General features: G+C 37.2%; 1 protein-coding gene across 2 annotated transcripts; it reads left to right on the top strand.

The window, feature by feature from the left end:
* Positions 1–60,458: 60,458 nt before the first annotated feature.
* Positions 60,459–120,658, top strand: SLC38A4 (solute carrier family 38 member 4). 2 transcript variants are annotated; one of them, XM_025403671.1, is made up of 16 exons: positions 60,459–60,553; positions 93,109–93,339; positions 97,658–97,748; positions 98,256–98,371; positions 101,153–101,226; positions 101,696–101,788; positions 105,797–105,878; positions 105,964–106,046; positions 106,157–106,215; positions 107,050–107,325; positions 107,458–107,537; positions 108,841–108,941; positions 110,670–110,794; positions 116,394–116,538; positions 117,412–117,509; positions 119,018–120,658. In XM_025403671.1, the coding sequence occupies exons 2-16, from the start codon at positions 93,221–93,223 to the stop codon at positions 119,117–119,119; spliced, it is 1,644 nt and encodes a 547-aa protein (XP_025259456.1). In that variant the 5' UTR covers positions 60,459–60,553; positions 93,109–93,220; the 3' UTR covers positions 119,120–120,658. The 2 variants fall into 2 exon arrangements, with proteins under 2 accessions (XP_025259456.1, XP_025259457.1); XM_025403672.1 differs by lacking the exon at positions 60,459–60,553 and adding an exon at positions 82,576–82,723 and having other exon boundaries at positions 119,018–119,276.
* The last annotated feature ends 23,521 nt before the right edge of the window (positions 120,659–144,179 follow it).

The raw sequence follows: 144,179 nt of genomic DNA, 5'->3' as shown, positions 1-144,179 counted from the left end.
ATTTTTTTTTTTTTTTTTTACTGTTAAGTTTTGAGAGTTTATTATATATTCCACATACTAATCCTCTGTTGGGTATGAGGTTTGCAAATATTTTCTCCCACTCCGTAGCTTGTCTTTTCATCCCCTGCACATGAACTTTCACAGAGCAAAAGGTTTCTATTTTGATGAGATCCTATTTGTCAAGTGTTTTCTTTTATGAAAAAAATTATTCATAGTGACTTTTTAAAAGATAGTGTGGTGAAATATAAATAACACCGTGACCTTTTAGAACACCTTTATAGGGTGGTCTTTTAAAACACAAATCTAACTATGTTGCTTTCCTATCTCAAACCTTTCAATGGTTTCCCACTGCCATTAGGGTAAAGCGTAGGTAGAAACCCGGAACGTGCATAAGCCTTCCACTTCGGCCGCTGCTCCTCCTTGTGCCCTCTGCACTTCAGCCAGATGGGAACATCTCTCTACAATCCTGGGACCATTTTTTTCTATCCATTTCTCCCTGTACAGATTCTTTCAGATTTAGCTGCTTTGCTATGGTTCTCCTTTGTATTCCATAGCACTAACATCTACATTCTGGAAGCATTTGCCGCAGGGAATTGCGAGCGCCCATTTTTCTGCCTTCCCGATTCTCTAAGCTCCTTGAAGTCAATAACAATTTATTCATTTCCATCATTCCATTGCTGTCAAAATGCCCACCACACAGGAAGCCCAGACCTAAGTGACTAACTCTGGAGATGTGCAGCCCTCCTCACAGCACCACAAGAAAAGAAAACAAAATCTAAACAGAACGTTAGTTCCCAAATTGACATCATCCACACCCTCTCTGATCAGCCTTCAAAACCTTCTGTAACTAGAAAGCGGCCTTTATTGTTGAGCCCTGGTGTGGCATCACATTTTGGCAAAGTTTTTTATAAGTAGCTCATCAATTGTTTCTCAAAACCCTTAATGAGAAATGTTTATCTTCTCTCAGAGTTGAGGAAATTGAGCCCAGATAGACCAGAAAACCACATCTAAAGTCCTATGGCAAATCATTAGCCCTCACCACACACTGGCTTTGTCTCCTTGGCTTTGACTGGGATGTGTAATTGCTCACAGCATTGTGGAAATCCACAAAGCCTGGGGAACACACAGAGGGAGGTTGTTCAATTCAACATTCTCTTTTGGACCATTAACAAAAGTCAAATGTTGATCACTTTAAATGTCTGTTGAATGTATGAATCGAACAAATACATTTTTATTTTTCTTTCTGTGAAACGAATCATTCTTATCTAGAAGTAGGCTCTTTATGAGTCCTGCTTATCTCTAGCTTACTGGATGGTTTCTGGTTTGTGGAACAGACTCTAAAAAATTAGTAGAATCATTTATACAGCTTCTATAATGTTGTAAGCAGAAAAGTATCTTCACAAATGTCACTAGTTATTTCCTTTAATTTTTGTACAATTTGATCTGTATGTCTTCTTCATTAGCTGAGAGGTATTAAACATGATCATTGAAATCCACTCACATTGTCAGCTCAACTTGAGCTCTCTGTGAGAGGCCCTTACAAAAGGAAGAAGGGCCTACTCAAAGGAAACAGTGAACAATAAAAAAAACTTAGAAAGAAGACTAAATAGCTACCCTCTCCCCCATATAGCCTGCCTTTTAGCTCTAAGGTAGTATATTCTCAGAGTCCAGTCTCCCTTGACCTGGCTGTGGTTGGGACAACTGTAGGATTAGAGCATCTTCTTGCAACAAGGCTTGACTGACGCTGAATCTCCACTCCTGCCCTCTTGTCCAGAGAGAGGAGAAGAGGGAATAAGGCAGCTTCAAAGCATCATCTGAAGCAGCGAGCTAGATCCAATGGCAACCCCAACCTCTCCAGGGCTCAGGTCTCACCGCACATGTATTCATCAGAGTAGGACCTCCTCATTAGTGGTGTATCTGCCCCAGAACTATTGCATTGGGAGCAGAAGTTTACTTCCCATAGGATTATTTTCTCCTAAATCCACCTAGAAATAGATTATAGGCTCAGTGGTTTTTATCTTGCTTATGAAGATAACATTTAACTAATACTGGGACTTAAAACATTTTTTGGTCTGGTTTTACTCAAACAAGCATCACCTAAACAAGCATCACCTAAACAAGTAGAATATTCAGATGGTTTTTAAGGGTCTGCAGAGAAGAAAAGGATGTATGGGGTGAGGAAATAGAGGGAGCAAGGAGCTTGGCCTCACTGATAAAGTAACTTCTGAGCAGAGGCATAGAAGGAGGTAAAGAGAAGAGCCATGAGGATATGTGTAAGTGCAAAGACCTGAGGCACTGAATGGCTTGCAAGTTTGAGGAGAAGCAGAGACGAGCGTGGCTGGAGATGAGTAAGGAGTGAGGGGAAATAAAATCAGACAGGTATTGAGGGTATTTTGTGTGTGTGTGTGTGTGTGAGAGAGAGAGAGAGAGAGAGCACACCACATCCTATGTAAGACTTTATAGACCTTCCTGAGGGTTTTGTTTCTTACTCTGAATGAGATGGGAAGTCCCTGGATGGTTTTGAGCAGAAAAGTGACAGAAACAAGCATTAATATCCTTTAAAGACCATTGCAGTTACTGTGGTGAAAATAATTAGAGGAGTGCTGTGGTAGGAAGAATTCCCTCCCCCAAGATTTCCGTACCTTGGTTATTCAAACACGAATGTAGGTCCCCCTGGAATTAAAGTTATCAATTAGCTCATGTTAAAATAGGGAACTATCCTGAATTGTCTGGATAGGACCAATCTAATCACTTGGGCCCTTGAAGATGGAGAAATTTCTCTGTCCGGAAAAAGAAAAAGAGAGGCAGAACAAGAGAAAGGCAGGGGAGAGATAAGGCAAAGGGAAGGTCAGAGAGATTTGAGAAAAAAGAGGGCCAATGAGCTGAGGTGTACAGTTGATCTTTAGAAGTTTAGAACAACCCCCAGCGAACAGCCAACAAGGAACTGAGGACTTCTATCTTATATTCAGGTGGAGCTGAATTCTGCCAACAACTTGAATGAGCTTGGAAATGGATTCATCCCTCAAACCTCCAGAAAGAAACACAATCCTGTCTTGACACTTAACTTTGTGAGATCCAGAGCAGAAAGTCAGCCAAGCCTATTGGACTGGTATGGAATTGTGAGATAATAATTAGTGCTATTTTAAGTTGCTGAGTTTGTGACAATTTGTTACAATGGCAACAGAAAACAAATACAGGAGTAAGGGCATTAATTAAGAAATTATTGCAAAATTCTAACAAATATGGTGGCATGGACAAGCTAATGGTATGGCAATAATGAGTGGTCCCATTTCATACATATTTTGAAGGTAGAGCCTGAAAAATTTGCTAATGTGGTGTATGACTGGGAGGAGGAAAGGGTGACTCCAAGACTTTTGGTTTGAGAAATTGAAAGAACAAAGTTTTTCACTTATTGAGATAAAGTCAACTGGGAAAGAAATAGTTTGCAAAAACGAATTTAGAGAGGTAGGTAGGAATCAAATTACAGAGTATTCTGAGTCATGTTAAAAATTTTGAATTTTATATTAAAAGTAAAGGAAAATTACTGAATACTTTTAAGTAGTCAAAGGTTAGGATCAGATGGCCATTTTAAAAAGTTCACTCAGGAGCCCTTACAGGGTGGAAAATGATGTAGTGAAATATCTCCACCCAATGTAAGAAGGTAACTGGAAATTTTTTTTCCCACATTTAGGAAGACCAGGAAAGCCAGGATTCTCCAAAGTGGAACCAAGTAGTTTCCTAGCTCATAAGAACAGAATTTCTCAAATATAATTAATAAAATAACAGATGATCTCAAAGGAAAAACATCCACATAGATTTCCAGGATTTATTTAAACTACTTTAATTATAGTTACTTAAATGTGTAACAACACTGGGTATAATGACAGTATAATTATTGTTCTTATACCACTATAAAACCAAATAAACTTACAAAGTAAGCACTAGGAAAAATATAACTAGAATTTAGAACATAAATAAACTGTTATGGAAGGTGTTTGGTGAAAACTAAATTGTCAAAGCTTGATTTAGTAGTTAAAAGATGCTGTCTGTACAAATGCCTGTTCACAAATGTATTGTATAAAATGATGTTACTAACATCAAAACTTTGCTTGCTACCTCAGGGTAATCAGATATGTTAGTCAAAATTTTGCCAATGGGCAATCTTTAAAAGGTATTTTTAATGAGGCACAATTTGATAATTCCGTAAAATTTATTTACTGGTATCAAGATGATATAGCATTGCAACATCACAGATATCTTCATTAACATGGCATTTAATAGTTCTTTTGGACATTATTCATCACATATTTACTTCTCCACTTATTACCAATGAACTATTGCAAATTGATACATACAAAGGTGGAATTTGTTTAATACATCTACTTACAACACAGCCCACTTTATTTGATAATTAGCATGCCTTTATGCAAAGAAGGCAAAAATAAGAAGATAAAATTAAAAGGATTAGAAAGGAAGAAACAAAATTGAAATTACTTGCAAATAATATTTTTGCATAAAAACTAAAAAAAGACTTTTTAGATAAATTAGAAGAATTAGCAGGAGAGTTTGGAAACAAAATTAAATAAATATCAGTATGCATCTCACATGCCAGCAGTAGTTGAAAAATAAAATTAAAGAGATTATTTAAAGTAGCATTAAAACAAGTACCTAATAATAAATATAACAGGAGACATGCAATACCTTTCTGGAGAAATATAAAACTTTTCTGAACAAAAAGGCAGTCTAATTACATGGAAAGCCAGACCAGATTAGAAAGTGCAATATTCTAAAAAGGTCAATTTCCCCTAAGTTGATTCAATAAAATAGTAATCGTATCCCCAACAGGTTTTTTTCTTTGAAAATTGATGCTCTTTTTTATTTTATATATTCAAAGAACCAAAAATAACCAAAACACTTTTGAAGAAAAAATGGGTGAGAGTGACACCCTAATTGTACATGCTTTATGTAAGGTATTATCAAGCTAAATTGATTACAACTATAAGGTGTTGGTGCAGGCATAGAAAAATAGACCAATAGAACAAATTAGACTCCCAAAACAAACTCATCAATATATGGGATGTTGAAACAAGATGGGGTGCGGTCATACTGCAGATCCATGGGGAAATAAATATTTTTTTTAAAAGATAAATCATTCTCGGAAATTGGTTATCCTTTTAGACAAATGTAAAGTTGTATGTCTTTCTCATGCCATATAAAAATAATCATAGCTGGATTTAAAATCTAAATGAGAAAGCCACAATTATTAAACTTTAAAAAGACAATAAAAGAGTATGTCTTTATGACCACAGGGTAGGAAAGAATTTTGTAAATATGGTACAAAGAACATAAGTCATAAAAGATAGATTAACTGAATTACATTAAAGTTAAGAACTTCTGCTCATCAAAAGATACCACAAAGAGAGTGAAATGACAGTCTGCAAACTGGGAGAGATTATTGATAACACATCAATAAGATGAGAGAAATGAGAGCTTCTTCTTAATGTGGGAAGGACTTACATAAAAGGAAAGGTAAAGACAAGGGCCAGGGACAGGACATTGTGATAATCAGTAGATTGAGGTCTTTTGGGGAGAAGGAAAAGATATCTGAGCATTCAAGTAGATACTTGCCTTTGATAACCATGGAAACACTTGTCCGTTAGCAGGAAGGATGAAAAAGATGGGTACAGATGCAGGAGTAGTTATAGATTTGCTGGTGCTAAGATGGGGGAGCTTGTGAGTAATAGTTTCTATTTTCTTTTTATTTTTTCATTTTACTTTAAGTTCTGGGATACATGCACAGAATGTGCAGGTTTGTTACATAGGTTTATGTGTACCATGGTGGTTTGCTGCACCTATTGACACATCCTCTAAATTCCCTCACCTCGTTCCCCACTCCCCAGCAGGCCCTGGTAGGTGTTGTTCCCCTCCGTGTGTCCATGTGTTCTCATCGTTCAACTCCCAGTTATGAGTGAGAACATGCGGTGTTTGGTTTTCTGTTCCTGTGTTAGTTTGCTGAGGATGATGGCTTCCAGCTTCATCCATGTCCCTGCAAAGATGTGATCACATTCCTTTTTATGGCTTCAAAGTATTCCATGGTGTATATGTACCACATTTTCTTTATCCAGTCTATCAGTGATGGGGATTTGGCTTGGTTCCATGACTTTGCTACTGTAAGTAGTGCTGCAATAAACACATGTGTGCATGTGTCTTTATAGTAGAATGATTTATATTCCTTTGGATATATACCCAGTCATAGGATTGCTGGGTCAAATGGTATTTCTGGTTCTAGATCCCTGAGTAATTGCCACACTGTCTTCCATATGGTTGAACCAATTTACATTCCCACAAACAGTATAAAAGTGTTCCTTTTTCTCCAAAGCCTCACCAGCATCTGTTGTTTCTTGACTTTTTAATAATTGCCATTTGGACTGGTGTGAGATGGTATCTCATTGTGGTTTTGATTTGCATTTCTCTAATGATCAGTGATGTTGAGCTTTTTTTTTCCCCTATGTTTGTTGACCACATAAATGTCTTCTTTTAAGAAGTATCTGTTCATATCCTTTACCCACTTTTTGATGGGGTTGGTTTTTTTTTTGTAAATTTGCTAAGTTCCTGTAAATTCTGGAAATTAGACCTTTATCAGATAGGTAGATTGCAAAATTTTTTTCCCATTCTGTAGGTTACCTCTTCACTCTGATGATAGTTTCTTTCACTGTATAGAAGCTCTTTAGTTTGATTAGATCTCATTCATCAATTTTGGATTTGTTGCAGTTGCTTTTGGTATTTTGGTCATGAAGTGTTTGCCCATGCCTATGTCCTGAATGGTATTGCCTAGGTTTTCTTCTAGGGTTTTTATGGTTTTGGGTTTTACATTTAAGCCTTTAATCCATCTTGAGTTAATTTTTGTATAAGGTGTAAGTAACAGATCCAGTTTCAGTTTTCTGCATACAGCTAGCCAGTTTTCCCAGCACCATTTATGGAATAGGAGATCCTTTCCCCTTTGCCTGTTTTTGTCAGGTTTGTCAAAGACCAGATGGTTGTAGATGTGCGGTGTTATTTCTGAGATTGCTGTTCTGTTTCTTCAGTTTATATGTCTGTTTTGGTACCAGTACCCTGCTGTTTTGGTTACTGTAGCTTTCTAGTATAGTTTGAAGTCAGGTAGCATCATGGCTCCAGCTTTGTTCTTTTTGCTTAAGATTGTCTTGGCTATATGGGGCCTTCTTTTATTCCATATGAAATTTAAAGTCTTTTTTTAATTATGTGAAGAATGACAATGGTAGCTTGATGGGAATAGCATTGACTCTATAAATTTCTTTGGGCAGTATGGCCATTTTCACAATATTGATTCTTCCTATCAATGAGGATGGAATTTTTTTCCATTTGTTTATGTCCTATCTTATTTCGTTGAGCAGTGGTTTGTAGTTCTCCTTGGAGAGGTCCTTCACATCCCTTGTTAGCTATATTCCTAGGTATTTAATTCTCTTTGTAGCAATTGTGAATGGGAGTTCATTCATGATTTGGCTCTCTCCTTGTCTATTGTTGGTGTAAAGGAATGCTTGTGATTTTTGCACATTGATTTTGTATCCTGAGACTTTGCTGAAGTTGCTTAACAGTTTAAGGTGTTTTTAGGCTGAGATGATGTGGTTTTCTAAATATAAAATCATGTCATCTGCAAGCAGAGACAATTTGACTATCTCTCTTTCTATTTGAATACCCTTTATTTCTTTCTCTTGCCTAATTGCCCTGACCAGATCTTCCAATACTGTGTTGAATAGGAGTGGTGAGAGAGGGCATCCTTGTCTTGTACCAGTTTTCAAAGGGAATGCTTCCGGCTTTTGCCCATCCAATATGATATTCTGTGGGTTTTTCATAAATAGCTCTTATTATCTTGACATATGTACCATCAATATCTAGTTTATTTATGGTTTTCAATATGAAGGGATTTTGAATCTTATCAAAGGTTTTCTCTGCATCTATTGAGATAATCATGTGTTTTTTGTCATTGGTTCTGTTTATTTGATGGATTAAGTTTATTGATTTGCATATGTTGAACCAACTTTGCATCCCAGGGGTGAAGCTGAGTTGATTGTGGTGGATAAGTTTTTTAATATGCTACTGGATTCAATTCACCAGTATTTCATTGAGAATTTTCACATCAATGTTCATCAGGGATATAGGCCTGAAGCTTTATTTTTTTGTTCTGTCTCTACCGATTTTGGTATCAGGATGATGCTGGCTTCATAAAATGAGTTACAGAGGAGTCCCTCCTTTTCAATTGTTTGGAATAATTTCAGAAGTAATGGTACTAATTTCTCTTTGTAACTCTGGTAGAATTTGGCTGTGAATCCCTCCGGGACTGGGCTTTTTCTTTTTTTTTTGGCTGGTAGGCCATTAATTACTGCCTCAATTTCAGAACTTGTTATTGGTCTATTCAGAGATTCAAGTTCTTCCTGGTTTAGTCTTAGGACGGTTTATGTGTCCAGGAACTTATCCATTTCTTCTAGATTCTCTAGTTTATTTCCATAGAGGTGTTTGTTCATAGTATTCCCTGATGGTAGTTCTTATTTCTGTGGGTTCAGTGGCAATATCCCCTTTATCATTTTTTATTGTGTCTACTTGATTTTTCTGTTTTCTTTTTTATTATTCTCGCTTGCTATCTATTTTGTTAATTTTTTCAAAAAACCAGCTCCTGGATTCACTGATTTTTTCAAGGGTTTTTCGTGTCTCTATCTCCTTCAATTCTGCTCTGATCTTTGTAATTTCTTGTCTTCTGCTAGCTTTTGGATTGGTTTGCCATTGCCTCTCTAGCTCTTTTAATTGTGATGTTAGGGTGTTGATTTGAGATCTCTCTACCTTTCTTATGTAGGCATTCAGTGCTGTAAATTTCCCTCTTAGCACTGCTTTAGCTGTGTCCCAGAGATTCTGGTACATTGTCTCTTCATTCTCATTGGTTTCAAAGAACTTCATTATTTCTGCCTTAATTTCATTACTTACCCAGTAGTTATTCAGGAGCAGGTTGTTCAGTTTCTATGTAGTTGTGTGGTTTTGAATGAGTTTCTTAATTCCGGATTCTAATTTGATTACACTATGTTTTGAGAGATTGTTTGTTATGATTTCAGTTCCTTTGCATTTGCTAAGGAGTGTTTTACTTCCAATTATGTGGTTGATTTTAGAATAAGTGCCATGTGGCACTGTGAAGAATGCATATTCTGTTGATTTGGGGCGGTGAAATTTGTAGCTGTGTCTTTGAAATAAGTCCAGTGATGACAGTGGGATCCTGGTGTGCCTTCACTAGTAGAGGCAGCTACAGTGGCCAAATGCACAGTAAGCATGAGGCTTGTAGTCTCTTAGTGGACAGGAGAATAGGGTTTCTAGGTGGTCCAGTTTACTCTTCCCATGAATCATTTTTTGTTACATATAGTTTAAATAGTTCCCCATATATGAGCTGATAACTGTTGTTCTTTCCTCCTTCCCCAAGGCAAAAGATACTTAACTGTTATTTTATTTTTAACATTTCCTTAAAATATAAATTTTAAAAATAGATTTACAGGGTAGAAGTGCAGATTTCTTATATACATATATTGTGCTGTAATGAAGTCTGGGGTTTTAGTGTAGCCATCACCCGAATAGGGAAGAAACTTAACTTTTAAACTATCTCATTTAAATACTTGAAGTTGAGTCATTTAAAATTGCATATAAATTTTTAACAATGTAAGTATATGAATTATTTACTCTGACTGAATTTTGAAACTTTGCTAGTTGTGTTATGTTTTGGGGCATCCACTGGGTGCTGTGATAATTCCAGATAATAAGGTGGTATCCATATAAAAGAATTATACTGTATGTTAAAAGGCACATAACACAATGGAAAGGTTTATGGAATATGGCTGGGCAGGTGTGGTAGCCTTATTATGTGTATCAGCAAAGTTCTTAGTTGTAAGCAATAAGGCAAATGTTAGCTGATTTTGGCAGAAAACATATTTAAGAAGAGAAGCATGGGAAGCTGAGGGGCCCACAGGAAGGACAGAGGCAGAGCCACCATGTGCTGACAGAGCCCTGCACCTGCCAGGGGCACCTTTCCCTTTTTCACATGAAGGCCCTTGACAGACAAGCTGTGGCTTTGGGTGGAGAATCCAGTATGGAGTTACAGAATGTAAAAACTGCCCCATTACACCAGAGGGCTTGTTTGAGGAAGCCATGCAGTGCTCACACCACTGGCATTCCCACTACTACTGCCAGAGAGTGCATCCTCCACTGTTGCCAGAGAGTGCATCCTCCATATCTCTGTGGCTCCAGGGTGGGGTGTGTTGGGCTTAACTGCAAAGAAGGTGGGGAAAGCAAGTTCCTGACATATTCAACTTTAATAATGAGCAGAGCCTGAGTCTCCCACTGAGACTCATAAGATGAGGAATTCCCCAAACACCAAAAGGGGAGTCAGACGCTGAACAGCTAAGAAATGCCACACCATTTATTCACTGTTGTTCTTTCCTGTCCTTTTTGTTATTGTTGTTGTTTTACCTTTGTTTCACCTTTACGCTGGCATTCTGAAACATAGACAAATGAGTTGGTGCCTAAATGCAATGGAAGACCACAGGAAATCAGCACAAAGCTAAAAAAGGACCAACCTATGTATAAGTGAGGACCTTAACTGAAAAAAGAAATTATTTTTTCAATAATTGTGTTGTCCTTCAGGCAACTGATACTTGTTCCATTCACATGGATGACTGTGTGACATGAACAGATGTGAATGTTGAGGTGTTAGTCCTCAATAGAAGCACTAGGTATGATTAAGCTTGACTCAATTTTTTATTAAAATTTGACCATGCTATATTATTACTATTGTTATTATCTATATCTACAATGTATAATGAATAGATGTAGCACTGTTAATCCTTGAAAATGTTGTCTTTTGATTTCTCACTTTTTCTTGTCTTTTATTTTCTTCTTTTCCATCATTTTCTTCCTGCTACCATAGCAACATGTTTCTCAACCATCAGCCATCCGACCTTGATCTTGGTTAAATTTAATTTAATTCAGTAAGTATTTATTATTTGCCTAATATGTACAACACATCACAGATGTTCTAAAAAATTTAGCAAGAAGTTCTCTCCTTGTGTCATTTCTCACAGCTTATAACATATCAAACTCCACCAGATAGATAGTTGATAGAAATGGTGAGATGAATGGAGGGATGTAGGCAAGATACACAAAAAACAAATGAATCAAAGTTATGCATCAAATATCAGGACAACAATCCTCTTTGTCACAACTTCTTTGTTATTATTGCTGTTACTCTTTTATATCTAAAACAACTTTCTTTTAGTATACAATTCAATATCAAACTTTAAATCACTTTAGAAACTCATTATATAGAAGATAAAACCAATGATGTATAAATAAAAGAAAGCATATTTCATACAAGAAAAAATGTTAGAAATGCCTTTTATTTTTAATTTATTTTTCTAATATTCAGCAAATATATTTTCATGAAATAGTGAATGATTTGAAGAAACATGCATTTGAGATTAAGAAAGTTCTGAGGCACTTATAATTTATAAGAATTTAATTAAGATATAATTGTTTAAATATGTTGTTTACAATTACAGTCAACTTATTGATAATATTATCTTTTCAATGCTTCACCGGGGCTGTAGTACTTCTGCCTTAGGAGGGCAATCATTCAGTGCTTGCCAAAGCCCAGCAGAATAGGGCTAAATGGCCCCTGTGAGGAGTATGTTAAAATCTGAATAAGACTCTAACAAGAAAGCAATTACAGCTTTTAATCTAAATATTATCTTGTCACTTAACAGTTCTATAGACATGAATTAGCTATTACTAGTAAATTTATGATGAGTTGAAGATACTTCTGCAAATGACAATTGGTGGTGGTGGTGTGGTAAAGAGAGGGCTAATTAACACATGCTGGAAGAAAAAGACTCTGCTCTTTAAAAACAAATAGGTAACACACAGAATCAACCTAAAATATCAAGTTCTGGGATTTGAACTTGGAGACATTCATGCAAAGTATGCACAGCTATGCTCTGGTTTACATGTTCTTAGTCGACTGGTGCCCCCTTTCGTATAGCTGCTTTTCCTAGCCTCATCATTTCTTTCAAGCCTCCTACTCAATTCCATTGCTTTTCTGAACAAATAACCTTGCCTCCTATCTTTCAGTGAAAACAGAAGCATTCAGGGTAGAACTCTTCCAAAGTCCCAACATTTGTACTGACGTAAAAAGGTGTGTAATTATTTGCTTAATGTCTTTTCATGTCTCCTGCTCCGGAGGATCAGGAATGGAACCTGGTCACCAGTGTCCCCAGGACCCAGTACAAGGTCTACGAGGGGTTCACTAGGTATGTATTATCTAAATGAATGAACATCCTTCCTTTCTTTGTTTATAATTTTTTGTTTTAAAACAAGAACTTTATTTTGAATATAATATATGCTCATGGTAAAAAGTCAGAATAGTACCAACTTATATGAAAGGAAATGTTAAAGTTCCCCTCCCTGGTAAATTCCACAGGCTCCTTTCCTTACTTCTTTGTTTTCCAGCTTCAGAAGTCAACCTTCCCCTGAGCCCCAGATTTCATTCTTTTGTTGCGATCTCCTCTAGTAAACACTTCTTCTTTGTGTGGACAGTCAGTGAGCAGGGCTTGGCAGGGCAGTTACACAGAGTGGCCAAAAGAGTTGCAACAGCTGAGGGTTAAGGCAGCAGTATTGCCAGGCAGAACAGTGACTGGGTGCCAAAGATGCTAAATCAATCATCAGGTCCTAAGGGTGAATAAAATAAGAGGCAAAGCAAAGGTCAGAGGAATGCAGGAGGAGGTCAAGAATGTAAATGTAAGGCAAGACTAAGTGAGAAGGTCCAGGACCACATGGGTGAATGGGAAAAGGATACTAAAAAGGCATTTAAAAATTTTATTTTGGGGGATATCACTGTGGGGTGCACCAGTGGGTTAATGAAGGCTTCAGTGACACTGAGGAGATGTCAGTGTCAACCCTATTAATTATTACCTCTCTCTCCAATATATTGAACACCTCCCTTTTCTCTAATTGTCTTCTCAGACCACAAATATGTTGTCTTTTAACCTAAACACAAAAGAAGAAAAGAAACAAAAACCTCTCCGCCAACCTGGTCTTCGCCTCCAACTACCTCATCCAATCTCTCTTCTGCCAATTCTAGACATATTTCAAAGAATAATGTAAACTAATAGCTGGGCACAGTGGCTTATGCCTGTAATCACAGCACTTTGGGAGGCTGAGGTGGGAGGATAGCTTGAGGCCAGGAGCTCGTTGTCAGCCTGGGCAACAAAGCAAGACTTCATCTCTACAAAAAAACAAATAAAAAATAAAAGTAGCTGGGCATGGTGTGTGCCTGTAGTCTCTGCTACTTGGGAAGCTGAGGTGGGAGGATCATCTGAGTCTAGGAGTTCAAGGTTGCTGTGAGCTATGATGGTGCCAGTGTACTCCTGCCTGGGCAACAGAGTAAGACACTGTCAAAAAAAAAAAAAAAGAAAGAAAGAAGGAAAGAAAGAGGAAGGAAGGAAGGAAGGAAGGGAAAGAAAGAAAGAAAGAAAGAAAGAAAGAAAGAAAGAAAGAAAGAAAGAAAGAAAGAAAGAAAGAACTGAAGGAAGGAAGGAAGGAAGGAAGAAAGGAAGGAAGGAAGGAAGAAAGGAAGGAAGGAAGAAATATAAGCTTACTGTCTGTATTTCTAATTTCCCCTTCACTATCCAGCTTAATTGATTCTGCCTTCTATCCCAGTTTATTGAAAACTGTTTTTGCCAAAGTTGCCAATGATCTTCTTATTTCTGTCACTAGATTTGGATGACATGCTTCATTTTTATCTGAACTGACTCTGTGAAGGTTTGATACTATTGCCTTCTTCCTCCTTGTTTTGGCTTTCTGACATGCCCCTCTGCTGGTTCTGCTCCTCTATCTCTGGCTTATTTTTTCATTTTCTTTGTGAGGCTGTATTTCTTCTCTCTCTCTCTCTCTCATATATATATATATATATTTTTTTTTTCCGGTGGACATCCAGGTAACATGGTATGGTAGGGAACTGGTTGTATGTGTCTTCCCATTTGTTAGCATTTGCAATAGTCAACCTGCCAAGGCACCTGACCCTGAAACACCTTCTGTGGATGACTGTCTAGGATTTCCACCCTTCCCCACCCTAATACATACACTTTCAATTATTTCCCTGCTTCCTTTTTCTTACAAGAAAGCATCTTTGTTAGTCATTTCATAATATTACTATGATTATAATTTGTTGAGCACTTGCTATTTACCATGGATTCCACTGGGTGCTTCACTTTCCTTCATCTATTTGTTTATTCAGTTATTTCTTTAGTCTGTAAATATTTACTGACATTTATGGCACAGGCACTGTGGATATATATTCTCTAGTTGTTAGAAGTAACTTAGAAGTAGTATATTGTTATTTTACAGATGATGAAACCAAGGCTTGGGGTTGTCCAACTTGCCTCCAGCTCTAAGAACACTCAAGAGGCAGACCCAGGATTTGAATAAATAGCTCTTTCCCTTTCATTAATATACCTCAAAAAAAAATTCTATCTTTCATAAAGCACCTTATGCCAAGCGTGTTCCTACCCTTTATCTCATTATACCAGTGAGAACATTAGCCTATGGCCTGATGTCACCTTTGAAAACAGGAGGGGAGGATTTACAGCAATGAAAACTCAAAATTCCATAACTTTGTTATTTGTACCATCACACATTTTCACAAGATCCAGACAAGGCTGCTAATAAATTATGTAGCTTGAGAATTACTTATTTATTCATGTCTTCATAGTGTTTACAATATAGTGGTAGGGACTGGGGTATATATTTACATCTGAGAAAAGTCCCAGGGAAGAAAAGAGTACAATTAAATAAAAGCTATTAACAAAGAACTGTGGCCAAGATTGGTGGGGGAGGTGAGCAGGGTTAGGGAAGCTTCCCAAGAGACAAGGGCTGGGCCAGATCATGCACACTATGCATCATTCTATTTATCTTAAGAATGATGATCCAGCAGGATGGAGGTCATATAATCAGATTGGTGTTTTGAAAAGTTCACTCTGGCTACGGTGCAGACAATCTGTTGGAGGGGCCCAGGAAAAATGCATGCAAAATAGTTAGGAAGCTATTTCTGAAGTTGGAATAAGGGATGATGATGGCTGGGACTAGTGGAGTGGTCACAGAGGAAGAGATAAGTCAATGAATTTGATACATACTGAGTAGGTACAATCAAGAGGACTTGCTGACAGATTAAATAAGCAGTTGTTGGAGAAAAAGTTATCAAGGTTAAATCCCAGAAGTCTGAGACGCTTAATTTGATAAACGATGGTGCCATTTGCTGAGAGAGAGAAAAGCAAAGGTTAGGGAAATCATGGTTTTCGTGGGTCATGTGGGTTAAACTGAAGACTTTGTGGTATGATAAGATAACTGCTGGGTGTATAGGTCTGTAACTCCAAGGAGAGATCTGAGTTGACGATATGATCTCAGGAGCTGTCATCAGTGGAGGAGTAATTAAGCCATGGGCATGGATGAGATCAAGTGGGGAAGTAATATAGAGTGAGACGAGGAGAGGAGAAGGGAAGGGAAGGGAAGGGAAGGGAAGGGAAGGGAAGGGAAGGGAAGGGAAGGGAAGGGAAGGGAAGGGAGTTAAGGGAAGGGAAGGGAAGGGAAGGGAAGGGGGCCTAGGATTCTTCCATCCAGAATGCCTCATGTAAAGGATTAATTTCCTAGTCATTTAAAAGGAAAACACTTTCTGAAGAAATTTATGTACTTCTTAATATTTCTCTTAACCAAGTATTAAAATCTTAATATCAACAAAAAGGTGAAAAAAATCTACACCTGTCTGGCTTCAAATGAATCAAACGTAAGGTTTCACTTATACAAAAAATTCCAAAGCATGCATTTATTTAAGTTTAAGAGTGAATACGTGGGTGTTTGTTATAGGTCTCTGTACTTTTGTATGAATGAAATATTTCATAATTAAAAAACAGCAATAACAAAAATGTCCAGGGAATAAAGCCTAAGTCAATAAAAAGTCAGCCCAGAAAATTAAACACCAAAAGCAATTTAGAGAAGAATAAAGGATTAGAGACAATTGCCAAGGAGCCCCTTGGCCCCAATAGAAAAGAGTTTAGGTACAACCTAGAAAGATGCACCCTGAAAGATTCTACTGATAACTTTTTAAGGTAGAAATTTCTAACATTATAAGGACCACAATAAGTTAAAGTTTGGTTCTGTTTATATTTCAGGGCAATTAGAAGTGAGAAGTTGGCCAATATTATTTTATTTAGCTGTGCAGAAAGGTGGTTGGTTTGGTTTAATGAATGAATGTTACTTTTCCAAGCCTATATGCACAGGAATATTATTTAAAATGTGGAATAAAACTATGTCTGAAACAAAAGTGGTAATCTACAAGTGATCTCTAATGAGAAGTGGCTTTGGTAGTATAACCAAATAATGAAACTATGCTTCTACTCCTCAATACTATCTACTACTACCATCACTAGCATCCCTTCCTCTCCAGTACCCACAAGAGATGATTTTAGAAGGGATCTTTTCTCTAAGAGCTTACTCAGGCTCTTGTATTAAAGGATATACGGCTTAGTATTGGAGGTTTCTGTACCTAACAAAATGCAAACTATTGTTTTGAGAAACTATCCTTGAGAAATGTGAGACAATTAGAAAAAAGAAAGGGGCATAGCTGTAACTCCCAATGGTGAGGTTATTTCAAAAGATACTGAGCATGGAGGGCTATACCTAGCCTAGATTATTCTGCCAGACTGGGTTTCCCAAGCCCACCTTGGATCATTCTGTTGGAGTTACTTCCATTGTGTTACTCTAGTAGTAGATAACTCAGACCTAGGAAAATAGTAATGATTGGGGCCCATGCACTAGCTGGTGGGGAAAGGGAAAAGTACTTGGGGTGAAGCCAACCCCTGGAGTACTGAAGGGACAGCTACGCTGTCAAGGCTTGAAGAAGAAAGCCTCCCACAGGGGTCATGGACTTAAGGTAGAGTCTAAATTATTCACGAGATGATGGCTATGAATGGTTTAATTTCTTAAAGACTCTTATTTGGCACAGGAAAAGTATGTTTAGCATATAGTTGTTTCTTCCTTATGTGCTCTAATTTTTTTATTTCTGCCAAACTTTCAGCAAAATGTGATTAAGCCATATAATTTTATATAGTGATATATAGAGAAAAACAAGGAGATGACAAAAATGGAAGTGTTCATCCACCCTCTGAAGTGGGTTGAATAGTGTCCTCCAATAATCCACTTAATGATGTAATCTTATTTGGATGAAATGTCTTTGCAGATGTTAAGGTAACCATCTCTAGATGAGCCCATCCTTTACTAGGGTGAGCCCTAAATCCGATGACTAGTGTCCTTATAAGAGACAAAGAGGAAGATACAAAGAGGAAGAGGCCACATGAAGACAGAGGTAGAGATTGGACAGACCCACAAGCCAAGGAACTCCCCCAGCAAAACATATACTTCTACAAAGGCCTTTGCAAAGGTGGAAGCATTTATTTGAGAGTGACTGGAATTCTTGTTTTAAGCTGTAAAGAGAAGCAAAGCAGACAACGACCTCTGGCCAAGAGCAGTGGAGCAGAGTTGAACATGCAACTCGAAAGATCAGTAGTCAAGCGGACCACTTAGAAGCAGACATAAGTCAACTCCTTTTCTCCTTTCTTAAGAATGCAAGAAGGAGGGGATCCAAAGGGAGAGAAAAACTGATGCTTGGGTTCTGTCGGAATCTCCCTTCAGATTTCAGGACAGTGTTCATCATATGCTCTTTCTTTCGTTTTTTCTTCTTATCGCCTTCAGACTTCTATGCTTGGCAGAGCCTTATGTCTCTCCTATGCCCACATTCAGCTTGTTCTGAGTCTTATAAGCAATTTTGAATAAAATTAGCTTAAATTTTGGTTAATGTCATGCAGAATTTCTTGGGCAATTTCAAAGAATGAAGTATCAGGTTAACAATTTTTTTTACTGTATAAAAAATGGCTTTACTGAGATATAATTCACATACCATATAATTTACATAATTTAAAGTGCACAATTCAATGGTTTTTAGTATATTCACAGGTTTGTGCCACCTTTACCATAATCAATTTTAGGACATTTTCATCACTCCAAAGGGAAACCTTGTACCCATTAACAGTCACTCACTATTTCTCCCCATATCCTTTACTTTATCCTTCATCTACAGGTCTAGGCAACCACCAATCTACTTTCTGTTTATAAATTTGCCTATTCTGGACATTTGATACAAATGGAATCAAACAGTATGCATTTTTTTCTGGCTGGCTTCTTTCACTTACCATAATGTTTTAAATGTTCATTTATGTTGTAGCATGTATCGATTCATTATTTCTTTCATTGACAAATAATATTTCATTTTATGGATATCTTATTTATTTATTCATCAGTTGATGAGCATTAGGGTTGTTCTCACTTTTTAGCTATTATAAATAATGCTGCTATAAGCATTAGTGTACAAGTTTTGTGTAGATGTATGTTTTTATAGGAATGGAATTGCTAGATGACACGATAGTTCTAAGTTTAACTTTTTGAGGAGTTTCCAGACTGTTTTCCAAAGCAGCTGCACCATTTTATGTTTCCTCCAAATGTGTATGAATGTTCCAAATTCTCTACGTTCTTTCCAACACTTTTTGATTATGGTCATCCTATGGAGTGAAGTGGTTTTCATTTTGTAACCCAAATTGCAGCGTCATGCAATATATCCATGTAATAAACCTGTACATGTACCCCTTGATTCTAAAATAAAAGTTGAAATTATAAAAATAAATAACTAAGCAAACAAACAGGGTTATTTGCCTTTTATGATTGAATAGTAGGAGTTTTAAAATTATTCTAGTCATTTATCAGATATATGATTTGCAAGTATTTTTTCCCATTTTATGGGTTATGGTTTCATTTTATTGATGGTATTCTTTAATGCAAAAAGTTTAAAATTTTGATGAAATATAATTTATGTAATTTTTTCTTTTGTCACTTGTACTTCAGTTATCATAAAAAAAATCATCCCCTAATCCAAAGTATTGAAGTTTTACCTCTAAGTTTTTGAATAAGGGTGTTATAATTTTTCCCTACACTTAGGTATTTTATTCATTTTGAATTAGGTTTTGTTTTTCATGGGAATAGGGGAACAACTACATCCTCATACATGTGGATGTTTATTTGTTTCAACATCATTTGTTGAAAAGAGTACTCTTTCCCAATGAAATCGTCTTGTCATCCTTGTTGAAAATCAGTTGCCCATATATTAATATTAATATGCATAAGTTTATTTACAGACTATCAACTATTCCATTGTTCATACAATCCAAAGTTATCTATGGATTGAATGCAATCACTATCAAAATTCAAGTAACATTTTTCACAAAAATAGGAAAATATAGACCTAAAACTTGTATGGAATCACAAAAGACCTCAAAGAGCCAAAGCAATCAATCATAGGCAAAAAGAGTAAGTTGAGGTATCATACTTATTGATTTAAAAATGTATTATAAAGCTATAGTAGTCGAAACATTATGGTACTGGCATGAAAACAGACATAGACTAATGGAAGAGATTAGAAAGCCCAGAAATAAGTGCATGAATTTACAGTCATTTGATTTGTGAAATGAAAATATCCTGGGTTCTCAAAATCACTAAGCTAAAGGGAAAAGTCAAGCTGGGAACTGCTTAGGACAAATCTGCCTCCCCATTCTATTCAAAGTCACCCCTCTGCTCACTGAGATGAATGCATCTCTAACTGCCTCCTTTGAAGAGACTAATGAGAAACTCAAAAGAATGCAACCAATTGTCTCTTATCTACCTATGACCTGGAAGTCTCTTTCCCACTTCAGATTGTCCCACCATTCCAGACCAAACCAGTCTTCATTATACATATGTTGATTGATGTCTCATGTCTCCCTGTGATGGTTAATACTGAGTGTCAACTTGATTGGACTGAAGGATACAAAGTATTGATTCTGGGTGTTTCTGTGAGGGTGTTGCCAAAGGAGGTTAACATTTGAGTCAGTGGGCTGGGAAAGGCAGACCCACCCTTAATCTGGGTGGGTGCAATCTAATCAGCTGCCAGCGAGGCTAGAATATAAGCAGGCAGAAAAATATGAAAAGAGAGACTGGTCTAGCCTCCCTAGAGGTTAGGCATGGGAGAAAGCCTACATCTTTCTCCCATGCTAGATACTGTCTGCCCTTGAACATCAGGCTCCAAGTTCTTCATTTTTGGAACTTAGACTGACAATTTTTGCTCCTCAGCCTGCAAACAGCCTATTGTTGGACTTTCTGATAGTGTGAGTTAATACTTAATAAACTCCTCTCTCTATATATATGGATACATATATATGTGTGTGTATATATGGATATATATAGGAGTTTTATATATATGTATACATATCTAATGAACTAATGAAATATATATGTATATATATCCATATATATACACATACACACACACACACACATATATGAATTGAATAGAATGGGGAGGCAGGTTTGTCCTAAGCAGTTCCCAGCTTGACTTTTCCCTTTAGCCTAGTGATTTTGAGAGCCCAGGATATTTTCATTTCACAAATCAAATGTGTATATATATATATATCATTAGTTCTGTCCCTCTAGAGAACCCTGACTAATACAGACTTTTGTACCAGGAGTGGTTCTAGAGGAACAAAATATTACGGGTGGAGTTCTTTTGTTGGTTTGGGGGTTTCTGGAGTTAGCTTCTTAATATGACTAGATTAAAAAATGCTAAGGACTCTACTAATAGTATGGAGGACACTGATAGTCCTTGGCATGAACTGTTTAGAGACTTATGCAAAATAAATGCATTCGACACTCCTGATTTATTGCTCGTGAGAGGCAAGGAGTTTAGTGACTCTACACATAATACCTGTGACCATATGGGAACAACCAAGGAACATAATAAAGCTGGTTGGTTGCTCCTAATTTCACTGAACAAAGTGATGAAAGAAAATCATGAACTCAGGGATTCTATCTCCCAGCTTCAGAAGCAGATACTGAGTCTCAAATCTGCTAAGATTGCCCTGAGTGAGAGTCTTATCTCCTGTGGAGAAAGAGCTGAAATTGTGGAAAAACGGACACAAACTTTTACCATGCAAGTGGCTGACCTATGCACAGCCTCCCCAGGTGTCTACTGTCAAAACGAGGGCATGGACTGGAAAAGAATGGGACCCTGAAACTTGGAATGGGGGCATGTGAGAGGACCCTGATGAAACTGGGGACACTGAATTTGTAAAGTCTGATCAACCTTTTTTGCCAGAAGAAACAGTTTCCCCATTACTAGTAGTGGTAACATCACCTCCCTAACCCATGCTGCCATCAGCCTTTCCACTTTTGTCTGAGGACATAAACCTTGTGCTGCCTGAGGCAACAGTGATGGCCTCCCCTGAGGCAGTTGCCAGGCAAGATAACGTTGGTTTCTCCTCAGGAGCCACCCCAACACCCTGTTTGCCTCTAGACTTATAACTAGACTAAAGTACCCGCAGACCCCTAGAGGTGAGGTTGAGAGTGTGACCCATGAGTAGGTATGCTACATTTAAAAAGAACTGCTTGAATTTTCTAATTTATATAAACAGAAATCTGGATAACAAGTATGGGAATGGATATTAAGGGTGTGGGATAATGGTGGAAGGAACATAGAGTTGGATCAGACTGAATTTATTGATTTGGGGTCACTAAATAGGGACTCTGCATTTAATGTTGCAGCTCAGGGAGTTAGAAAAGGTTCTAATAGTTTATTTGCTTGGTTAGTTGAAATCTGGATTAAAAGATGGTCCATTGGGAGTGAGCTGTAAATGCCTGATTTCCCTTGGTTTAATATAGAGGCCTTCCTCTATATTTAATATATCAAAAGGCTTAGGGAGATTGGGATAGCGGAGTACATTAGTCACCTTAGACCTACTCATACCAGCCAGGAGGGCCCAGAAGATACACCTTTGATCAATGCCTTGTGAAATAGATCTCTGAGGACAGCATCTGCATCTTTGAAGGACCCTGTAATTGCTCTTCTCTGTATGTCAGATCTAATAATGGGAACCACAGTCACTCAACCACAAAATTTAAATACAATGGGAATAATTGGATCCTGAGGTGGCAGGGGCCAAGTAGTGGCACTCAATCATCAAAGGCAAGATGGGGGTAGTGGACAGCAAGGGCAAAGCAGCCATCAGAACAGTCTGACTTGTGTAGAGCTCTGGTTTGGCTAATTAACTGTGGTGTTTCTAGAAGTGAAAATGATAGGAAGCCTATGGCATTTCTACTTAATTTATACAAGTAGAAAGCTTCCAGGTCGAATGGACAAAAGACTAATTTGAATAATAAAAACAGCGCATCATGGTCCCTCAATCAATTTCCAGACTTGAGCCGGTTTACAGAGCCAGAACCCCTTGAATGAAGGGGAGGCCAGGTCCCACTGAGAAAGGACTTTACCACATTACTGACAATTTATGAAGTGAATCTTTCTCCCATCCTTCCCCAAGGAGACCCCCGACCTTTTACCAGGGTAACTGTACATTGGGGAAAGGTAAATGATCAGACATTTTGGGGACTACTGGACACTGGCTCTGAGCTGACACTGATTCCAAAAAACTCAAAACATCATCGTGGTCTTCCAGTTAAAGTAGGGGCTTATGGAGGTCAGGTAATTAATAGAGTTTTAGCTCAGGTCCAACTTACAGTGTGTCCAGTGGGTCCCTAAACTCATCCTGTGGTCATTTCTCCAGTGCCAGAATGTATAATTGACAGAGACATACTTAGCTGCTGGCAGAACCCCCTCATTGGCTCACTGACTAGTAGGGTGAGATCTATTATGGTGGAAAAGGCCAAATAGAAACCATTAGAGCTGTCTCTACCTAGAAAAATAGTAAATCAAAAACAATATTACATCTCTGGAGGGATTGCAGTGATTAGTGCCAGCATGAAGGACTTGAAAGACTCAGGAGTGATGATTCCCACCATATCCCCATTCAACTCTCCCACTTGGCCTGTGCAAAAGACAGATGGATCTTGGAGAACGACAGCGGATTATTGTAAGCTTAACCAAGTGGTGACTCCAATTGCAGCTGCTATATCAGATGTGGTTTTATTGCTTGAGCAAATTAACATATCTCCTGGTATCTGGTATGCAGACATTGATTTGGCAAATGCTTTTTTCTCTCTTTCTGTTCATAAGGCCCACCAGAAGCAATTTGCCTTCAGCTGGCAAGGCATTACTATCCTACCTCAGGACTATATCAACTCTCTGGCTTTGTGTCATAATCTAATTTGGAGAGACATTGATTACTTTTTGCTTCCGCAAGATATCACACTAGTCCTTTGCACTGATGACATTATGCTGATTGGAGCCAGTGAGCAAGAAGTAGCATACACACTGGACTTATTGGTGAGATATTTGCATGCCAGAAGATGGGAAATAAATCCAGCTAAAATTCAGTAAAATTTCTAGGGATACAATGGCATGGGACCTGAAGATGAAGGATAAGTTGCTGCAAGAAAGAGGTACAACACCTAGTGGGCCTATTTGGATTTTGGAGGCAACACATTCCTCATTTAGGCATGTTACTTCATGCCATTTATCAAGTGACCCAAAAGGCTGCCTGTTTTAAGTGGGGTCTGTAACAGTAGAAGGCTCCGCAACAGGTCCAGGCTGCTGTGCAAGCTGCTTTGCCCCTTGAACCATAAGACCTAGCAGATCCAATGGTGCTTGACATGTCAATGGCAGATAGAGATACTGTTTGGAGCCTTTGGCAGGTTCCCATGGGTGAATCACAGTGGAGGCCTCCAGGATTTTGGAGCAAGGCGCTGCCATCTTCTGCAGATAACTACTGTCCTTTTGAGAGAAAGCTTTTGGCCTGTTACTGGGTTTTGGTGGAAATTGAACATTTGACTACAGATTACCAAGTCACCATGTGACCTGAACTACCTATCATGAACTGGGTGCTTTCTGACCCATCTAGCCATAAAGTGAGACATGCACAGCAGCATTCCATCATCAAACACAAGTGATAAATATGTGATCAGGCTCGAACAGGTCCTGAAGGCACAAGTAAGTTACATGAGAAGGTGGTTCAACTGCTCATGGTCTCCACTCCTGCCACCCTGCCTTCTCTCCCCTAGCCTGCACTAATGTCCTCATGAGGAGGTCCCTATTCTCAGTTGACAGAGGAAGAGAAGACTAGGGCCTGGTCACAGACGGTTCTGCACGATACGCAGGCACCACCCAAAAGTGGACAACTGCAGCACTATAACCCCTTTCTAGGATATCCTTGAAGGACAATAGTGAAGGGAAACCTTCTCAATGGGCAGAACTTTGAGCAGTGCACCTGGGTGTGCACTTTGCATGAAAGGAGAAATGGCCAGATGTGCAAGTATATACTGATTCATCGGTTGTAGCCAACGGTTTGGCTGGATGGTCAGGGACTTGGAAGAAGCATGATTGGAAAATTGATGATAGACAAATTTGGGGAAGAGGTATGTGGATGGACCTCTCTAAGTGGTCAAAAACTGTGATAATATTTGTATCCCATGTGAGTGCCCACCAATGTGTGACCTCAGCAGAGGAGGATTTTAACAATTAACTGGATAGGATGACCTGTTCTGTGGACACTGCTCAGCCTCTTTCCCCAACCACCCCTGTAATCACTTAATGGGCCCATGAACAAAATGGCCATGGTGACAGGGATGGAGCTTCTACATGGGCTCAGCAACAGACTTCCACTCACCAAGGCTGATCTGGCTACAGCTACTGTTGAGTGCCCAATTTGCCAGCAACAGAGACCTATACTGAGCCCTCAATATGACACAATTGCTTGGGGTGATCGGCCAGCTACCTGGTAGCAGGTTGATCATATTGGACCTCTTCCACCATTGAAAGGGCACAGATTTGTCTTCACTGGAATAGACACTTACTCTGGATATGGGTTTGCTTATCCTGCAAGCAATGCTTCTGCTAAGACTACCATCTGTGGACTCACGAAATGCCTTATCCACCATCATAGTATTCTGCACAGCATTGCTTCTTACCAAGGCACTCACTTTATAACTAAAGAAGTTCAGTGGTGGGCTCATGCTCATGGAATTCACTGGTCTTACCATGTTCCCCATCATCCTGAAGCAGCTGGACTGACTGAATAGTGGAATGGCCTTTTGAAGTCACAATTACAATGCCAACTATGTGACAATACTTTGCAGGACTGGGACTAAATTATCCAGAAGGCCATGTATGCCCTGAATCGATGTCCAATATATGGTACTATTTTCCCCATAGCCAGGATTTATGGGTCCAGGAATCAAGGGGTGGAAGTGGAAGTGGCACCACTCACCATCTCCCTTAGTGATTCACTAGCAAAAATTTTGCTTCCTGTTCTCACGACATTAAGTTCTGCTGGCCTAGGCATCTTAGTTCCAGAGGGAGGGATGCTGCCACCAGGAGATACAACAATGATTCCATTAAACTGGAAGTTAAAATTGCCACCTGGACACTTTGGGCTTCTCCTACCTTTAAGACAACAGGCTAAGATGGGAGTTACAGTGTTGGCTGGGGTGACTAACCCGGACTATCAAGATGAAATCAGTTTACTACTCTACAAAGGAGGTAAGGAAGAGTATGCATGGAATACAGGAGATCCATTAGGGTGTCGCTTAGTATTTCCATGCCCTGTGATTAAGGTCAATGGGAAACTACAACAGTCCAATTCAGGCAGGACTACAAATGAACCAGACCCTTCAAGAATGAAGGTTTGGGTTACTCCACCAGGAAAAAAACCATGACCTGCTGAGGTGCTTGCTGAAGGCAAAGGGGATACAGAATAGGTAGTAGAAGAAGGTACTTATCAATACTGGCTATGACCACATGACCAGTTGCAGAAACAAGGACTGTAATTCTCATGAGTGTTTCCTCCTTCTTTTGTTAAAAATAGGTTTGTGCATGTATATATTTGTACCAAGAAAATATCTTCATTTTATTTCCTTTCTCTTTTATCATGTGCCATAAGATTTATTGACTTCACGTCAGCATTTAAGTATTGTTAATGTTAAGTAATAGTATTTGGGTTGGAGATTGGTGTTTCTGGTTGTGTAAAGGATAGTTGTATCATGTTAGGCATAATTATGACCTTATTAATGTCTTTATTTGAAGATTATGTATGATCTCAGGAGATGTATATGGGTTCAAGTTGACAAGGGGTGGACTTGTGGTGGTTAATACTGAGTGCCAACTTGATTGGATTGAAGGATGCAAAGTACTGATCCTGGGTGTGTCTGTGAGGGTGTTGCCAAAGGAGACTAACATTTCAGTCAGTGGGCTGGAAAAGGCAGACCTACCCTTAATCTGAGTGGGCACAATCTAATCAGCTGTTAGTGAGGTTAGAATATAAGCAAGCATAAAAATATGAAAAGAGAGTCTGGTCTAGCCTCCCAGCCTACATCTTTCTCCCATGCTGGATGCTTCCTGCCCTGGAACATCGGACTCCAAGTTCTTCAGTTTTGGAACTCAGACTGGCTTTTCTTGCTCCTCAGCCTGCAGACAGCCTATTGTTGGACCTTCTGATTGTGTGGGTTAATACTTAATAAACTTAATAATGTGTATATATACATACACATACACACACACACACATACACACACACACATATAATTAGTTCTGTCCCTCTAGAGAACTCTAATACACTCCCTAAAATGTATAAAGCTGAACTGTGCTGTGAGCACCTTGGGCACATGTCATCAGGACCTCCCGAGACTGTGTCAGGGTGCACGTCCTCAACCTTGGCAAAATAAACTTTCTAAACAAACTGAGACATGTCTCAGATATTTAGAGTTCACATTTTGGTAACCCAATGGGATTCTGAGTGTAGGTGCCCCGACATTTGACAAATCCTCTATTGGTGCTTGGTACCAGCTTGAGCTATCTTTATGGTTCAAACCAATAGGACAATTTGTGGAGGCCTGGAAGTACCCCCTCCAGAGAATCCCTGATCTCCCAAAATTTGGTTGAGATCTAAAGTTTATTTTGCTATATAACTCCTTTTATTTTTGGAGTTTTACTTGCTTCCAATACAAGGAAAGCAAGTGTACTGTGACAATGGAAGTCAGGTAACTCCTTTATGGAGTTTGAGCTTGCTTTCGACAGGGAAGATAAGGGTTTTTTCCCTGCTTCTAGGATGGTAGAGAGCCATCTTCAGCCTGAGACCCATTCCTAGGTAAGCAACTAAATTGGGGTTTGTCTTTTCTAAAGTTAAGATTAACAACCAGCTGGTCTTAATTTCTTCTTACCATTAGAAACCTCAGTAATCATATAAGTTGTGCAATCATTTGTTTTACTTAACTTTGTTTTTGGTTGTTGTTTCTGTTTTTGTTGTTGTTTTGGTCTTTTTCCCAGTGGGTTTGATCAACTCTATCCTACTTGATTAAATCCAAACGATCTGACTTGATCAAATCCAAAGGAAGGAAGTTCCAAATTACGAGAAACAAGGCCTCTGAAGTTGCTAAATTCCTACACATAGACACACACACACACACACACACACACACACACACACACACACAAAGGTGATGTGGTAGGGGTTGAATAAAGGCCAGCAAAAGGAAAAAAAAAAAGATTTTTTATTTTGACTACTAAGGGGCTTTATTTACATAATAAGGCCATGTTTTTGCTAGCTAGGCCAAACTGAAATAGCAATGGCTGTACTTCTGAAATAGCAGAAACTTGTCCTAGCTGAAATATGGTAATGAGATTTTAAAAAGATCTTTTAAAAGAAGATCAGTGGTTAAAGTCAACTTAATTAAAACCTAACATCCAAGATGTATATGCATATGTGCATATCTGAATGCCTCCTTTGGAAAGGCTGACCAGAAACTCAAAAGAATGTAACAATTTGTCTCTCATCTACCTGCGCCCTGAAACCCCTCCCTGTTTTGAGTTGTCCAGCTTTTGCTTCAAGTTGTCTTGCCTTTCTGGAACAAACCAATGTTCATTTCACATTTGTTGATTGATGTCTCATGTCTCCCTGAAATGTATAAAACCAAGTTGTGCTCTTATCACCTTGGCCACACGTTGGCAGAACCTCCTGAGGCTGTGTCACAGGCATGGGTCCTCAACTTTGGCAAAATAAACTTTCTAGATTAACTACACCCTGTCTTAGATTTTAGGGGTTCACAAATATAAGGTGTCAAAATTTGGCACAGGGGTTACAAAACTATAAACCCAGTGAAGACAGAATGATCTTTGCTTGTGTAATCTTTAATAAATAAGACATTGATATTGATTTGATAAAAACAGCTCCATCTTGAATTTAGTAAGATTACTATAACTTCTAATCTTGTGGCTTTACGCAGTCTAGTCTACAGACAGTCAGGTTTGTTTTGGGAAAGGACTGTTATCATCTTTGTTTCAAAGAAAAAATATGAAGTATATTCCTCCCATAGTTAGTTGGGTCTACTCCCAGGAATGAACAAGAACATCTTGGAGGTTAGAAGGAAGACAGAGTCAGTTACATCAAATCTTTTTCACTGTCTCAGTTATGATTTTGCAATGGCAGTTCCATAACTTTAAATAATGACAATCACAGTTTTTATAAATAATCTAGATAAATAATCAAAATAAAATAATTAGGTAAATGTAATAGGAAAAATACTTGTAGAGAAACTCATAATTTAGAAACTAAAAATATGTTAAATAAAATTTAAAAAAATTATTATTTGGGTATTTTCCAATAAAAATATATTTGTAGGAAAACATTCTTTCAAAAAAAATAAAGTGTGTCCTTTAAAAAAAGGTGAACATTTTTGTCTAATTCAAAGCTTATTTAAAGGTCATTTAAAGGTCACGTTTAAACAAGGTAACAGGAACCAGGAAATAAAAAAGATGTGAAGAAAGTTATGAAAATAGAGGTTTTTTTGTTTTTATTTTTGTTTTTGGTAAGAAAGTGTAAAGGTAAATAATTCCATATGAGAAAGAATCTTGTATGGTAAATTTAGTCCTAGAGTAAAATGAATAGTTGTTTAAGTTCAGGACCAACTGGAAAGTCCAAGCATGTCATGAATGGTCTGCATGTGTCACAATAATAGGATTTATTTAAAAAAACACAAAAACTTTTATATGATCAAGTTATCCATGATAAAAGAGAAATTATAATGGTCTTTCTAGAAATTCGGTTTGATCAAAAAATACTTATACACTAAAGAATTGGTTAGAACAATAAATTTTTCATAAGGAGTTGGTTTACTCCTAATAAATTATAAAAGATTTTAATTTCTTTTAACCCCAAGTTAAACTTTTATTCCATCTTGCTGGTTTTGGTTTTCTCTCCTCTTTCAAAATGTGTGAAATAGTGACATTCTCCTTCAAGTCATTTCCAGTTTATGTAAGTTTTTTTAAATCCTTTTTGGGTTCTGTTTTTTGTGGCTAACAAATGTTTTCTTAAAGGCCTAAAGGAAATGTTTTCTTCCAAAATAATATTCTGTGCACTTCAAAAGGTCTTTTCTTTCACCTTTTGGTAACTGACCTTGAGGCGGGAAATTAAAGAAAAAAATAAAAATAAAATTAAAACGAGAAAGAAATAAGCTTTCCTGTATTAGGCTGACTTGTCCCAGAGGCAGCAATGGGCACAGCCCAGACCCAGGGAAAGTCTTGATAATACTATCTGAGAAGCTAGGACACAAAGGAATGTGTTCTGGAGACTCTCCCAGCACTCCCTCAACATAGAGAGACGAGAAACAAATTTTCCTGTTTTATGGTATGAGTTTATAAATTCTTGTTCTCTGTAACTAGTAACTTCAAGTATTCTGTTTTATCTAAGAAGTACTGTGAAGGTCATGATAAGCCTAAGCAAGCCTAAACTACAGTTGTCTGGGCACCATAGTGAAGATTTTGAGATAAACCAGTAAAAGGCTCTTTAGAGCAAAACATAGATAACAGACATCTGAGTTGCTTGGCAATAGTCATGTGTAATCCTGAGTTATGAACCTGTTACAGTTTGATTAACCATCTTTGTCCTGCCTCTGTATCCCTGCTTTTGCACCACTGTAAGCCTGCTTCAAGATAGTCCACCACCCCCTTTTTGAAGTATGTATAAAAGTGAAGTGCTGTCTTTGTTTTGGGCCCAGTCTTTGAATGTTAAGTCCGCTGGACCTAAGTGCACTCAATAAAAAAGGATATTTTTATTGCATACACCCAAAGGTCTCTGTCTGGTCCTCCTGATCCCACAACAACCTAACAGATTTTACATTTCATCAAAATAATTCCTATACCATTATTATTAAGTTTGGTTTGCTCGGGAAAAACTGAGATTAAATTTTTTAAAATTAGGATTATACATCCTTGTGTCTTCCTGTATGTGCTTTTAAAGTCCTTCTGACATTGAGTTACAGGGCTTTGACTCCTGGGTCCAAAATGAACACCAAGTCCTGCTAAATCTTAAACACTGAAGCAATTGAAACCTCATCTTCAGGCCTGGTAGAAGTTGTCAATCAAAATAAACTGCCTTCCTGAAACACAGGGCCAGAAGTTAAAGCTATTCAATTCCTCAAGGCCCAGGGACTATCGCAGAAGAGGTAGGTGTGTGAGACTGTGATGGCTGATTTTAAGAGATAAAATAAGTTCAGTTTCCCTATAAATTAATCATTAATGTCAAAGGCATACTGATATAAGACCAACTTAATCATTAATATAAAAGGCATACTGATGTAAGACCAACTGATGTAAGACCAACTTATGTCAGATTAATAATGTTTTCTTGAAGCATTAATGGACTCCTTAATAAAGTTATAAAGGCTTATGGAAGTTATATCCTATGATCAAGATGAAAATTTTATAGATTGTTTATAAAATTTGGAAAACAAATTTAATTGACTTCATGCTGTTTTTATAGGGCTTATTGTTTGGGAAATTAAGCCTCCTCTCTCAAAGAATAAAGACTTTCACCATTTTTTGAAATCTTTGAGTTATCACTTTGGTTAAATGAATGGCTAATTTTACCATGGCCTGTGATCCTAGTTTTTAGCATCAAGTGTTTTAAACCATTGATGTTTCACAAATTTTCCAAAATCAAATTATAAATTATGTCTTTTTCTGACCGAATTAATCCTTTAAGATATTATTAATAGGCTCAAGTCCAAAAATGACATATTTGGCTTATTTGGTATAAACATTTTACAGGAAGTATTGTCAAATATAAAATGGTGTTTGGTTTTCTTTGTGCTGTACTTGTAAAAATATGTTATTGGTATGTGTCCCAAAATCATGGGAAACTCCTATAATTCTGATAGGACTTAATGTACATCATCAGTAATAATTGTAATGGTTATGTTAAATTATTGTGCTTCATGGAGGTAACAAACTTCCTTGTCAATTGTGTCTTTGACTATGGCTGCCCTAAAACTTTTTGTCATACTTGGACAGTTGTCTTGTTTTGGTCCTCTTTAGAAGGTGGTTTTATAATCATCTGTAAAACTGATTGCAGGTTTCTGATAACTTTGTAGATTGTGACATCAGAATAGAGGAAAAACTTTTAGGACTCATGGAGAGCTGAAATGTTCATGAATATCAAGCAGAACAGGAAATAACTGCATGGACTAAACTAATAGAAGTCTGAAGTAATTTTTTTTTTTAACTTTTTGCTTAAAATGTTGCTGATCCTTTGTTTTGTTTTTCAGAGTCAAGAAAACTTCTTTCTAAGCTATTTACAGCTGTCAACAATTGAGTAAATTATACTCCTGTGAACAAAATTTGGAGCATATTTGTTTCTCTCTACCTGATTTCTACAGAATTTGGAAACTATTTGTGAGTATTCTTTACTTACAACAATACAGTTATTTACATAAGTGCAGTAACAATCTGTTTTCATTTGTAACAGGGAACAATTGGAGAAACTGGTTATTTCACCAAGGCTTTGACTGGAATGGTGTGCTTTCCTTTAAGGAATTAAATTTGACTTATGAAGCCAATAAAAGCCACTTGGAAAAGCTGGCTTCATACCCTGTCTACACAGTGCCTGTCCAGGGTTGTGACATGTGATAAGTAAAGAATATCACTTTCTGACAGGCCCAGGATCCCCAAGTTTATCTTGGAACCTCAAAAGGAGAAGAATTCACCCAACTTATAGGTATTTAATTGTACAAATCCATAGCTGGGCTCAGCTTTTAAAAATGTCTCTATAGTCCCAGCTACTTGGGAGGCCAAGGTGGGATAATGGCGTGAACCTGGGAGGTGGAGTTTGCAGTGAGCCGAGATTGTACCACTGCACTCCAGCCTGGGCAACAGAGCGAGACTCCGTCTCAAAAAAAAAAAAAAAAAATCTTATCTGAGATTCCTTCTATGGAACAAAGTTCCCACAAAGCCAATTTAAAAGCCTATGTAAAAAAAAAAAATTATTCTTGCTGCACTGTATAAAAATAATTAGGCCAAATATAAAAAAGCATACCAGTCCCACCATGACTTGTCTTTAGTGAAAATGGGCAACTGGAGAGAGAAAAGTTATGTTTCAAAAACTATAGTACACCTTTTATTAGATTCTAGTCTCGCCCAGTGTTTTTCAATTTTTATTATTTTCTACACTTTGGATCAAATTCTAATTTTTCTTGGTTACAAGTCTTCAAAATAATGTTTTCAATTTTTTTGCTTGTTTTCCCCACATTTTTCCTAATTTGGAGTCACTGAAAACTAAACTGTGCTTTTGTAAAGCCCTGCGAACTAAAGCTAGACTATTTAAACTTCAGAAGAAAATAACAGCAACCTATTTACAAACGTAAGCTACTTTTTTTTTTCTTTTTTTGAGACGGAGTCTCCTTCTATTGCCTAGGCTGGAGTGCAGGAGTGCAATCTCAGTTCACTCTAACTTCCATCTCCTGGGTTCAAGCAATTCTCCTGCTTCAGCCTCCCAAGATGCTGGGACTACAGGTGCACACCACCATGCCCAGCTAGTTTTTTTTTTTTTTTTGTATTTTTAGCAGAGACAGGGTTTAACCATATTGGCCAGGCTGGTCTAGAACTCCTGACCTTGTGATCCACCAGCCTTGGCCTCCCAAAGTGTTGCGATTACAGGCATGAGCCACTGCACCTGACCATAAGCCACTTTCATATCCACCTACTGATGTATGGACTTCAGAGTAATGTGGCTTATATTGATTTTCCAGGATTGTTCTCTTGTTTGTTGTTTTTCTTCCTTCCTCCCCTTATTTCCTCTTCATAGGACATGAAAGTTCACAACCATCTAAAAATGAACTTTTCTAATAGCTTGGTACATATATACTTCCTAGCCATGACAGATCAGATGAAACCTGAGACTGCAGACTAATTTTCTTCTAAAATGCTTTCTCCGAAAGATTTTAAAAAAGAAAAGGGGGTAAATGTGAAAGGAAAATATCTTGGGCACCCCAAATAGCTAAATTAGAAAGAAAATTCAAGCTGAGAACTGCTTAGGGCAAACCTGTCTATCATTCTATTCAATGTCACCCCTCTGCTCTTTGAGATAAATGCACATGCGATTTCCTCCTTTGCAAAGGCTAGTCAGAAACTCAAAAGAATGCAACCCATTGGTCGGGCGCGGTGGCTCACGCCTGTAATCCCTGCACTTTGGGAGGCCGAGGCGGGCGGATCACGAGGTCAGGAGATCGAGACCATCCTGGCTAACAAGGTGAAACCCCGTCTACTAAAATACAAAAAAAAAAAATTAGCCGGGCGCGGTGGCGGGCGCCTGTAGTCCCAGCTACTCGGGAGGCTGAGGCAGGAGAATGGCGTGAACCCAGGAGGCGGAGCTTGCAGTGAGCCGAGATGGTGCCACTGCACTCCAGCCTGGGGGACAGAGTGAAGACTCCGCCTCAAAAAAAAAAAAAAAAAAAAAAAAAAAAAGAATGCAACCCTTTGTCTTGTATCTACTTATGACCTGGAAGCCCCCTCCCTCCTTGAGTTGTCCTGTCTTTCCAGACTGAACCAATTTTCATCTTACATATGTTGATTGATGTCTCCTGTCTCCCTAATATGTATAAAACCAAACTGCACTCTGACCACCTTGGGCACATGTTGTCAGGACATCCTGAGGCTGTCTCATGGGTGTGCATTCTCTACCTTGGCAAAATAAACGTTCTAAATTAACTGAGACCTGTCTCAGATTTTCAGGGTTCACAAATCTTTGACAAAGTTGCCAAGAATGCACACCAGGAAAATAAGTCTGTTTCAATAAATAGTGTTGGGAAAACCGGATATCCACATGCAGAAGAATGGAATTAGACTCTTTTCTCATACCATATAAAAATTAACTCAAAATAGATCAAAGATTTAAATGTAAGGCCTGAAACTGTAAAACTACTAGATGCAACATAGGAAAAAAGCTTCTTGACATTGGTCAGGGCAATTATTTTTGGGTATGACCCTAAAAGCATAAGCAACAAAAGCAAAAATAGAAAAATTAGACTGCATCAAACTAAAGCTTCTGCACAGCAATGATAACAAACAACAGAATAAAGAGATAATCTATTACAGAATAGAAAACCATTTGTAAAGCATATATCTGATAAGAAATATAACATCAAAAGTATATAAGAACTTAAACAACTCAATAGCAAGAAAACAACAAATCTGATTTAAAAGTGGCCAAAGGACCTAAATAAACATTTCTCAAGAGAAGACATACAAAAGGACAAGAGGTATATGAAAAAATGCTCAATATCTCTAATCATAAGTGAAGTACAAATTAAAACCACAATGAGATAGTGCTTCATACCTGTTAGAATGGCTATTATCAAAAAGGCAATAGATAACAAGTGTTAAGGTGAGGATGTGAAGAAAAAGAAACCTTTGTACACTGTTGATGGGAATGTAAATTCCTATAGCCGTTATGGTAAACAGTATGAAGGTTCTTCAAAAAATTATGAAATGGAACTACTATTTGATCCAGCAATCCCACATCTGGGTATGTAGCCAAAGGAAATGAAGTCAGTATGTTGTAAAGATATCTGCACTCCCATGTTCATTATAGCAGTACTCACAATAGCCAAGATATGCAATCAAATTAAGTGTTCATCAACAGGTGAGTGGATAAAGAAAACATGGAATAGATACACAATGGAATAGTATTCAGCTTTGAAAAAGAAGAAAATCCTGCCATCTGCAACAACATGGATGAACCTGGAGGACATTATGCTAACTGGCATAAGCCAGGCACAGAAAGACAAATATTTCATGATCTCACCAATATATGGAATCAAAAAGTTGAATCCATAGAAGCATGGAGCAGAATGGTGGTTGCCAAAGGTTTGGAGGTAAGAAGATTAAAAAAATAGAAAAGTTAGATTCTTTTCCTTCTATAAAAGTAGAGGTATGCCATCAATGGAATCTATGTCATCAATCTGTTCCATTGATGGCATATATCTTCATTTATAACTACCACATTGTCTTTACTAATTGAAGGTGTAAGCTCTGTAAGTTTGTTCTTCAAGATTGTTTTGACTATTGTGACCTCTTGAATTTCATATGAATTTTAGAGTCAGTTTGTCAGTTTCTGCAAAGAAGACAGTAGGAACTTTGATAGGAATTGCATGGAATCTGTATATCAATTTACAGAGTATTGCTGTCATCTTAATGTTGGGTCTTCTATTCCAGTAACATAAGGTGTTTTTCCATTATTATTTTGGATTTTCTTTACACAAGATTACATCATCTGCAAATAGAGATAGTTTTACTTTCTTTTCAATCTAGATGTTTTTTACTTCATTTTCTTGCCTAATTGCCCAGGATGGAACCTTTAGTACAATATTGAATAAAAGTGGCAAGAGTAGATACCTTTGTTACCGATTTTAGGTGTAAAACATTCTGTCTTTTATCATTAATTGTGACGTTAGCTGTGAGTTTCTCATCAATGCTCTTTAACATTAACGATGTTCCCTTATATTCCTAGTTTATTGAGTATTTTTACCATAAAGAGGTGTTGGATTTTACCAAATGTTTTCTCTGCATCTATGAGATAATCACATAGGTTTTGTCCTTCTTTCTATTCATAATATGTATTATATTGATTCTTGGATGTTCATCCTACATTGCATGCCTAGGATAAATCTCACTTGGTCATGGTGTATACTTTTTATGTGTTGCTAGATTTGGTTTACTAGTATTTTGTTTGAGAATTTTGCATCTGCATTAATAGGAGATGTTGACCTGTAATTTTCTTTCATATAATGTCTTTTTTCTGGTTTTGGTATCAGGGTAATACTGGCCTCCTAGAAATAGTTGGGAAGTATTTCCTCCTTCTGTTAGTTTCCTATTGCTGCTGTCAGCAAGTTACCACAAACCTACTTGCTTTGAACATCACAAATATATTATCTTTCAACTTTGAATGTCAGAAGTCTGAAATGGTTACAATGGGCTAAATTTAAAGTTTTGCAGAGCTGTGTTTCTTTCCAAAGATCTAGGGAAGAATCTGTTTTCTTGTCTTTTTCCAGCTCCTTAGGCCCTCCACACTTCTTGGCCTGTGGCTCCCCTTCATCTTTCTCACAATGGGAATTCTCTGGTCTTAATTATAGATATACTTTGGAAATATTGTAGGTTTGGTTCTAGACCACCAAAACAAAGTGAATATTGCAAAAAAATGAGTCACACACTTTTTTTTTCTTTCCCAGTACATATAAAAGTTATGTTTTCACTATACCATGGTCCATTAAGTGTGCAATAGCATTATGTCTAAGCAATGTAAATACTTTAAAAATATTTTATTGCTACAAAATGCTGACACAGAGATATAAAACAAGCATATGCTGTCGAAAAAAATGGCATGGATAGTCTTGATATAGGGTTGCCATAAACCTTCACTTTGAAGAAAACACAGTATCTGCAAATCACAAAAAAGTGAGGCACAATAAAATACAATATGCCTGTATTTCATTCCCTTCTACTCCATTTAAGGACACTTATTTTTACCTGGGCCCACCTGGATCATCCAGTATAATCTCTTTACCTTAAGGTCAGCTGATTAGGAGACATAATCCCATCTGAACTTAATTTTCCCCTTGCCATGTAACAGGACACATTCGTGGTTTCCAGGAATTAGGATAAAGTTATCTTTGTGGAACCATTATTGAAGAACTTATAAAGACATTTAATAGCCTAATGTATAGTTTATTTTGAAGAATATTTCATGTGTACTTGAGAAGAATATGTATTTTGCTTTTGTTGGGCAGAATGTTATATAGGTGTCTGTTAGAGGTATTGAAGTTTCCAACTATTATTGTTGCATAGTCTACTTCTCTCCTCAATTCTGCCAGTTTGCTTCATGCATTTTGGGACTCTATTGTTAGGTGCATATGTATTAATAATTGTTATAGCTTTTTGATGGATTGACCCTTTTATTATTATAGAATATCTCCCTGTCTCTCGTAGCATTTTGTAGTCTTGTCTCTGATATTAATGTAGCCACTCCAGATTTCTTATGATTCCTGTTTGTATGATATAACTTTTTCCAGTCTTTTACTTCCAATCAATGTATATATTTGAATCTAAAGTGTGTCTACTGTAGACAGCATATAATTGAATCTTGTGTTTATCTAATTCAGTCTGGCAGTTTCTGCCTTTTTATTAGATTGTTTAATCCATACAAACTTTGCATTATAGTAGTTTTAATAGTTGGATTTTTGTCTATCCCTTTACTTCTTTCTATATATCTCATATCTTTTTGGTCCTCTATCCCTCCTCTACTGCTTTCTTTTGTACTGAGCAAATATTTTCTAGTGTAATATTTTAATTGTCTTAATGACCTGTAAGACTCTAGGGCTCATCATATACATGCTACTTATTAGAATCTACTTCAGACTTATACTAGCTTAATTTTAGTAAGCTATAGAAACATTCCTCCTGTGTAGCTCTATTCCCTTTTCCCTCTGTATGTGTTATTATTGTTATGTGTATTACATCCATATATGTTACAAACCCAAAAATATGTGGTTATAATTATTACTATATATAGTTTTGTCTTTTTAATAAGCCTAGAGAATAGAGGAGATCAATAATATGTTTATAGAGTATGTTATATTAACCTCCTTATTTCCCATTTCTGGTTCTTTTCATTTGTTCCTATGGATTTGAGTTACCATCTGGAGTAATTTCCTCAGCTTAATACAGTCTTTCTCCCAACCCCCTTTTGTTTTTGTCAAATATACTACATTTCTATATGTTTTAATATAATATATATTATTTCAAACAATTGTTTTTGAAATCAGTTAAAATAAGAACAAAGAATAAATATGCATTTGTACTGTCTTTATATTTACATAATTATACTTGCCAGTACTCTTTGTTTTGTTTTTGTTTTTGTGAAGATTCAAAATGCTATCTAGAGGTCACTTACTTTGAACCTAACAAATTTGTTTTATTACTTCTTGTAAATTGAATTTGCTAATAACAATTTATCTCAGTTTTTAATTATCTAGAAATGCTTTTATTTTAACTGCATTTTTGAAAGATAATTTTGCTGAATATAAAATTATTGATAGGCAGCTTTGCATTTTGAACACTATTAATGTCATCCCATTGACTTCAGAGTATCTATTGTGTTTGATGGGAAGTAGGCTGCTTATCTCATTGTTTTTCCCTTGTACATAATGAATATTTTTCTCTTGCAGCTTTCAAAACTTCGTCTTGCGCTTTCAAGATTTTGAGTATAATGTCTGAGTGTGTATCTCTTTGTGCTTATTCTACTTGAAGTTTTTTGAGTTGTATGTACAGATTTTTTAAAAAAATCAGATTTTGAGAAGTTTCCAATCTTTATTCAAGTATTTTTTAGTACCCCACTTTTTTCCTCTCCTTCTGGTACTTTTATTACACACATGCTGGCATGCTTAGCAGTATTGCACATTTCTCTAAGGCTCTGTTTATTTTTCTTCATTCTCTTTCCTCTCTTCTTCATATTACATAATCTCTTTTAATCTATCTTCAAGTTTTCTAATTCCTTCTTCTGCTAGTTAGAATCAATTATTGAGTTCCTCCATTGAAATTTTTATTTCAGTTCTTTTACCTTTTGTCTTCAGAATTTCCATTTATTTTTTAAAATCCTTTACAACTTTCTATCTTTATTTCTGGCTGTGAATGTCAAAGACTGTAGTTGTTGGCTGCCACTGTAGGACCTTAAAAAGAAGGAAACCTTGTTGTAAGCTGAAACTACAGGAGGCAACATGGAGAAAGAAACCAGGTCACTCATGACATTACAGAACTGTGCAGAATAACACCATCCAAGAATACACCCTACTTCTGTGTTTTCCCATTATAAGAGCCAAAAGAAGCCTTTATTATTTAAACCAATTTGAGTTGAGTTTTCTTTGTTTGTAGCCGAAAGCATCCTCACTGATACAATGCCTAATGATGAAAAAATATAGTTTAAAAATTTTATTTCTTATTTGACTACTATTTCCAATTACCTGCCAAACACCGAATACTACGACTTATATATTCTGGCCACTTACTAGCAGTATGACCTTAGGTAAGTCTTGCCTTTTTGGATCTACCTTGATTTTCTCATCTGTAAAGGATAGGATGATGAGACCGGACTAAATTTTTTAAAGATATTTTCCTACTCTGATACATAGAGTTTATTTTAAAAGTCAATATCATTCCTCCATTATTGTTAACTCATCATCCATTAATTAATTGAAATTCTTTGGATATCTACAAGCTATTTGCTGAAACTGAAATGATAAACAAGACATGGCCCCTGATTTTAATGAGCTCATAGTTATTAGTAAGATAGATACGTAAGCAATTACCTAACATAGAGCAATAAGTGATATCAAAGATGTACATAACAAACTTTAGGTGTGACTCGAAATGAAATATGGATCAAGAAAGGCTTCAAAGGGGAAAGTACATATGATTTGTGTTCTATAGATAAATAGAAAATCTAGAGGCAGATGGTAGGAAATAGAACATATTTTATTTTAGACTCACAGGGTATATGTGCAGGTTTGTTATATGGATAATTACCTAGTGGTAAGGTTTGGGTTTCTAATGAACCCATCACCTAAATAGTGAACATTGCACCCAATATTTTCTTTCCTTTTTTTTTTTTTTTTTAATGAGATGGAGTCTGGCTCTGTTGCCCAGGCTTTCAACCCTCATTGCCTTCCCCACCCTCCTCCAAACAATGTATTTTATATAGAGAGGATATTAATTGCAAAAGGCAAAAAGCAATCATAGTTAATAAGAATAATAACAATAATATTAATAACTAATATTTGCTGACTATTTACCACATGCCAGTTGCCATTTTGTTCCATGTTAAGTATCATCTTGTTCCATACTTTGACAATGTAATGGTAATGAGATACACCATTATTATCCTAATTTTACTGAGGGAAGCACAGAGAAGTAACACAGCTTACTAAGGTCCTAAGTGATGGAACCAGGCTACAAGCCCAAGCAGGTTGTCCAAGAGCCACTGCACTGCAAAGCTTGGATAAGACTCCAGTGAGATACTGTATCAAAAGACCCTTTTTAAACAAGGGTGTATTCGATCTAACTACAAATGAAGTAGGATAAGATGTATAAATCATTTAAAATAATTAGAATTATTAATGGGATAAATAATATTAAAGGAATAATATCAAAGGCATAGTAGCCATGTTCTGAAAGAGGAAGTAAGTAGTTTTCTCGGTGGAAATTTCTGTGTGAGCCTTCAATTACCTGTAAAATGGAACAGTAGAGTTCATATCTCATGGGCAGTATCCGAACAAGGTGAACAACACGTACTTTTTTTTTTATGAGATAGAGTCTTGCTCCGTTGCCCAGGCTGGAGTGCAGTGGCACGATCTCGGCTCGCTGCAACCTCCACCTCCTGGAGTCAAGCGATTCTCCTCCCTCAGCCTCCCAAGTAGCTGGAATTACAAGCACATGCCACCACACCCGGCTAATTTCTTACATTTTTGGTAGAGATGGGATTTCACCATGTTGGCCAGGCTGGTCTCGAACTCCTGACCTGAAGTGATCCTCCCACCTTGGCCTCCCAAAGTGTTGGGATTATAGGCATCAGCCACTGCACCCAGCCAGCCGCATGTAACATTCTTAATCAACCATCATCTGTCAGCAAGATCATGCAGTCTTAGTTCCTTCTCTCATAATTCTTTAAGCCTCAGGTTAGGCGTTACCTCCTTAGGAAGTCTCTCCTCACTCTCTTTTTCCCCAGGTGGAGTGGAGTGTCCTGCCTCTGAACACACACTTTTTACTTAGCTGACCTCTGTCACTGTACTAACCACCTTGAAAACCCACTAGAGCCTGTCATCCTCAAAGACTATTAGCTCCATTCTCATGTGTGTATCATGTCATCTGGCATAGAGAACTCAGATATTCAAGAAATGTTCATTGAATAAATAGAAAAATTTAACTTTTCACTTTGCAAACAGGGAATGGAGTTCTTCAGATTCCTCCTCTTTCCCCAGCATATACTGTATGTTATTAATGTCTCCATGAAAGAAGTTATGTAGGGATTTGTGATTGCAGCTTGGAAATTCCAGCTCTGCGTCTTTGAGGCATCTTTCACCACAAGGCCCAAGCACATATGTTATCAGTGGAGCAAATTTTCAAATTTCTTTTTAGTGCCTACATGAGATGAGTGGAAGGGTGGGGGAGAGGGGAAATACTGAGAATTATGTGATTCTTACGCTCTTTCTTTATCAGGAGCCCCTGAAAAGCTCCCTGTTTTTAAATGTAAGAGAAATTTTGTATATACATCCCCTGTTTTTAGTGGCCATAGATCTCAGTCTTTTTTGTTAACTTCAGGGCACAGCTGTGCCTAATCTTCAGGGCACAAGGGTGGGCTCCTGGGGGTGGAGAAAAGTAAATGTTCCTAGACCATGAAGATTTGTCTCTAATCATGGCAGAGAACCAAGAACTGTGGTCTCAGATGACCTGAAGCCACTGCGACCCCAAAGCCACCCAGTGTGAGGCCAAGTGAGCAGAGCAAGCTCCTCCCATCTTCCCTCCTCTGCCCTACCCCTCCCAGTATCACCTCCACTGCTCTGAAATCTAAATAGATCCGTTAGCCTTCTGGCCCAGAAAGAGGAAGGGGAGAACAAGTTTCTCTCTGAGAGGCCAGGCCTGGGGGCCTCAGCTTCCTAAAGTGGAAGCCTGAGGTCTGCTAATGTCTTTCCCTCCAGCATCTCCTGATGCTAAACAAATGCTAAACAGATCACAGACCCCACAATTGCACCAATTGTTTTGTCAGAGTGAAGTCACTAGCTACTGTACTTACTGGTGAGGTGGTAATATATAGTAATGGGAAGCCATATTCCCAGCGTCTTTTAAAGAAAACTTAATAGCCAACTTTTGCATGTGTTTCACAAAGTAATGCAAACAGATAATTTACCAGAAGAGAAAAATTCAGTTAATATCTTCTGGTGTCATATTCCTTCATTAAATATTGGCATTCTAAATACTTACAAATTACCTGCCTCTCTTCCTGTTCCACATAGAGTTAAAACAATGTTTGCCCAAAAGCAATATTTGCCTCCAAAACCATAGGAGTGAGAGTCAATACTCCTTGATAACTGTCCTAAAGAAGTATGCAGAAAAAGATTGCTCTCCCCAGTGCTAAATCATAGCCTAGGCATGAGTCCAGCAGTTGAGAAACTCACAATGGAGGCTTTGGGCTTGGATACTGCTAACGCAGGAACTGCCAGGCCATAGCTCCTTTCTCTCTTCTGCACTCAACTAATTTCTTGACATTAACATGTAGGAGAGGCTTTTATGGCAGCATGAGGAAAGGGCAGAGCAAAAAGGAAGAAGAGGAGGATGTAGGGGCTAGCATGGCCTCTGGTTCCTGCCCTGGGTCCTAAGGAACTAAGGATTCCTTTCTCCCTACCACTGCCCAGCCCATTCAGATGGGGGAGCCCTTGGGACAGAAGCTTGGGAATTCTTGGCAACCACACTTTGGGGATGGGCAAGGGTGTCCCTCTCTGAACTTTTCCAAGTGATTCCATCAACACCTGGAATGAAGTAGGTGCCAGAACATAGGAAGAGAATCAGGGGACAACTGCTGCTGACAAGCTGGTCTATGGGCATGTGAGAAGTTCTCTCACTGGATACACTTAGAAATAATTAGGGGTGTTTTGAAACAGAGGAACCAGGTCCTAGTGTTGCTTTCATAGGAGATTGCATATATTACATATAAATAACAAAATTATATTATGTTAGGTTATGTGATACAATATCATACCATATCACATCACGCATATTATATTATCCTCTATTACATTTAAGCTTATATAGGAATGGAACTTTGTATCTTAGAATGGATAGGCACTAAATATTGATGAATGAACAGTTAATGCTTTACTACATTCGGTATAGTCCCTTGTGTATAGAAAGAGACAATGGATGAGTTTATCCTTCTGCACGATTTCACATTTTTTAAAATTGCTATTTATTATAATTCACATAACAAGTTGCTGATAAAATACCAGTTTTTATAAAGCATCTCCAGCATGGAATTGTTTTAACTAAAGTTTATGTACATTTCTTGGTTATGTACTATCCTTTACATTCTTTTATTCCACTTTCTTTTGTTACTAAAATAAGCAAAAGTTATGCAAATTAATTTTGCTGGCTACATAAAACAGCTGGTTTTCATAAATGAAAATAGAATTGAATGTTTTTTTGCAGCTAATCAGCATTCTGTTTTCTTTGTAATTATTTCCTCATTAAGACTGGGGTACTATGAGAACATCTTATTATAGAACGATTACATGCAAGTTCAGGTGTATGAATTTCTTCCTCCAGCAGGGAGGATGCTGTGGCCGTCCTCCTTTTTCCCAGGGCAATGTAGTGTGATCAAGTGCTGTCCTACCTAGCCTTTAGCCTCCCTTTACTCATAGCGGCCATGTTATTTTCCACCTACCGAATCAGTTTCACCTTAGGCCAGAGGAATCTTATATTCAGGGATTCTTCCTTGAGTCACTTGGGTAGCCAGAATTGACAATAGGTTTTTGTATTGTTTCATCTAATCTAAGTTCTTTCCTCTGGAACCTGCCTTGGACTATAGTTTCCTTGGAGGGACTGGTATCCTGTCCCCAATTTCCAGAACCATGGTAAGAGCAGTCCATGACCAAAGTGCCCTGGAGTTTCCTATCTCAGGTCTCTTCTCCACTACCTCCACACCACTGCCTAGAATTTCCTAATTCTGCCTAGAGGTAAAGACCTTGATTCACTCCCCTTGCTCAGTTCTCCTCCTCCACACTATGACTGGTTGTTACCAGATCTCTGGGTTGTGTGACCTGGTAGACCTGCCACCCTCTCAATGCACCCCTCAAATCTGTCTCCTCAGTGGGTGAGCTTGGTCTAGATAGTCCCAGTTTAGTGGGAGCAGGAACCACTTGGGGAACCTGTTAGAAATGTAAATCCCTGGGCTCATCCCAGAAATTATAATTCAGTAAGTCTACAGTGAGACTAGGTAATGTTTTACATTCTCATTCAAGGTGCCATCCTGGGAGCTTACTTTACAAAACACTGACCTGGTGCAGGCTTCAGGCCAGTTGGTGCCAGCTGCTGAAATTCATGGACCTGGTCTTAGGAGCAAGCAGGAGCCATACAGCAGGTATTGACACTGAAGCACAAAAAACACAAGGATCTCTGGGCCCAAGTCATTCCCTGACATTAAGATAGGGTCCTAGGAAGTGGTGAGAGCTTGCTTCCCAAATAGGCATCCTTCTGACCTGGTTTAATTTTATGCATTTCAAGAGATACAACAGTGGTTTACAAATCTGGTTACCCATTATAATGACCTGTGGTATGCCATGAAAATATAGATTCAAGGGCCACAGCCCAACATTATTACTGAACCATCTTCTCCAGAATGGAGTGTGGGAGTTTCTATTTTACTCCATGCTGCAGATAAATGTGATGCAAACCTGTGGTTGCTGTCAGCAATTGAAACTAAAAGGATATTCATATTACTCCCTGGTACCTGAGATTCATCCCTTTGGCTTGAAGGTTATTTTATTAATCTGTTAACATGCAAACATTCTTGGGAAAGAGGAATCCTTCAAATATCAAATACCAAAGGATAGCAATAATTGACATTAAACACAACCATGTTGCTTTTGGGAGGGTATTTAGGTATGTTCCAACAATGTCTCAGTTGGAACCATGAGGCTACTTAGCTCTACATTCCTTTGTAGGAATGTAGAATTTGAAATAAGAATATGTACATATTTCTTAGCACTGTTCCCTGCCATCCTCACAATTACCTTCATGTAGAATACTTCTTTTTACATAACACGCCCCTCCATCAGACTACAGTCTTAAAAATAGAGAGCTTCTAATTTGTCTCTGTATCTTACATTATCCAGCATGTAAGTGTTCAAAAAAATTGTGGCTTAATAAGCAGAAGATAGTGGCTTTATTCTCACATCTTAATCCAGTGGGCTTATCAGGACTTTTTCTCTGAACAGGTTTTAATAGAGAATAAAAAAAGAATGAGAACATAAGAACCCTGGGATGCCATCTGTCATGGGGGCAAGAGAAAGCTGAAGACATATTAGACAGATGTCAAATGGTCATTTTTTTTTCTAGGTCAGCTCTGGAAAGGGTGAGCCTGTTTCATATCAGGATACCTCCTGGGCTGCTCATAATATAGGTCTTTGCAGGGCTTACTCTGGAGGCACACAGAAGAGGTAACGCCCTGGGGGTTTTGGTTTTCATAGTGCCTAAAGGCTTGCTTCCCCTAGATATTCAGTCTGCTGATATCTAAGTAAGAACGAGCTCCTGATAAAATGAGAGGACACTAAATTTTGATGGAGTATCTAGAGATTGAGACACTACACCCAGAGGAAGAGCAGAGAATTTGCTTTCACACTTGGTAGAATTAACTTTTTTTGCGCTGCAAGAAATAGGAAATAGGGCAGTGGACAGGCATCAAGGGACAAGAGGAAAAGGAAAGACACTTAAAGGAGAAGGTTGGACAGTGTGCCAAAGTCACCCTCCATCCAACTTACTCTTCTGTTTATCACCAACCTAAAGAGGGCTGTGCTTAGGTAAAGGGTAGGGACTTTCCATGGTGGGATAATTTTAAACTGAAAGCAAGGGTAATAGAATAATGGATTGATGAGCAGAAGACTCCATTTGATGAGGATGTCGGGAATTTATATTTGGACATGAAATGCCATGATCATCTAGAGAAACTCAGATACTAGCTCATACCTTTAAAAGGCGATACTTGAGTTTATCCAGTGAGATTTACCCTTTATGACACAAATTATGCTGGTAGAAATTATGAAAACTGTTTGCATTAAAAAACATGAAATCAAAACTTAGAATTAAGGTGTGACTTTGTCCTTTACACATCTTGCAACATGTCTTTCCTAACATACTACATGCTGCAATATGTCAACACAAACTGAAGAACAAATGTAGGACTGCATGTAAATCTCAGTTTCATATTGACTTTCCCACTTTTTTGTTTGTTTTTGTGTCTAAGGGTTAAAGGAACCTCTCTTGACATCATGTACCAAATCCTCCTTAAAGTGGAGGTACTCTGGCCTTGCATCTGAGGCTCATTCCTTTCTGACTCACTCAGAAGCTTTTTCCAGTTCACAGTCTGGTTTATTATAAGGGCCAGACTTTTTTTTTCTGAACCCTTTGTGGCAAGTTGAATTAACAAATTCCTTCATGCCCCATCTTGCTCATCAGTGGAGGATCCGATATCAAAAAGATTCCACCGAGCTGGATCATTTCTGCCAGACAGCAAAGGGAGCAACCACTGACAAGTAGTGCACTCTGATGTTTAGAGCCATGTGGCTGACCTAGGGCAGGGCAAAGACAAAAGCACCGTATTGGGGGTGGATGAGACTTTCCGCTATTAAGTAGGGCTGGGATAATAAAAGTAACCCTGGCTATCTCTGGAAAAGTAGTGAGTGAGAGGTATATGGATTCACAGGAAACCTAGTCACACAGACCAGCCTATGGTAGGGGGACAGAACTGGAATCTTAGTTCCACATTTATCCCATTTTGGGGACTAGAGCTTGTCTGACTTTGGAGAAAATGAGTAGAGAACAGCTGAGCAGGTCAGGTGTCCCTTTTGCTGCTAAGGCAACTGCTCCACTGAGATGAACCCCCATCGTCCCACCATCTCAGGAGCACCAGCTCATAACCCGCTTCAACTGCAGGCTTCCTACAGCTTATAAATATGCTAAGTTGCAATCATCTTTAAGAAACAAACATTTTCTCATACTCATCTTTGAGTCATTTCCTCAGTGAAATCTCTCCCCAGACCCAGTGTATCTTTACATCCCTGAAGTTTCGTCATCCTGTATTTATTCCTGTCACTTTTTGATTAAAATATTTGCTTCTACCAAATTATAAACTCCACAAAGATGAGGACTGCTCCTGGTTTTGCTCACTATTCTATTCCTAGCATCTAGCTTTTAGCAGGTACCCAATAAATAACTGTTGTATCAGAGGATGAGTAAATGTGGACAGCCCCTGGTTTTCCGAGGCAGTAGGTGGGGTCATCAGACTTGAATAGGGGGCTACCTATGGGCAGGCCGAGCCCGGAATGAGAGACATCTCAAGGGAGGTCAGTGTCTGAGAGGCGCAACCTCCTTAAGAAGGTGTTTGTGCTAGGGCCTTCCTTTATGCAGCCAAATTAGCCAGAATTTCAAGTTTACTTTTCTATTCTGGAATACCCCTGAGATGTGTTTCACTCTTCAGAACTTGGCATTATGTAGAGTCCTGCATTTGTGGGCTGATCAGGCAGGACGGCAATGAGAGACAAGGGCCAGAACCAGACCTTCCACCTTCCTGAGAGTCTCATCAGAGAAAGGACTGGAAGGGCACTGGTCCCCCAAGTGGAGTAGGAGGCAGAATGGTTCCTGGTCAGTGACTGTTGCATGAAGAGGCACAGAAGATGACTCCAATCAGATTCAAATTCTCCAGTGTACCACATAGGTTAGGAAGGTTTCTTCCTTCCAGACCAAAGTAAGGTAAGGCCCCTCATCAAATTATGTTGTAATTTTAGAACCTCTACTGTCCAAAGTCTTTTTCATAGTAGTATTTCAACCAAAAATATTTTGTTTGATACTATTATACTCGCATCTTTAATAACATTATTTACTGAGCGAAACTTCTGAAAAGTAGAGAAGCTTGAATTGATTTATCCATCCATCCATTCACTGATTTATTCAGCAAAAATGTTCTGACAAAGCAACTACAGGACTTGCAGCCTCAAGAGGAACCATGCAAACAACTGATTACATGATGAGACAGAATAGAAACTGCATATAGCACTGCAGCACTGAACAACTAAATACTGGAGTGGATGAAAATGAGCACCTGATTCTGACCCCTTTCATGACACCCATCTCCTGCATTTGAAGATGAAAAGTTGAATGTTTCTGTAGAATTTTGCAAGTTTTGTTCCATTTTAGATTTAGCCTTGTGAAAATTAGAAAATAGATTAATATTCTCTATCTCTTCAGAAGGCAAAAATAGGAAACTGGAGCTTAATTTTGGCAACCAAGGAATAAAAGAAGCAAATACGCAGAATTGGAGCAATTGTAGGCTATGAAGACCATTCAAGTATAAGGATCAGTTAGCCATCTCTCTTGAACTAAGGTTTCAACATAAATCAAATCCAAATTCATATAAAATAAAAACATTTTACTATCATTAGAAGACTTTTAGAGGTTCCTGCAGTTATGACAAAGCAAAAGAATTACTTTATAGAAATTTATTTTTAAAATCATAATTTTATGGCTAAACGTGCCATTTGGGGTTGGCACCACTGTAGACAGAAAAGCAATAACGAGTATTAGTAAAGAAAATGCTCAGAAGAAAAGGGAAGTGAGCTGTGGAAGCAGTGTTGTGAATTTGGAGTCAGAAAACCTAGTACATACTTTCGTTTTGTCATTTATTGGCTCCATGTCTTTGGAAAAGGCACTTAACCTCTCTGAACCCAATTTCCTCTCCCATTGAAAGGGGAAAATAAAAATACCTACATGACAGGGTTGTTTTGGTATAAAGTAGCATAATACACGTGAAGATACTTTGAAACCTAAAGCAACTTTACTAGTTATGATCATTATTCTTGAAAAATAATTCATGTTAAAACTCTACTGTCAAATAAAACATTAATTATACAAAAGACTACTAAAATCACTGCAACAAGACTTCACAGTGATAATCCATAAACCAATGAACTTCACAGCACTGTCATATGGTGTTTAAATAATAATTATGTTCTATGTCCTTCCTAAGGCGTATGTTTATGTTAAAGTCTATTAATATTGCAAATCATGATCATGGAGAAATACTGCATGCTCTATCCCAACTTAAGAGTGTCATCGAGCTTTTGACTAATTAAAAACCTCAAAGAACAAGACACCCCAAATGGCCAAAGCAATCCTGAGTGAAAAGAACAAAGCTAGAGGCATCACACTACCTGATTTCAAAATATACTACAAAGCTATAGTAACCAAATCTGCATAGTACTGGCATAAAAATAGACATATAGGCCAATGGAACATAATAGATAACCCAGAAATAAATCTACACATTTACAGCCAACATGTTCTTGATAAAAGAACCAAGAGCATACACTGGGGAAGGGACAGTCTTCAAGAATTGGTGCTGGGAAAACTGGATATATATAAATGCAGAAGAATGAAACTAGATCCCAAACTCTCACCATATACAAAAATCAAATCAAAATGGATTAAAAACTTAAATCTAAGGCCTGAAACTATGAAACTACTAGAAGAAAACAATGGGGTAAATTCTGCAAGACATCCGTCGGGACAAAGAGTTTTTGTGCAAGACCGAAAAAGCACAGGCAACAAAAGCCAAAATAGGCAAACGAGATTATATCAAGCTAAAAGGTTCTGCATGGCAAACAACAACAATGAATCAACAAAGGGAAGAGAAAACGCACAGAATGGGAGAAAATATTTGCAAACTATCCTTCTGACAAGGAATTAATAACCAGAGTATGCAAGAAGCTCAAATAACTCAATAGTAAACAACACAACAACAACAACAACAACAAAACCCTAAAATTTAAAAATGAGCAAAGGGTCTAAATGGAAAATTTTCAAAAGAAGACATACAAATGGCCGACAGGCATATGAAAAAATGCTCGATATCACTAATCATCAGAGAAATACAAATCAAAATGACAATCAGCACTATGCAGCCATAAAAAAGAATGAGATCATGTCCTTTGCAGTGACATGGATGGAGCTGGTGGCCATTAGCCTTAGCAAACCAATGCAGGAACAGAAAACCAAATACTGCATGTTCTCACTTTTAAGTGGGAGCTAAATTGTGAGAACATATGGTCATATAGAGGGGAACCACACACACTGGGGCCTATCAGAGGATGAAGAGTGGGATGAGGGAATCAGGAAAAATAACTAATGGGTACTAGGCTTAATACTTGGGTGATGAAGTAATTGGTACAACAAACCCCCATGACACACGTTTACCAATGTAACAAACTTGCACATCCTGCACATGTACCCCGAACTTAAAAAATAACTTAGAAAAACATATATATAACTACATTTAATCTTTTCTTAAAAAATGATGTCCTCTCACCCTAGTTAAAATGGCTCTTATCAAAAAGATAGGAAGTAACAGATGCTGGCAAGAAAGTGGAAAAAGGGGAACCCTCATGCACTATTGTGGAAATATAAACTAGTATAGCCATTATGAAAAACTGTATGGAGGTTCCTCATAAAACTAAAAATAGAACTACTATATAATCCAACAGCTCCACTTCTGGGTATATATCCAAAAGAAAGGAAATCAATATATTGAAGGCATATCTGAACTTCCATGTTTTTTGTGACAATACTCAAAATTGCCAAAATATGGAATCAATCTAGGTGTCCATCGACGGAAGAATGGATAAAGAAAATGTGGAACGTATACACAAGGGAATATTATTCAGCTACAAAAAGAATGAAATCCTGTCATTTGCAGTAACATGGATAAAACTGGAGGTCATTATACTAACTAAAGTAAGCCATACACAGAAAGACAAATATTGCATTTTCTCAGTGACATATGGGAGCTAAAAAAGTGGATCTCATAAAAATAGAAGATTGGTGGGTATAAAAGTGCAGTTAAATAGAGGGAATAAGCCCTAGCATGTAGAAGATTAGTAGGATGACTATAGTTAACAATAATAATTGATTGTGTATTTCAAAATAGCTAGAAGAGAATAATTTGAATGCTTCTAGTATAAAGAAAAGACAAATATTTAAGGTAATACATAGCCCAATTACACTGATTTGATCTTTACAAATTATATGAATGTATTAAATTATCACATGTGCTTCAGATAATATGTACGTCTATTTAAAAAATAAAACCTTTGAGGAATCATGATAATTGTAACAGTGTTTTTTAAACTTGTTGCAGCATAGAACTCTACAAGTATTAGCTTCAGTTCTGAAAAATATATTTCATAAATTTTTAAATATAGATTTTTCTTAAAACAAAAGCAACCACAACAAAACCAATGACCACTCCTAAACCCAGAGTGTTAAAATCATTTTAGAGAGTTCCAATCAATTCAGCTTTTCAAAATGATGAGTAACTTCTAACTGTTCTATAAGCTTCTGTTTTTCTCCATCACTAAGTGTGTTTGTAGTACCCTCTGAACATGATTTAAGTCAGGAAAGCAATGTATCAGGAAACATTCTGTATTTTTCAGATGAGAAACTGAGCCACTAAGAGCTTAAGAGACTTGTCCAAGGTTCTATAGCTAGTAGGTGGCGACTCTGAGATTCTAAATCAAGCTATGTACTCTACAGCCAGTGAATGATCTGAGGAGAAACCAAAATGTGTTTCACAATGTGGCCCTCAGGAATACTCATGTCATTGGTTAGAATTGCTTCCCATCCTTTCAAACACAAGTTTAAAAGAAACTCTTGAGGATTGGTGAGCAGATTCAATGTGGCCATTAATGGTTCAAATTTTTTATTGTAACACAGAAAATAAAGAGTTGTCAGTTGTCTCATCCTACCCAGGCATTGCTTTAGATCTTCTCAGACTCTATTGATGTATAATATCCATAATTTTATTGTTTTATAGATGAATACAAGACTCATTTAACCTCAGCCCACACCTGATTAATATTATTAGCATATATAAATGCATAACTCATAGTTCTCTATTACATTAGACCATGAACCACTGCTTTTGATCTCTTCTATGCTAGCTAAGATATAGATGTCAAGAACTGATTAAAGAAGCTGTCCATTTAAAAGTTGAGCAGTTGCACAGTAAACCAGTTTGTGTCTTGGAATTACTTATCTTGAGAAGACTCAAATGATCTTATCTTCATTTGAGTCTTCCTTCTCTGGAATGGCTTTTTGTCTTATAAACCTGAGTCTTGCTTTTACTAAATTGCAGGTTAGGAAAAGAGAAATGTGTATCTACCTTGATCTCACTAATTCTCTCCAAATCCTAGCAATTTTGACATTTTAGTAGCTTTATAAAAGATGTTTATAAAATGAGAATCAATGGAGAAGTGTGATAATGTGAAGAGAATCTAGTTTCAACATGCTTATAGGGAATTCAAAACTATTCTGATATAGTCTAATTCCACAAAATGTAAACTTCTTGCTATGATAGAGAGGTTTACCATATTTGCTTGGGGGCTCAGAAGAAACTCAGTTTTTATAAAACAAACATTTTTATATAATTTTTTTAGGTTCTAAAATTGTAGCTCCAGTGAAAATGTGTTACATCATCCTTCTATTGAATCTGTATTGTCAGATGGCCCTAGTACAGTTTGATGTGTATGTGTGTGTGCATTAATGCAGTGTTCTTAGTGTTTCTGATTATTATGCATTATCCAGGTGAGTTTCTGCTGTTATATTATTTTTTTAAAGCACTAAGTTGTTGCTGGTGTTACAGTTACTGGGAACTAGAAAACGAGAAGGTTCTAAGTGTTCACGATATGGACAGGCAGTGAGACTTGCCCTTCTAAATAAAGTCAAATTGGATGTGTGAGAATTCAGAAGGTAAATTGTGTTGCCTGGTGAGTTAGTTACACTGTGGGGTCAAGGTCTCCATAGGATAAATTTCCTTCCCTAAAGAATAACAAGTCACTACTAAATAAATGGGGGATTGTGAACGTATTTGTTACATGGGACTTCTTTGAAACAAAGAAGGTTTAATACTAGAAAATAGTTTTAACGTAAACAATTTTCCGTACAATGGTAGGTTGTAACTTTAATAAACAGAATTGAAGTTTGAGTGCTATTTATTATTATAGCTTAATTCCTTCTTCATGTATACTAAGGATTATGCTTAAACTGGAATTCTAGAAAAAAAAAATTATCACCAAAGACCCACTCTTAAGCACCAGCAAGTTATTCCATTTCTTTAATGCATAAAGTGATGTTTATTGTGAATTACAGGTTTTTCATTTGTACTGTTTCCCCAAATGTTTCTTTTTCTTTATGTAAAGTTCACGTTTGTCACCTCCATACCAGGAGGAAATTTAGTGAGTTACCTACCGTGGACACTGTTTTACAGACTTTAAAATAAAGATCCACATGTACTTTAGCTTATAGGACAGATCCCATAAATGCAACCTTGACGCATGGAAGAAATCTAACCGTCGAAAAATAAACCCACACGAGGATCTTCTCGGTTATCCCGGACCCAGGAAAGAGGGAGCAGGGTCTGGGCAGGCTTCACCCCTGAAGGACAGCTGGACATCTCGGCCCCACCTGGGAGGATGCTTTGGACTACTTCTCAGGTTGCCGCCTGACGATTGGTGGCTGGCCTGGAAGGGAGGGTCCGCAGGAAACGCGACACTGGGGATGCTGCTCCTATCACGTGATGGAAATTGCCACTCTTTTTTAGAAAGGCGAAAAGAAAAGAAAGAAGGGTCTCTCCATCCATCCCTTTCTGACACTTCCCCTGAATCCCGGTCTGGAAAGGGTAGTAAAAGAGGCGGGTGAGTGAAAATTTTTTTTTTTTTTTTTTTGGTATTTCCTGTTAGACTTAGAGACACGTCAATGTCCAAATTTGCAGCTGGATCTCAGTCTATGGGATGGGTGCTTGTGTGTATGCACGGGGGCACGCACACGTGTGTAGCCCTGTCTCTCAATCGTCTGGGGCTTATGTTGGCCTCTTCATGACATGCTCATAGTTCCTAATTCTTATTATTTTCCAAAGAGTCACGCTTTGGGTGGGTTATTGCAGGCTAATGACTCGCTTGACTAGAAATAACGTAAACTAGGGCACACGGAGGGAAGAGATTGATTGGGCGGGCTCATGTGTGACTTCTTTTCAAGGAAAAGCGGTTGTGCCAAGGTAGCCTATTCCCAGGGGGCTGGGGCATGGGGCACCTCCGCCCACCGCCCTGGGATTCCCTGGGCTCTTGGATTTCGAGTTGGTTGTATTGAGACTGTGTTCCGTGGCCGCGCCGCCTGCCTGGCTGAAAGGCCGGACTCCCGCCGGGGGAGCTGGCTCCACCACCGCTTGGGATCGTGCTGGCAAGGTGTTACCCAAGTCCCTGGGCCCGCGCCTGCGTCCTCAGGACTGGGACACTGGGTGGAAGGCTTAAAATAGACCTGTCCTCTCTGACAGCTGGGTCACCCCAGAGACCAGCATGATTCCCCGGGCGGGGAACTCTGGCCTGGGGAGCCCCCAAGGAGTCTCTTTCAAGGGAGAAGGCGAGAGCAGAGCTGGATGTGGGCACCTGGTCTCTGGGCTGCGGGCGAGTCTGAAAACTGCGCCAGCGGTTCCGAAGGGGGCTTCCCGCGCGGTCGGAGCGCCGGGCCTGCTGCATGCTGGAGTGAAGGGCAGTGCGGTGCAGAAATGCAAGCCGGGACGGATAGCGGGGTCGCTGGAACCGAGCTAAGAGAAGCCCAGGGAGGAGGAGCCCGGGAATTGATTAAATGTTAGAGTTGATGGGGTAAGGACAGGAGGAAAAAATGAGAGAAGAGCGAATGAAGGAAGAAAGCGAGTAGGGGGAGAGGGAACCCGGACGCAGGAAGCCCCGAGAATCGTGAGCCGGGAGCACCCTTGAGTCCAGTAGAGGTGGTGAGCGCGGCACACCAGCCGTGCGCCCAGGCAGCGCGCGGTGAGGGACTCTTCACCTAGCGGTGGCACAGGTGGGCGCTGCGCTCTAGGCCAGCGCAGGGTGCCGGTTGTGGGGGAAAACGGCAAATCTCCCAGCTCCTCTTTGTGATCCAGCAGGGAGAGGTGGGAGATTGTCCTTACTGTGAGCACCAGGACTGACCCTGGAATGCTCACCGGGCTACTGACTTGGAGGAAAAGGGGCGAACGAAGCTAGGAAACTCAGGGATACGTGGTGGCGGGTGTGCCAGGGCATTTGCAGAGGAGTGCAGGAGGCAGTGATGCGGGCGCTTGTGAAACTTGTGAATTTGGGCACTTGTGAATCTCCCGGCTAGGGCCGGGAGATTCCCGGGCCTCGGTCCTTAGTTGAGCCTTTAGATACCTGGGCCAGATTACACTGGAGAAGGACAGGTTGGCACTTGTCTATTTCTCAGAGAAAAAGCTGCATATCTACCTGTCTCGGGGAGATAGTAAATGCCAAGATCTTAAATGCATAGTGTGAAGGGAGTAGGAGTGACCAATAAGCAATAAGCCCATCTGGGCAGGCACTTCCCGCAGACTCTACCTAGCCCGGAGACCCATCCTCCAAGGCTAAAGGACCTACTGTTTGGTTATCCACTTTGTTGTGGGGGCGGGGGCGGGTGGGCAGGCAGCTTCTCACCTTAAAGGAAGCGGGAAGAGTCCAGGGCTTCAGCAGTGGATGGCCTGTTCCCAATTTCTAGCTATCCTATAGCCATCCTTTTTTGCTTCTGGGCAGCTGTGACATAATCATTAGGGCTAAACTGTGTTACGTTGTACAGAGAGCATCCTACACGTAGATCTCAATTTCCAGGGCCAAGCAGGAGGTGGTGGAAGTCAACCCATGTTGTATGTTGTTGTTGTTCCCACTGCAAACAAGTCTCCTAAAAAGTCGCTGAAATTGGTGAACTCTCTCCTGTGCAACACAAGAAGAGTGTGTGTGTGTGTGCGCGCGCGTGTGTGACAGAGAGAGACAGAGAGAGAGATAATCTCTCAAATTCTAACAAATAAATATATAGAAAATCTAAGTTTTGGGTAGAAGTCTGTAAAAATAGAGACACTGAAAAGAATATCTGATCTTTCCATATTTCTGAATACCAGTGTCCAAAGACAGGAAGCTTTTTATCAGGCTGATTTTATCACAAAGCAACAAAAGGCTGGAAGATTGGTGGTGTAAAGAGATAAATAACTTTCTTTGGAGGCTGCTAGGACAGGAGGCAAACTGGAGGCTGGTCTCAACTAGATTAATGGTAATTCCGGCTCACACATATGTAGGAACTTTTACATCATATGTTTCTAAGTGCTTCCTTTATGTTAACATTTGACTTTCATAACAATCTTATGAGATAGATTCTATTATTATACCCAGTTTATAGGTCAGAAAATGGAGATACACAGTGTGAAGAACACAAAATATTTTGGAAGTTCTACTTGGGCATTAATTATTCATAAACATAAACGAGCAATTGTCTTTCACTTTGTTCTTTATCATGGAGGGGAGCTGAACAGGTGACTTCTAGGGACCTGGGGCTGACTTCTTATTCTATTACAGACTAATCCTATTCCAAGCAAGCTAAAGACATGATCATGCAGCTGAAGTCTCTGGAGTCTTTGCAGTCTCAGGACTGGATTTTTTCTACATAAGTGACATTTGAGAAAGGAATAGTGTACCTGTGTTCCATGTCAGTTTGGCAGCACAAACATGTGGTGAGGACAATCACAATACACATAACAGCTTGTGGACTTTGTGATTAATGTTTTTCTTCTTATATGGCATTGTCTTTGCTCATTTCTGCAGTGTTTTCAGGCGTCTATGTATCAGGTTTTTTTTCTTTTTGCCTTATGCTATTTTTAGAACCTTAATCCTCCTTTCTTTATTTTTTACATATCCAAAGCAAAGATTTCTATAAAAATCAAAGGCTTAGTTACATATTTTATATATATCAAAACAATAATGTATCAAAATAATTACACAGTTTTTAAAAATGTGCTTCCATGTATCACTTGAAATCATCTTGCAAGCCACTACTGCCCTGATGATGTCCTGTGGGAAGGATAAGGGGTAGAAGTAGGGGAGGGACAAATGAAAGGAAAGGTGCTTTAAGAGCCAGGCTTCATACTAAGCTCTTTAATATGAATCTCATTTAATCTTCACACGATATTCTATTCTATAGGTATTTGTTATCTCTGTTTCACAGACAGGAAATTGAAGAGGTTAAGGAAAGAGCCAAGAGTCATATGGCTAGTAAGTAACAATGCTGGTATTAGAATCAAATTCGTCCTATGCAAAAGCTCCTGCTTGTTGCAATAAAGACAGTAGTAAAATAAAGACAACCAGAGGGAGGAGAACAAAAACTTAAGGAAACAAGGGTGTTAGAAATGTGTTCCATAACACAATGCGGTGTGAGAAATGGGAGAAATGGAAAAACAGAATCACTTCCATGTCTCAGTTCTTCCTTCCACTATGTATGTAATGACCTAATTTCACTCATTCATTCCACAAATAATTATCAAGTGTTACTATCTTCAAGAAACTACATTAGGGAGTTTCTTTTATTCCTATCTCCCTATCACCTAGCACAGTGCCGGGCAAACACCAGGTGCTCAAGAAATATTTGTGGAACAATGAATGAGTCTACTGGAGGAAAGAATAGACAAAGAAACATTTGCAATACAGCATGATTAAAAACCAGGAAAAAGACTTGGCACTGTGGTTCATGCCTGTAATCCCAGCACTTTGGGAGGCTGAGGCAGATGGATCACCTGAGGTCAGGAGTTCCAGACCAGCCTGACCAATATGGTAAAACCCCACCTCTACTAAAATTACAAAAATTAGCCGGGTGTGGTGACATGTGCCTGTAGTCTCAGCTACTCGAGAGGCTGAGGCAGGAGAATTGCTTGAACTCAGGAGGCAGAGGCTGTAGTGAGCTGAGATCATGCCATTGCATTCCAGCTTGGGCAACAGAGCGAGACTCCGTCTCAAGCAAACAAACAAATAACAACAACAACAACAAAAAATCAGATTTGAATACTCTACCAGAGAACCTGACTTAGGAAAAGGGTCAGAGAACATTTCAAGACCAGGTGGTACCTGAGCAAGGTTTTGAAGTAGAAATAAAAGTTAGCCAGGCAAAGAATTGGAGGATGTGAGGAAAGGACTCTCAGTGGAGAGACCAGACTGAGAAAGGGTAAGGAGGGAGTCAATTCGGGAATTTGAGAGTTCAGTACTCTTAGTCAGTAGAGAATGCTTGGGAGGAGACTGGGGAGGGAGGTGTGGTCATGGAGGTCCTTGCACATTCTCTCTGCAAGTGTCCCTTAGCTCTGCCCCTCCCTTGAATTTTGAAAGTTACTTGTGCTAACAGAACAAAGTAATTGAATGCAAGAATTAGCAATACATTTTATTATTTTATTATGGTCCCATAATAGAAAGCATATAGCTTTTTTTGATTGCTTTTAATGTTAGGATTTAGAACTAGTGCTCAAATGGAAAGATAAAACAACAAAGTCTTATCTTTCCATTTGAAGGGAAACCAAATTATTTTTCTGGTTCTTAAGGGCGTATTCTATTTTAGCATAGACAAAATTTACAAAAACATACAACAAAATCCAAACAAATGTTCTTCTATGCTTTTATGAGGGGAGAGGTGGAGGGGATTTCTCTTCTGATTTTAGTTTTTAATGGCTATATTTTTCATTTTGTATATTATATCTGAGTCAGAAAGTAAAAACGTATTTAAAAAAGGTGAGGTAGGGAATTGAATGACAGTAACAAATGCTATCCTTTTATCTTTTTAGTAGATGTTTATGCCAGTCAAGATCCTGGATTTTCATAATAGACTTTGACAACTTTTGTTTTGTAAGGATCTATTATTCCAGATTTTTATTCCAAGCTCAGAGGTCTGCATACCTCTTTACCATATCCATGCTTATAAAATACTGTTGGTCATAATGTTATTAGGAAGGGAATTCAATTACTTCTACCACCCAAAGCATTATTTGAAATGTTAACAAATGTCCATATGAAATGTTTTGTGATAGCACGATTTCCTCTATCATAACTAAAATAAAGGAAAAAGGAGAGGAGACGGAAAAAAGGACTAAATAATACTCATGCCAGACAGTCCAGCCTAGAGAATGTCGTTTCCTGTATATGATTATTTCTTGTTGGCTATTTCCGCCTATTGCTCCCAATAAACCTAATGTGGATTCATCATTAAAATGACTACCATCTCAGTTCCCTGGTTTCCCCTTAAGTTTGTTTCTTTTGTTCACTACTGTCACCCTGGTGCCTCACACAATGCCTGGTATAAACAGACACTGGTACATGTTTTTGAATGAATGAAGGAAGGAAGGAAAACCTGTTTCTTTCTCTGTTTTTTGACAGAAAATATTCTTCAAATAAACACCTTTTTCATGGACCTATTAAAGGCCTTTGCAAAATGATTTTGTGTATTGTTTATAGTCAATATAAATAATTTTAAATTGTTTATTTAATTTGCATGGTTGCACATGATTAAGAGTATAAGCTTGGTAGGCAAGGCAATGTGGATATGAATCCTAATACCATTATAAAATTGGGCTTCCTGGGCTCAGATCTTGATTCTATCATCCAACTTCCTGGCTTCCAATTTTGGCTCTCCCCCTTTTCACCTGAGTTACCTTGAGCAAGTCAGTCCACCTTACTGCTTCACTCATCTCTGAAATGGGGAAAACAATAGTTCCTACATCACAGGGATTTTAGGAGGATCACATGAGTGAATATTTGTAAAACATTTAGAATCATATCTGACACTTTTAAAAATAGCAGCTATGGTATAGAATTATTGTGATGATGATACTGCATGGCACATAAAGGCTCAATAAAGTAGGATTGCTGCTATAGATATTATTGCAATTCTTCATTTCTATAATCTGCTATGAGGATTTGGGGCCCTAACAGCCTTTCCATGTTTTGGTCCAGTGAAAGTCGTATTGATTCTACCTTCCCTTTCATTTATAACTCTTTCTACCCACCCTATGTTCGTCCTGTCATTTTGCCTTGTGTCATTTGCTCATTTTACACTGCATACTCCTAAGGGCAGGGACTTTGCTTTTTGTTTTGGCGTAATTTAATAACACTGGGTACACTCGCGGTACTATAAAAACGTTAAAGAAGAAAAAGAAAAAAGATGCAATTTATCAACAGGCAACTTTGGCTTACAGAGGGATGGATCGCTGTTCTGTCTGCAGTGCTGGTACTCCTGCAGGCCGCCCAGCAGCATCTAGAGGCGTGGCTGGGAGCTCTCCAGTGACCACACGTCCTGGGCAGCCACTGGGGTGTGCGCAGCGCCTGGAGCATGAGCCGGGTGGTGGCGTGCACGGAGGACCGCGGGAGGCTGCCGCCTCGGGACACCTCACTCACACAGGTTTGCTTGCTGCTTTTGCGTGGCAACTTGGTTAGAGGGACCAGGAGAGCGGGTGAGACGAAGGTGGAAGGAGAAAGAGAAAAAGACATACTGCAAAGCACTGAAAAACCAAGCAGGTGGGAGGGATTCCTTAAGAAGAGAGGCTGTGGCAGTCCTTGCTTTTAAGAGGCGTTTCGTGCATGCCAAATGGTGCTATTTAGGCTATAGTCTTGTTTCTGAAATTTTTCCAAATGGGAGGAATGTGTTTCATGGATGCAGAATATTCTTTAAAACCGTATGACCAAACTGACCTCTATTGTTAAAGTGATCTAACTAAAAGCGTTCGTGTTTCCAACTTTGCTTTGTGAATGCCTGAAAAGCAATCCAAACGTTGAGAACACTGGGAAACAGAGTTATTTTATTGCAGTCCTGAGAATACAGTCATTACTGTTTTATTCCTTCTTATCTTTTGAAGCAAAACTTTACTAATTCTTTAGTAACAGTATGCTTTAAAAAAAGTATCTGACACATTTTTGGCATGTGCCACTATGCTATATTTCATTATTCTTTCTGTACAGAGGCATCTGTAAAGAATATATAAATATATATAATATATATGTATATATATAATATATATATTAAACTTTGTATATAAAGTAATTATAGATTTGCATCCAGTTGCACAGAGACACCACCTAAACTTTTCACCTGGTTTCCTCCAGTGGTTACATCTTTTTTTGTTTTGTTTTGTTTTTTTTTTGTTGTTGTTGTTGTTTTTTTTTTTTGAGACGGAGTCTTGCTCTGTCCCCCTGGCTGGAGTGCAGTGGCGCGATCTCGGCTCACTGCAAGCTCCGCCTCCCGGGATCACGCCATTCTCCTGCCTCAGCCTCCTGAGTAGCTGGGACTACAGGCACCCGCCACCGCGCCCGGCTAGTTTTTTTTTTTTTTTTTTTTTTTTTTGTATTTTTAGTAGAGACGGGGTTTCACCGTGGTCTCGATCTCCTGACCTTGTGATCCGCCTGCCTCGGCCTCCCAAACCTCCAGTGGTTACATCTGACACACTTTAGTACAATATTAAACCCAGGAAGCTGACACTGGAATAATGTGTGTATAGTTTCTATGCCATTTTGCCACATATGTGGATTTGTGCAATCTGACCCACTATAGGCCAGTCAAGACGCAGAACTTCCACCAGTATCTTCCACCAGATGTCCCTTGTTCCACCTCTTTATCATTATCTCCACCTCCTCCTCGCTACCCCTGGCAACCACTTGTTTTCCATCTCTATATTTTCATCGTTCTGAAACTGTTATGTAAATGGAATCATACTGCCTGTGATCTTTTTGAGACGGAGTTTTTTCTTTTTTCACTCAGCTTGATGTTCTTGAGATCCATGCAAGTTATTTGGTAGATGGATAGTTTGGTCGTTTTTCATGCTGAGTAGTATTCCTGTTGTTTGACTCTATCTAGTGCTGCACTTTTTCCTTTGCTTTTTAAATCCGTGAAACTTGGAACTTCAGTGGGATTAAGGAGGTACTTGAGGGCACTTGGAGAGGAGAAAAGTATGAGGACAAATGTGAATATTTTTATTTTCAAAATGACATTTGTGTGTGTTCGGGCAAAAGGATGTATATACTCCATCTTCATTTAAAACACTGGAGGATTGGAAAGGAGAAAAGGAACAGGACAGAAAAAAAGTACGTACTTAGACAATAAGGTATAAAATCTAGTACCTTTTAAAATTTCTACAGCCGTGCACTAATCTATGACTTTACCTTAGTTAAGACATTTCAGAGTTCTTGAAATGAATCAAAACAATGCCTCTGCAATTGGAAGTTCCCTGCCAATCTATGCTCAGACACATACTGCCAACTGAGAGAAAGAGGCATGGCTGGAAATGACAGTGAGTAGCTCTTGGGTTTGACAGGGGTCACCCAGAGCCCAAAACAGCACCTTTAGCCCAAGGGCAACTATCAAAGGCAGATGTTCAGGTTCAGAGACTGTCAGTGTTACACTACTCTGACCTCCACCTCATCTGCTGCTGGGAAGAGGCCTCCCAGAGGTCCCTTCAAGTCAGGTTTTAAAATGAAATGTTATTCTTTGTCTGAATGCTCACAAGCATGAGAAACCTGGAAACTGGAGGCTGTAACTAGCCAAGGAAAATGCATCACTTCTGAATAGTACCTGGAAGACTTAGGCTAAATCCTTCCCTTCAGTCAGAACCCATTGGAGAACTCCTCCCACCTCCAAAGAGAGGAGAGAACAAAATATCCACTACTATCTGAAAGTATTTGTAAACATCCCTTTGAGGTTTCAGAATTTCACATTCTGGAATTTCAGAGACATATTGTCAGTTCACAGAATGAAACGCTCAGTCTGGAGCCCTGACTAGATTTGAGTTTAACTGAATGCACTGCCCTGAGACTCCATTTTAATGATTTCTGTTACCAGAAACATATTCCTTGTCCTCAATCTTGGGAAAGGATGGAGTGTAGCTGGCAATGGTGGTTCCAAAGTCTCAACATGAAGAAACATCATAGCTAAAATAATTTATAACTCTTTTTATAGGCCGATCTGCTTTTCTGAGTCTTTTGAAATGGAATAGAATCATTTGTGTTGTCTTCATAATGTGTTTTATTTTAAGTAAACATTAGATACCTCACATCACTTTGCAGGCTGTTCTTCTGGGTCATATCTTCTCTGTGTGTGGGCAGGGCAGATAATTTAATCCTATAATCTTGAGGGAATGAACACTTCTCTGTAAGTCACAAGACCAAACAAAAGACCCCCTGAATTTTGTATACCACTCTTAAACTGCTTACTTATTTGACTAATGATGACAGTCATTAGGTAGGTGTGATAAGACATGTAAATATGTTTACTATAATTCTCAACATTGCAGGCATTGTTTTTTACAGGGGGATGGGAGGGCTGTTTTCTAATTTTTTTTAAAGCTTTTTCTTTGAAGAGAAGTAATACAGTTTTTGAAAGAAAAGTAAACTAGAAATGCCTTATGTGCATTGTATAATTACTTTTAAATTGTATGTTAAACTGTATATGTTGCATGATTACTTTAAAATGATTTCATAATATTATCATGGTATCCACATTGAATAATTAAACCAAATATAATGCTTTCCATTATTCTTTATACCAAAATTCCTTAAAGTTCAAACTTCTTAACCTGGTAGTTAAGATCAACCTCAACCAAACTCTACACAAACATTCTATTTGACCTGAAGTAGACTCTTGTTTGGTGTTACCAAGGTCAAACTTCTGATCCCATGTCCCCTGCCTGGAATCCAGTCTTCTGTCTCTGAAGTCACACCGTTCTTCCTATACAAAATCTACTCTATTTGCCCCAGCTCTCCAGTTCAGTTCCACAGGTCTTGGAGACAAGGATCCTATCTTATGAATCATGTTCAACATAAAGTAGGTACCCAATGGTAATGGACTGTCTTAGGAACTGGGCTCAGAAGTTAGACAGTGGGTTCTGAGTTTTGGTTCAGTCATCATGCCAGGACCTTATTAGCTTTGGTCTTTGAGTAAGTTGTCTCTCAACCCTAACTGCTGTCATAAGAAGGGGTAGGCTTTACGCCTATCAACTAGGAAGAGAGAATCTCCAGTTGCCCACTCGCTGAGATAGACACAAATAGGAGTTTTCCCTTCTTAGGTCTCATAAAAATATGTATGTTTGGCAGATTTTATTTTTGGTAAGAGATTCTAGCTTTATTCTATTCCTGTGACTGTATCTTAAATAATTACCCTTTGTTAAGTGATTGGAACCCTATGTATACATGTGTGTCAAAATAACACCCTCCCAAAGATGTCAGAAAAACTAATTAAGGGGTGTGGTGCATACATGCACATTTCGTATGCGTACATTTCATGATCTTACACGTAGAAGAATCCTAAAGACTCCACAATAAACTCTTGAATCTAGTAAGCAAATTCAGTAAAGTTGCAGGATACAAAATCAACATACAAAATCAGTTAGATTTCTATATGTTGACAATGAACTATTCTGAAAGGAAATTAACAAAACAATCACATTTATAGTAACATCAAAAATAATAAAATACTTAGGAATGAATGTAATTAAAGAGGTAAAAGTCCTGTGTACTGAAAACTATAAAAGGTCAATGAAAGAAATTAAAGCAGCAAATAAATGGAAACACTTCTTGGGTTAATGGAATGGAAGACTTAACATTGTTAAAATGCCCATACTATCCATGGTGAGCAACAAATTCAATGCTGTCCTCATCAAAATCCCAATGGCATTTTTTTACAGAAATAGGAAAAATAATTGTAAAATTTATATGGAACCATGAAAGACTCAAAATAGCCAAAGTGATTTTATGAAAGAACAAAGCTGGAGCCATCATACTTCCTGACTTCAAAATACATTACAAAGCTATAGTAACTGAAACAATATGGTACCAAAAACCAAACAAAACAACAAAAGCAGTATGGTATTGGTATAAAGAGAGTGATAGATCAATAGAATGGCATAGAGAGCCTGGAATTAAGCCCACACATATATGGTCAACTGATCTTCAACAAGGGTCCCAAGAGCACACAATAGGGAAAAGAAGGCCTCTTCATCTTTATCTTACATCTTAAACAAACAACAAAAAACTAAAAATGGATTAAAAACTTGAATGTAAGACTGGAAACCATAAAACTCCTAGAAGAAAATATAGGGAAAAACTTTTTAACATTGGTCTTAGTAGTGATTTATTGGATATGACACCAAAAGCACAGGCAACAAAGCAAAAATAGACACACAATACTACATCAAACTAAAAGGCTTCTGCACAGCAAAGGAAATAATCAATAGGATGAAAAGGCAACCTATGGAATGGGAGAAAGTATTTGCAAACCATGTGTCTGATGAATTGAATATCCAAAATATATAAGGAACAGACCTGCATAACAAATAACATGATTTTAAAAAAGGATCAAAGGACTTGAATAGACATTTATTCAAAAAGACATACAAATGACCAACACGTATATGAAAAGATGCTCAACATCAGTAGTCATAAAGAAATGCAAATTAAAATCACAATGAAATATCACCACACACACATTAGTATGGCTATCATCAAAAACACAAAAGATAGCAAATGTTAGCAAGCATGTGGAGAAAAGGGAACTCTTGTACACTGTTGGTGTGGATATAAATTAGTACAGGCAATATGGAAAACAGTATGGAGTTTCCTAAAAAAATTAAAAATAGAACCAACAATATGATCCAACAATCCCACTTTCTGGGTATATATCCAAAATAATTGAAATCAAAATCTCAGAGCGATACTTGCACTCCCATGTTCATTGCTGAGCTATTCACAATAGCCGAGTTATTGAAACAACCCAAATGTCCACTGACAGATGAATAGATAAAGAAAATGTGGTGTATCCATAAAATGAAATATTACTCAGCCTTGATAAAGAAGGAAATCCTGCTATTTGTGACAACATGGATGAACCTAGAGAACAATGTGCTAAGTGAAATAAGCCAGTCACAGAAGGACGAATCCTGCACAACTCCACTTAATATGAAGCAGCTAGAGTAGTCAAACTCAGAAGCAGAAAATAGACTGGTGGTTACCAGGGGCTGGAAGAAGTGGGGAATGCAGAGTTGCAGTTAAGTTGGCATAAAGTTTCAGTTATGCAAGATGGGTTAGTTCTAGAGATTGGCTGTATAGCATAATGCCTATCATTAGGCACTAAAGTGTTGTTAGTAGAGTAGATTTCATGTAAAGTGTTCTTACCACAAACAAAAGTAAACAAAAGGACACAAAGAAACTTTTGGAGGTGATGGATATATCTATTACATTGATCATGGTGACAGTTTCACAGGTGTATAGACATGTCCAAACTTATCATTGTATACATTAAGTATGTATGATTTGTCAGTCATACCTCAATAAAGCTGTTAAAACAACACATGAGGCCCACTTTAAAATCAAAAATTTAAATCATAATTTAAATTTTAAATCAAATTTTAAATCATAATTTAACTTTTCAATGTTTCAGAGTCATCACTATAAACTTCATCTATAATGGCATAACTCAAAAGTGCTAGTTAATTAATACTTCTGGTTGACTGAAGGAATTTATAGTGTCTTCTTTCTTCAACTTCTGGGGGAACTACCAAGAAAACTATGTTTGGTATTTCCAAACTAGGAAATTTACACGAATCTTTTCAATTGGGAAAGTTTTCAACATTCCCAAGTACAGAGAATAGTGTAATGAATCTCCAGCTTCACTTGGTTTCAACAATAATCAATACTTGTCTGTTGTAGTTTATCTATACTCATATCTTTTGTGCTCTGCTACCCCACCACAATCACTACTAAATTATTTCCAAGCTGATCTAAGTCATCATATAATCTGATCCATGAATGATCACTATGTATCTCAAGAAGATAAGTCTTTAAGAATAACTAAAATATCATCACATCTTAAATATAACCAACATTTATTTTCTTATTTTAATTTTTAATTGGTATTTAATAATTGGTACAGAGTGATATATTGATACATATATATAATGTGTAATGATCAAATCTGGGTAATTACCATATTCATCAAACCAACATTTTCTTAATATTATCAATATTCATGCAGTGTTCATTTATTTCTCATATTCTTTCTCTCTCTCTCTCTCTCCCTCCCTCCCTCCACTTAGTTTGAATCAGAATCCAAACAGGGTTCCCACTCTCATTGGTTGTTAAGTCTTTTAAGTCTCTTTCAGTCCTTAGAGTCAATAACCTCTCATGTCTTTTTTCCACATCTTGCAATTTATTTGATGATGAAATCTAGTTATTTGTCCTACAGAATTACCCATATTCTGAATTGTGTTGATTTACATGACTTTTAAAATGTCATTCTCAAACTCCAAAATTCTGCCTTCTTCAAGTCTAACCCTCATAAAATTGATTCCCCTTTTTTTTTAAATTGCAACTTGTCATTTCTTCTTCTGTTGCCCTGAGGATCCTCCAGGCTATATGTTGCCTAATTTTGATCAATTTCACTTTAATACCTATGATTTACCTAACATTTCTTCCTGAAAGAACTTAGCCTTTTTGGAGTGTCCTTTCAGCCAGGTTTCATCTACTCACCCAGAGGCACTTGCTCAGCTTTCTGTAAGACTGCAAGATATAACCAGTAAACACTAGGTGTTGTTTTGATTTTTAAAATTGTCTCACATGGCTACATTTTAAAAGTATTTTTTGATTACTGATATACATAGAAATATTTGTTACGCAATTATGTATCTGGGATTTACCTTAAAATAATGGGAGAGGGGGCACAGTGGTTTAGATGCAATGACTGGCCACAGTTGATATTGGATAATGCCAGCTGAGGGTTCCTTATATTATTCCGTCTACTTATGTTTAAATTTAAATTTTTTCCCATAATAAAGAAGTAAAAATGAGTTGTACTATATTACCAAAACTAAGTAATCAGACATTTCATTTTGGGGTCTAGATTATAATACTTTTGCCAAGGATCATGAAAAAATCATGTTTAAGGAACAATTTACTTGCTTTTCTCATTCTGCAAATCTGATGTAGCTAAAATAATCAGCATATAAATAACATTTAAATAAAACAGGGAACTGGTTTGGAATGAATGAAAATATGACTCATATAGAAGTGGTTCATAGGTTTTGTCTAAGCTGCTTCTCTTAAGACTCTAGTGTGGCAGAACTCATTGACACGCCCCAGTAACTTACCAATAGTTTACAGAATACTCCCAGAAGACGAGAGACAGCAAGACACAAACCACTGGATTATCTCATAAGAAACAAATGCTAGCATGGATTATGAAGGTCACACTTACATGATCTCCCTACTACAATGACAGATGAACGTGCAGGTCTTATTTTCCCAAGGCGAAAGTCAAAAGAAAACTTTTACAAAAGTCTGTCATCTTCTCACTTTAGTATTATTTCTCTCTATTATATTCAACTCTTGAAAAACTAAGAGAATTTAACACTTTATGCTTACACTATTCACCTATACTAGAAAATATTTTTAAAGAACATATAACCTTTGTTAATAATAATTTTCTATTACTTTATTAGTATATCTAAGTAATTTTACCAATAGGAATTAATTTTAACTGCAATCAGCTATGCAAAAATCATAGTATGAATTTGCTTCAATGTATCTTTTATGAAGTTGCATGAATTTAACATCATATATGCAAATCCCAGTCAGTCTGATTGAGAATAAGAGAAAAAGAGTAAGGACCAGGGGCTCACTGATAGAAAGGGAATATAAATGGAAGCACAGTGAGAGGAGATCCTTTTGTCTAAAGACTTAGAAGACATAAGAGGCTCCTGGGGCTTCAGGTAAGGCCTTAGAACTGGGTTTTGGTTTGAGGGGAGGCAGCAACAATAAGTGCAAGAAGGGTTGGCAATTTGTGCCTTGCGATATCGTTTTCGTGCACCAGGTTAAAAACCTCTGCTTTGAGAGGCAGAGGAACAAGTTTGAGAAATATCTACTCATCTAGACCTAGTAGGTCAATTAGGTCAATTAAAGTTATCAGAAGTTTCTCCTTGTCAAGCATCTAAGTGAGTCCTGTTCCTGGATCAACACTGGGGTTAGCAAGCAGGAGATAATTCCTCTAATCCATAAAATCAAAAAGGCATTGGAAGTCTTGATAGAAAAAGGCCAAACATGTCCCCTGGTATGTGTTTATCTACAACAAAGTAGTATGAGTTTGCAGTTGTTGGAGCTCTTGTACAGAACCACTCTAGAAACTTTTTTAGTGAGCAAAAGGTGAGAACTCAAAATTTAATTGTATTTATTATTGTCACTTAAAACTATGTAAAAATATCATTGGTTATTTTTTTTTAAACTTCTATTTGTGTGAAAATATTTCACAGATATACACAAGCCTGGCCCCAACTGTGTAAACCATATCTTCCCTTTAAGCTATTAAGCTACTCAACCTGAAATTTTCCGGTCATGGACTTTTCAGGAATTTGATTCCCTCAACTGGGTAAGAGGTTATTCTATGCCAAGATCTCCCAGTGCCTCTGGATTGTTGCTTTCTATATGGTTACTTTCTAAATTTTTGGATCAGAATTGAAATTAAAAGCCTATTTGGTGCCCCTTTGTAATTCTCTCAGTAAGACTAATATATATGCATATGTTTCTGAGTTTCTACCATTATAACTATTTTGTTTTGCAAAAAAAATTAGAAAACTGTTCGATAGTCCATGTGATTTCATTTTTATTACTCCTTTATTCTCCACTAGAATTAACTGAGAAAAAAATAAATGAGTGCACACCTTCTAAATAGGGAAGGTGGGGAAATAGTTAAGCGTGGTAGGCTTCAAATTCACTACAGGGTTTAGGCCACCAAATATGCTGATTGACGCCAAAAGAAGGCCGAATAAGCTGCCCATATTTTTATATCTATAAAAATTGAAGTAACATTTTACACATATAGTTTAGAAATAGGTATAGAATGTTTTTTGTTTGTCTGTTTTTTAAAGTTTTTTGAGGTTCACTTTTCACAAATTATACTTCAGACATACAGAAAGTGTCAGGCAAAATAAAATAAAGACATTATATTTATGTATTATGCTTTGTCCAAAGTGACAGTCATGACCCCAAATTCTTACATGTATGGTTTTGTGTTTTTTTCGCCAGAGTCAATATTATGCATCTAAATATCACCCTTTAAGATTCCTTTTGTAAAATAATAGTAATAAGTAACTTAGACATTTTCTAAGTAAAAGGTTTAGAAGTATCCTATGGTCTCATATTAAAATAGTGCTGCTATACATATTTCTATTTTGCAGAATATCTCATTGGTACCTATCACTAACAGATTTTTGTATGTTTCTTTAAAAGAAAAAGTTCTCCTTTTCTTAGAAACACATATATGCTTTGTGTTGCAGACATTTCTATGGCAAATCCATATATTTTATTAAATGTCAGACCACAGTTAACAGATGTTGCAGCAGTGCTGGAGGAATTAAGACCATGTCAGCCTTTCTCTTTAAATATATATTTTTTCAGGGCCTCCTATGTGTGAAATGTTAACTCCTTAACAAGTTAACACAAGACAAGGAATGCTAATGCCCAAGTGGCTGGATATTTTAAGGAACCCACTAAAGGAAGCCATCTCTCTTGGGTACCTATTAATATTATTAATAACAAAAATTGGGAACCATTCCTGAAATGTTTGCCAGGAGGCCTATGAATTAAATTTGTCATCTGATTTTCAGCCAAGAAATACAGAATTAAATTTTTGAATTGGAGTTTAGTTATTTAATATTGATTATTATGTTGAATTAAAAATAATCTACTGCTTATAGATTATTTTATGAATAGATTCCCATAAACATATTGTGTGCCTAGGCTATTTTATGGAGCCCACTGATTTAAAAACATACAGCCAACAACAACAGCAACTAATATGTATTTAGCTCTTACTCTATCCCAGGCCATGTTCTAAGGTTGTAAATTATCTCATTGAAGAAAAGTAAATAAAGAAGACACATGCCTTCTTTACTAAGCTACTGCTCTGTGCAAAAATAAAAAAGGAAGTAAGGGAGGGATGGAAGAGAGGAAGAGAGGGAGGAGTTGAATAACAAGCAGAAAATGGTCTTAATTTACCAATCTACTCAAGAAATAAAAGGAAGGCCATCTCAATATGATTCATATTATCTCTCTCTCTATATATATGTGTGTGTGTGTGTGTGTGTGTGTATGTGTATCTTTTAGCCATTTTTAATCCTTGAAAAGTAATTTTGACCAAAAATCTGGTTAATACAGTATACTATCTCATATAGATCTTCTATTCAATTATTCCCAAATAATTTTAGCAGCCATAACATAGAATAACTGTGATTACATGAGATAATGCAAAGCTTTGGAAGAAAATTGTTTCTTAAGCATTTTAGGTGAAAACTCATGTGCCACAAAGCCATGGTACATGATCTATTTCTGCACACTGAAATGAATAAAACTCCTCATTTCTAAATATCAAAGAATGAGTGAAACTGGACCCAATAAAGTATTTGACACCACAACCTTTTAGTCTACAACTCAAATTCTAAGCACTCTTAGCCAGGTTAACCTCAAATTAATGAGAAATAGCATGTATGCATGCTTGCAAGACTGCCTTGAATTTAAGAGATGTAAAGATGGGAGATTCCCATGGATCTTGTCCCAAGACAAGTATGTGGTCTTGTTTGATCAAGAAACTGCCTCAAAGAGAGCCAGTCATCCATTCGTGCTGCCAGTTAATCCATACACTGATTCATAATGATTAAAAGTGTCTTATATTTGGTTCTACTGAATGTGATTAGACCAAAACCGTGTGGCTAGCTGTTTTGGCAATTAGTACTAAAATGCTCAGCAACATCAAATGGTACAGTGTAAGTGAAATGTAGGTCACTTACTTTGGCATTTGGAAAGTGTGTCATGGTACATCTTTGGTCTTCATATTTTATCAGTCTCACAAAAAAGATTAACCCAAAGCAAAGCCAGTCAACCCCCCAAAATCTGCTAGTACACTTGCATGTTTAAACACTGGCTCTGATGACAGGTTCAGGGGTAAATATGTACCATGGGGCTGTTCAGCTTCACAGGTTGGTTAATATTAAACAAACACATATTGCAAACTGTGCCTTGTTACGAGGTTGTTTTCTGAGATTCCAGGGGTCAGAGTCAAAACCTCACATTTTTCACCTTTTCCACAGTGCTAATCAATAGTATAACAAGTGAAATAATAGTCTAATACACAGTAACAATACACTTTCAAAGGAAAAAGTGTTGAAGCTAATTTAATTCTATAATCAATTTTGCTAATGTTTCACATTTGTAAACAAAGAACAATAGAAATACCTTGTATGTTTATAATGCTATATATCCAATACCTCATTTAACCCTCACAGTAACCTTGTCTAAGTTTCCGTTAGACCCAGTATTAAAGAGAAAACTGAGTTCCAGAATATTTGCATGACTTTACTGATTCAAAAAAGACTTATTAAGTAGATATCATATTAGGTATTGAAGATGGAGACAATTCTTTAAATATGCATATATAACAAATACTCACAAATGTTCACTGTGTGCCAGATGCTCTTCTCAATGCTCCACAAATATTAACTTACTTAATCTTCATAACAGCAGTATGAGGTAGGCACTATTATTATTTCCTTCTTGTAGATGAGGAAACTGAGGCGCAGAAATGGCAAATAACTTGCCCAAAGTCAGACAGGATAAAAGACAGAAGTCAGATTTAAGTCTAGGCAGTGGGGCTCCAGAATCTGTACTATTTAACTCTGTGCTGTGCTGAATAAGACACAGTGTCTGTGTTTGAAGACTTCAGAGTCAAGAAGGGCAGACATGTAAACAAACGTTTTACAGTGCAGCACTTAAGCTCAACAGTGAGGCTTGCAAGAGGCACAAGCAACACAAAGGAGGAAGGGGTTAACTTGACTTATCTAAAGTCTCCCAGCTCCTAGGCGGCAGAGTGGCGATTGGATCCGAGTCCTTGAGTTTGAACTCCAGAGTCAATGTGTTCTCCATTTCACTGGGCAGATCATATTTGAGAAAAAGAGTTTGGAATTACAGTGAGAAAACAATAATGAACTAAGAGGAACATAGCATCTGAACACAGGATGAAAGCTGAGCTCATCTGAACAGAAAATAAAGGACTGCGCTTTGTAATAAATATAAATACAGACACAGATATAGGTATGCAGATGTCTTTGTTTATATAAGATATAATTAATAAATTAATATGCATATGTATATGTCAACAGAACTCTTGTGAATATCAGCTCAGCTGTAAAGCGCCCGGGTTATCTTAAGGCTTATGGTCTGTCAGAATAAAATGGGGCCAATGTGAGGAGGCAGAAGGAAAGCCAAAAGACATGGAGACACTGATGTCAACCATTCTGGGTGCATAATAGATATTCAAAGATTACTCACTGATGGAATAATTGGTTAATTGACTAATTGATTAAAAACGGGAAAGGGAATTTAAAAAAATACTAAAGACAGCTCATTCCAATTCACATTTGGTGAAAATTTTGCAAGGGGAATTAGTGAAATTGAAACATTCAGAACTGAGATTTCATATCAACATGTCAGAATTTTATGTCCAATATTTCTTTTGGATGACCACTTTGATATTTCTCTGACCTCTTTTTAAGTGTAGTTACTACTTACTGACATTGCTAAGGTTTTTAATCCAAACAATGGCAAAAAAGAGTTCCACAGGGAGAAAGAAATTTGGCTAGTTTGAACTCCAGTCATGTTTATAGTTTACTTTAGGTTTGTAAAATTCCTTGTTTTAATTTACTAAAATAAAAAAAATGTGTACATTTTATCTGCTGCCACCAATAGTTCTGTTGTCACCCTAGGAACTATGTACTATTTTATAAATGAGAAAAAGCTCATAGAGTTTACCAAGTTGTTGATAGTACAGCTAGTAATTAATGGAGTCAGAATTAGAACCCAGATCTTCTGAATCAAAGTCCAGCACTGAGTGTTAGCGTAACAGAAGAGAACATTGTTCAGAACAAGAGAAGACTTTCAATCGGGTGTCAGAAGACTTCTCATGTAGATAAAAAGGGATAAACAGAAAGTTTCAAGACAAAAACAGTGAAGCTCCTCTCAGGATTCCTCAGAAAAGCTAATGCTGAAAGTCTTAAGTAAACATCAAATGAAATGCCATCAGCCTTTAATTTAAAGAGAAAGAAAAGATGCAAGCAAAACTATTTAAGTCAGTAAGATTGTCTTATTCACATGTAAAAATCAGACTACCCATCCAAATAAGCACGAATCAATCTTTCCATTGTTACTTATAACACTATACAAGACCCTATTAAGAAATAATTAAGGAATATAAATGCTTGCAAATTAAGATATTAATATTACTGGAAAATTGCTCATATATAATTAACAAGTATTGATCTTCACCTAAGTAGATTTTAAAATAATTAAGACAAATTGAAATATGTGGAATTTTAGAGTCTAACTTAAAAAATTAACTTCAAATATCTAGGAAGGAAGAGTCAGGATTTCTATAGTTAAAGATTCAACTCCTGTAAAACTTGCAATTAACTATTTTTTGACATAGTTTACATCATTTGAAACAAAATACTTCATGAACCTAAGCTTTTCTGTTCTTAGCCTAATACAACAATCCTGATGGTCCAAACACAAAGCAGAAGCCCAGGTCCACATAAACTCTCTAGGGATGCAACGTAGGAAGGATTGCCTCATGCTACCCAGGTGGTTTTTACTGTTAGTAGTAACCTTTATTATCACTATTTCAACAAAACACATTTTCTTCAAATATCTGAAATCTCGAGCTCTATGTGGAACTGCTGAGCTGGACTTCTTTTATGAACTCATATGAATTAAACATAACAAAGAAAAGACATGTGTGATCCCTGCAGTGACCTTTCCAGTGGTATTTTCCATTCTTTCAGAAACACCCAGCTGCCAGGAACTGCTTCTTGCCTCCTTGCCTTTGCTTGTGCTATCTGCTCTGCCTGCAGTCTGCTCCCCATCGCATTTCTCCTGCCAACCTTCTATTTGTTCTTTTGGCTTTAGCCCAGCTGTCACTTCCTCCAGAAGCTTCTCTGCCCCTTGCAAGCTGAGTTGGGTACCACACTTCTCCTACCCCTCAGATGCCATGGACATTTTGTGCATCCTGTTACATATTATATGCCCATTTTTCTCAACAATATTTTGAGATCTATTTAGAATATCTCTTGCAGATGGGGAAAAAACAATCGATTTTTTTCCATTCTTTCAGAACAAACTGGAGATGTATAATTTTATCTAGATTCTAAATAGCTCATAAATGCCCATTCAGAATCAAAGACTTTTTAAGGGAGTTGATTGTTTGCTGGTTAAGTACCCCAAAATAGAAATGTAGCTAGTGGCTAATGCCCAGGATTTGATTAACAATTGTTGAAAAACCTAAAATAGGAACTCTTTGTTTTGTTACTTTTGTTTCTAATTCTGTTTATTATTTTTTGATAATAAAAGTAATCCGTATTTTTTAAAGGTTAGCCGGCTAATATAGATGAAATAAACTAAACACTATCTACATTTCCACATTTTGGAAATAACCACGATTAACATTTTGATATACACGATTTCTCTTTGCATCTATTTTATATGTTGTGTACATAATTTTTATTTTATTTATTTATTTATTTATTTTTTATTTATATTATACTTTAAGTTCTGGAGTACATGTGGAGAATGTGCAGTTTTGTTACATAGGTATACACATGCCATGGTGGTTTGCCACACCCATCAACCTGTCACCTACATTAGGTATTTCTCCTAATGTAATTATCCCTCCCCTAGTCCCCTACCCCTCGACGGGCCCCGGTGTGTGATGTTCTCCTCCCTATGTCCATGTATTCTCATTGTTCAACTCCCACTTATGAGTGAGAACAACATAATCTTCAAAACAACATAGGGACCTTATTATTATTAGATTTTTCTATCTCACCTTTTAAAACTTATTTTAACTATAATTTCCCTATGTCCTAATTTATTTGAACACAACATTTGTAATTACTGCTTAATATTGAAGGCAGCTCTCTCTAAAGCAACTAATGGGTCCTTGCATATAGCATGAATATTTACTGTTTCACAATTGGTTCTGAGGCTAAGAAGAAACTACTGCATTTTAATACATAGCAGAACCCTTCAACTGAATATTAGAATGTCTCTTGCTGCAACCTCATACATAAGTTTTAAAGAAAGATTTTGAATGCACAAATTGAATCAGTGCCTTTAATAAAGATTTGCATTCATTCAGTGTTTATATAGTACCTATTATACACAAGGCATAGTCTAATATTAATCAAGGTAAACAAGAAAAGAGATTACTTATAAACATACTTGATTACATCTAAACATACTTGATTCCATCCCAAACCTAAATATACCATCTGCCCAAAGTCTGCCCTCTGCTGCTGTCCCACCGAATGAAGTCAAAACGTTTACTTTTCTGAGTAGAAATTGCATTCTATTCTGAATTTACTTTTTCCTATATTCAAAGAAAGCCTGGTGCTACCAATTTTATATCCAGCCTTCCAGGAATTATAATTCCTAACTCAAGCAGCCATAAAGTGCAAAACGCTCAGTTAATGTTCCCATGCTGGGCACTGCAAACTCTTGTGGCAAAGAATGAGTGCATTAGGCAACAAGTGTCCCTGTGAAGGGCTCTGACTACACCATGGCCCTACCCTGGAAGTTGCTTGGAGTCCAGCAGTAGAAATAAGCTTCGCAGGCAGAAGCATGCCCTCTTCTCTGCCGAGGAGTCCTGACTCGGAAATCCTCCCGAGTTCATTAAAAAGTGAATTAGGAAATGTCAATGACACTATTATTTATCTCTCTCTGCTCATATTCCTTTGAAAGACATTTTCTAGTGAACATGCATTTCTTATTTCAACATTCTGGATAGGATAGTAAAAAGGCCAGCCTGAACATATCTTTGGTTAGTAGGGATACTGATTCTTTGAAGCATACGTTCACATTATCACCATTTAGAAGGACCCCCTTGCTTTTAAAGTCTAGCCACACAGCATACTGGGTCACAGCTTAAATTACCGAAAGTCCAAATTTAAGCAAGATGATAACAGGTTCACAAAGTCCAATCACTAATGAAATTACAAAATCAAAATGCATCAAAATTGTTCTGGTAGGGACAGGCAGGAATGTGAAAGACAGCCATGGAAATTAATATGCTGTGATCTAAGAAGAATGTAATTTTTTTAAACTATCAATTGCTATGAACTAGAAAGAGAGTCAACCCCGCCCAGCACTGCTATAATATGTATTCTGTATGAAGAACTTACATTAACAAGGTGAGTCAGTTTTCAGGAAGTATTGTTATTATAATTATATATCTCTTAGCAGTTCTGTTTTCTCAAGCAGGCATTTTAAAGACTAGAAATTATTCTTTAAAGCAAGGCTCTAAAAGTTCTAATTTAACATTTAGAATTTCAGTACGTTATTTAAGTTGTAATCACTCATAAGTCTTATAGACCTTGTTACATTATATTTCTGCTTAGGTAGAAGTCTGAAATGAACTTGTGATACTTTTCCCTGTATCATTTCAGTGTGGGATCAATAAATGAAATGGACCAGAAGGATCTTTTTCAAAGGTGAAAGGCAGAGGCAAAATATAGACATCATGGGCTGTTGTCTAACCAGATTTTTTTAAATTTAATTTTCTTGTTTTGTCAGCCGAAACTAAAAGCAATTTTCTATTTAGGTCTGTGACAAAGTCAATAAATTTGTCAACCTGAACCAACCTTGTTTGCTAATTTTGCAACATAGTAGTTGACTATTCAAACATTTCCAAAATGCTCCATTATATAACTGTAAAGGTGGTTTAGGTTGGGTAGAAGAGAGTGGCATGCGATCAACTAAGCAATTTCCTCAAAACTCATGGGTCATTGCATTTCACTTGGTGAGGTTTCTGAGAATGGAAAATCAGAGCCTCTCCCAGGGGCCTGGGCTGAAAGCCCTTTAGGGCTTCATATTTGGGAGGGTCTCAACTCTAGATTTTTTGAAAGTATCATCAAATGAGCCTAATCCTATAGTCATTTGTATTGTATGTGTGTTGAGATGTTATTTTGTTAAGTAGAAATATTTAAAATGCACTACATTTTAGTAATCCCATTTTGGATTAAAACAATTTAAAGATATATATGCATATTTGGTGTCTTAAAAAATAGAAGTGGCTCAAGCTTCCATGGAAATCTGAGAGGCTTTGCCAAGGTGAATTAGAAAATTATTAATCTTTACTTCTCTGTTTGCAATTAATTTGATATGTGGCTTTTGGGGGATAACACTACATTATCTCTTCTTTTATTTCTAATTTTTTATTTTGTAAGTTGAGGTTAATAATTATAGAACCATGTAAAGAGATACCTATAGTATACCTACATTTTCATTACTCTACAAGTGATAAAAATAATATGGTAGGCCAGGTATAGAAGTGCTTGACTCCCCTTCATCATGGCAGAGAATTCTGCTATTTGAATAATTTAAGACGATTTCTGTAACATTTTTCTATGGATTATCTCTATTTTTCTTTCTTTCTTTTCTTTTCTTTTTTTTTTTTTTGCAAATATCTATATTAAAAGAGAAATAAAATGAAGAATTTGAAGTGCCAAAACAATGGCATCAAAAAAGATCACAAATTCTCTTTAACGCTGTAAGTCTGAAAACCAAAAGGCAGATGGCAAATCTATATTAAAAAGAAGTAATCAAAATATTGCTTCTTTCTGCAGTCCTGCTAATATTTTCCACTTTTTAGGAAAGACCTGGGAGGTCAGATAGACATTTACCTACGATGTGATAAAAAAATCAATTAGATTTTGAGTTTATGAATCTATGATGAAAGGTAACTTGTTGGAGAATAAGGCATCATAAATACAATGTCGTATAGAAAAGTTAACAAGAAATGGAAGCAAGAAAAAAAGGGAGATGACCTAAAGGGAAACTGAAGTGAGAGCAAAGAAAAGCAATGAATACAGAAACAAAGGCATTACAAAAGTATTAAAAAATAGGTAATTTGGTTCTTAGTCATTACTGTTTCTAAACGTCTTCTTCCAATTTGGCTACAACCAAATTCTATTTTCAAATATTATTTTGTCCTATGACTAAATTAGAAATTTGTGTATAGTCATGATGAGAACAACAGGTTATCTCTCCCAATGTCATTGCGAAATACCCTGATGGTCTAAGATTTTTTTATTTATTTATTTGTTGACTAATTTTAACTTGATCCTGCTGTAACTTTCTCTTTAAGGACACCTTTGGAGTTAGAAATTTTAAACCATATAATCAACGATTTTAAATAAGTATAAGAAAATTTCTTATTCAATGTACAGGTATAATCTGAATCACCGTATTTTGAGCCAACAGTCTTGTATTTTCAATAGATAACATTACATTGGGATGTACATTCTAAGACCTTCTTTGTACTATTTGAAGATGATAGTCATAGATTGATGAAAGGGGTGTGGAAATGAATGAATTATCACCATACTCTCTTACTCTATGTAAGGAAAATGAAGATTTTTATTGCTTGTTCTTGTTTTTCTTAAAATGATCACTTAAAATTCATAGCATTGTGAGTTAGTGAACGTGATAAAAAGAAATAGGAATACAAGAAAAAGATTCAAATTACCATTGGGTCCAATTTAAATTTTGTTCATTTGTCCACCTTTCTTTCTGCCATTATTCTCAGATAGGCAAACATCACCAAACCCAAACTATCAGCCAACCTTCCTACTGGCCTCCCTGTACCTACCTGCACCTCCACCCCCACCTCCACCCCATCATCTCTCCTACATTTTTACTGTGCTGATTTTCTTACTTTCTTCAGAAGCTTTCAAAAGATCTTCATCACTAAAAATCTGAGTTCCCTAGACTTAACACCTTTTGCAGTCTGTACTATTCCATTCTGTTCTCCTATTTTGCTCCAGAAGGTCTCTACTGCAGCCAGAATGATTCTCACTGTTGCCAGAATATACTTCTGGCATTTTAATTTTTAGCTTTTAATTTTAATCCAACATGCTAATTTACTGTAACTGTTTAGTATACTTGAAGATCAGAATTACAAGGATATTTTTCATCTAGGATGTCTTTCCTTTTCCTCTCCACCTACTAGGATCTCACATGGACTTTTAAGAGCTGGCTCAAGGTCTGCGGGCTCTCTGAAATCTTCAATGTCCTCAGCCCCTAGGGACTCTTTATTTCCTGGAGTCCTGGAGCACACTGTGCAGTTCTGCTAACACTAATTAGGTTCTAGTCTGGGAAACCAAGTCTCCCTTTATGTGGATGTATCTTACCCCCAGCCCCTACCCCTATAGACACACAGACCAAATCTCATATATCTATTCATGGTGGCACATATTTGAATTTCTTATGTGAAGGTCAGGTTAAAGTGTTTGTCATCTCATTCCCAGACTTGTTTCATTATTCACTACTTACGTATTTTTCATTTTATTCATTTTTAAGGTCTGCCCATATTCTGATGATTAGCTCTTTCTACCACGATACATGAACCAAGCCTGAGCCTAACTGAATCTGTTGCATGTGCCATGCATTAAAATTCAAATAGCACAAGTCTATTACCAAATGTGCATGAGATTACATTGTGGTATGATTTTAATAAATATTCAAAACATTAAATTATAATGCTTGAGTCTGTGTTGTGCTTATGAAAGAAAAGTTATTGTGAGTTTTGTTGAGAGCAGATCATATATTTCATTAATTTTGGCCACATCTGAAAATGTCAAATGATCTAGGGAAAAAAATAGTCAAACAATTAACCAGATACTTTATTATTTTAATTTATTAACTTTTGCCAAATTAGTTTTCATGTGTGTATATTTGATTTTTAAGTAAGTGTTAGAAAAGTTTTGTAATAAGAATTTTGCTATGTAGAGTAGGTTTAATAGAAACATGATTAAACTCTTCAATAGAAGTCTCTAATGTATGCTTTTAATTTTTATCCAATGCTAATTTACTATAATTATTTACTATACTTGAAGATCAGAATTACAACAAAGCCAAAGCTTACAATTTTAGCAAGAGTAAAACTTTAAGGATCTATACATTTATCTCCACCCTATTTTATATGATATTATAATTTAATATCAAATTAACATATTGGAGTGCGTTAATTCTTGTTTGATTGACCCACTGTATCAAATGAAATTTTAACAGAATAGATTTGATTTTCTAACAATTATTGCAATTTTTTGCATGGTTAATCTTATATTTTTCTGATAACTTTGCAAACAGAAAGAAGTCTTAAATTGGAAGCATCACTATTAAATGATGGAAATAGAAATTTTAAAAGAATTTTTTTGAGATTTCTCTACCATTAAAATTGGTACATTTGTTATTATCACTGTTCCCCTAGACCATAATACTTCTCATCTAATAAAAGACAAAACTATGGGGTAACTCTAAAAAATAGACAATGAGCTAAGAGACAAGTAAAAGTAAGTTTACCATACTAAGCAGTTAATAGACCAAACAGGCACATTTGGAAAGGAAAAAAAAAATAGTTAACTACACATTTTGTTTAATGTTTAATGTTTTGCATCTACTTAAGAATGTTTTACTCGAGGAGCAATGTTTAGTTTTCTTTTATAGAAATAGGAATTGACACATCTGCTGTAATCTAGCATTGCTTCTGATTGGTTATTAGATTGTTCATTCATGTCATAAATACTTAAAAGGCAAAGAACTCTCAATTCTTGATTGGTTTGTGATTTGTTTCTCTTGCCTCACTTTCAGAGTAGCGTCTAGTTGATACATCTTAATAGCAGAATAAATAAATGATTTGCCAACATATACAATATGGTAGAGTTAAAAACTCTACCTCTGTCTACCTCTGACATGTGGAGAGCCAAGTAGATTTTTTTTTAATGGAGAAAATAGCTATTTAAAAATTCTTTTAAAATGCCAAACAGCCTTTTGCCTACTCAGCACACTGCCTTTGGTGTAAGAGTGGTGGCTGATATTGGCTTGTGATTTCCAGCTTCATGGCATCTTGGGTACTGTTTGGAAGTGTTTGTGATTCTGTAAAATTTTTTCTGAAAAGGTCAACAACTCACAAGAAAATAACTCTTTCACTATGTAATCAATATTTTCTGGAGATTTTGATTATAATGTTTCATTAAACAATCTGACCTCATAACTATTGTTATTGTATTGTTTTACTTTGACTTCAACTCATAAGTCTTTTGAAAAAGGAGTATTTCTGTATTCATCAGTCAACCAACCTAGTAGAATTTTAATAGAGAATGACACCAACCATGCTAAAACTTCCAGTGATTATTTTATTGTATAAAAGCCAAAATTCTAAAAGCAAATAGAAATTGGTGTAACTGATGTTTAATCCAAATGTACAACGGTAAACTGACTTAGCTTCTCTTTTTTTTTTTTCAAGAGCTGACGCAAGTTGGACAGAAGGAGGTGTTGGGGTGAGGTGGTGGTGTTGATTGGCTTGTCTCGTTCACTCCCACTGGTCTTTAAATCAATGTCTAGATCTCTAAAGGTTCATAGAAGTTAAAGCTGTTACACGGGTCTGCCATTCCAAACAAGTCAGGAAAGCCTGCACAGGACTGGATAAATAATTAAGGTACAGCTGTTTTTACGTGAATATTTGCAGTGCTAAAATAATGCTTACTTTCTTATTTTTATTGTGTTGATTGTTTATTCATTACAAATTAAAATGTTTGAAAATACTAACTTCTTTTTCTCATTTTAGAAATGATCAATTCAGTACAATGTCAAACACTGAAATTATTTACCCAGGTCCTGATTGCAGTTTTCTTTTGCAGATAATTTTAGGTTTAAGCATAAAATTAGGACAGTGAATAATAAGAAAGGGAAACATTGCAAATACAACCAGTAAAATGTGTTTAGTTATTTATATCTCCATGTTGATCATGGACTGTAATGAAGAATTGACACAATTTGTCTTAGGAAAAAATATGAAAGTTTGGAAGTACATTCACAATATTACTCTATTAAAGATTTTTGTTTATCTTGAAAACAAAAAACTCACAAAATTTTTGACTAATCAAAGAAGGAACATCACTTTAGTGCAGCACATGTGAATGGCTAAGAGTTTGGGCTGCACCATTATCAAATGAAAAAGAAAAACTGTTGTGTCTTACCTTTTCTTCTTCATTTGACCATTTTAGTTAAGGAGTATTTTTAGAACAAAGTTACTAAAAGAAACTAGGGAATTGAATGGAATATAAGCCTAACTTTAGATTTTGAAGGAGTAGAGTCAGTTATCTAAAAGTAGAGGTGTTCTCCTCAAATTTATTAATCAGACAGAGGAGAATTCCCAGTGGATTTAAGTATCCCTATACCTTGAGTATCTTAGAGAGCATATGTGGATGGTTTTAGTTAAATGCCCAGGGTATAGTAAAACTAAGAGTGTTTTGTAACTCAGTGGAAGAATATTTGAATTGATGATATATATCACATTCATGAACACTGGGCTAAAAGTTTTAGTTTTGACAAAGTAAAGAAATTTAGGTGTGCTTTTAATAAAAGATTGCCATTTAGTTTATAATTCAAGATCCTCCAGTTCCGATTTATATTTAGATAGTGTTCTGGGATTTTCTTGAAAGTATTTACATTTATACTCCTAAGAAGTATGTAAGCAACATTTAAGATCTGAAAAATGTAGCTTTAATGACTCAACTTTTGAGTTTTCTTTAAACATGTTATACAGTGTGCTTTAAGGTTATTGGAGCTATTTTTTAGTTATGTGAATTAGTTTAAAGAAAGTGAAAATAATTATTCCAGAGAAAAAGTACCTCTGGGAGTGGTCCAGTTACTATTATAATGAATGGAACTTACTGCATCCAGAGTTCATGACAGATTAGGTATCATGCATTAAAATATGGAGCATAAAGAGTTCACTATGTTAATATCATGTACGCTACATATCCCTGTGCATTCTGGAAACTACTGTTTGGGAAAATATGAACTAAAATTTATGTGGCAATTTATGTTTAAGATGACTATATTTTCTTCTAAGATCAGAGCTAGAAAGTCTATAAACAAAATCGCATATTCAAATCTTATGACCAGTCCTTTATACCTCATCAAATGGATGCTTTAATTCTTATATTAGCAAGCATGTAATCTTTTCAGCAATGGGAAAATACCCAGTAGTTGGTTATTTATCTTAACTTTTCTAGTTTTTCCTAGATATTACCTGTAAGCTATATCTGAGTAGAGGGGGGGGAAAAAAAAGGAAATGCTAAAATATTAGCACTAGCAATGGGAAATAGTCAAGTAAGTACAGTTCTTCTGTTATTGTCGGTTTCTTCTTTAAGAGCTACCTCAGACTGAATACTTTTATGGAAGCTAATTTCTGTGAGAACTCATGCTATAGACCAACAAGCGCTCTCACTGACAAAATATGACAAGAATGGCATTGTTGGGGAAATTAAGAGAATTTAATATAAAGGTAATATTAGATTGTAGTGTGAAAGCTACATTCATTTATCTGTGGTACAGTGTGGATGTAGATTTAAATAAGTTCCTTGTATACAAGATGATTTGGCTTTTAGAAGTTGCATGACCCTTGCTCAACCAAAGGGTAAATGATAGGTGAGGCTATCTGCTACCTAAACCTAAATTTCAAAGTGAATTTGTCAGTACTGGGTAGGCATGAAAGATGAGACAGATAGCGATGCTGGGAAATCTGCTCTGGCAATATTAGCTCCCTTTTCACTTTCACTTATCAGGTAAAATAAATGTTTACAGTAACTAGGGAAGGTCAGAACTTTTGCTTCTCGACTCAAGGACTGTTTCGCTTTCCAGATTTGATATCTTTCTTTGAAGTTGAACCATATAGGTAAAATTTAAGAAATTTACTATTTTGACACTCTTACACCCTGAACTTCTTAGGCATCCATCCAAAGAACAAGACATTACAATGTTTAATAATTAGAATTTGGATATAAAGAATTAACTACTCAGAACACTTAGATATCTTTTAATAAATATGATAAAAATGAAATTATTCTAATATGATAATATTCTAAATACTTGGTTTCAAGTTTTGACTTTGTATTTTCATGAAGAGTGAATTGAATTAACAATGCAGTTGAGCACTGCTGTGCTGGAAAATCCAGTCTGTTTCTGCAAGACCTCTTTGTATCACAGAGAAACTTAACTTTAATGAGGAGAAGGGCTAGACTACAGATAATTCTGTTGAACTCAATTTGACTTTTTTTTTAGAAGCGTTTTGAACATTCTCTGTGCAACAAAGCTATTCTTTCTCCTGGCAATCAGAGGAGAGTATTTTCATTTCATTTTGAAGCATTATCCTATAAAACTGTAATCAAAAAGCATACCTCTATCTATTAATATAACACAGATCATATAAAATTGCACTTATCTTAGTGGAATGTAACACTAGGCACTGCGTTAGATGCCAGGAATATGTAGAATCCACAACCCCAGCACCATTCCTATTCTCATGAAGTTTCCTGTCTAAGACAGTTAATTATCAAATAGGCAACTAAAAGAGTAAGTAGAAAGTGTGATAAATACTACGCAGGGGAGGAGAGCATATAGTGGCAGATGTAGTGTAATGTGGGGTCAGAGAAGGACACTCTGACCAATTGACCTTTCAAGATTTTCAGGCTGGTTTAGTTAACATTAGGAGGGACCTGGCTAAGAATGTGGGGAACGGCAGTCCAAGCAGAGGGAACAGTGCCTTAAGAGGTCCTGCAGTGGCAATGGGGAGATGAAAGAAGCCCAGGATATTCAGATGGGATTCAGTATGAGATGAAAGAGCTATGTCTGGGTCGAAGTATATAGAACTTCCAGTGTATTAAGAAATTTGACTTTCGTCTAAAAGTGATGACAAAATCACAATAGGGCCTTCAGTAGGGCAGCCATTCGGAATAACATAGTGGTCATGGAGATAGAAGTGGATGAATTCTAAATAAATGTTGAAAGAAGGACTGATAGGACTTGGTGATACGTTGGACATGAGTAGCGGGTGAAGGATAGAGAATGGGACAGGCAGGTCTGCCTAGTGAGCGGTTGGGTGAATGAAGGTACCATGTTCTGAGATGGCAAACAGCAGAAGAATCTATGCCTATGAAAATTTTACGTTTCAATTACAGTATTTGCCAGCAATATTCTTTTCTATCCTACTCATGCAACAATTCTTTGATTAATTCAATACATATTTATTCCAAGAAAAAGGTAAAAATATTAATTATATTATGCTCTAAGAGTTTGCTCAAAATCTGTTTTAGTAGGCTGAGTTCCTCAGGTGCAAGGAGTCTGTTTTATTCATCCTCTGTGTCTTCCACAGTTTCTGATTAAATTTTAGCAATTATGATATAGTCTAAAGGCTTCAAGGTATATACTTTGTGCTGTAGATAGATGATTCAGAATATTTAGTTTCTCATAATGTGCTAATTCTTTTTGAATTGTGCATTTAACATTGTTCCCTTAAAATAGATCAGTAATATCATCTTCAAAGTTAAGATATAAGCTATGAAAACATGTCCCAACTTTTGTGAGAGCTCCCTTGGCCAAGGCAAAAATGGAATTTTTTTTTTTTTTTTTTTTGAGACGGAATCTTCCTTTGTTGCCCAGGCTGGAATGTAGTGGTGCGATCTCTGCTCACTGCAACCTTCAATCCCGGGTCAAGCCATTCTCCTGCCTCAGCCTCCTGATTAGCTGGGACTACAGGCATGCACCACCACGCCCAGCTAATTTTTGTATTTTTAGTCGAGATGGAGTTTCGCCATGTTGGCCAGGCTGGTCTCAAACTCCTGACCTCAGGAGATAGACCCTCCTCAGCCTCCCAAAGCGCTGGGATTACAGACGTAAACTACCATGCCCACCCCAATAAATATTTTATATATGCTAAAACAGCGTAAAATTAGGTCTTAATTTGTGCATTTGTGAAGGGGCACCTACCTCACTCATAATGTTTGTGAGAGTTTTGAGACTTCAAAGTCCTCTTGTAAGTGTCTAATTTTGCATATGAAATACTATGTATGTTTGCAGGTAGATAAAGACATCAATTCAATTCTGATTACTGGAAGAGAGAAAACAGATTTAAATTTATTGAAGGCCTACTATATGCCAAACTTTGACACTCATTATCTCATTTACATTCTCACAACTCTGCTTTGTGGTAAATAATATTACCTTCATTTCATAGAAGATGGAAAAGACAGAAGTTAGTTAATGTAGCCAGGATTTATACCCAGTTTTGCTTACTGCCAAAGCCATAGTTCCTGTTCCCTGATTAGACTTCAGTTCTCTGTAGTAGAGACAGCAATACAAAGGTGGCATAGCATGGAGGCCACTCAACTTGGTGCCTCCATTACCTCATCTGTACAATGGGAATAAGAAAAAAATTGTACTCACCTGAGAGGACCGCTCTGAAGAATTGATAGACGCAAGGCCTTAAAACAGTGGCTGGCATGTGGTAAGGGCCATATGAGTGTTTGATGTATCTTCTTTAAAAAAATTCTTGGATTAGCATGGCTTAATGCAAATGAAATGAATGAGGTTCTTATTAATATACAAAGTAGAACAGACTGTAACTGAAGCTTCTGGACTGCAGTCATGTATACTAACAGCAGCAAAGATCTCAGCCCCACTGCCCCTTCCTCAGAGAACCCTTCCCTGATCTCCTAGACTAAGTTGGATACTATGAAAGACACTGCTATGGCCCCTTACAGGGGCTGGATAAATTAAGGATGGGGGAGGGAGGGAAGCATGCCAGTCACTGTGACCCACATGTGCAAATGACCTGAGATGTAGAGAACACGGTGAATTTCTGGAATGGAAAGACTAGTGTAGCTAGAACACTAAGGTGAGGAGAGTGTGGAAGGAGATGAGATCAGAGATGTGAGTGGACCAGGTAGAATGTTACTAGGAGTGTTGAGAATTTTGGACTTTATCCTCAGAGTAAAGTGAAGACATTACAGGGTTTTAAGCAAATAAAGGATATCATCTGTGTTGTTGCTGTTATGTTTCAAATATCCCTCTGGCTATTGGATAAAGAATGAATGGTAGGGGCAGTTAAGGAAGGCAAAAGAGAATTCAAGATCAATTAGGAGATTTTTACAGTAGACATGATAGTAGCGTGGACAAGAGTGAAGGTGAAAGAGATGAAAAGAAAAAGACTAACTTGAGAAATACTTCAATTCATTGTAAAAGTGAACCAGGCTTTTGTAAAGAACTGGATGTGGAAGGTAATAAAGAAAAATTTATAATAGAAGGCTCTTATGCTTTTGACTTGAATAACTGGATAAATGGTGACAACATTCTTTGGAGCGGAAACATTGGAAGAAGAGGGCCTATCACAAGTAGACTTTGGACACATTGAATTTAAACTGCTTTTGAGATATATAGATGACATTTAGGCCCCCGAACACATGGAACTCAAGGGCCCAGGAGAAGCCTAGGCTGATGTAACTTGAGGAGTCTTTGTTATATGTATTTGTCGGAGTTCTCCAGAGAAACAGAACCAAGTGGAGATAAATAGATAGACAGACAGGTATAGAGGTATATAGATATAAGATGACATTTATCATGGGAATTGGCTTTCATGATTATGGAGCTAAGAGGTCTCAAAATATAGCATCTGCAAGCTGGAGAGCCGGAAAAGCTGGTGGTATAATTTAATCTGAGGCCAAAGGCTGAGAAACAGGATGCTGCTGGTATAAGTATCAGAATTGCAAGATCTGGGACACAGGAGCTCCAGTGTTCAAGGGCAAGAGAAGGCAGGAGAAGATGGATGTCCTAGCTCGAGCAGAGAGAGTAAATTTGCCCTTCCTCTGCCTTTTTGTTCTATCCGGAACCTGGAGTGGTTGGAGGATGCTCACCTTCAGTGGGGAGAGTGGATCTTTTTTACTCAGTCTATCGATTCAAAAGGTAATCTTTTCCAGAAACACCCTCACAGACACACCCCAATATAAAGTTTTACTTGCTATCTTCCCATCCTTTAACACAGCCACAATGACATATAAAATTAACCATCACATTATATGAAGTCTTGGGAGAGGATTGGAAGAATGGGACTTAAGATCTAGCTTTAAGGAAGTCAAGCAATGAAACTTCACACAAAATCATATTTTTAAAAGGACAAACCACAAAAACTGTGAAAAGTAATAGTGGTGTCATCAGCAAAGAGAAATTTTTGAGAATTCCTGGAAGGCAGAAAGAAGATAGGGTTGGAAAATCTAAGAGAAAAGGAACCAAGATAAGTGTGTTTTTCCCATAGGATGCCCTGCAGTTAGCTTCAAGTTAAGTTGATATAGACAAAGAGGAGGCATAGATCATGGGTAACCAGTGATCAGATATCCACCAAGGAACCTCAGTTTAGACATGATAGTCTGTTTGGGATATCGTTTTTGACTATAGGATAAAGCTGTGATCCATTCTGTAAAGAAAGCTCAAGGAAGGATGCTAGTATAAGTATTAGGGCCTCTACTGCAGACAAAGAGGTATAACAAGCAGGAATGGAAGCTCTACCAAAAAGAAGATACATTAAAATGCTTCACTCCCAGAGTAACCACTCCTGGAGTGGCAGCTGTGTCTGGGAGTGGGATGCTCCTCCCACAGACAAGCAGCAGAAGAGCCACTTGCACAGAACCTACAACGGAGCAGCCCATCAGTGAAATGGGCCCACACAATTTCAGAGAAGCTCTGAGTACCAGCTGTCTAAGCTAATTAATGTGCTCCGTCATTCACAAATATGAACAGATAACCTAGGACACTCGAAACTAAGGAAAACGAGCAGCATGGAAGAGAAGGACCAAAGGGAACAAACAGAATAACTAACTTCAGAAGAAACATAATTTAGGGAACAAAAGGAACTTCTGAAAACCTCACATCAATATCCTTAGAAAAATCTGAGACAATATTGTATTCATAAAACAAAGAAAGTGATATGAAAAAAGAGAAAGAGGATAAGAGCAAATTATTAGAAATTAAGAGCGTGATTGAGAAAAATAGTCAGCTGACAAGTTGAAAAATGAAACGGATATAGCTGAAGGTGAAATTTGTTATTTTGGATGTGACATTGAGGAAATATTCCTGGACATCGAGCAATAATGAACAGATCGAACATAAACAGAAAAGCCTAGCAATATGGATCAAGAGGTCCAATACCTGATTAATAAAAGTTTTAGGAGCAAACAAAGGGGAAGAAATAGTTTTCTTTTTAAATAGTAGAACTTTTTTTATTTTTAGAAGAAAATGTGTCTTCTACAGAAGACAGACACAAGCCTTTTGATTGAATGGGCCCTCTGCATGCTGAGTATGACGAATTTTAAAAGTAACTCACATCTAGTTACGTCGTAATAAAAAGATAAGGATAAAAATTCTAAAATCCTCAGAAAAACATTGATAAGTTATCTATAAAGAAATAAGAACAAGACTCATCTATAGAAGCTAGAATAGAGAAATTTCTTCAATATTCTAAAGGAAAATGCTTCTGAATCTAGAATTCAAACAATTGATAAAGTTTGAGGGCAAAATAAAGACATTTTCCAACATGAAGCAACTCAGAAATTCTATTTACGGACATAGGCTCATTCTGTGAAAAAAGTTATTCAAGGCATTATTTTAGCATAATGCAAAATAAACTGCAGAAAGAAGATAGAATGGCGTTCAAGAAACTAGCAGCTGAGAAAGGCTCAGAGGTTGGACGGGGAAGCCATTCAGAATGAGAAAGAGCATAGAAAATTTGCTTTCAAAGTTTTGGTAATATAGAATTATATTTCATTTGTGTCAAATATCCCACTTTGTCTTTAGGGCATACTATTTATATAATGATAATACTGTAATTGCTGCTTATTGGTTTTACATGTTTGGAAACAACCTACAGGCAAGTTATGACACATTTGTTTCACAGAACAAGATGAAAATATTATGATCTTCAAATTGTAAAAGCATGCTATTAACTAAAATAATTATGAGTGTAGGGGAAGGAAGAAAAGAAAAAGTATGCTAATATCCTTATTTTTTATAGGTAACCAGTCTAAAATCAGTAAACCAAGTCTAAAAAGCTTTAGTGAATTATTTAGATCTAGAATGGCTAATTTTAAATGACAAGCTAAAAGCAGAAACCATCAACAGTGGTTGCTGCTGGGAAGTGAGACTGGTACTGTGTGAAGAGTGAGAAAAACCTTTGTACTCATTTAGTGAGTTTCTTTTTTTTTTTTTTTCTCTTAACCATATGCAAGTCTTACTTCTATTCTCTCTTAGCTTTTAACCTGTTTCTTTAGATCTTTTATGTACATACACTTAGGCTGCCTTATATTAATAATAGATTCATTTTTGTTCCTCCTGCTTAAAACACTGTGTGCTATTTTTTTAAATCCTGAGAACTGCTTTCTTTATTTCTGGACAATTCTCTGCCATTATCTCTTTCTGTTTTGTCTCACCCTAGTCTTACAATTCTCTATATTGGAATGACTATTAGTATGTGTTTGAACTTGTAATTCTTATTTCCCCCATTCCTCTTAACTTCTTGTTTGTATTTTCCATTTTTAATCTCTTCGTGCTATAATTTGAGTGATTTCCACACATCTTTCAATTTTATGACTCTTCCTTCAGCTGAGTTTTTTTTTATTTCAATGATTCTATTTTTTCTTTTTTTTTTAGAATTCCTTTTTTGACTCTTTTTCCAACTAGCCTGTTCTCCTTTTATATTCCTTTATGTTTTTATTCTGTGAAAGTTATTCTCTTATTTTGAATGTTTTCTTTTACTTTTCATTATAATAATGTAAAAGTCCCTTTTAAATTGCTTTGTTATTTGTAGTTCCTTATATGTGAATTTTATCATTTCTTGCGCCTACCGGCACTCTTACTAGTGAGTTTCCATGTGTGTTTTATATGTTTTGTAATTTGAGGATGTGAACTTTTCCCAGGTATGAGTTATCTTCCAAAAAAGTACTGCCATGGCACTGGGTTGTGGAGGTATTCCCATGTGGTAGTTTCTGTTTGTCAGAGGAATTGCAGATTTTGTGACTTCTGGAGCAATTTTTATGTTAGTTTCTCTGCTCAAGATTTCCTTATCAAATGGGTATTGCACATTTCAGGACCACACCTTTCAAGAGTGATAGTGTTTCTCCTAATATAATGGTTCAATGATAATTGAATGAATCTAACGGTAAGAATTTCAGAAGAAATTATATCAACAACATATAGTAGATTCAGGGCATTTTTCAAAAACACAATGCCAGTCCACCCCTTTTCACTTTACAGCTGAGGAAAATGAGGTCCCCAAATGTTAAATGACTTATGCTGAGATCCAATGAATTAAAGGCAGAGCAGAGCCTAAAATCTAGATCTCTTTGCTGTTAAAATACATTTTAATTTGACATAGATGATGACTGATGCTGACACAGAGGTAAATCTGAACTTTCTTTTGTTACTGTTCTTAACTTTGGTTTCAGGATCCAAGTGCCTAGAAAGTGACTTCCTAAACTTGATCCTCACCTATGTTGCATATTATCAAGCATTTGCTGGTGTTAATTCTTTCCTGTCCAATTAAATTAAAGCAGTAATTTTCTTTCTAGTTATTGCTAGTAGAGACACTGGTAGATTCTGCCTTGGCAGACCTTCCTTTGTCAAGAATTTACTTTTGTCTTCCTTTCTTTTAAAACATGCATCCCACTCACAAATACCTAAATTTCCTTGAAGACTGCTGCCATGTCTTAAGATTTTTTTTTCTATAGTGACTAGTAAGACCTGCCATTTTCATTACATGTAGACACTCTATAAATATCTGCTAATTTAGCAATTATTAGTAATTTCCTTTCTTCTCTTCCATTTTTTTCTTTCTTGTATTGGGTAAAGGAACCTTTCAGGATTTGCTTATGTAAAATTTTCAGGAGTTACTTTCCTTCCTCCCTTTTACAGAGAGCATACAAAATGTAGATGATTCATATTCACTTATTTCATTTAAATAAAATTATAATGATGTATGTTGTGTTCTGTTTGCAGAACAGAGTGTTCTGAACATCAACACAAAGTGGAAGAACCTTAAGCTGAACGTACAGTATATTATTTACACTGAAGGGGCTTGTGTGTGGACAAGAAAGCGCTGACAGCTCAAATGGATCCCATGGAACTGAGAAATGTCAACATCGAACCAGATGATGAGAGCAGCAGCGGAGAGAGTGTTCCAGATAGCTACACCAGGATAGGAAATTCAGAAAAGGCAGCAATGAGCAGGTATGGGGTTAAAAATTACTAGGTTCCATGGAAAAATAAGACAAGATGTGGACATGGAAAACAAGGGTCTTGATGGGAAGAATTGGATTTATTACAGGTAAATTTGAGATAACAATGATATTGATGCTAGCACATCAATTCCCTGGTCCTGAAATACATTGATAATGTCAATCTATTTTGTGACTATTTAGAATTGAGGTTACAATGTCCTTGTCTCTATTAATAATGTGTAATAATTTTAATTATATTAGCCTCTTGCTCCTCTTACCTTTCTCAGATTCCTCTTTGTTGCTACACCTCCTGGTTTCTCTAGGGATTCTTTTCTCTCTAAAAGTATCCTCTGGGCAAGCTCACTCACAACTATTATGGCCTCACCAACTGAATATATGCCATATCCCCAGCGTGTTAAATTTCTCTACTGAATATTTCAGATCATTATATCTGGCTGTCTACTACACATCTCTACTGGACCACTACTGTGTCTGAATTGCCTCATTTATAAAGTTAAACCTGTAATGTCTAATATTGAACTCCTATCTTTCCCTTCAAAACCAGCTCCTCCTCTAGTAATCCCCATCCTAGTGAAAATCACTGCTGTCATCTAGCAACTCACTCAAAAGCCCCTAGGTGTAAACTTTGACCCACATAGCCAAAGGTCAGTCATATCCAGTTGGTTTGACCTTATTAATGCTTCAAATACACCCACTTTTCTGTACCCATTCTACTGTGGTCTTACCTTAGGCCTGCATTAAATGCGAGATAGGGAGAGTCCTGATTTGTCTCCCTGTCTTACATTTTGCTCTCCTCTGTCTAGCCCTCTACCCTCCTGCAAGAGTAATCTCTTACAATTGCAAATTGAATCAATTTCCATCCTTAGATAAAGCCCTTCTGCACCTCTCCAATAGCAATAAGAGAAAGTAGATTACACACTGCTGGGCACATAGGTCCTTTGTGATCTGTTATTGACCTGCTGCTCCTGTCCTGTTTTTTGCCCTCTCCTTATCTGTTACTTGTTGCCTTCACTCATTCTGCTCCAACTGCCTGGAATCAGTCACCTGCTCCCCCTTTCTCCGTGTTGACGCCTCTCGTCCTTCAAGAATCAGCTCAACGTTAGGTCTCCTATGCAGCCTTTTCCAAATTACTCTACTCCCCCACGTAGAAGTGACCGCCCCTCCTTTGTGTACCCTCTCCTTGTGCAGATGTTAATTACATCACTACTACAGGTTAATGGCCTCTGTGGTCCCACCACCTGCCACATTGTCTGGTGCATAGTAAGTGCACAATAGTTATTTGATAAGTCAATTGATTTCCCACAAAATGTTATATCGAGTTGTACGTGATTCAGGATGCTCAGAGGGGAATTTTTGACCAAATCTAGGCCTGAAATAGAGAATATTATGCTCAAACAAAGACTTCTCATTTTATCCACAACACCCAGAAAAATCCATCAGGAGAAAGCACTGATCTTCCTTCAAGTAGCTCAGTGCAATGAACTTTAGGGATGTTGGACTAGGGAGGCCACTGAGATGTAAATTATGGCATTTTGTAAATCAGGTGACCCTTGAGGAAACACTAGGGTGGTAGAAGATAGGGCTTTGGAGTCTGCAAGTAGTTGCCTGACTCTAGAGAAGCTCTTTGTCCTCTTTGAGCTTCAGTGGAAAATGTAAAATGGCAAACCAACAGCTACTTTTCAAGGATGAGATGGGTGCCCAGAATACAGATGACATCCAATACTTTTTTATTACTTCTCCTTCACTGCATTACCCTCAGTAAATTGATTCAAACCTGAGGATGCTTGTTTCTGAGAGGGATGTACACAAATATGAGCTCTGCCGAGGTTGACAGAGCTGAAGGGGACACCCTCCTAAGAACTGTCATAGTGTCATTCCACTTGATCCTCAAAAGCCAGAATGGAAAGAGCATGAATGCTTTTGTTAAGCTTCATGCAATGTGTTCCGAACCACTCACAGTGACTTACCTTTTATCTCCTAGCTTAAACATAGGTAATCATTTTGCAGTTTTAAAAATCAGTTTAAAGAGATGGGTTTTATCTATGTGTGGTTTGGATTGAACCCTTAAATGGAAATTTTTGAGAAATTCAACATAATGTATTTATTTGTGATCATTATACTTGCGTTTTCAATACATGCTGGGTTTGGTATCAAAACATTTAACATACTGGGGACATTTCTCATCTATTTTATACAATCTTGGCATGTTTAGTGACTACAACTCATCTCATGCCGAAATAAGAACATGCAAATGCCTCAAAGAAAGAAAATCTGTTTACTTTCAAATTCTCAATTTTAAAAACTACTCATGGAATACAGATTTTAGTTTATTGATTAAAATAAAGAATAGAGTGTTGGACATTCCAGAGTTTAAATTCTAGGTGGTACTTTTGTTTTTATAGTCCTCAGGCCCATTTTAGGCTTCATTTTATCCTGTCATTTCAGTCTCCAACTGTGAACATTAGGTACCAGTCTTCACATAGCAGGTACATTAATTACAGACCATTAATGTAAACCACAAAAGAGTGGTGGCGGGGGGGCGTGTATGGAAATGGAAGGAGGCAAAAACTGAGGGCATTGTGCTTTCTATGAGAAATATAGGGAGAAGGCCAGGAAATATTCTTAACTTGTGTACTCAGAGCTATTTATGCCTTGAGTTCTAGAAAAGCACATAAAATTTTGTGATTTTGTCTGCTGTTTCTATCTACATCTCATACTGTTTTTTGTTCTCAAAAAGTAACCCCACCATCCTCTTTCGTCTCCAGGTTATTTTCAGGATTAGCTTCTGTTATAAAAAATAGCTTGTACAGGTCTCGTAGAATAATTTTTTTCTATCTTATTTCTAAGGTTTATTTATTTATTTATTTATTTATTGAGACGGAGTTTCACTCTTGTGGCCCATGCTGGAGTGCAATGGTGTGATCTCGGCTCACTGCAACCTCCACCTCCCAGGTTCAAGCGATTCTCCTGCTTCAGCCTCCTGAGCAGCTGGGATTACGGGCGCCTGCCACCACACCTGGCTAACTTTTTGTATTTCTAGTAGAGACGAAGTTTCACCATGGTGGCCAGGCTGGTCTCGAACTCCTGACCTCAGGTTATCCACCCGCCTTGGCCTCCCAAAGTGCTGGGATTATAGGCATGAGCCACTATGCCTGGCCTCTAGGATTATATTAATAGAACAATCTTTAATTATTTTATCTTTCTTTTCATGTAGGAAATGTCCCAAAATTTTCAACCCATCAGTTTGAAAGCACTTTTAAAATCATACGTAGTTTAGCATTTTATATAAAAACAACTAAAAAGTCTGTGACATTTTGCAATATAAAAATGCAATGGCAGCAGCAGGCCTTATTAATTGAGCCTCTTGGAATTGTGGCTGGTCCTAGGTCCGTAGCTTCAAAAGCCCTGGCGTGTAACTGCAGGAGCTGACCAGCACAGCTCTGTGACCAAGTTGTACAGCTTCTAGCCTGTGTCCAAGAAAACCACAATCACAATGTTCTGTGGATAGTGACATATTAAAGTTTTCTTTCCCTCTCAACTCTTCTGCCAATTCATTGAATTGCTTTCATAATTTCCTTGGTTTCATTCATTATCTGTTAATAATCCATGCACATTTTGAGAGTAATTAAAATACATACGCACACACAGAAACAACCAACACAACACAGAGCTACCGCTGAATTACTTTCCAATAAGAGATATATGTATAAATGATTGTACCAAAAAAAGAAAAAAAGGAAAATACCAGCTATAGGGCCCTGCCTGGGACCGCTTGATGCCAGGGGAGAATGGGGTCTCCCCCTGGGTATGGGTGGGTATGGGCCTGCTGCTTCACCTTTCTGAGCCACAGTTCCCTGTAGGGATATTTTGAGCATCACAGCGCCTAAGCATTTAATAAATATTTGTTGAATTAATAAAATCATCTGATTATAGTGTGGTAGTAGTTCAGAAAACTCTGACATAACCCTATACTCTTTCTTTGGGAGGGCTCTAAATGGGAACACACTTAGTTGTAGTTAGTCTCTTGCATAGCTGATGTGAGAAAGAAGAAATGTGGTATAAACTATTTTTTAATAATATTTCCTTCCTTCATAACATCCTTCTTCCATCCCAAAGTATAGTTGTAAATGGAGCTCAGTTGTTGGTCTGGAATGACCACTAGTGTGAAGGAGGAAAAGAAAAATGAATTCGGGCATCTAATTTCCCCTCTTCTGATTACTTAGACCACCTGAAACATACAAATGATTCAGAGCATATATTTAGATGTTTTCACTTTCTTATTTGTGTGTGTGTGTGTGTGTGTTCAGTCAATTTGCTAACGAAGACGCTGAAAGTCAGAAATTCCTGACAAATGGATTTTTGGGGAAAAAGAAGCTGGCAGATTACGGTGATGAACATGTAAGTGAATCTATGTTGTCAGGCAATAAACGGGACTGAGGGTGTCTGATCTACCTAGGTCTTTGTGGGAAAACAATGTGACTGAAATTTTCCAAGCCTTGATCAGCACATTCTCTGTTTATTCAGGCCCTTACTGGAATAAGGGCTTGTTTTTTCCTGTTCGCCATATGGCTGCATAAATCATTTATGAAATTTATGTGTTTTGGGGGGAAATCATTCTAACCCAAAGGTAATCTGCAATCATACATGTTTTCCCTTCTTTATGTGACTCCCCTTGTAATTTGTATTTTTACCAAGGCCTCTGCTTTTGTAAAACCAAGCACTGCATTCCATTGAAAATTACATGCTTTTACTGATCTTGAATAATGGCTTTACTCACTGTAATTTTATCTTAGTCTTCAATTTTGGACTGTAATCTGCAGAAAATATAATGTGAGAATAAGGATAACCCCTAAAGGTTTGCCCTTTGGCAAATGGTTGCTTATAATGCATCCCTTCTTCTTCAAGCATCCCGGAACCACTTCCTTTGGAATGTCTTCATTCAACCTAAGTAATGCCATCATGGGCAGTGGGATCCTGGGCTTGTCCTATGCCATGGCCAACACAGGGATCATACTTTTTATGTAAGTGAATGTGTATGTCTACCTTTGGTGATGAAGTCCATGCATACCTGGTGGCTCCTTCAATGAACAATCTCAAGTTTGATCTTTGTGAACATGAAGGATCTGAGAAAGTATTAGTGAATTCCTCTGGCTTTTAGATAGAACTGCAACCTGAGGAAAAAGTCAGAGGAGGCTACTCATGGTACTTGGTCACCCAAGCATGCCTAACCCAATGGCAGAAAGTGTATGTGCTCAACCAACCAAAGTGCTGGAGCACCCTCGCCAGAAGAATTTTGTTGTTCAGTAGATACTTGAAATAATTTGGTGTTTAGCAGCCAAAAAGATCTTTCCCAGAAGCAAATCTAATTTTATCTCGTTCTCAGGAAAGAAACAACTGAGTCTAAGGCCCTGCATGCCCTGGCCTACCTTATGTCCCATTCCCTGTGCCCCTGTGAGACAGATACACTGGGCACAATTGTTTTCTCTCCATCCCATGAAGATGCCACATTCCCTCTCACCACTGGACCTTTGCACATGGTCTCGGAACCCTCTTCTCTATCTTCTTCATCTAGTTAACTCCTCATATGTCAGTTCAGCCTCACCTGAATACTGCCTGCCCTGATCTCCATGACAGGGGCAAATCACCTTATCATACATCACCACAGTTTTAATGTTTTAGTGCCATTTGTTTGAATCATTTGGTTAATATCTGTCTCTCTTGCTAGACTATAAGCTCTAGAAAGTTGAGCCCATGTCTGTTTTTACTCACCAATGTCTCTACCTCCAAATCTAGAGCAGTGCCTGATACAGGAAATATTTGTTGAGTGACCAAACCTTACTCCTAAACCTACGCACTTTCACCCAGCTTGTCCAAATGCTGCCTAAGGATAGCGGCATCTGGTAGTTGACCTGTTGGGTGGATACTGCACTGTCTATGACAGACAACAACAGACATTTATGTGCATCATGTACAGCCTGGTATTTTCCAAGATATAGTTGGCAGCAGTGGAATTCTTCACAAGAATAAAGTCTGATGTTAGGCACCACTGTGGACACAGATCCTAATCCCAAATGCAATGCTAGAGAGTTAAATAACTGTCTAAGAATGCAACATTTATATCATAAATATGTGCTGTTTATGTTCTGAATATCATGTATGATTAGTAATCATACAGCTATTTGAGGGCTAAGGATCAGGACTATAAATATTTATATTGTGTTCGTGCTTTGAACTGTTTTATGTATTATATTCTTTAGCTGAATGGGTTTTTATATCAACTTTACTTTTATGTAAGCCATGTTTTGAAATAAACTAGGATTTTAATAATCTGAATTTTAATAGCCATATATATAGTCATATATTTGTATGCTTTTGTAGTGTGCATTACCTCTAAGACAAAAAAGCTGCCCTTCCTTATTAATTATACAATACCATTAAAATGAATTAGGAAGTTACAGATCACTGATAAATAGAAATAGGAAAAACTTCACCCAATCCTACAGTCATAGATCATCTTCATGAGAGAAGAATATTCCCCTTTTTAAAATGAGGGCCTCATTTTTTAGCAGATTAATTTGGTCAGAACAATTAAATCACTAAACATGATGGGGTGTGTTTTGTGTGTCTAAGTAGCACAGACTGGGTTAAGCTTTCTCTCTTAATTTATAGCAAGTGACACAGTATTTTATTGGTTTTACTCTTAGTATTTTCTGCCAGAGAAAGTCTATGTTTAGAATGCAGGGAATGTGCATTATTTTTCCAGGGAACAAAATTATGTAATCTGAATTACACTATTCCTTAAAAAGGGTTAAGTTCATAACACATATGGAAAATTATAGGACTAAGTCATTGGTTAGTTCTGGCAGACATACTTTATGTAAAATAAGAGCACAATATAGCTACAGGGGTTATAAAATTTATAATTCATGGTCCAAATGTACATTTGTACTACTGATTTCATTGGGAACTACCAAAGGATTAGATCAATTGTGGGGAAAGTGTATTTTTTTAAAATAAATAAAGATAAAGATTTTTTTCTGAATTCGAGGTAAAAGTTGGCATTGTTTCTCCATTTATTATGTAGATGCTTCTATCAACATTCTTATTTTTGCGCTCCAAATCTTAGATTTGGAAAAATACCAATCAGTATAAACATAAAGAAACTATACATGCATGTGGGGGTCCTGACACCAGAAGTGACTCTGAAAGAAAAAAAAAAAAAGGAATTTTCCTGCCCCATCCTTAGCTTTCTCTGCTTTCTCTATTATATATGCAACTGCCTGCCCCTCTAGCTTACAAAGTACTTTGTTATCTAATGCACAGGATCAGCAGTAATGCAGCTCAGACTACATGCTTTGGCTTTTGGATTCCTAGATTTCAGATTAAGGTTTAGTCAGACTATTGAATAGCCCTTTAATTCTAAGTGCTGATGTGAATATCATGCAAATATGATGTACATATTCCCATGTGCTGAGTAAGTAGATGTAGCATTTGCTAATTTTGCTACACACTTAGCATATAAGTTGTGAACCAGATTCTACCACGGGGTAACATTTAAAAAAAAAAAGTTAGGGACTTCAGGTAGTAGATTTGGACATGTAAAATACAGCACGTTCTATTTCTATGACTTTAAAGGGTATGTGTAGAGTTCTGAAAAGAATTTCTCAGCCTCCCCCAAATCCACATACTTTTGGAAAGTCTATGATTGAAAAGATGAATGTGATCATTTATTGTAACATCTAACAAAATTACATTTTATTTATTATAGAAACTTTATTACCTACTCTCTCTTCCCTTTACAGAATCATGCTGCTTGCTGTGGCAATATTATCATTGTATTCAGTTCACCTTTTATTAAAAACAGCAAAGGAAGGAGGTATGCTACCACTTGAGTTCAACACATTCTATTTTAATTCTCATAAAAGAGTATTTCAGTCTGTTGCTTCATAACCTTAGGATGATTGTAGTCAGTTTCACATTTCATTTTCTTCTGAGCCCAGTGATACAATCTCTCAGTGCTTTTAGTTGTTTGGGCAAGTGAGAGGCAGGAGGGAAAGTCAACTGAATCAGGTTCAAGACAAATAGAAAAAAAGAAATTTCTGACATATGATAGAAATAACTGTTTTGATTTGCTACATGCAGTTAAAATAAATAAAGCCATTGATTCTTGTTTGGGGAACATTTTGATATATTGCTTATTGGTTTTTGAGGTTGCAACTTTTGGGCTTATAATTTCTATATGATGTTTATTTACATGTTTGAGACTCCAGTGTGGAATTATATGACAAAATACTTTAGTCGTTAAAACAATCTTTTTAACAAAGCTATTTTATCTTTGATTGTAGGGTCTTTGATTTATGAAAAATTAGGAGAAAAGGCATTTGGATGGCCGGGGAAAATTGGAGCTTTTGTTTCCATTACAATGCAGAACATTGGAGGTAGGGGATATACTTTTCAATGGATCATGCAAACTTTCTATAGCATGTTCAATTAATAAGAAAACTTACAGCAATGAACAGGCACTTCAGATACAGAAAAATTGCTACTTATAGTTCTTAAATTTTAAAACTATAGTTTCTTAAATAGATTTGTGTCCCTCTTTAATTAAAAACAGCAATATCTAAGAATGAAATAACATGTAAAACCCTGCCAATTGAATTCTAGAATTAAAATATAAAATAAAAGCTTTCTTGATTTTTAATGTTATTACAACATGAATTGTTGCTCTTAAAAATTGAAGAATTTGTGCTTATTTCTGTCATTGCCAAAACGGTTGATGTTTTCTATATGTGATTGAGTTCATTTTACAAAACTGAAAAGTGGGTGTCTGGGGGAACATGGCCAAATGCTATGGTCCTTGAAATGCAGCCTGCACTATCTGCAATAATCTATCTATTATCTATCTATCTATCTATCTATCTATCTATCTATCTATCTATCTATCTATCTATCTATCTATCTATCATCTATCTATCTATCTCTATCAATTTATCCATCATCTATACCCTACATGTCCTGTGTCAAACCATAACAAATTATATTTAGTCCCCTAACAGTATAATTTTAATATTTTTAAAAATCATCCATGCCTTCTTTTCACAGACTATTTTCTCCCCTTGCATGTCTCTCGAAGTCCTCCAACCCTAACACACACACACACACACACACACACATTTTCTCTCTCACTTTGCTCACCTGGCCTATTGCTTCTCTAGACTGTTAAATACTAGTTCCTCTGGGCTCTCGTGGTCCTGTTTGTATGTATCTGGTATGTAACTGTTTTCTAAAGGATATTTTAAAACACTTGAGTAGAGAATAAGCTTTTGGAGTCTGATGGACCTGAATTTGAGTCTGTTTCTGTCACCATCTGTGACCTTGGGAAGATCACTTTACTCCTTTTGCCTAATTGTTTCATGTATAAAATTACCTTACAAAGGCCACTGTGAGGATGAAATAAGGTAACGTATGGCACATAATAAGTGTTCTGTATATGCTTCTCTCCTCCCTGGTTCTCTGCTTCCATATCCATGTCTCTGGAGTTGCCTGAATTATTTTTTAAATAGGCATTTAAAAAAATTATAAAACAAATATATGGGCCGGGCGCGGTGGCTCACGCCTGTAATCCCAGCACTTTGGGAGGCCGAGGCGGGCGGATCACAAGGTCAGGAGATCGAGACCACAGTGAAACCCCGTCTCTACTAAAAATACAAAAAATTAGCCGGGCGCGGTGGTGGGCGCCTGTAGTCCCAGCTACTCAGGAGGCTGAGGCAGGAGAATGGCGTGAACCCAGGAGGCGGAGCTTGCAGTGAGCCGAGATCGCGCCACTGCACTCCAGCCTGGGCGACAGCGCGAGACTCCGTCTCAAAAAAAAAAAAAAAAAAAAAAAAAAAAAAAAAAAAACAAATATATGATGATTGTGAAAAACTAAAACACTATGCAAATATATAAATTACCAAGAAAAGTTTGTGTCAGTCACCCTCAGAAATAACTACTCATAGGTTTTCCCTTATGCCTAATTCAACAAATACATTGAGTATTGTTAGTGTTGGATCATCTTATGATACCGATTTTCAGCTTTCTTTTTAAATTTAATAATATGCCTTGAATATATTTGCATGTTATTCTTTTTAATGATTTTTGAGGTTTCCATTACACAAATGTGCCATAATTGGTTTACAGTATCCTTATTGAGGAACAGTTCGATTGTTTCTAATTTTTCACGGTTATAAAAATGCTACAATAAATAAACTTGCACAGAGATCTTGCAAACAGGCAACCCATTTTAATAAATAAATTCACTGGAGTTATCGAGGATTTCTGGAATGCAGAAATTTCTTTAGTAATCTAACTATACTCTCCCTGATAATGGATATTTGGTAAGCAGATAAATAAAATTCAGTCATACCTTAATGATTTGTGCTTAAAGAAATTTTTTTATATGTTAAGACTACAATCTTGGGTAGAATTTGACAGTAATATCAGAATGGTCTCATTTTACTGGTTTGGAGCCATATGCATATTAGCTCCCCAAATCCCAACAAATAGACCACTTTACATTTGTTTCAAACTCTCAGACTTATTAACGTTTAAAGTATCAGTCTTTTCATAGGATTGCCTTATAGTTGGTCTAATTTAACAATAACCAGGTATTAGCATAATTAACCCTGAACTCAACAAGCTGAGTGGCAGCAGCATCAGCTGTGGTTCAAAGTATAGCCACTACTATGCTTCTAAATAATGGAATAAACTCTGAAGCGGTCTCTGGGTCAAGCCGCACGCAAGTAAGAGATGTGACTTTAAGGGAGTAAGATGAAATGTTATAACATCACCCCAGAAAAAAATGCCCTCACTTTGGTTATTTTCTTTGATTAGTTGATATTTGGTGTAAGAGAAATCTCTCGTATTTCTGTATTTAACAACTCTACATTTAGAACATTTAATTTTCTCAATCCCCTAAAAAATTAACATTTACTGCAGATGTTTTCACATTAACAGATTAATGTCTGGACTATTCTGAATTTTTGAAGATCAAACACGTTAACATCACTGGCATCACTGAAAATCAGCAATTAATAGCTCTAACATTGAATGGTACCATACCAAGCCAGCTAATCAGAAATATCTCCTGTGTTCACACTCTGTATGATTTAGCTTTAGCCAAGGTCTTTGCAAAGATTAACCAGATAATGTGTACAGAAGATACATCTGCTATTGTAAAAATCGTTTCACTTTGACGGCAGAGAAGAAGCACCAGCCCTTCTGTTTTAGATGTAGTCCTTCCTTTTCAAGCTGTGTTTTTGTGGACATGTCAACTTAACATCTTGGAGTTTTTATATCTCCATCGGTGGAATGAGAATAACAACATATATCTTGTCATCTCACAGGGTTTTTCAGATGATCAAATGAAGTAATGTGCAGGACTAAACAATGTGGGGAATTATTATCACCACTGTTACTTTCATTTGAAGTGAAGAAAATATTTTTAAACTCAGTAGTTTAATTTAAAATTTAAGTATGTGTTTTAAAGTGCCTGTCAGCAAAAATTCACTGGAAGGATGTAGGACACACTTAAAGTTTTCATGTAAAATTTGTGAGTTCTGTTTTTAACTGAATCTTTTGGCCATGTGTCAACAAATTAGCGTTATCCTTCACCAAATGGATGGGCTTGAAAAAGGCATGATGCAGGAAAATTGTAATGTTATGCATATGAATACATATTCATTTTTTCAGGGAGAGGGCTTGTAGATTTCATCAAGAAATCTTTCACAAGAGTAGATAATGACTCATATATCACTTACCTAGATGCTCATGAAATTTTGCCACTATATAATTCCTTAGTTGGTCAAAAGGAGAGTAAGATGAAGCGGGGGTGGGGAACGTCTTTGACAAAGATGGAGAGAGTCATCTCTTGTATTCTTTTATCAATCCGGGAAGACTTTGGTTCCGACAATAAGTGGTCTGAGACTTTGTGTGCTCCTCAGACAGATCCCAGAGGACTAGATACATGCCCGTCTGCAGAAAGCCAGAGGGGATGTATTGACTCTGCAGATCTGCCCTTTGATTCTGCCATCTCTCAGCTGGCCATGCCTTTTGTTGCCAGACTACTGCCCAAGTTATAGACACTAACACAGGCACACTGAGTATGGGCTATGATGATTTGTAACTAATGAGGGCAGAACCTTAAAACTGCAGCTTCACTGTAAACTTTGGAGCTGGCTTTAACACAGAATCAGCCCTGATACTGTTAACAAAGGTCCACCTACAAAAGCTAGAGGGTCAAATGTCTATCTTGGAAGAGAACTTGGAAGCAGTGCCAAATACACAGTGAGGTTTTTTTCCATTTGGGGGATTAGATGTTCATCTTACTTATCCCAAATGTCATAACTTGCTTGCATGTGACTTCAGTGCTATCCACACCATCTAAGCTGTCACATTTTCCTTTTTAGCAATGTCAAGCTACCTCTTTATCATTAAATATGAACTACCTGAAGTAATCAGAGCATTCATGGGACTTGAAGAAAATACTGGGTATGTCTTATGTTCCCTCTGTGACATCAAGTGACTCATTCTACTTGGTCTTTTCTGATTCTAAATACTTGTCTCTCTCTTCTAGAGAATGGTACCTCAATGGCAACTACCTCATCATATTTGTATCTGTTGGAATTATTCTTCCACTTTCACTCCTTAAAAATTTAGGTAAAGATATTTTCTAACTGGAAATATTTTTATTTTTATTTCACATTTAAATAGGTAAGCTAATTGTAGATGCCATATTCACCTTCCAAAATGCTTCTTCTAACTTCTAGGTTATCTTGGCTATACCAGTGGATTTTCTCTTACCTGCATGGTGTTTTTTGTTAGTGTGGTAAGTGATGTGATGACATGACTCTTGTAGGTTGGTTAGCATAAGATTCTTTCTGTGCCTAAATTAGTGTCCTCATTTTGTTCAAGCACTTCACTAATATGAAATAGTTCTTGTATCACAAGTGATTTTCTTGTAGACTAATTTAGAACAAAAAAAGAGCAGCTACAATTTAAAGATAGTTGAGGTGGAACATCAAAGCTACTACTAATGGTTTGGTCTAGGCACACTGTTTATATATTGGATAAAAAGGAACACTTCAAGCAGGAACATGACAATAATCTGGTATTTAGAACAGTGGAGAAGAGTCCCAGAAGAGAAAGAAGAATGCTACAGCCATATTCACATGAATCAGCCATTCTCTCTTACACATTCTACCCATTAAGACAGGACAAGGACAGTGGAATTAAAGAAGAAATCCCCCTCTCCAGGCCCCTGACAAAAGAGGGAATTTCTTGCACTATCATGAATGCCAAAATTTACAAAGCATTTCCCCAAAGAGGTAAAGGAGAAGGAAAGAAGGTTTTGAAGGCCCATGTCACTTTAGTTTGAAGAAATAAGGAAGTGATCATCTTTCTCATGGAAGGGCATGAAGGAGGGTGGGAAGGATTCATGCAAAATATTGTCCTGTTAACTCTAAGAGGCAGAGCTGCCAATCACAGCTCCAACTCTTCCCTTAGAACAGAGGTTAGAGGGAGTTTACTTTGTCCATTAGTCTAAAAGGAATGCCTAACTGAGCTCCCTCACACCCCACCCCATAAGCCACACATATGGATTCTTATTTCATTGTTTTTTCTCAAAAAGCTGATTTTTTTCTTTTTTAATGACTGAGTCTAGGTGATTTACAAGAAATTCCAAATACCCTGCCCTCTACCTGTTTTGGATCACAGTGTTGGAAATCTGTCATTCAACAACACGCTTCCAATGCATGTAGTAATGTTACCCAACAACTCTGAGAGTTCTGATGTGAACTTCATGATGGATTACACCCACCGCAATCCTGCGGGGCTGGATGAGAACCAGGCCAAGGGCTCTCTTCATGACAGTGGAGTAGAGTATGAAGCTCATAGTGATGACAAGTGTCAACCTAAATACTTTGTATTCAACTCCCGGGTAAGTGAGAGGTCCAGGCTTCTAATGAGTACAGTTATGTGTTTTCTAAGTTTTTATTCAATAAACTGAGATGGCCTGAGATCACCATCTATGTTGGAATGCTAAACACGTGGTGTTGTCTTTGTTTTTCAGACGGCCTATGCAATTCCTATCCTAGCATTTGCTTTTGTATGCCACCCTGAGGTCCTTCCCATCTACAGTGAACTTAAAGAGTAAGGCAGCCATCATTTTAGCATTCTAATTTGCTTTGAAAATCTGCTCATCTGTTCAAGGTCCTTTAAGAGAAAACACAGTTTATAGCTTCCTCTTCAGAGAAAATATGTACTCCATCCACCCTCAGTAACATGCTTTAATCAGAAAGGTGGGAATCAGCCCACCACAGCACTACCTTATTTGCTTCTTTCTCTCCTTTCTCTCCACCATAATGGTTCGGGGGAGGGGTTCATGGCAGGTGGACAAGGAGTCGATGGTTGTAATAATTTTGGCAGTTGTTGGGAATTTAAATTTAAATTTTGTTAGGAAGAAGTGATGTCAGCTGGACTAGAAATGAAAACACCCATGACGACCAAAACTTATGGTTAGGGGCAGCCTCGATAAGCCACTGATGTCATTTACAGTCAGCACCTAAGCCTTGTCTAGAACACATTCATTACAAGAGATGTGCCAATATCTGTCCTTTGTTGTCTTATTTGTACAATAGTCACTGGCTAGAAAATCTTGTTTCTTCTAGCTGATGGTCTGTGATTCGTTTGTATTCTTTTCCCTTTGAAGTTGTTGGTATTTGCTTGGGAACAAAGGATATGAACTCATTATAGCTGTTTTCCTCTTTCCCTTAAGGAAGGGTATTATATAATAATTCTCAACTTCTTTAATCTAGACATCAGTAACCTCAGTCTTCATTCTCACTAAATAGCAAAACTTTCCCTATAAATTCTGATTTACCTCATAAAAAATTTCAGAACACTTTCAAGTATTTTGATGTCTTTGATTTACTTTGAAAATCACGTGTGGCAGTTACTCCAGAAGCCTGACAATTGATCTTTGGCAGTCAGGTTCCCTCTAGTATGATTTCCAGAAGCTTTTCAGGTAACAATGTCAGGATTCCCAGTAGTCTGGACTCTTGGCAGTAGTACTTTGCTGACTCTCGTAGGTTCTTTTCCTCATCTAAAGTCATCTCATGAAATGCAAAAACTTTCTATGTTAGAAGCCTGTTTGATCTTTATGTTAATTACATTCTTATTCAGTGGGCAGGCTTACTGACCGACATGAAGTAGACTGTTCCTCTTCTAGGGAAATGATTGTTTTTAAGACTGAAGGAGTAGTGTTTAAGAAAAATGGAAATGAATCCTCATTAGCTCTCTAAGACAAATTTAAATCAGCTATAAGTTTATGTACTAGAAATATGTCATCACGATGAACAATACAGATACACTTTTTTATTCATTATTTTAATTTTGAAAAGTGATTTTTTTTGTAAGTCTAAAAAACAAAGCTTGGTGTTCTTTATTTTTCCAGTCGGTCCCAGAGAAAAATGCAAACAGTGTCAAATATTTCCATCACGGGGATGCTTGTCATGTACCTGCTTGCTGCCCTCTTTGGTTACCTAACCTTCTATGGTAGGTCACTCTGTGAAAGTCATTCTCTATGTGCAAATCCTTGTTAGGCTGATCCTTGACCTGGGTAGGTATGATTTTTTTAATTGCCTTCTATAAGCATGATCTATAGATGACACATATTCAATTAATATACTATTTTAGCTTTGTCACTTGACCTGAGGAAATGGGGCCTGATTCAGCCTGGCTAACAAGTTACAACAATTTGTGAATTAACACATATTTCATAAAAAATATCCCTCAAATGAAATTATTTTCCTTTAGGGACAGATGATATTTCTTTGGCTAGACTCCATAGTCCAACTCAGGCTAGAAGTGATGAGAATGAATCCACTTGCATGTGATAAAGCTCCTTTGATGGAATTATTAACTGCAAAGCAAATGGCAGGGAAACTGCCAGGTCCTCAAGTTTCAACTTGCCTCCTATTTACCAGTCAAATCAAATCTGGGAGCTTAGGACTTTAGGTAAAATTTCTGACACATCCATTCTATTTTGTTATATCAAATGATTTCCTAAGAAAGAGGACATGACAGAATTTCCTTCAATCTGAGAATGCACTACCAAAAAAAAGTAACTGTGGCCACATTAGATTATGCCTGCAACATTTCCTCTCTGGCATCTTAACAGTTCACAGAGGGAATAGGATTGTACTCCTTCCATGAAGTGTGGCCACATATACAGATTTCTTGGAATCACATATTGACCTGGTAGCATATGTTTACATGAATCAGTGTATCAATATAAATATATTTTTGTATAAGCCTCGTTTTAAGGTTTTTAACTTAATTTTTTTTTTTCTTACTGACTTGGTAAACTGAAGGTATGACAAATTGTGGAGGAAAGATTCAGGAGTAGGCCACCATTTGCTTAGGTTTTCTTTCTATTTGACTAATATTTGACTATTAACCAAATATGTGCTTTAGATTGGGCATTAACTTTTTGCTGGTTGTGAAATAATGAATGTCAAGGTCAATACTACTGAAGGTATTTTCACTCCTTTTTGTCTGATCTTGAGGTGGAAATCCAACTACATTTGATTCCATAAATATTTCCTTGTTATTTGTGTTTGGAATCCTGAATGAATGTGTTTTCAAGTAGGGCAGCATCTTCATCTTAGAGTAGTATCCGTTGGGAGACCCTGTAAAGATTATACTAATTTATCCCTGCATGTTACTTATACGTATTTTAATGAGTTTCATAAGACAAGCAAAAACTTGAAAAAGCCCAAAAATATCTGTTTTAGGGTGGTGATGGAGTCATAGTTGTTGAGCTTGAAAAAATGGTAGCAATCATTCATCCTAGAGTTTACACACTGGCTTTGTAAACTGCATCAGGAGTGGCTGCACAGGTTGGGGCAGGGGAGGTGGTAGGCTGGGAAAGACAAGATATGGGGCTTGGGCCTCTCATCCCCTTCAACAAGAACACCTTAGTCTTTGTCTGATTTGTAATTGCTTCTGTACAGCAAAGATAGATTTATCACAATGTAAATGAGCTTGAGAGGCTCTTTATTTTGTATTATAGCTTCTGCAACTTTATAAGCTTCAGTACCTCTTGGTTTATTTGAATGAAGTTTGCATAGCTAATGAGCTCAGAGGCAAGACCAGAGGTGCCTGGATTCCCAGACCTAGGTCTTTTCCTCTGTTCTGTGTTCTCTCTATAAAATGTTGCCATAAGTGACCCGTGCTGATTTGACAACACCAAGCGGGCTCATTCTCTTCTTCCTGATGTAGGAGAAGCTGAAGATGAATTACTTCATGCCTACAGCAAAGTGTATACATTCGACATCCCTCTTCTCATGGTTCGCCTGGCAGTCCTTGTGGCAGTAACACTAACTGTGCCCATTGTCCTGTTCCCAGTAAGTACATAAGACTTTGATGAAAGAAACCTACTTGACCCCATAAATTAGCACATGTGTTCTACCTTCATTTTGATTTAATTATAGGGTGAGTTTGCAATTGCAATGCCTGAGGATATTGTTATTTTCCTATAGCATTTTGAGCCACTTAAAATTAGCCATTTAATGTGCAGATAGAGCAAGTCGTTTCAGGTGATATTTTTATAGTGTAGAAAAAAATCATAAAACTTATTTTTAAACTCAAATTTGAAAAGTGGAGCTTGAGCTTCCATCTTGTGGATTAGTAAAACTGAGCAGGAGTTCATATAACTTCGGAACCTTGAAAGCCAAAACCATGTTAACTTTCAAATCATATTGAATTTCATCACAGTTTTGAAGGCATTTCATTTTTTTTCCAGTTTGTCGTGCTGCAATAATATCCAAAAGTTGCCTTATTTAACCTGACGCCTTGAAGGCTAATGAAAAGGGGATTCATGTTAAGTAAATTATATACCAGAAAAAAATTTTTCAAAAAACAGTTATGCTATCTATCACATATCTCTTTCACATGCGGCCTCTGCCAGACTCATACCAGGTCACCCCTTCCTGGCATTTGTCATTGGCGTCAGTTTGTTCTGAGATCCCAGAGCAGAGCTGGTAGTGAAAATTTGGGCTGTGTGAGTTAAAACCACCACCTAAGGATAAACACAGGTCTTCACCCTCCTGCCAACTCCTCTTTCATAAACACTGAATTTACTCATTCATTTGAGGGGGAAAAAATAAGTGACACAGTAACCAGCACTGTCCTGGACATAATGTTCCATACAGGGCTGGCATAAGAAGACTATTTCTATAATGACACTGTGGTCACTTTAAATGCAGCTTGTGTGCTGAAATATATTTTGGCACATTCCTTTTTCATGAGTGCATGAAATCAGATCTGTATTACTATGGTGGCTAATATTTTACTCTTAAATCATGTCTTGCCCCTAATATATCTGAAAGTATTTCAGATGACATACACATACCTTTAGCCTAAAATCAGCTCTGTCTTGGGTACAAGACAGAAGATAACTATAAACAGAAGGTATATGATAGGATAAAATTGCCAGGCAAACAACTTCACTGAGAAAGTATCTGGAGCCCTTCTTTTTATGTGTAAAACAATCACTCACTAAATATTGGCACAGTATAAGCACTCACATCATTGTAGAATCAAAGCATAAGAAATCTGTAATGTGTTTCTGTATTGCTTTATTCATATTCATATAGTGTTTTCAAACCATGGTCTTAAGGGATTGCCAGAATTGGCCATTGTCACACAGACAGCTGGTAACAGTTCAACCAGTGCAGCTCATAGCCCAACACTGATGGCTGCAATTATTGTCATGGGAAGTAGAAGTCATTTATTGATGAACATTTCACCTCAGCATGGAAAATCCAAATCTCCCCTTAGAAATTCTTACCCTATGTGAGAAATAAAGCACTGGTATAAATCTGACCATCAGGAACAGCAATAGTGTGTAAACATTAGATGCCATTAGAACTAAAATTGACCATAAGAACCAGAGTTCAGAAAAATGACTAACTGCTATCCTTCATTATGTATTTCCACTCAACATTAGCATTTATAAAACATTTTGCACATTATCCTGTCCTCACCCTTGTAATGTTACATTTAAATAATCTATGTAAGTGCTCCACTGCCCCACAGAGTCATAAGTCCCTGGGACTTGTGGATGTGCACAGTGACTGGCACAGAGGGTGAGCTCAGTCGTGCTGGGGAAGAAAAACAGTCTTCACATGAATCTTGCCTTGTCTTGAAATGTATAAACTGCCTTTTCTAGCAAAAGCATAGATACTCTTTCCCTTGGTGACATGGGAAACGAATTCAGCTGGGTTGAGGATCTGGGCTAAATGAACCAAACCTCCCTATAGATGATGGATACATAGAGATGCTTCCTTGAGTGGATCTCAATCAAGTCTTCTGAGGCTAAATTCAATTTTTTTTCTTTACTCAAATGATAAAAGTTGTTATTGGTGCTTTTGCTTGTTTATTTCATATAACTTAGAGCTCAGATTTTCAATGTGTCAAATGCTGACTCACAGCATGTTTCTCCTGACAGTTTATTTCATCTAAGGAACTCTTGACCAATAAGAAGTTTATTTACTTGCCTTGATATCACCACATATTAATAATAAAACAAATAAAACCTAATCTGGATTAAAATCTATCAGCTTTAGACATTATTTTGCATTCTCCTTCTTTCAACATGATAGCTGGGCTCTCTTTCTTAGGACTCTGAGAAGATATGACTGGGGTTTGTTTTTCTCTACTTCATTTATTATCTTTCTTTTCTCCAATCAGGTTAGTTTTTTCCTTATTAGTAAAAGGTGCATAGTAACTGCTTGTAGGATTTGTTGAACAAGTGAATATATGAAATGAATTAAGATAGTGTTTTCAGTAGCAGCCCAACATTTCTTTCTCTCTTAGTAGTGGGCAGGGTATCTATTATGGAATGGCACCTCCTTCCAGAGGACTGATCATGCCATTTTCAGCTTATGCTTCCCTTTATGCAGTCAAGTTCCCATATTTCCATAAAGAACAGGAAACGAAATAATGTTAATGGATATATCATGAACACACAGACTCAAATTTCACCTGCTATGCCTTTGAAAAAAGATCCCTAGCTACTTGTATTTCATCTTAGAGTTAAAATCATTCTTTTCACTTATGTTGCCTTCAGATCTGTTTTGAAGTGTATGTAGATATCGACATAGAAATGCAGCATATATTGCTATGAACTGCAGTGGAGTAGTGATTCGTAGGTATTTCCAACATCCTTGCCTTAAGCAAACCTGCAAAATCAAAGTGTGAGCTCTGTCTAAACAATGGGAGAGGCTTTTTTTTTTTTTTTTTTTAAGAGTTAGAGCTAAGACTCTCACTTCCTCCTGTGCCTCCACATTTTTGACCTTCACATTGGGCCCCTGCATCAGAATACAGCACGACCTAACAGGATCCTGTTCAGGACTCTTTCTCTGGAAATAACAGATGTTTTCTCTAGAGCTGCGTAGACCTTAATGGAATCATTCTGGGTTAGAGGCCCTGGATGGTGCTGGGGACCTCCCCTCACCCACAGCATCTGACCCACATTTCCAGGTTCCTAGCAACTTGTGTCAGTAAAGAAAAGGGCACATAGCTAAGTGTAAGAGCAGATAAGTTTCAGTGGGAATCAGCAGTGGCCTGCCCTGGCAAAGGTAAACAACTGCTGGGGACTTTTGGTCTTAGGCTCACTCCTCAGGGAAGCACTTTAACATGGATTGACCAGCACGTTTCCTTCCTGATCTTTTCCCCCACCACCACCACAAGCCTAGTACCTCCCTCCCTCTTTACTCTGTTGCCCTCTTCAGGAATGCATTGGAAGCCACCTTCAGTTCTGTTTGAAATTTTCTTATTCCTTATTCACAAAGAGGAGGAAGCGTTTGTGTTTACTCCAACCATTCTACCTATTATTCCCATAAACTTTCTGTACTCTCATATCATCAGGCCAAATGTTAGTCTTTCTGGGAGCCAGGAGACTGCCTTCCCATTCAGAGGCCCTGGACATATAGGACTGCCTCTAACTCACTCGAACTCAGCTTATTGTCCTGAATGCACCATTTTAACAAATGACTACAAAACAAACTGTAACTATTTTCTGAAAATGAACCTATATTTCATACTTGTTTATTGTGTCTGTTTAACACTGTGAAACAAATTGTCCTCAAGCACTATGTATATACCATAAAAAGCTTATTTTAAGCCTACCAATTAGACCAGTTTTGACAATATTGAATAAGCACTAATTGCAGATCATAATGTAGAATTATAGGCTGCTGAGGAAAACAATATCACACCATTTGCTTTCCTCAGTTTACTTTTCAGAATGAGTTTCATAACGTTCACTAATCCAATTTTTAAAATTCTTTACAAAGTTATTCTTAAACTATTTCCAGAGACTATCTGGTTTGTCATTTTAGAAATGAAATTGCCTTTTCAGCCTAAACAGATGGCTTTAATTTTTGGTGGAGTGGTATGAAAGGAATGTCACATGAGAAATTGCAAGCTATTTAGTTTGAATTTTTTGTCATTCATACATGTTTCAAAATATATTTGATGTTTTCCCTCTTTTAAATGAGTTCCCATCTCTGCACCTTAAGTGACTTCAGAACTAAAATTTCAAAGTGAAAATCAATCACAGCATTTCCAAAAATGTGAACTCCTGGCTTAACCGAAGCATTCACTTACTGGAAAGCTGATAGAGTAATTCCACTAAGTCAAAAAAGTGTCCTCTAAAAGATTCCAAAGATAAGAGTGTTTTCAACTTTGTTAAGCTGTACAAACACAAATGCCACTCCCTCCCTCTGCCCACAGGATCTTTATCCAGTTACAACAGAGTAACTTGAGCAGCTGCTGCAAAGTGAGCCTCTCTTGACCCTTCGCCTACTTATTTCAACTGCTGAAGTAGGGCTGAAATCTGTCAAGGATCGTGAAGGGAAGGAAAAGATTCCTACTATTCAATTTAATTTAAGCTTTTATTGAGTGTCTGCTGTGTGCACAACACTGAGCAAAAAAGTCTGAGGAATGGTTAGATTATTAGGTCCTATTCCTTGCCTTTCATAGATTTACAATCTATTGATAGGGAGACGTACAAAGGAGAGAAAGAGGAAGGAGCAAACACAAAAACGTCAAAACTCTAAGATGCCACCCTAAAATTTTATTTAAAAATGTTAAATAAAATGCAAAATTAAGGAAAACCTGGATTTGTAAAAATTCCTTTCACAATCTTGTGTAAATCAATTCAGTGCTTGCCCTTAATGTTTCATCCAGTCTGATGAGACATGTTTCGTGATCAACAAGGGTTTTACTGTGTTTCTTAATTATGTGTCTTACCTGTTACCTCTTTCTGACTGAGATTATTTTTGACAATAAATTCTGAAAACTAAGGAAGTGAACACATAAAATATTGTCTTATAAAATACGCTAAGGAAAAAATGACACTCCATCTCAAATATCAAAAGTTAGCATCAAGACTGCACAACAAGATGAAAGTACAGTCATGTACTTAAAAATGTGGACATATTCTGACAAACGCATCTTTAGGCAATTCTGTCATTGTGCAAGCATCATAGATTGTACTTGCAGCCTAAATGGTGGAGTTTACTATACAGTAAGGCTATATGGCATAGCCTAGTACTCCTAGGCTACAAACCTGTACAGCATGTTACTGTACTGAATAGTGTAAGTACCTGTAACACAATTAAGTATTTGTGTACTCAAACATAGAAAAGGTACAGTAAAAATACAGTATTACAACCTTAGGGTATCACTGTCTTATATGTGGTCTGTTGTTGACTGAAATGACCATACTTAATACCACTGAACTGTACACTTAAAAATGGTTAAGATGGTAAGTTCTATGTTATGTATGCTTTATAATAATAAAAAATTGAAAAAGAAAAAGCATCAAGATCTTTTCTGGGAAAAAGAAAAAGAAAATGCATTAGAGTGATGAGAATATTTGAAATAATAAAGTCAAAAACAAATAAATGATCTTGCCTTTGAACTTTCTTGTTTAAGATTCGTACATCAGTGACCACACTGTTATTTCCCAAAAGACCCTTCAGCTGGATACGACATTTCCTAATTGCAGCCATGCTTATTGCACTTAATAATGTTCTGGTCATCCTTGTGCCAACTATAAAATACATCTTCGGATTCATTGGTGAGTTTCAGAAAGGCTTCAATTTGATCAACCCAAACTCACGCCCCATTAAATGGTGGACAGGGAACCAGTGCTGGGTCATCCAGATCCCCGTCTTTCTCAGGCTCACGGATTCCCTTTATCCCTGCGAGGCTCTGGTGATTGAGCTGGTCACTTTCTCTTCCTCCTAAGTGACACTGGGAGCCACCTTATAGGTCATTTAGTCAAGCTGCTTTTTCTGACAGATGAGGAAACTGACCCTCATAGAAGTCAAGTCATATGCCTTGGTGCGGACCCAGGATTTGGACTTAGGTATTAGCTCTGTCATCAGGAAAAGAGGAAGATAGATTTTACCTACCAGAAGCTCTCTGATACTATGAGTATCAGCTGAACATTAAAAGGTATCTTCAGAGGAATAGGAGGTTGATTATGTAAAGTGTATTATTAGTATTTCCCATAACTGCATGGTCCATTAATTTTCATTCTACTCATTGAGGGGTTACTTAAATTTTAAACACAATCTAAAACTTTAAAAGAATCATGTGTAGGCAACTTGAAAAGTAAGAGGTGGATAGGTGTGTCATGAGTTCAGCCACCTTAGTATGTATTTATATTACTAATCCCCTGTAAATTTGTGTTAAATTCAGCCTCTTGTTGCTTATTATATGTTGCATATACTTATGCAGCTTTGATGTTAGGTACATTTTAATTATCTCTATAAACATATCTTCTATGAATAAATAACCAAGATGAGCTTATGTGACTTGAATGTGTGTTTTTAGTGCTAAGTATAGGATAGCTTTATATTTGGTTTGTTTAAAGTGTGTGCTGGCATCTCCTTTGCTAAGACCTGCTGGGTAAGACATTGACCTTGCCCTGTATTTGTCTTCTCAGGGGCTTCTTCTGCCACTATGCTGATTTTTATTCTTCCAGCAGTTTTTTATCTTAAACTTGTCAAGAAAGAACCTTTTAGGTCACCCCAAAAGGTCGGGGTAAGTAAACCTTGCAATTTCCCCCATTATTAGTTGTTCTTCCAAGTAATTAGAATAAACCGGAAAATAACATAGTTCAGAAAAATGAATCAATATACAAGAACCAAAAATCAAAAATGTGCTAGAACTCTCTGGTAGCAGAGAAAGGAGATATATTCTGAAACTCAAATGATTCTACTTTAAATATCAAACATCCTGTGTTGAGTCTGTCATACATGTCAAATAGTCGTAGCCTTTCCCACAGGCACATGAGCTTCAGGCACATAGCAGTGTCCAATACCAAGCTGCTGTTGCACTATCCACAGAAAATCATGCAAGAAGGAATTAGACTCTCTAGCGGTGTTATGGAATAATTTAAATATTTTGGTCATGGTTGTTAGTTTTGCAAAGCCAAAAGAAAGATGTTGCTTTTATTTTCCCCTCTGTAGTGCCTGTTGTCCCTGGTGTGGACTAAGATCCAGCACAGAAGCATTCATCGTTCTGTTAACTTCTTTAGATACAAAATACGGTCTTGTTAAATCAGGGAGTATACATTTCTTTTCCATAAGACTACTATAGAAACAAATGCTAGAAATAATTGTTTTTCCAATAAGGAAACACTATCTTTCACTCCTTAATAAAGTCATGTTAAGACTTGAAAAGAATATTTCTTACTGAATCACTCTGAATTTTTCCCTTGAAGTCATTTACCTTTGGGATGTTTCAGGGACTTCAGGATAGTTTGATATCAAAAGGTCCATCCAGCAGCTTGCCCCCAAATTTTAACTCTATGTAGCCCATCTTGCTTGGATTTTTACAGCAGTGTGAACTTGGCAAATTACTTGTCCTGTTTGTGACCTACTTTCAGTTTGGCCAATTGTGAAATGAGTACAATTATCTCCTAGACCCTTTCTAGTGAAAAATTTTTAGTTGCTGCTTTCTTATATGTAGAATTAGGAGGTTTAAGTATGTGATAAAATGTAAGGCCTCTTCTAGTGTTAAAATGCTGAAGAATTTTATATGTAGGTATGTACATATGTCTTTATATATATGTGTGTATATTATATGTATGCACACACACACACACACACACATATACACTTTTTGTTGCCACATCTTTTAAGCTTTTGGTTTTGTTTGCTTTATAAAATTAGAATCATATCATATAGGCTATTCTTTTATAACCTGCTCTTTTTCACCTAAAAGATTGTAAGCATTCTCTAGATTGTTGAATTTTTTTTCTGTTCTTTGATTTTTAATAATCACGGGGTATTCCATCTTCTTGACGTACCAAATCAATTAACTGTTACTCCATTGTTGAACCTATAGGTTGTATCTCTCCACTGTATTCGTCTTCCTTCTCCAATTAGGATTCGAAATTGACTGATCGGTTAGGCCTGGGCATCTGAGCTATTAAGAATAATATGGCTCAATATATAGATCAGATTGCCATATTATGTAAATAACTAAAAAACAAATTGTACTAAGTATGGTTTCTGTGTTCCTAACAAAGTCTCTCTGAATTACAGGCTTTAATTTTCCTTGTGATTGGAATCATCTTCATGATTGGAAGCATGGCGCTCATTATAATGGACTGGATTTATGATCCTCCAAATTCCAAGCATCACTAACACAAGGGAAAATACTTTCTTTTTCTATTGGAAATGGTTGCAAGTTATACTCCAAAAGACATTTGAATTATCTTGATTGGAATGTTATTCATAGGAAATAACAGGAAGATTCCAAAGACGTTTACCAGTAATATCACTAGGCACCTGCAGAAGAGGAAAATCACTGTTTTTGTCAAGGAAGGTTGTGTGAGTGTTTAAAATAAAACCTGTGGTGCACATTTCTACCCAGGTCTTACTAGAACAGTGTGAGATGATGAAGGTGTATTTTTGCTGCTTTACGAGCAGAATAAGGGTAACTGCATGTAACAGTCATCAGATAGTACTCTTTCCCCTGCTGTCTCCTCACCCTGCACTCCCTAAAAAAGTACCAAACATTTGTATTCTCAGAACATCAAACAAAAATGTCCTGGTGGCAAAGCTATCACCATTTAACGCCTTCTCTCAGTCTTGCACCAAACTCTCTGGTCTGTTTACTAACAGAGGCAAAAGGCATGTCTTAGGAACTGTTTCTGTAAGGTACATGAATGGTCAGACACCAGTCTAGAGCATCTTACTGTCAACAGCAAAATGTTATTTTGCCCACCCTGTTTGTGACATTGAGTTAGTGACTTCTATATTCAATAGATTTTTTTTGTAAACGTTAAAACATCTATATTTAAATGTTAAAACACTAAATATAGAGAGGGGTTTTATTTCAATCATAGAGCAACAACAAAAATAATGCTTATAGCTAAACTGCCTGTTCTAGAAAGCATCTGCTTTTTCATGTTATTCCTAAATCCTCTTGTCATACTTTTGTCATTGAACAATGCTGTCCCTCTCGTCTTCCATCCTCATTCAGAATTTTTAGAAGACCACAATCATGTGGAAATACACTACCCAGTATTGTTTGATACATTTTTATTTGATAAATATTCAGTGCAGGAAACTGTGATTTGCTATATGTTTATGTATATAATCTTATTCTGTAGTCATCAAAATGTTAATGTATGGTACATTTGATTTTTATTTTTTACATGTGTAGTTTTCTTTCTTCACAAAGCATTTATATTTTTGGGGGTGGGTGCAGGGAATTAAGTTGGTGGGCTCAAAAATCCATTCATATGTATCTGTCTACAAATGTCTGGGGATAATTTAAATTTGAAACCTAAGTTATATATAGTTCGGCAATGCTCTTCTTCAATATTTACAATAATAGGATGATCTACAAGAAAATAAGTTCCTTTTTGCAAATTATTATCAATACTAAAGTTGCTCTTTTAATTTAGCATGTCTAAAATAGGATTTAGTTCAGTTTAACTCACACAGGTGTTTGTTGACATTCATTGGCCATTTAATACAATGTTGAGTGGTTCTCCATAAAAGTGTAAGTGCTAACACTACAAAGAAATGCACACAATCATTCTCGCTCACTTCTATAACAAACTTACATAAAATGGATTTAAAAATTCCTACTCACAGCCTAAAATTTCTGGAGTTTACTACTTTTATTTTCAAATCATAGTAAGAACACTTGCGTATTTTATATTTTAGTAAAGCCAATTATGAAATACAAGTATCATACACGTATGATAATACTAAATCATATTTCAATAAACTTTCTGGACTGTGCCTAAGAAAATATATTGGTTTTATGCATTATTTTCTAGAGGCATAATACCATAAAATGGTGCACTGTGCTATGGAAATTGAGCATTACTAGAAAGTATCATAACTTTTGAGCTACTATTATTTGAAAAAAATCTGCCAAATAGCATCATTAAGAAATATTTACATTTTCACTCATCTAAAGAGTATACAAAAATAGAAAATGGAAAAAGGTATCTTCTGAATGTTCAAGAGCATCCTATATTGCCAAATAATAAAGCACCATTTTTTCTTCATAACCAAGATTAAAATTCATATATACTGCAGGGCAGACATACATATTATAACTTGTGCTGATTAACCCCATTTGTAAACAGATGAAAATTTTATTTTCTTATTTCATTTATAAGATGGCTCAATGTATTGGGAGGCTTCTTTTTTATTACAGAAAGTGTATATTGGTATATAATAAATTAACTTTTCAAATGACTATGATGTGATTTTTGATCTATTGTTAAAAGAATGCTGTGTTATTTGTACATGAAACAAAATTTAAAATCCAAATACTGTCTTTCTTATATTGGTGTATGTTCCATTTTCATTGTTACCTTTGACACAAAACTAACATTTATAGCCATCATCATGAAAATAATTGCCATCTTATTTTGGCAAAATAGATATTTAATCCTAAATTATTATGATTATATTTTTGGTATAACATGTATACCACTTAGAGTGAATTTGGAAGAAATGAGTCTTTTATGGTTAGTTCAAAAGAATCCATTGAAGATGGAAAATGAGAGAATAGAAGAAACATGTGAATAGTAAAATAAAGAGCAGAGAAAATATGGAGGCAGGGAAAACATGCGAGTCCTAAGGATTGATTATGAATGAACAATTAGGGGGATTGATGAGTCATAGGGTAAGTATATGCTTAACTTTATAAGAAACTTCCACATAGTTTTCCACAGTGTTTCTACCATTTTCATTTCCACCCATACTACATATGACTTCCACTGACTCCACAGCCCTGACGACATTTGGTGGTGTCTTTTGTACTTTAGCCTTTCTAGTGGGTCTGAAATGGTGACTCATTGTGATTTTCATTTCTGCTTCTCTGACAACTAATGTTGAAAGCTTTTCATGTGTTTAATGGTCACTCATATATCTTCTTTTGTGAAGTGTGTATTCAAATCTTTTGCCCATTTTTAAAATTTAGGTTTTGTCTTTTTATTGTGTATTTGTAGAAGCTCTTTAAATATGGATCTATGTATGTCCTTTGTCAGATTGCTAATATATTTTCCCAGTCTATGGTATGGTTGCTTATTTTCCTAAAGGTGTCTTAATTACATCTTCCTGGGGACAGGTCAGTATAGCTCAAAGGTTTGCAATTTATGTCTTAATGAGATAAGATTAATCAGAGTGGTATAGTCATAATTAAATGTTTTGATGTCCTGGGCCTATATAGGTAGGAATGGATCATCTAACCAAGATGCAAAAAAAAAAAAAAAAAAAAAATAGTACTTAGAAAAACTTATTTTAAATTAAACATCTTTATAAAAGCAACTAGATCAGCATACGTTAAAGCTAGCCACAAGGCAAAAACTATACCAAGAAAAAAATAAAAGAAATTTTAAAAAGAAGCCTCAGAAGCCTCTTGATATGGTAGGGATCTGTGTCCCCACCAAATCTCATGTAGAATTGTAATCTCTAATGTTGGAGGTAGGGCCTGGTGGGAGGTGATTGGATAATGGGGGTGGTTTTTCTTTAACACCATCCCTTTTGGTACTGTCATAGTGAAAGCGAGTGAGTGATCTCAAAATCTCATTGCTTAAAAGTGTGTGGCACTTCCCCCTTCTTTCTCTTCCTCCTGCTCTGGCCTTGTGAAGTGCCAGCTCCCTCTTCACCTTCCATCATGATTGTAAGTTTCCTGAGGCCTCCCCAGAAGCTAAGCAGATGCCAGCATCATAATTCCTGTACAGCCTGCAGAACCATGAACCAATTAAACCTCTTTTCTTTATAAATTATCCAGTCTCTGGTATTTCTTTATGGCAGTATGAGAATAAACTAATACACCTCCTATCCTCCAAACTTAAATCCTAAACTTTAATTTGTTGCACACCTACTCTTAAAGATTGACTAAAGGAAGTTCTTCAAACACAAAGTAAATGATAAAAGGACAAATGTTGGAGTATCAGGAAAGAAGAAGAAACGAAGGAAAGATAAGAAATATGGGCACATACATAAGACTATTCTGTTCTTAATGAGTTTTATAAATACATTTTTGATTGGAAAAAATTACTGATATTCAAGACAAAGTTTCTTTTAATGGGGAAGGTAAGGGACCTAAATAGAAGTAATGTGTCTACACTTCATTCAAGGTGGTTAAATGCTGATACCAATAGACTGCAATAAGTCACATATGTCTAATGTAATATACAAAACAACCACTATAAAAACTATACACAGACGTACATTCAACAACACTATAAATCAATTAAGATGAATTTATAAAAAATGTTAAATAACGCCCTGGAACCCAAGAAAAGCAAAGCAGGAACAAGAACCAAAGAAAACAAATAATAAAATGGTAGGCCTAAACACTAATATATCAATAATTACCTTATGAGCTAGTGGTATGAATATACCAATCAACAGAGATTGGAGAGTGAATAAAAACCATGACCCAACTATATGCCATTTATAAGAAATTTACTTCTAATTCAATGACATAGCTGGTTGAAAATAAAAGGATGGAAAAAATATACATAAAAAAATTAATAATAATATAAAGAAGGAGTATCTATACTAATATATGGTAAAATAGACTTTAGAGAAAATCAAATTACTACAGGCAAGAGGTGTCCATCTTATCATGAACATAAGAATAAAGGATCAATTAATCAGGAAGAGATAAGCCTAAGTATGCACACACCAAGTGATAGGCTTCAAAACACACGAAGCAAAAACTGATAGAGCAGAAAGGAGAAGTAGGTATATCTGCATTGTAGTTGAGGACTTCAACACCCACCTTTCAGAAACTAATAGAACTACTAGATAGAAAATTAGCAAAGATATAGAAGATATAAACAACACAATCAACCAAGAGGTTCCAATTGATATATATATAGAGAGAGAGAACATGGAACAGTCTACCAGCAACAGTGGAAAACACAGCTTTTCCATATTCCCATAATAGGCCATATTCTGGGACATAAAACAAACCTTACAAATTTAAAAAAAATGAAATAATATAGAGTTTTTTTTCTGACTATAAGGGAATCAATTAAAAATCAATAAGAGGCAATAGCAAAATGTCTAAATAAATGAAAATTAAACAACACACTTCTATATTACCCATGGGCCAAAAAAGAAGTATCAAATGACATTTAAAAATACCTCAAGCTGAATGAAAATTTTAAAGTCACATATTAAAATATGGAGGATGCATTCAATGCAGTGCTAGGAGGAAAACTGATAGCACTAAATGCTTGTATTAGAAATGAGGAAAAGTCAACCAGGCACAGTGGCTCACGCCTGTAACCCCAGCAGTTTGGGAGGCTGAGGCAGGCGGATCACGAGGTCAGGAGATCGAGACCATCTCGGCTAACACGGTGAAACTCCATCTCTACTAAAAATACAAAAAATTAGCTAAGTGTGGTGGTGGGTGCCTGTAGTCCCAGCTACTCAGGAGGCTGAGGCAGGAGAATGGCATGAACCCAGAAGCCAGAGCTTGCAGTGAGCCAAGATGGCGCCACTGCACTCCAGCCTGGGCGACAGAGAGAGACTCTGTCTCAAAAAAATAAGTAAATAAAAATAAAAATTAAAAAAAAAAAAAAAAGAAATGAGGAAAATTCTCAAGCCAGCAATCTAAGTTCCCATAGCAAGAAACTATGCTGATGGATTGATGAAAGGGTAAAGCTGCTGCTAAGATAATAGAATTCCCCATTTTGCTGTGCAGAAAATGGAAAAAATGAAATTGGATTATTTTACCAAATAATTACTTGCCTATGAAAAGTACTCATCACATGGACCATTTTCTACTTTAAAATGTGATAAAATGAAGTACTGTTTAGTCATGCTTTGTTAGTATTTTGGAAAGTTGTTTAGAATCAAGGGTTGACTCAATTATATTATTTTACTACTGACTCCAGCTCTTCTGATGGGAGAGTAGAAAAATCAGGGACTGGCCGGGTGCAGTGGTTCATGCCTGTAATCCCAGCACTTTGGGAGGCCAAGGTGCACAAATCATGAGGTCAGGAGAATGGCTAACAGGGTGAAACTCCATCTCTACTAAAAATACAAAAAATTAGCGGGACCTGGTGGCATGCACATGTAGTTCCAGCTACTCGGGAGGCTGAGGCAAGAGAATCGCTTGAATTGGGAGGCAGAGGTTGCAGTGAGCCAAGATCGCACCATTGCACTCCAGCCTGGGTGACAGAGAGAGACTCTGTCTCAAAAAGAAAAAAAAAGAAAAAAGAAAGAGAAAAAGAAAAGAAAAAGAAAAAGAAAAAAAAAAAAAAACAAGGATTGAGGCTCTGGAAGTCTGAATGCTAGTCAGCACCTCCTGCCAGGTGATCCTGGGAAAGCCCTTCCCTGCATTCAATCTCTACCATCAGAAAACACCAAGGAACTGAACTGGATCATCCCGAGAGACTCTCTGGGTCAAAAAAGGAGGCTGCAGCTAGTGGGAAATTTATCAAGTGAGAGTTGTGAAACAGCTGGGTTCCTATGATATTTTAAAATATCACCTAGGCCAGGTGCAGTGGCTCTAGCCTGTAATCCCAGCACTTTGGGAGGCCAAGGTGGGCAGATCATCTGAGGTCCGGAGTTTGGGACCAGCCTGGACAACATGGCGAAACCCCACCTCTACTAAAAATACAAAAATTAGCCAGGGGTGGTGGTGCACCTTTAATTCCAGCTACTCAGGAGGCTGAGGCATGAGAATAGCTTGAACCCGGGAGGCAAGGTTGCAGTGAGCCAAGATTGCGCCACTGTACTCCACCCTGGGTGATAGAGCAAGACTCTGTCTCAAGAAAACAACAACAACAACAACAACAACAACAACAACAGCAACAACAACTCCCTGAAAGACAGATTGCCCCACAGATTGGGCAGAATCTTGTGTTAAAGCAGAGGGTCCAGATATGACCTACTGGTTTATACAACTCTTCAAATCCCATCCCTGTGTTTTTCTTACCAGTGACACATACACTGCTATGGACTGAATGTTTGTGTTTCCCCCAAATTCATATGTGGAAGCACGACCCGCCAATGTGATTGTATTAGTCTTTTTTCACACTACTAATAAAGACATACCAGAGACTGGGCAATTTACAAAAGGAAGAGGTTTAGTGGACTCACAGTTTCACGTGGCCAGGGAGGTCTCACAATCATGGCAGAAGGTGAAAGTCACCTCTCACATGGTGGCAGACAAGAGAAGAATGAAAACCAAGTGAAATTGGTTTCCCCTTATAAAACCATCAGATGTCATGAGACTTATTCACTATCATGAGAACAGTATGGAAGAAACCACCCCCATGATTCAATTATCTCCACTGGGTCCCTTCCACAACATGAGGGAATTATGGGAGCTAAAATTTAAAATGAAATTTAGGTAGGGACACAGCCAACCATACCATTCTGCCCCAATCCCTCCCAAATCTCATATCCTCACATTTAAAAACCAATCATGCCTTCCCCAGCAGTCCCACAAAGTCCTAACTAATTTCAACATTAACTCAAAAGTGTGCAGTCCCAAGACAGCACAGGTCTCTTCCACCTATGAGCCCATAAAATCAAAAGCAAGTTAGTTATTTCCTAGATACAATGGGGGTACAGGTATTGGGTAAACACAGCTATTCCAAATGGGAGAAACTGGCCAAAACAAAGGGGCTACACCCATGCAAGTCCAAAATCCAGGGAGGCAGTCAAATCTTAAGGTTCCATAATGATCTCCTTTGACTCCATGTCTCATAGCTGGGTCATGCTGATGCAAGATGTGGGTGCCCATGGTCTTGGACAGCTCCACCCCTGTGGCTTTGTAGGGTACAGGCTCCCTCCCAGCTGCTTTCATGGGCTGGTGTTAAGTGTCTGTGACTTTTCCAGGTGAACAGTGCAAGCTGTTGGTGCATTTATCATTCTGGGTTCTGGAGGATGGTGGCCTTCTACTCACAGCTCCACTAGGCAGTGCCCCAGTGGGGACTCTGTGTTGGGGCACCCACCCCACATTCCCCTTCTGGACTGCCCTAGCAGAGGTTCCCCATGAGTGCCCTGCCCCTGCAGCAAACTTCTATCTGGACATCCAGGCATTTCCATACATCCTCTGAAATCTAGGCAGAGCTTCCCAAGCCTCAGTTCTTGACTTCTGTACACCTGCAGACTCAACACCAGTGGAAGCTGCCAAAGCTTGGAGCTTGCACCCTCTGAAACCACGGCCTGAGCTGTACCTTGGCCTTTTTTAGTCCCGCCTGGAGCAGCTGGGACACAGGGCACCAAGACCCTAGACTGCACACAGCAGAGGGATATTGGACTTGGCCCACAAAACTATTTTTACCTCCTAGGCCTCTGGGCCTGTGATGGGAGGGGCTGCTGCAAAGGTCTCTGACATGCCCTGGAGACATTTTCCCCATTGTCTTGGGGATTAACATTTGGTTCCTTATTACTTATGCAAATTTCTGCAGCTGGCTTGAATTTCTCCTCAGAAAATGGGATTTTCTTTTCGACTGCATTGCCATGCTGCAAATTTCCCAAATTTTTATGCTTTGTTTCCCTTTAAAAACTGCATGCCTTCAACAGCACTGAAGTCACCTCTTTAATGCTTTGCTGCTTAGAAACTGTTTCTGCCAGAAATCCTAAATCATCTCTCTCAAGTTCAAAGTTCCACAAATCTCTAGGGCAGGAGCAAAATGCTGCCAGTCTCTTTGCTAAAATGTAACAAGAGTCACCTTTGCTCCAGTTCCCAAGTTCCTTACCTCAATCTGAGACTACATCAGCCTGGATTTCACTGTTCATGTCGTTATCAGTATTTTGGTCAAAGCCATTCAACAAATCTCTAGGAAATTTCAAACTTTCCCACATTTTCTTGTCTTCTTCTGAGCCCTCCCAACAGTTTCAACCTCTGTTACCCAGTTCCAAAGTTGCTTCCAAATTTTTGGGTATCTTTTCAGCAGTGCTCCACTCTACTGGTACCAATTTATTGTATTAGTTTATTTTCACACTGCTGATAAAGACATACCCAAGATTGAGCAATTTACAAAAGAAAGAGGTTTAATCGATTCACAGTTCCACATGGCTGGGGAGGTCTCACAATCATGGCAGAAGGTGAAAGGCATGTCTCACATGGTGGCCCACAAAAGAAGAATGAAAACCAAATGAAAAGGGTTTTTCCTCATAAAACCATAAGATCTCATGAAACTTATTCACTACCATGAGAAAGGTATGGAGGAAACCACACCCCCATGATTCAATTATCTCCCAGTGGGTCCCTCCTGCAACATGAGTGAATTATGGAAGCTACAGTTCATAATGAGATTTGGGTGGGGACACAGCCAAACCATAACAGTGATGGTATTTGGAAGCAGGGCTTTTGGGAGATAATCAGGTTTAGAGGAGGTCATGAGAGTAGGGCTCCTGTAATGAGAATAGTGTACTTATAAGAAGAGAAAGAGACAACAGCTCGCTCTCTGCCATGTGAAGATGGTGAGAAGGTAGTCAATTGCACACCAGGAAGAGGCTCTCACCAAGCACCAAATCCACACCCCCCTTGATTTCAGACTTCCCACCCTCTAGAACTGTGAGAAATAAATATCTGCTGTTCAATCACCCAGTGTATGGTATTTTGTTTTGGCAGCTGGAGTTAAAAAAGACACCAGCATGCATGCACACACATACACTCTCATTGTACTACATGCACATGTGCATAAGCACACGTACAATACACACATAACATACTATACACACATATGTGCAATTTCATTCATATATACACACCACACTACATACAAAGCTCATGTACACACGCCCCTCACCATCTACCTTCACACACACATATCACTCAGCACCATGCCCTTGATCCACATTGATTGGTCACTCTCCAGGTTTACAAGGTCCTTTCTCACCTTTCTGGCCTTGACACATGGAATATTTCTCTGTGACCATCTTCATCTGACTCATTCTTCCTCATCCTTCAGTTCTCATCTTAGATGGTGCTTCCTCCAGAAAGCCTTCCTGACATCCCCATTCTTCTACCCTAACTGGCTTAGATCCGATAGGGCCCTGTTGTTGGGTCATACAATAGCTCCTGCTGATCTATGGTTCAACTTTCCATAGTTTCAGTTACTGATAGTCAACCACAGTCTGAAAATATTATATCCAATAATATATTTTGAGAGAGAGAAAGTCCATATTTATATAACTTTATTACAGTATAATGTTATAATTGTTCTATTTCATTATAAGATGTTAACCACTTACTATGCCTAATTTATAAATTAAACTTTACCATAGGCATGTATGTAGAGAAAAAAACATAGTATTCATGGGGTTTAGTACTAGCCATGGTTTCAGGCATCCATTGGAGGTCTTGGAATATAGCCCCTGTGGATAGAAAAAAGCACTGGTCATTTTTTTTTGTAACTCCTTTCAGTGATGTCATGTTGCTGCTTGAAATTGGTGGGAATCTTTACACCATGGAAATGGACAAGCACTATAAATCAGGAACTTTTTTCTTTTTTTTCCTTTTTGAATTTTTTTTGGTAGAGCCAGTAATTAGACTAAGCATACCACTAATTAGACTCCACATGGTCTTCCCATAACACCTCGTAATTTCTTTTTATTTATTCCTAACATGTATTACCCATATTTTCTCCTTGTCTATATAGTCCACCAGACCATAAGCTCTGTGAGGGCAGATGCTGCCTATCTTGTTTTTTACCGGTACACCCAGTACCTTGCATAGCTCTCAGCTACATTGATCTCAACGAATATATTTAGTTAGATTACTAAATGAATTCTTATTATCTCTCTCCTTCTATTTGGTATCTGACATAGTCAATCTCCTAATTGTGGATCATAAAGCCATGGGATTGTGGTTACAGGACAGTTCTGCTCCAGATAACAATGAACAACTCATCAGAAGCTGGGACTCAAGCTCTGGAGCAATATCTGTGAATTTAGAGCTCAGTCCTTCCAGGGTGACATTACCCTTTTATCTCCAGCCAACTTTTAAGAAGGTGGAGGAGGCGAAGCACTTAGAAAATGATGAGATGAGACTTCACAGCAAGACTCCAAGAAGCTCTACTTGCTGATGCCTGAACTTGCCTTAAAGAGAGATAGATCATTTCTTTCCATGATCAGAGAGAGATATCAAATGTAAATGTCCTGTTAGGAGTGACATGTCTTGTTTCAAATCCACAATTCAAGTAAAACATTCCTACAAAATCTTTCTTTAAAGCAAACTTTGATGGGAGATACAGAGGGAAGCAATGGAGCCAAGAGCTGGAGAATGCCAATTGCCTAAAATGGGGGAAGGAAAATAGAGTAGACAATTTACAAAAATAGTTGCCATCAACTCCACCACCCCACAGCAGGCGCATGTCATTCCTTCTGCTCCTCCCATGAAGAGGGGGAAGTCACCTTGGAGCTGGACTGACCTTCACTTGCTTTGACCAATAGAATGTATTCAAAGTGACTCTGTGTTACTTCTGGGCATTTAAGTGGATGCTTCCCTTTCACACTTTCTGGGGAAGCCACTAGTAAGAATTTGCTGTCCACCCTTCCAGACCTCTTTTTATATGTTCATATCATAGATTAAAAATACAATTATTTTATGTCATTTTTACTTTAAAATTTTTCCTGTGTATATATTTAGGAGGTCCAAGTGCAGATTTCTGACATGCATATATTGCATCATGATGAACTCTGGACTTTTAGTGTACCCATCATCTGAAGAGGGAACATCGTACACAACAGGTAATTTGTTCAGTCCTCATCTCCTCTTACGTTTGTAGTCTTCTGTCATCCCACTCTGTATGTCCATGTGTACCTATTGTTTATCTCCCACTTATAAGTGATAATACATGGTATTTGACTTTGTTTCTGGGTTATTTCACTGAGGATAATGACCTCCAGTTCCAGCTATATTGCTGCCAAAGACTGGCTTCTGTTTTACGACATTTTATAACATAAATTTATACACTGTATCTATTTTACAACTTTCTTTTTCTTATTTGGTAATAATTTTTGGAGATTTAATTCTGTCGATAGTATACAGGTGTAATTTATTGCTTTAACTACTGTAATTCTAGAGTATAAATATATCACATTTTATTTAACTATTCCTCAAGTAATGATCATTCATTATTCATAATTTTTTCATTATTACAAAAATACTACATGGAATTATGCAGATCATGACACATCTCCACATATACATATGCAAGTGTTTCTCCAGCTGGATCATATAGCATGCACATCTTTAACTTAATAGAAGCCGCCGAATTATTCTTTAAAAAAAAGCATCAATTTATTCTTTTACCAGCAGTATATGAGTTGTTTTTTCACACAATTTTATAACTCCCCAATATTATTATTTAATATTTGCCTTTATGATGGCTAGATACAGTATCTCATTGTTTTAATTTGCATAAAGCTAATTACATATTTAGCAATATATTTACAGTCATTGTTTAATCATTGAAAGTGCTTGTTTATATTCTTTGACCATTTTTTCTCTTAGAATGCTTCTTTTCCTCTTTTTTTTTACATAAATCTGCATTACCAATTTGTTATAGACACGGTGTTAATATAAACTTTAAATTACCTAAAATAAGTCTTCCGATTTCAGGTAGAGAGAGCAGTTTAGTCACAGGGAGTAACTGAGATATGTATATCAATAAAGCAAATATTCATAATAATGAGAAGACGGGTGAATAGACAACTACTGAAGCAAGACTATGCTGACATAAAATGTTATTTGAAAAAATAGTTTGTCCTGAGGTGTTTTAAAATGATAGCTTTATTTAAGGAAAATTCTCTTGCCCAAATAAAGTTATAGTTTAAGAAAAATTGATTTGAATGTCCTGTTTTCGTTTTCATGTTCTTCCATCAAAAGATAATATGAGTATTCCATAATTTTCATACTTTCTTAGTTCATTTGAAGTTTTGATATTTTATAACCTCCTTAATACTAAGTATGGTGATACTGCTTTGCGATGGGAAACATACACTTAGCACAGCATTAAGTATTATCCTGTGACGCGGAGGGTTTTTAAATTTAGCTTTCAGCAGATTAGGTGACTAGGGATACTGAAAAAATAAACAAAGCAGGTCAAGGCCAGGCATGGTGGCTTACACCTGTAATCCCAGCACTTTGGAAGGCCTAGGTAGGCAGATCACTTGAGCTCAGGGGTTTGAGATCAGCTTGGGTAACATAGCAAGACCTCGTCTCTACTAATAATAAAGAAAAATTAGCCAGGCATTGTGGTGCATGCCAATAGTCCCAGCTACTCAGGAGGCTGAATGAGGCTGGAGTATTGCTTGAGCCCAGGAATTGGAGGCTGCAGTGAGCTATGATAGTGCACTGCACGCCAGCCTGGGTGACAGAGAAAGACCCTGACTCAAAAAAAAAATTATTTTCCAAACATTCATTGACTCCTTGGAAAATTTTGTAGGAACATGATCTACCAATCAAACATATTGGTGAATGCCTAAATGTGCCCTCCTCACCATTACAGACGTCGCTGACCTACTCCATCAGCAACAGCATTTGCTTACCCATTTGGATCACTGTTGCACCCACTTACCCTTTCAGAAGCCCCAAAGTTTCATGCTCTCAGCCATTCTTCCTGTATGAAAACCTGCTATTAGAATAAGGTCTTATATCACGCATTTATATCTATGGCTGAATATAAGCCAAATGTTACCTTCTTCCTGGAGTATTTACATAGAAAACTTCTCTCAAACTGAGATTTAAAGCTCTGATTATTAATCGTGGGAAAAACCCCACACAGTATAAAGATTACTATCTTGCCATTTTTATGTGTACAGTAGTGTTAACTGTAAGCACCTTATTGTGCAACAGATCTCCAGAACTTTTTCATCTTGCAAAACTGAAACTCTATACCCATTGAACAATTCCCCCTTTCTTCCTTCTATCCCCAGTCCCTGGCAACCACCATTCTACCTTTTGCTTCTATGAATTTGAGTACTTTTCACACTTTATATGAATAGAATCATGCAGTGTTTGTCTTTTTGTGACTGGCCTATTTCACTTTGCCTAATGTCCTCAAGGTTTATCATTTTTGTGACTGGCCTATTGCACTTTGCATAATGTCCTCAAGGTTTACCCATGTTGTACCCTATGACAGGATGTCCTTTTATAAGGCTGAATAATATTCCCTTATATGTATGTATATACCACATTTTCTTTATCCATTTAGGTTACTTCTACCTCTTGGCTATTGTGAATAATATTACAATGGACATGGGTGTGCAAATATGTCTTTGAGATCCTATTTTCAATATTTTTGGATGTAATGCAGAAGTGAGATTGCTGAGTCATATGGTAATTCCATTTTTAATCTTTTGAGGAAACTTCACACTGTTTTTCATAGTGGCTGCACAATTTTACATTCTGACCAACTAGAATGTTTCTTACCTATTCATACTTTTATATATCCTGGATAATAACTGCCTGTCATATATGACAAATATTTTCTTAAAGCCCATCTCTGGATTTTTAGCATCTTTTAAAATGTCCTTTTTCATACGGTAGCTTTTTATTTTGGTGTGGTCTAATTTATCATTTTTCTACTTTAATTTTTCTTCCAAGCCCAAAGAAATAAATATGTTGTTTTAAACTTTAAAAAATATTTAGGACTTTATCTGTAATTTATTTTTGAATATGGTATCAAGATTGAACATACTTTTTTTTCCTCATAGGTAATCAGTTGTTTTTTCTCTGACTTGAAAATGCCATTTCTGTCATACAAAACTCTTACATGGAGCAAATTCTCCTTCTATCATGTTATCTTGGCTTTTACCTCCCAAATCTAAGTGGAAATAACCACAAGATTTTCCCCTATTATTCAGCAAGCATGTAATTGAATGTTTTGAGTGAACAAAGGTAATCATGGTCACAACTGAGTTGGAGAAGGAATTGTGGAATAAATGGGGAGCACAGAGATTTACTTTGAAGAGACTCAAGGAATACAAAGCACACACAGATCATTACTTAATAGCACTAAAGAGTAATAAGGTCAGCAATGTAAGGTGTAGATAAGCATAGAAGTGCTGTGGGGCCCACTCTAAACCAGAGGTTACTTCCTGGGAAAGTGAGCCAATCCTTCTTCCTTCCTTCCTTCCTTCCTTCCTTCCTTCCTTCCTTCCTTCCTTCCATCCATCCATCCTTCTTCTTTTCATTTGGGTTTTGAACTGTAACTGTTTTTATTGTGAATAACAGGATTTGAATATACCATTTTCCCTGTGGCTTGTTAGCAGTACATCATATATATATGCACATAATATATATATATGCACACAAACATACATACATGTACACTATATATACATTATATATACATACACATATAAATACTATATACACATATGTTTACTTACATATGCACAATATTTGTTTTTATATATTTATTGTTCTTATTTTAATAAGTAGCAAATAGTAACTTAAGATCATTTGGATTCTTATTTCTTGAACCACTAGAGAGGCTGAACATTTTAAAGCTATATTTGTTTGCTGTTTGTGTTTTCTTTCTGTAAATTATATTACGACTGCTGCTTCTTTGTTTATTGAGACTCAACTTTCAATCCTTCACCAGATAAAGTTTTGCACAGTTCCAAAACTGATTTCATTATCTCCCCAATTCCCAATTTATTCCAGTGAGATTATATTTAATTTTACTATATCAGCTCTACGTTGTTCTCCACCCAAATCCCTCTCTACCACATGCATTTTGCCAGAATTGTTTTTGACAGTTTCAGGCCATTTTGACACGTGGCATTCATACTTACCTGTATATATTCTTTTTAAAATTTGTTTCAATTTTTATTTTAGATTCAGAGCATACATGTACAGGTTTGTTACATGGGAATTTTGTGTGAGATGGCTTGTGGTACAAATGATCCCATCACCCAGGTAGTCAGCATATACCTGATAGGTAGTCTTTCAGCCTTTGCCCCTTGTTCTTTCTCCCTCTTCTAGTTGTCCCCAGTGTCTATTGTTCCCATCTTTATGTCCATGAATAACCAACATTTAGCTACCACTTGTAAGCGAGAACACGATGTATTTGGTTTTCTGCTCTGGGGTTAATTTGCTTAGGATAATAGCCTTCAGCTGTGTCCATATTGCCGGAAAGGACATGATTTTGTTCCTTTTTACGGCTCTGTAGTATTTCACGGTGCACATATACCACATTTTAAAAGGCCATTTCACTTTTATTTTTAGTTTTTAGAAGAATGGAAACAAAATGGCCTATTATTGTGGGTTATCTTAAAAGTATTCTCATAGGTAGATGAAAGAATTGGCCTATCAGAGAGAGTTAATTATATTCACACATTAAATGTTGGACAAACTCTACCAAATACAATTCTAGTTGCAGTATAATTTATGCCAAACTGTTCTTTTTTTAAACTTGTATTTTAGGTTCAGGGGTACACGCGCATGTTTGTTATATAGGGAAACTCACGTGACGGGCAGGAGGGGTTGCTATACAGATTATTTCATCACCGAATTGTTAAGTTTGGTACCCAATAGTTATCTTTTCTGCTCCTCTCCCTCCTCCCACCCTTCACCCTCAAGTAGACCCTAGTGTCTGTTGTTTCCTTCTTTGTATTCACGAATTCTTATCATTTAGCTCCCACTTTTAAGTAAGAACATGTGGTATTTAGTTTTCTGTTGCTTCGTTAGTTTGTTAAGGATAATAGGCTCCAGATCCATCCATGTTCCCATAAAAGACATCTCATTCTTTTTTATGACTGTATAGCGTTCCATGTTGTATATGTACCACATTTTCATTATCCAATCTGTCATTGATTAGCATTTAGGCTGATTCCACATCTTTCCTATTGTGAATAGCGCTATAGTGAATATTTGCATCTATGTGTTTTTATGGTATTTATATTCCTTTGGGTATATATTCAGTAATGGAATTGCTGAGTCAAATGGTGTTTCTGCTTTTAGCTCTTTGAAGAATTACACACTGCTTTCCACAACGGTTGAACTAATTTACACTCCCAAAAACAGTGTATAAGTGTTCCCTTTTCTCCACAACCTCACCAGTATCTGCTATTTTTTGACTTTTTAATAGCCATTCTGACTGATGCGAGACGTTTTTGATGTGCATTTCTCTAATGATCAATGATATTGAGTTTTTTTTCAAATACTTGGCCACGTATTTCTTCTTCTGAGAAGTGTCTGTTCATGTCCTTTGCCCACTTTTGAATGTGGTTGTTTTTCTCTTGTACATTTGTTTAAGCTCCTTATAGATGCTGTATAGACTTTTGTCAGACGCATAGTTCGTAAATATCTTCTCCCATCTGGAGGTTGTCTATTTACTCTGTTGACAGTCTCTTTTGCTGTGCTGATGTTCTTAAGTTTAATTAGAGCCCATTTGTCCATTTTTGCTCTTGTTGCTATGTCTTTTGGCATCTTTGTCATGAAATCATTGCCCATTTCTATGTCCAGGATGGTGTTGCCTAAGTTATCTTCAAGGGTTTTTATAATTTTGGGCTTTACGTTTAAGTCTTTAATCCATTCTCAGTTATTTTCCCTATGTGATGTAAGGGAAAGGTATGGTTTCAATCTTCTGCACATGGCTAGCCAGTGGTCCCAGTACCATTTATTGAATAGGGAATCTTTTCCTCATTGCTTGTTTTTGTCAGCATTGTTGAAGATCAGATGGTTGTAGGTGTGCAGCCTTATTTCTGGGTTCTCTATTCTGTTTTTGTGCCTGTCTTTGTACCTGCTTTTGTACCAGTACCTGTTTTTGTACCAGTACCATGCATTTTGGTTACTATAGCCTATATTATAGTTTGAAGTTGGATAACATGATGCCTTCAGCTTTGTTCTTTTTGCTTAGGATTGCCTTGGCTATTCAGACTCTTTTTTGGTTCTATATGAATTTTAAAATAGTTTTTTTCTAGTTATGTGAAGAATATCATTGGTAGTTTGATAGGAATAACATTGAATCCGAAAATTGCTTTGGGCATTCTAACCATTTTCGTGATATTGATTCTTCCTATCCATAAGCACGGAATGTTTTTCCATTTGTTTGTATCATCTCTGACTTTTCGAGCAGTGTTTTGTAATTTTCATTGTACAGATCCTCCTTGGTTAGCTCTATTCCTAGGTATTTTATTCTTGTTGTGGCAATTGTGAATGGGATTGTCTTCCTGATTTGGCTCTCACCTTGGCTATCACTGGTGTATAGAAATGCCATTTATTTTTGTACATTGATTTTGTATTCTGAAACTTTGCTGAAGTTGTTTGTCAGCTGAAGGAGCTTTTGGACTGAGACTATGGGGTTTTCTAATATAGAATCATGTCATCTGCAAACAGGAATAGTTTGACTTCCTCTCTTCCTATTTGGATGCCCTTTATTTTTCTCTTGCCTGATTGCTCTGGCAAGGACTTCCAACACTATGTTGAATAGGAGTAGTAAGAGAGGGCAACCTTGTCTTGTGCTGGTTTTCAAGGGGAATGCTTTCATCCTTTGTTCATTCAGTATGATGCTGGCTGTGGATTTGTTTTAAGGTATGTTCCTTCAATACCTAGTTTATTAGTTTTTAACATGAAGGAATGTTGAATTTTATCAGAAGCGTTTTCTGCATCTATTGAGAAAATCGTGTGTTTTTTGTCTTTAGTTCTGTTTATGTGATGAATCACTTTTATTGATTTGCATATGTTGAACCAACATTGCATCATGGGGATGAAGCCTAGTTGATTGTGGTATTTTGATTCAGGTATTTTGTTGAGGATTTTTGCATCAAAGTTAATCTGTGATATTGGCCTAAAGTTTTCTCTTTTTTAATTGTCTCTGCCAGGTTTTTGTATCAGGATAATCCTGGCCTCATAGAATGAGTTGCGGGGGAATGCCTCCTCCTCAATTTTTTTGGAATAGTTTCATTAGGAATGAGACAAGCTCTTTTTTGTCCATCTGGTGGAATTTGGCTGTGAATCCATGTGGTCCTGGGCACTTATTTTGGTTGGTAAGCTATTTGTTACTGATTCAGTTTCAGAGCTCATTATTGGTCTGTTCAGGAAATGAATTTCTTCCTGGTTCAGTCTTGGGAGGGTATATGTGTCCAGGAATTTATCCATCTCTTCTAGGTTTTCTAGTTTGCGTGCATAGGCTCATTTTCTTTATCCAATCCACTGTTTATGAGCACCTAGGCTGACTCCATGTCTTTACTATTGTGAATAGTGCTGCAAGAAACATATGAATGTATGTGTCTTTTTGGTAGAATTATTTATTTTTCTTTGGGTATATACCCAGTAATGGATTAGTGGGTCAAATGGTAGTTCTGCTTTAAGTGCTTTGAGAAATCTCCAAACTACTTTTCACAGTGGCTGAACTAATTTACATTCACACCAACAGTGTATAAGCATTCCCTTTTCTCTGTTATTTTTTGAATTTTTAATAATGGCCATTCTGAATGATGGTCATTAAGATGACATATCATTGTGGGATTTATTTACATTTCTCTGATGATTAGTGATTTTTTCTTTTTTTTTTTTTGAGACGGAGTCTCGCTCTGTTGCCCAGGCTGGAGTACAATGGCGGGATCCCGGCTCACTGCAACCTCTGCCTCCCGGATTCAAGTGATTCTCCTGCCTCAGCCTCCTGAGTAGCTGGGATTACAGGCACCTGCCACCATGCCAGCTAATTTTTGTATTTTTATTAGAGACAGGGTTTTGCCGAGTTGGCCAGGCTGGTCTCAAACTTCTGGCCTCAAGCAATCTGCCCACCTCGGTATCCTAAAGCACTGGGATTACAGGTGTGATCCAATGGGCCTGGCCAATTGTTATATATTTTTTAACATGTTTCTTGAGCACATACATGTCTTCTTTTGAGAAGTGTCTAATCATTTGTTTATTTTCTTTTGTTTATTTTTTTTTAATGGGGTTATTTGGTTTTGGCTTGTTGAATTGTTAAAGTTCCTTACAGATTCTGGATATTAGACTTTTGTCAGATACGTGGTTTGTAAATATTTTTTCCCATTCTATAAGTTGGCTGTTTACTCTGTTGACAGTTTATTTTGGTGTGCAGAAGCTGTTTAGTTTAATTAGGTCTTACTTGTCAATTTTTGGTTTTGTTGTAATTTCGTTGGGTACTTAGTCACAAATTCTTTCATAAGTCTGATGTCTACAATGGTATTTCCTAGGTTTTCTTTTAGGGTTCTAATAGGTGAGGTCTTATGTTTAAATATTTAATCCTTCTTGAGTTAATTTGTATATATGGTGAGAGGTAGGTGTCCACTTTTATTCTTCTGCAAATGCCAAGCCACCTGTCTCAGCACCATTTATTAAACAAGGAGTCCCTTATCCACTGATTATTTTTGTCAACTTGTCAAAGATCAGATAGTTATAGGCATGTAGCTTACTTCTGGGTTCTCTATTCTGTCTATTGGTCTATGTTTCTGTTTTTGCACCAGTACCATGCTATTATGGTTATTGTAGCCTTATAGTATAGTTGGCATCCAGGTAATGTGATGACTTAAGCTTTGTTCTTTTTGCTTAAGATTGCTTTGATTAATCAGGCAATTCTTTAGTTTCATATGACTTCAATTTTTTCTAATCTGTGGAAAGTGATGTTGGTAGTTTGATAGGAATCGTTTTGAATCTGTAGATTGCTCTGGGCCATATGATCATTTTAACAATATTGATTTTTCTGATCCATGAGCACGAAATGTTTTCCTATTTGTATGTGTTCATTATTTCTTTCAGCAGGGTTTCATATCTAGTTCTCATAGAGATCTTTCACCTCCTTGGTTAGATGTATTTCTAGGTGTTTTATTTGTGTGTGTGTATTTCTAGGTATTTTATTTTATTGTCAGTGGGACTGTATTTCTTTAATTGGCTCTCAGCTTGAATTGTATTGGTATATGGAAATGCTATTGATTTTTGTACATTTATTTTTGTATCCTAAAACTTTGCTGAAGTTATTTATCAGTTCTAGGAGCCTTTTGGCCAACTCTTCAGGGATTTCCAGGTATAGAATCATATCAGTGAAGAGAGATAATTTGACTTTTCCTATTTGGATGTCTTTTATTTCTTTCTCTTGCCTAATTGCTCTGGCTCAGACTTTCAATATTATGTTGAGTAGGAGTGGAGAGAGTGGCCATCCTTATTCTCAGAGGTATGCTTCCAGTTTTTGCCTGTTCAGTATGATATTGGGTTGAGTTTGTCATAGGTAGTTCTTATCATTTTGAAGTTTGTATCTTTGATGCCTAGTTTGTTGAGGTTTTTATCATAAAGGGATGTTGGATTTTATCAAAAGCTTTTTGCACGTAAATTGAGATAATTATATGGTTTCTGTTTTTAATTTTGTTTGTGTGGTGAATCACATTTATTGATATATGTATGCTGAACCAACCTTGCATCCTAGGAATGAAGCGTTCCTGATTATGGTCAATTACCTTTTTGACGTGCTACCAAATTCAGTTTGCTAGCATTTTGTTGAGGATTTTTGCATTTATGTTCGTAAGGGATATTGGCCTGTGGCTTTCTTTTTTTGTTGTGTCTTTGTCAGGTTTTGGTAGCAGGGTGATTCTGGCTTCATAGAATGAGTCAGGAAGGAGTCCCTCCTTGTTGACATTTTGGAATAATTTCAGCAGAATTAATTCAGTTCTTCTCTGTATATCTGGTAGAATTTGGCTGTGAATCCATCTGGTCTGGGGCTTTTTGGGGTTGGTATGTTTTTATGACTGATTTGATTTCAGAACTTGCTATTGGTCTGTTCAGAGTTTCAACTTCTTCCTGATTCAATCTTGGGAGGTTGTGTGTTTCCAGGAATTTATCCATTACCTCTACATTTTTTAGTTTGTGTGTGTAGAGGTGTTCATAAAAAACTCTGAGGATCTTATGTATTCTGTTTCACCTTTGTCATTTCTGATTGTGGTTACTTGGATCTTCCCTCTTTTTTTCTTGGTTAATCTAGTTAGTGGTCTATTAATCTTATTTATTCTTTCAAAACACCAACTTTTGGTTTTATTGATTCTCTAGATTTGGAGGGTCTCAATTTCATTCAATTCTATTCTGATTTTAGTTATTTCTTTTCTTCTTCTAGCTTTGGGGTTAGTTTGTTCTTGTTTCTTTCCCTCCTCTATGTGTGATGACAGATTGTTAATTTGAGGTCTTTCTAACTTTCTGATATTTAACAATATCAACTTTCCTCTTAACACTATTTTTGCCACATCCCAGAGACTTTGGTATGTTGTGTCTCTGTTTTCATTTATTTCAAAATTTTTTTAAATTTCTGCCTTAATTTCATTATTTATCCGAAAGTCATTCAGGAGCAAGTTGTTTAATTTTCATATAATCAAGTGGTTTTGAGAGATCTGCTTGAAATTGGTTTCTTTCTTTTTTCCCATATAATATTTTTTTTTCTTTCTCTTTCCCCACTTCCCTAGGGGATGTAACTGGAGAGAATTCTGGAAACGGTCTTTTGGCTTTGTTTCTATAGCCCTAACAACTTCTGTTGGCAGGTTTTATATTGGGCTGTGCAGTTTGACCTAGAAGTCATAGATGATTCTTATAGGTAAGAGTTGGCTGCAGCCAATAGGGTTGGGTATATACTTTATCCTTGTCTATTGGAAGAATGGGCTGATGCTGGAGTGCACAGTGGTCTGAGCACCCTGCTCAGCCCAGGAGTGGGGGCAAGATGGGTGGGGCTGAACCAGACAGAACCATCTATAAGTTCCCTGATGGTAGTCACAAGCATTAGTGCTGAAGGAGAATTCAGTGGGTGGTCACCAAGCACCCAGAGATGTGCCTAGACATAAAGCTAGGAAGACTCCTTGGCCCCAGTTTTTCTGCCTGGGAAGTCAAGGTGGCCTAAACTCAAAATACAGGAGAATGGGTACTTCAGATGTGTGGAGATCTTCCTGGGCATGAAGTGTAGGGGGCTCCCACTACACCAAATTCTCTGCAGAGGATGAGAGGGGTGCCTCAGGCTGTTAACTGGATAGACAGATGCCCTGAATGCCTGGAGATCTGCCTCGGTGTGGGGTGAGGATGGTCATGCTTCACCACACTCTTTTTATCAGCTAGACACTGTCATGGAGGTTGTTTGCCCATATTCTTCTCCCTGAGATCTAGGATGTCCTTCATGATTCCAGTGGATTACTATTTTTTTTCTTCAATGAAAGCTCACAGAGTTGATCTTTATGCACTAATTTGCTGTTTCCACGTGGCTGAAAAATGCTAAAGCCTCTAATCCACCATCTTTGAAAAAAATGAAAAGTGAATCTTGAGTGATGTGGGGAAAGATGCAGCTTGGCTGAGAAGTGTAAGTCTGGGAGGTGGGTGAGGAAAGACAGGAATAGAGGGAATTTGTACATATATCTACATAGAGGTAATAACCAGTAAAAAAAAAAAAAGTGTTAAAAATGAACATATTTGATTGACTAGAAAAGAGACAGTGTTGTGCAGAGGTTAAACATAAGGACTATAAACTGAAGTTGCAGGAGTTGGAATACTGACTCTGCCACTTACTGCCTTTGCAACTTTGGAAAACTTTCCTAAATTATCTATGCCTCAAATTCCTCAACTGTAAGTTCTAGGTAGCAACACTTTTTGTAGATTACTGAGTCAATGCATGTGAAGTACTTAGCATGGTGCCTAGCACATACTAAACATATTGAAAAAAAAATGCTTACTGTGACGGTTAATACTGAGTGTCAACTTGACTGGATTGAAGGATGCAAAGTATTGATCCTGGGTGTGTCTTTGAGGCTGTTGCCAAAGGTGATTAACATTTGAGTCAGTGGGCTGGGAAAGGCACACCCACCCTTAACTTGGGTGGGTGCCATCAAATCAGCTACCACCATGGTCAGAATATAAAGCAGGCAGAAAAACGTGAAATGGCTAGACTGGCTTAGCCTCCCAGTCTACATCTTTCTCCCATGCTGGATGCTTCCTGTCCTTGAACACCGGACTCCAGGTTCTTCAGCTTTGTGACTCAGACTGGCTTCCTTGCTCCTCAGTTTGCAGATGACCTATTGTGGGACCTTGTGATCATGTGAGTTAATACTACTTAGTAAAGCTCCTATAAATATAGGAGTTTATATGTACTATTAATTCTGTCCCTCTAGAGAACCCTGAATAATACAGATTTTGGTACCAAGAGTGGTTCTAGATAAAAAAAAAAAATTAAGGATGGGGTTTTTTTCATTGGTTTTGGGGTTTCTGGAGTTGGCTGCTTAATATGATTAGACCCAAAAATGCTAAGGACTCTACTTCTAATAGTATGGAGAACACTGATAGTCCTTGGTATGAACTGTTTCTAGAGTTATGCAAAATAAATGCATTTGACATGCCTGAATCACCACTCATGAGAGGCAAGGAGTTTAGTTACTCTATACATAATGCCTTTGACTATATGTGGAGAACCAAGGGACATAATGAAGAAGAAAAGTTGGTTGGTTGCTCCTAAGTTCACTGGACAAAGTGATGAAAGAAAATGATGACAGAGATTCTAACTCCTGGCTTCAGAAGCAAATACTTGAGATATGAGTCTCAAATCTGCTAAGATTGCCCTGAGTGAGAGTCTTATCTGCTGTAGAGAAAGAGCTGAAATTGTGGGAAAACAGACATAAGCTCTCATCATGTGAATGGCTGACCTGCAATGAAAGGTGCATGCACAGCCTCGCCAGATGACTACTGTTAAAGTGAGGGCATTGATTGGAAAAGAAAGGGACCCTGAAACTTAGAATGGGAAGGTGAGAGGACCCTAATGAAGTTGGGGACACTGAACTTGTAAACTCTGATGAACCTTTTTTGCCAGAAGAAGCAGCTTCCTCATCCCCATAGCAGCAACATCCCCTCCCTAACCCATGTTGCCATCAGCCTTTACACCTTTGTATGAGGAGATAAACCCTGGGCTGCCTGAGGCAACAGTGATGGCCTTCCCTGTGGCAGTTAAAAGGCAAGATAATGTTGATTCTCCTCAGAAGCCACTCCCAACACCTCTGTTTGCTTCTAGGCCTATAACTAGACTAAAGTCCTGGAGGGCCCCTAGAGGCGAGGTTCAGAGTCTGACCCATGAGGAGGTATGCTACACTCAAAAATAATTGTTTGAGTTTTCTAACTTATATAAGCAGAAAACTGGAGAACAGGCATGGGAATAGATATTAAGGGTGTGGGATAATGGTGGAAGAAACATAGAGTTGGATCAGGCTGAATGTATTGATTTGGGGTCACTAAATAGGGACTCTCCATTTAGCATTGCAGTATGGG

This window comes from Theropithecus gelada, chromosome 11, assembly GCF_003255815.1.
Source record: "Theropithecus gelada isolate Dixy chromosome 11, Tgel_1.0, whole genome shotgun sequence".
In the NCBI taxonomy this organism is placed as follows: Eukaryota; Metazoa; Chordata; class Mammalia; order Primates; family Cercopithecidae; genus Theropithecus; species Theropithecus gelada.
This window is presented reverse-complemented; position numbering and strand designations above follow the sequence as displayed.

Excerpts from the sequence above, each read along its gene's own strand:
- SLC38A4 (XM_025403671.1), top strand. The coding sequence starts at position 93,221 with ATGGATCCCATGGAACTGAGAAATGTCAACATCGAACCAGATGATGAG. Across the intron at positions 93,340-97,657 it reads GAAAAGGCAGCAATGAGCAG|TCAATTTGCTAACGAAGACG; the intron begins GTATGGGGTTAA and ends GTGTGTGTTCAG. Across the intron at positions 107,326-107,457 it reads ACTTTGTATTCAACTCCCGG|ACGGCCTATGCAATTCCTAT; the intron begins GTAAGTGAGAGG and ends TTTGTTTTTCAG.